The sequence below is a fragment of the Mus musculus genome, chromosome 7, assembly GCF_000001635.26.
Source record: "Mus musculus strain C57BL/6J chromosome 7, GRCm38.p6 C57BL/6J".
NCBI classification, from domain to species: domain Eukaryota; kingdom Metazoa; phylum Chordata; class Mammalia; order Rodentia; family Muridae; genus Mus; species Mus musculus.
Window position 1 is genome coordinate 26,356,538 of NC_000073.6, and position 144,179 is coordinate 26,500,716.

Here is a 144,179-nt window from a genome sequence, read left to right on the forward strand (position 1 = left end):
TCTTTTGCCATTTTTAGAGCTTATATCAAAGCCACAAGTTCAGCTTTCTGGGCCGACATCAAAGGGTGCTGGCCTGGATCACTTGCTTTCTGTCCACCACCATACTGCTGTCCCCGTCTTCTGCTTACCTTCAACCGTGAGGCTACTGCCATCCGTGTACCAGCTCAAACTCTCAGGCCAAGGCTGATCTGATCCTTCAGATCATTTCGAGTACCAGTTTCTTCTGCCAGAGTGTCAGCGCAGTGATGAGTAGGTGAAGTCTCGGGCAGTAGGGTCACTTGAGGACAGCGGGGGAGCGAAGGTCACTCATTCAGTCAACAAAAAAGCTCTGATACTGTGTTACAGGAACGTTGGTCCTCATCCATCAGTCAGGCTTTCAGATAATGCTCTCAAGAGTGTGGGGTGCCACTACAGTTATTTGCTGTCCCAGAGTGAGCTTATCAGCATACTTGACAAACAGAGATATGGCAGCAATAGCTTTCAGGCAAGAAAACCACCTGCTGGCAACAGGGTCTAACTTCCTGGATAGGTAAGCCACTGGCCTTTTTCAAAGTCCCAAAGTCTGAGTAAGGACTCTTCTGGCGACCCCTGATCTCTCTTTTACATAGAGTGAAAGGCTTGGTTAGGTCAGGCAAAGGCCAAGGCTGGCCATCAGTAGGGCCTTTTTAATTTCTTCAAAGGCTTTCTGATGATATGGGGTCCACACAAACACCTCCACTTCCTTGGTTAGGGGGTACAACAGGGCAGCTAAGGTCGCCAACCCAGGTATCTAGAGTCTGTAGAAGCCAGCAGTACTCAAGAATTCTCTTACTTGCCTTGGTGTAGTTGGGGTGGGGATCTGAGTTACAGTCTTTATTCTGGCTTTCTTTAGCCACTGCTTCCCATCTCAAAGGGTATATCCCAAATAAGTAACTTCAGTCTGACACAGCTGAGCCTCTTTAGCTGAGGCTCAGCCTTCTGTTGCCCAGGTTTCCTGTCTAGATCCTGTCTTTTCTTTCTCTCTTACCACTCTGGCCAAGATTCTAGTCAAATTTCTTTTTTGTCTATGATCCTTCCTGTTTTCTCTTTCTTCTGCCGCCCACCTCTCACTTTCTCACACACACACACTTTCTCTGCCTCTTTCACTAGATCGCGTAACTGTCTCCCTCTTGTAATACACCTTCTAATCTCTGAAGTTTCTTTCTGATATTGGGGGCCAACTGCCTAATGAAGACCAGGGCCACTGAGGCCTTCTGGGCTTCCAAGGTAAGATCAAAGGGAGTGAACCGCCTGAAGGCTTTCATAAGCCTTTCAAGGAATACTGAGGGAGGTTCAATCGGCCCCTGCATTACCTCTTACCTTAGCCAAATTAGTGGGCCCATCTCGAGGCACCTTGGAGACCAGAGCCTGGCGATAGATTTTTTTAAGCTCTCCCTACCTTCGGCCATGTTGCAGTAGCAACGGGGGTGAGTCAAAAGGAATCCCATGTCGATCTCATTTTGTAGCTGTGTAGACCACCCGTTGGCTCCCGGGCTATTTTTCTAGGCTCTAATAGAATTCTCTCTGGCTCTTCAGTTGTGAAGAGCATCTGCAACAGCTGTTGACAATCATTCCAAGTAGGCTGATGAGAGAACATAAGGAACTCCACCAACCCTGTGAGGAGTTGGGAATCCTCTGAGAAAGGGGGGTGGTTAGTTAAAATGACCAGTACTGAAGGATTTGAAGTTTGGGCGGTCCAGAGTCTGCCCAGACTCTGCACTCTGCAGCTCCATGTACACGCAGCAGTCCTCCTCCCGCCACCCTAAGGGGTTCAGGGTTCCCCATCATCGGGGGGGGTTGAGGCTGTGGATAAGGGGAAGGTTGTGGACTAGGCTACTCAAGACTAGGCTACTCAGGAGGCTTCATAGATTTTGGAGGAGCTGATGGATTTAGCTGGTGGCTCCAATTTGGGAGAAGCCTTCGATTTCTCTTGTAACACGAGAGTACAACCACAATTTTGAGAAGCAAAAGCCAATTTTAACAGTGTAAACAATCCATTCTCTTTAAAAATCAACACCAAGAACATTACTTGCTACAAAGTTTGGCTGCCTCTTCCTGCACACAAACGCAAGAAGGTGTAGCCGCCAATACCTCAAAAAGACACTGCCCTAAATCCTATCTTTTATAAGTCTGGTTTCTAGGATAAGAATTACTTAGAATATTACCGAATTCAGGCGTATCTTTAGAGACCTGTTTCCATGAGTTGTCTCATGCTGCATGTTGTAGTTCTAAATTACTCTAACCCAGAATTACCAGTTTTAAGTCAACTTTTTGTTACCAATGGTACAAATTTTTAATCATGACCAATAACTTTTGAGCCAATAATCTATAACCAAGACATGTAAAACATATTTATACCTTTAAAACTATTCAGAAACAAAAATGAAATGGCTGCATATATTTGCTTATTTAAACCAAACAAAATTCTTAATTTTTCTAGCTGTAATTTCCAGAGAGGAGCACCCTGTCACCTGATGAATCTAATAATCACAAGCACTGTAGAGAGCCGTGCCATGAGCAATCACCATTATAAGATGGTGCTGGCTTCCACTGTGCCTAACTAGTAAACAAGCCTTATGCGCAAGTGCAAGAGTAAATTCACACCCAGTCACTGCCCATCTCGGGGAGTAGTAATGGGGTGATGGGCGAGCAACTAATCAGGTGCTGTCACACCACATCAGGTGCTGAAATGTCACGCTGTGGGCTATATAAGCAGCGCCATTTTCCGGGTTCAGGGTCTTCCTTATGTTGAAGCAATAAAAGCTTTGCCGTAGAAGGATCCAGTTGTCCAAGTGATTTCTTGCTGGCGAGATACTAGCTCAGGCAAGAAGTGGTGCCGAAACCCAGGAATTTATCATCACCAGGTGCTGATAGGAGAACCCCATTTCACGGGGTGGGTTCAGAACTACGGGACACTTTACAGCTCTACAATGTACGTTCGGTCTTGAACTTTCTCCAGCGTTAGAAGCCTTTCTGTTCCTTTTCACAGGGCTCGTTCTTTTTCTTTTGATTACATACTGTTTCCACCGATGGTATTGCTGACTGATTCTCAGTCGCTGTCAGGCCTGGACAGCGACTAGTATGGGGGCCTCCCACTCTGTGGTGACCGCCTTACGGTCGGTCCTGAAGCAGCATGGCTTGAAAGGTGCCACCAAGACACTAGAAGGCTTTGTAAAAGAGGTAGATCGCATAGCACCGTGGTTTGCGTGCTCAGGGTCCTTAACTATCCCCTCTTGGGAGAAACTCAAGGGAGATTTAGTTAGGGAACTGGAGAATGGCAAACTTAAAGCAGGAACCATGCTGTCGTGGAAGCTGATAAGATTATGCTTAAAGGATGAGGAATGTCAACAAGTGGTTAAGGCAGGGCAGAGAATTCTGGATGAAATTCAAGACAGTCTATCAGAGGTAGAGTGGGGAGAGAGATTAGGAGCAAAACGGACACATGGTGTACCAATTAAGCATACAGGCCTTTCCAAGGACCTTGAGCCCGAGGAAAAGATAAAGTCGGGAAAGAATACCCGGGGTGAGTTTGGAAGGAAGGAGAAGGAAAAAGAGAAGAAGAAAGATCAATCAGCAGAGGTCCCTAGGAGAAGGAACCTATACCTGCCACTAGATGTGTTTAAGGAGCTAGGTTTTAGTAGCTCAGAATCAGATGAGGGACTTAGCCCCTCTGAGGAAACGGACTTGGAGGAGGAAGCAGCTCGTTATGAGGAAGAAAGGTACCAGCAAGATAAAATGCAAGCTAATCAGTCCAGAAAAAGGCCAAAAGTGGCTGGCAAAAGTCAGCTTGCTGCTCGGCCTCTGGATTGTCAGCTTCAGGGTCCTAGTGCACCTCCGCCTTATGTGCAGAGGTATCATTCAGACTCATTCATTCCAAAAGAGGAACAGAGGAAAATGCAACAGGCATTTCCAGTTTTTGAAGGAGCCGAGGGAGGGCGAGTTCACGCTCCGGTGGATTATATACAGATTAAGGAGCTTGCCGAGTCTGTCTTTAACTATGGATTCAGCGCCAATTTCACTATAGCACAAGTCGAAATGCTTGCGGCTTCAGCAATGACTCCTGGAGATTCGACAATGGTGGTGAAAGCTGTGGTTCCAAATATGGGGATGTATCTTGAGTGGAAAGCATTATGGCAGTATTTCTGCCAGACGCAGGCAAGGGCTAATACCACCATGGAAGGGGACCAAAGAATGTGGACTTTTGAATTACTTACAGGTCAGGGACAGCACGCTGCTAACCAGACACATTATCATTGGGGAGCGTACACTCAGATTTCAGCTGCCGCTGTTAAGGCGTGGAAAGCACTCTCTAGGAAGGGGGAGGCGAGTGGACATTTGACAAGAATTACCCAGGGTGCACAGGAGTCATTCTCAGATTTTGTGGCCAGAATGACGGAGGCAGCAGGGAGGATATTTGGAGACCCAGAGGCAGCTATACCTTTAATTGAACAGCTGGTTTATGAACAAGCTACGCAGGAATGCAGATCAGCAATCACACCTAGAAAGAGTAAGGGGTTTCAGGACTGGTTAAAAGTTTGCCGTGAGCTTGGAGGGTCGCTTACTAATGCTGGATTGGCAGCCACCATTCTGCAGAGGCGGAGGTGCTCAAACTCAGTGGAGCTCAAACTTTGCTTTAATTGTGGCAAGCCGGGGCATTTAAAAAAAGGACTGCAGAGCCCCCATAAAAAGGACAGTGCCAGGGTTGTGTACTAAGTGTGAAAAAGGATACCATTGGGCCAAAGATTGTCGCTCAATTAGAGATATATGAGGCAGGCTCTTGCAGCCAGGGCCCCCTCAAGTGGTAGAAAATGAGAATGAAGGCATTTCAAAAAATGAGTTTCGGGCCCCCAAGTCCCAGAGCCCCAAAACATATGGGACTGTGATGGGCAACAAGTGGACACCACGGTCCACAGGGCAACAGAAGGCTCGGCTAGATTGGACCTCCGTGCCTCCACCCGATTCATGCTGATGCCTCAGCTGGGAGTGCAGCCAATTCCTACTGATTATAAGGGGCCTTTGCCTTCTGAAAGTGTCGGCCTAATTTTGGGCCAGGCTTCCCTCACCTTACAAGGCCTTATTGTCCACCCTGGAGTTGTAGAGCAGGATTATAAAGGGGAACTTCAGGTTCTCTGTTCCTGCCCTCAAGGTGTCTTTTCTATATCACAAGGGGACAGAATAGCTCAACTAATAATTTTGCCAAGCCTACATGGCTGTTTTCCCTCCTCTGGTATTCCTCGAGCTCCCAGAGGGATTGGTTCTACTGGAAATGATTCTGCTTACTTAATGTCTTTAGATTCCAGGCCATCCTTGCAGTTAGTTGTAGAAGGGAAACAATTTAAGGGAATTTTAGATACAGGAGCAGACAAAAATATTGTTTCTTCCCACTGGTGGCCAAAAACCTGGCCCGTCACTCAGTCATCACACTCTTTACAAGGGTTAGGCTACCAGTCCTGCCCCACTATTAGCTCCTGTTCTTTGAGATGGCAAGCGCCTGAAGGTCAAACGGGACAATTCACTCCTTATGTCTTGCCACTCCCAGTTAATCTCTGGGGGAGAGATATTTTACAGGCAATGGGAATGACCTTGACTAATGAATACTCACCACAAGCTGTTCAAATGATGAGAAAAATGGGCTATACAGAAGGAAAAGGATTAGGGAAAGGAGAGCAGGGTAGGCTTGAACCTATCCCTCAAGAAGGTAATACTGGGAGACAAGGTTTGGGTTTTTTCTAGAAGCAGCTGTTGAAGGTTCCATGCCCATACCATGGTTTACAGAGGAAGCTGTATGGATTCCTCAATGGCCTCTTTCCTCTGAAAAATTAGAAGCAGCCACAAATTTGATTTCTGAACAGCTACGCTTAGGTCATTTAAAACCCACTACCTCACCCTGGAATACACCTATTTTCATAATTAAGAAAAAATCTGGCAGATGGTGCTTATTACATGACCTCAGAGCAATTAATGCACAAATGCGCCTGTTTGGGCCAGTTCAGTGAGGGCTACCATTGCTTTCTGCCTTACCAAAAATTGGGAGATTATAATCATAGATATTAAAAACTGTTTTTTTGTCTATACAACTGTGCCCTCAAGATAGGCAAAGATTCGCATTTACCATCCCAGCCATTAACCATTTGGAACCTGATCAACGGTACCAATGGAAAGTTCTACCTCAGGGGATGGCAAATAGTCCTACCATGTGCCAACTGTACGTGCAATTGGCACTTAAATCAGTTAGAAATTATTTTCCATCCTTGCTTCTAGCTCTTTATATGGATGACATTCTCATTTGCCATAAAGATCCACAGTTATTGAAAGATGCATACCCTATATTAATACAGACATTAGGGCAATGGGGATTGCAGGTAGCCACTGAGAAGGTGCAAGTTGCTCAAATGGGAACCTTCCTAGGGTCACGCATTTATCCTGACAAAATTGTTCCTCAAAAATTAGAAATTCGCAAAGATCAATTACATACCTTAAATGATTTTCAAAAATTGTTGGGAGATATTAATTGGCTGAGACCATTTTTGAAAATTCCATCAGCAGAGTTAAAGCCTTTATTTGATATCTTAGAAGGAGATACTCACATCTCCTCCCATAGAGCAATTACCCCAGCTGCCTGTCAAGCTTTACAAACTATAGAAAAGGCCTTACAAGGTGCCAAACTATTACGCATTGATAAAGGAGGTGCCAAATTATTACGCATTACGCAGGGTAAGGGAGGATGGAATAGGGGGTTTGCAGAGGGGAAACTGGCAAAGGGGATAACATTTGAAACTTAAATAAAGAATAGAAAAAAAGAGAGACTGGGATGAGAGGAAAGGGGGAGGGATCTGGATGTAAGCTTAATAAATAAATTAATGGAAAAAAAAAGAAAATTAAAGAGGAGGGATTCTATTACATTAAGGAAGAAATCTACCTTGCCTTAAATGTATCAGAATCAAATTAAAGCCAAATATTAGTGTAGGAATAAGTCAATTATTTCTATCGAGAAAGCTCCCTGTACTAGTAATAATTTTTTCTAGTTTTTAAAAAAATAATTTAAAGAATGGATAAATGACTTAGGGAATAAGAATACGTACTGCTCCTACAGAGGATCCAGGTCAGGTCCAATTCTCCAGCACCCACCTGGCAGCTCATTATCATCTGTAACTATAGTTCCAGGGGACCTGATTGCCTGCCCTATAAACCTCTAAAAGCTTCTGTACACACATGGCATGCATACACACACACATACACACACACACACACACACACACACACACACACACCCTGGTACTCACTCAACCATAAAATGAATATTTAAAAAGAAAAATAATTTAAATATCATTCAATATTTATTGAATATATTATTTAATATAACTCAGACTTCCTAATGTTGCAACCCTCTAATACAGTTTTTCATGTGGTGGTGACCCCAAACAATAAAATTACTTCATTCCTACTTCAGAACTGTAGTTTTGCTGCTGTTATGAATCATAATGTAAATATCTGATATGTAGGTTATTTGATATATAACCCCTTTCATGAACTACTACTTGAGAACAGTTAACAGATTAAAACTTAATATATTATTTAAACAGAACTGATCTATTTGATGTAATTTATAGCAATTGCAATAGTGACTAAGAGTTAACATGTAAAATGTTAAGTTTTAAAAGTTTGTGTGTATATGTATAATATCTGTGTGCATGCATGTATGTGCCTATGGAGGCTTGGAATGCACATCAGATATCCTAGAGCTGGAGTTTGGAAGCACACAGTGTACTGCTAGGGTTTGAACTCTGGTCTTCTGAAAAGTAAGGGACACTTTTAATCTCTCAGGTATATTTCCAGCCCCAAGAGTGAGTCCTAGATCTGATCCCTAGAACTTAGAAAAGAGAAATTTTGAGGTCACTTTTCCAAAAATTATGGATCTGTGTTTCTAAACATTGTCTTACCACTTTCTGCATCACAATGTTCCTGTCTTTAAGGATCACAGAATGAATTACACAGAGGAAGTCCAGGTGGATGTTAGCTGCTCTAAGAATGACACCAACTGAAGAAAAGTTACAGTTCTGGTTGGGAGTGAAAGTTTTAAGAGGATCAGTGTCAAATTCCCATACTTTAAGACATTCATTGAGGAAACATTCATGTTTTCAAACATGCTTAGTGTTTATTTAATGTGCTTGTAATATAAACATTGCAAAGTGGTGAGGGGAGATGTAAAGAAGGGTGGGGGTGGAACAATGTGGAAGAACAGCTCTGGAGACAGCCACCAGTACCATGGTGTACAACTTGGGACAGGGTATACAGGAGAAACATAAAAAAAGGATAAGCCTTTGTTACAGATCAATTCTTGCTGTTCCATACCAGACGAACCCCCCTCTTTTTGAGTTCATCTTCAACCCAGGGAAAATGCAAAACATTCAGATTGTTATTTTTCTTTTCCACAGCTTGCAGAAATGTCTGTGATTCCTCAGAAAATGAAGATTTGTCCAGTCTGGGGTGACAAAAAGAAACTTCTGTTTACTACTTTTTAAAAAAATCACTAATTTGTGTGTGTGTGTGTGTGTGTGTGTGTGTGTGTGTGTGTGTGTGTGCAGATACATGCTTCTGCAAATATGAGAAGTTCAGTCAGAGGACTATTCCTGGGAATCTATCCTCCCTCTTCTTCTATGGGGATTTTGGGTTGTCAGGTATGGCAGCAAGTGCATTCACTCACTGAGCTATGTCAGCATCCCAAGTTTTGTTGACAATCATTTGCCTCTCTTTACACCTATGACTGTCTCTCTGTCATCTGTTCCTAGGAATAAATGAACCTAGAGTGGAGTGAAATCATCATTATTTCCCAGAGAGTAGAGACCCTTTCATTCACACACACACACACACACACACACACACACACACACACACACACACAAACATATATATATACATATAATATGCATATAAAATATCAAGATATTAAAATTAAAGTTAAACAATATTGAAGTAAAAATGGCTGTTTTTACCCACTCACTGTTTAAGTGCCTAACTATGAGCATTATTTCTTACTCATGCATTATAACTTTATATAGTGTTGACTTTCCTTAAACTTATGAACAACGGTGTAATTCATGTCCTAGCCACTAATCTTATAATTATTCATATTAAGTCTGTTCCTTTTGTGTTCCTATCAACTTTCTGTGAGACACTGAATGACATATCCTATACCTTAGCTCACCTATTCTCTCTGACTATTTCAGCTATGCCATGATCAGTAAACTTACCTAAAAAAAAAAATACTAATTCTACATACACTAAACATTGCCAAATGATTATTATCATTACACCCATATTTTAAAAATCAATGCGTTTATTTTTGAGAATTTCTTATGCATATCATATGTTTTGATCATATTCTTTCCCCATTCCCCTCTCAGACCCTTCCACATTCTTTTCCAAATTTTATGTCCTTTTCCTGCTTGGTGAATCTAACTAGAGATTCCCATAAATGTATGCTTTTAGGAGCCTCCTCTGGAGAATATGCAACCTAGCAGAGGATACATCATTGAAGAGAACCGACTCTCCTTCCCCTTGAAGCCACTAAATGTAAATAACTCTTCAGCTAGGGGTAAGGTCTCAGAAGACCCTCCTCTATCTTTGGAATTTTGACTTGATTTTATGCAGGTCTTGTGGCGGCACCCTCTGCTACAGTCTGTTCATGCCTATGTCTATCTTATTGAGCCTAGCAGGTGCTGCTTTATAGGTGATTCCCACCTCTTACCACCTTTCTATGCCTTCTTCAATATTGCCTGGGAGTAAAGGATCACAGATGTGGGCTTGGTTTTTGAATTTTTTTTGTCAAATAATGTCTTGAGAATGAATATTCAATATAATCAATAACATTTTCTCTCTTGAAAATTTTCCTTTAGGTTTTTGACCATTAGTCTCCCTGAATTTTAAAACTTAAAACTGGAACACGGATCTCTCTGAAAGTACAGCTGGCTTCCTTAAGCTTCTTCTCCCCTCTGTTTTTTCCTTGTCTAGTGACTATAAGCATGTGCTATGTCACCTTTAATTACACAAAGAGTTCACACTGATGTGCTGTGCTCTTTTAGATCTCTTGCTCAATTTCAGCTCCAGACTCTCCACCCTCTCCTTTGGTCAGTCCTGCACCAACTATAGCATTCTTACCATGATTAACCATCTGTGCTAACACCCTGGAGCTCTTCCCTCATCCTTGCTTTAACAATACTCTTTATAGCCCTAGTACAGGATTTAAATCAACAGGGTGGAGGTGTGACAAAATATTCACACATATAAAGAAAAAAGTTATAAAAATCAATTTGTCGGCTTCCTTGCCAGCAGAGTCTTGCCCAACACCCGCAAGGGCCCACACGGGACTCCCCACTGGACCCTAAGACCTCTGACCACCATGGCCTAAGACTGATCTTCAATAACAACATAAATAATGGAAAGCCAACATTCACGTGGAAACTGAATAACACTATTCTCAATGATACCTTGGTCAAGGAAGGAATAAAGAAAGAAATTAAAGACTTTTTAGAGTTTAATGAAAATGAAGCCACAACGTACCCAAACCTATGGGACACAATGAAAGCATTTCTAAGAGGGAAACTCATAGCTCTGAGTGCCTCCAAGAAGAAACGGGAGACAGCACATACTAGCAGCTTGACAACACATCTAAAAGCCCTAGAAAAAAAGGAAGCAAATTCACCCAAGAGGAGTAGACGGCAGGAAATAATCAAACTCAGGGGTGAAATCAACCAAGTGGAAACAAGAAGAACTATTCAAAGAATTAACCAAACGAGGAGTTGGTTCTTTGAGAAAATCAACAAGATAGATAAACCCTTAGCTAGACTCACTAAAGGGCACAGAGACAAAATCCTAATTAACAAAATCAGAACTGAAAAGGGAGACATAACAACAGATCCTGAAGAAATCCAAAACACCATCAGATCCTTCTACAAAAGGCTATACTCAACAAAACTGGAAAACCTGGATGAAATGGACAAATTTCTGGACAGATACCAGGTACCAAAGTTGAATCAGGATCAAGTTGACCATCTAAACAGTCCCATATCACCTAAAGAAATAGAAGCAGTTATTAATAGTCTCCCAACCAAAAAAAGCCCAGGACCAGATGGGTTTAGTGCAGAGTTCTATCAGACCTTCAAAGAAGATCTAATTCCAATTCTGCACAAACTATTTCACAAAATAGAAGTAGAAGGTACTCTACCCAACTCATTTTATGAAGCCACTATTACTCTGATACCTAAACCACAGAAAGATCCAACAAAGATAGAGAACTTCAGACCAATTTCTCTTATGAATATCGATGCAAAAATCCTCAATAAAATTCTCGCTAACCGAATCCAAGAACACATTAAAGCAATCATCCATCCTGACCAAGTAGGTTTTATTCCAGGGATGCAGGGATGGTTTAATATACGAAAATCCATCAATGTAATCCATTATATAAACAAACTCAAAGACAAAAATCACATGATCATCTCGTTAGATGCAGAAAAAGCATTTGACAAGATCCAACACCCATTCATGATAAAAGTTTTGGAAAGATCAGGAATTCAAGGCCCATACCTAAACATGATAAAAGCAATCTACAGCAAACCAGTAGCCAACATCAAAGTAAATGGAGAGAAACTGGAAGCAATCCCACTAAAATCAGGGACTAGACAAGGCTGCCCACTTTCTCCCTACCTTTTCAACATAGTACTTGAAGTATTAGCCAGAGCAATCGACAACAAAAGGAGATCAAGGGGATACAAATTGGAAAAGAGGAAGTCAAAATATCACTTTTTGCAGATGATATGATAGTATATATAAGTGACCCTAAAAATTCTACCAGAGAACTCCTAAACCTGATAAACAGCTTCGGTGAAGTAGCTGGATATAAAATAAACTCAAACAAGTCAATGGCCTTTCTCTATACAAAGAATAAACAGGCTGAGAAAGAAATTAGGGAAACAACACCCTTCTCAATAGTCACAAATAATATAAAATATCTTGGCGTGACTCTAACTAAGGAAGTGAAAGATCTGTATGATAAAAACTTCAAATCTCTGAAGAAAGAAATTAAGGAAGATCTCAGAAGATGGAAAGATCTCCCGTGCTCATGGATTGGCAGGATCAACATTGTAAAAATGGCTATCTTGCCAAAAGCAATCTACAGATTCAATGCAATCCCCATCAAAATTCCAACTCAATTCTTCAACGAATTGGAAGGAGCAATTTGCAAATTTGTCTGGAATAACAAAAAACCTAGGATAGCAAAAAGTCTTCTCAAGGATAAAAGAACTTCTGGCGGAATCACCATGCCAGACCTAAAGCTTTACTACAGAGCAATTGTGATAAAAACTGCATGGTACTGGTATAGAGACAGACAAGTAGACCAATGGAATAGAATTGAAGACCCAGAAATGAACCCACACACCTATGGTCACTTGATCTTCGACAAGGGAGCTAAAACCATCCAGTGGAAGAAAGACAGCATTTTCAACAATTGGTGCTGGCACAACTGGTTGTTATCGTGTAGAAGAATGCGAATCGATCCATACTTATCTCCTTGTACTAAGGTCAAATCTAAGTGGATCAAGGATCTTCACATAAAACCAGAGACACTGAAACTTATAGAGGAGAAAGTGGGGAAAAGCCTTGAAGATATGGGCACAGGGGAAAAATTCCTGAACAGAACAGCAATGGCTTGTGCTGTAAGATCGAGAATTGACAAATGGGACCTAATGAAACTCCAAAGTTTCTGCAAGGCAAAAGACACCGTCAATAAGACAAAAAGACCACCAACAGATTGGGAAAGGATCTTTACCTATCCTAAATCAGATAGGGGACTAATATCCAACATATATAAAGAACTCAAGAAGGTGGACTTCAGAAAATCAAATAACCCCATTAAAAAATGGGGCTCAGAACTGAACAAAGAATTCTCACCTGAGGAATACCGAATGGCAGAGAAGCACTTGAAAAAATGTTCAACATCCTTAATCATCAGGGAAATGCAAATCAAAACAACCCTGAGATTCCACCTCACTCCAGTCAGAATGGCTAAGATCAAAAATTCAGGTGACAGCAGATGCTGGCGTGGATGTGGAGAAAGAGGAACACTCCTCCATTGTTGGTGGGAGTGTAGGCTTGTACAACCACTCTGGAAATCAGTCTGGCGGTTCCTCAGAAAATTGGACATAGTACTACCGGAGGATCCAGCAATACCTCTCCTGGGCATATATCCAGAAGATACCCCAACAGGTAAGAAGGACACATGCTCCACTATGTTCATAGCAGCCTTATTTATAATAGCCAGAAGCTGGAAAGAACCTAGATGCCCCTCAACAGAGGACTGGATACAGAAAATGTGGTACATCTACACAATGGAGTACTACTCAGCTATTAAAAAGAATGAATTTATGAAATTCATAGCCAAATGGATGGACCTGGAGGGCATCATCCTGAGTGAGGTAACACATTCACAAAGAAACTCACACAATATGTATTCACTGATAAGTGGATATTAGCCCCAAACCTAGGATACCCAAGATATAAGATATAATTTGCTAAACACATGAAACTCAAGAAGAATGAAGACTGAAGTGTGGACACTATGCCCCTCCTTAGATTTGGGAACAAAACACCCATGGAAGGAGTTACAGAGACAAAGTTTGGAGCTGAGATGAAAGGATGGACCATGTAGAGACTGCCATATCCAGGGATCCACCCCATAATCAGCATCCAAACGCTGACACCATTGCATACACTAGCAAGATTTTATTGAAAGGACCCAGATGTAGCTGTCTCTTGTGAGACTATGCCGGGGCCTAGCAAACACAGAAGTGGATACTCACAGTCAGCTAATGGATGGATCATAGGGCTCCCAATGGAGGAGCTAGAGAAAGTAGCCAAGGAGCTAAAGGGATCTGCAACCCTATAGGTGGAACAACATTATGAACTAACCAGTACCCCGGAGCTCTTGACTCTAGCTGCATATATATCAAAAGATGGCCTAGTCGGCCATCACTGGAAAGAGAGGCCCATTGGACTTGCAAACTTTATATGCCCCAGTACAGGGGAACACCAGGGCCAAAAAGGGGGAGTGGATGGGCAGGGGAGTGGGGGTGGGTGGATATGGGGGACTTTTGGTATAGCATTGGAAATGTAAATGAGTTAAATACCTAATAAAAAATGGAAAAAAAAAAAGAGAAAAAAAAATCAATTTGTCATTGAAAAGGTGTTGTCTTGAGAGACCATTTACTGAATAACACAAGGTATACTATATATGTGAATTTATATTTATAACCATTTATCTTTTTATTTCATGTCCAGTATATTATACCCTTGTGCGTGTGTACATGTATTTGTGTGTGTGTGTGTGGGGGGGGTAGATTATGATCTGTATATGAGAGAGAACATGTACCTTATTTCTTTCTGGTTGCCATACTTCTAAATCTACTCATTTTCTGCAATTTTTGTGATTCCATGCTTTAGAACAGAATGGCAACTTATAAAAATAAGCCATATTATTTTAAAAAATGACTGATGATATTTGGAGTAATCACTACCATAGGATGATTACCCATGAGTGCATAGGTATCAATCTGTTAACGTGTGACAGTGGGCCTACACAACAGAACTCCTCAACCCTGGAGCTGAGGTTATGAAAAGTGACACAGAAGAACTTGTTTTGAAGCCATTCCTGACCATGGGAGACAGTGTATACTCACCCAAGCATATTCAGTTTACACTTTTTGTGGTTCAGAGCCTCACAGAGCATCACCAGCCCAGAGTGATGCAAGGCATTCCAGTCCAGATTTAAGCTCTTCAATGTGTTGCAAGTGATAAGAGCCAATGCCAGGTCTTCACAACAGTCATTGCTGAGCTCACACATGTCTAACCTGTGAGCAGGAATATTCCAGAAAAAGATTGTGTCGTTCAGTGCCAGTTCTAGGCATCTAATCAAACATCTAGCCAATCACAAATGTCCACATTACCAACACTGAGCAAATCCTTATTTCAAATCAAAGAGGTTGAGACCTACAAGTTGAAAAAATGTTTAGCTCTCATGCCTCATCAAAGAAGCTTCATTTTGTCATGGACTGAATAATATGGAGACTCACATAGTCAACATTCAGAGAGGGTACAGTGTTCAAAGGCACAAATGAAGCATTTACCCCAATCTCTCCCCTCAAGATTCAGGGAATACAACAGAAGAAGGGGCAGAAAGACTAGAAGAACCAGATATTGAGGTGGGGTAAGACATAACAGGAGTATTGCATTCAATATCACAGCAGCTGTACAAGACCTGTGCATTTCCTCAAAACTTATGAGCCTATGCTAGTTGGACTTCTTAACCCTATTAACCCTCTAGCATCTCCTCATCAAATTGTGAGCCCTCCCACCATGGCAGTTAAGAGAAACTCACCCAAGACACTGCACTTTACATTTAGGATGACACAGAGCTTCACATAACCGTTTGACACCAGTGTCTTGTATGTTATTGTTGCCAAGTTTCAGGGTCTTTAGATTTTTATTGCAAGTCAGGACAGCCGAGATCTCTTCACAGCATTCTGAAGTTAAATAGCAACCAGGCAACCTGGGGAAAACATAGTTGTAAATACACTTACTCCCCAATCCTTTTGTTTTGTTCCATTTTTAATTTTATTTTTTAGAACTTCATATGAGTACTGCATCTACAGCCATCAATATCACTCCACCTCTTCCTCCATTTCCCCCAGTACCCCTTCCAAATTAACAATCTCTTCTTTAATTATTCTCGTTACATGCATACATGTGATATATGTCTGTGCATGCACATATGTACATGTATATGCAACCTAATAAGTCCACTTAGCTTTGCTTGTATGTACATGTATCCAGGGGGTGGATAACCTGGGTCAGAGCGTCCCCTTGTGGAGAATGATTCTCCATTCCAGCAGCCATTATTCATTGACCACATTTCATTTTCCCATTCTTGCCCCCTTTTTTTAGATAGAATCTCATGTAAACAAGCCAGGCTTCAGATTCTTTACATAGCTAAGGATGACTTTTAAGTTCCTAACTTTATCCCCCAGTGCTGAGATTATAGTTATGGAGCTACCATAGCTTTTATTTAAGCCTGTGCTGAAGAGTCAAACTCAAAAGTGTATACAAAGTAAGAATTCTATCAACTGAGCTATATTCCCAGTCCATGAAATTCCATCTTAACAGCTTGACTTATTTATATGAACCATAAAGTCCCAACTGGGGTCCTCTGCTCTACATTGGCTCACCTAAGTTTTTCTGCTTTGATCTCTTTATGTGGTGTTTCTACTCTCATTCCTTCTGGTTATAATACATATGTCATAAAGAAATAAGTGGAGTACATATCACTGATTTCAGATTCGTGTGCAATATCACCATGTGTTGAATTTCTCCCAGTAATTAATATAACATGTCCTTAAACCCTTCCTGAGCCTGAAGTTCATGGTTTCCCATGACACTTTAAATAATGCTATGCACACTCCAGTGAAGTTTGCTTGGGAGGACGAGAGGCCTGGAAACACTCATGAGGCAAAGAGTTTCACGGAAACGCACCTCCTGGAGCTTTGGCATTCTCATTAACCCGTATACTCATACCCTATGCCCGAGTTAGTCTAGTGTATGGACCCATGTGCTCTCTTTTAGTATTATTTTATTATAAGTGCCTTTTAAGATTGAATTCTGATATAGTTAAGTCTCCCACCAGTGTTCCAATGTGCCAGAAGCTGATGAGCTTGGAATCCGGTAGAAATGCAGTAAGGAAGTTACCTATTCAGTAACTAATTAAACATTACAAAAGACGGAGTCGGCAGCTCAGGGCTGGTCTGCAGAGTATTTAGTAAGGACAGCAACTCAGGGCTGGTCTACAGAGTGTTTACCATGAAAGAGCCAGGGAATCCCACCGAGATAGAAATCTTCAGTACAAGCTACATTGCATATTAGAAGCGAGTTGGTGAATTCTTCTGACAAATGGAGATTCTCCACAGATACTTAAAAGTTACACTTATACTAAAAATTATCAGGGCCCAGGAAATAGGGGGGTTGTGGTATTGCAGTACTCATGAGAAGGTCTGCTAAAGTAGAACCCCTGGTGGTGGGCTTAACAATAGACTAGTTTTACACTTGGCTCCCTTCTTAGTGACAGTGGTCTGGTCCCCGCCTTCTTTTGATGTATACATTCCTTTTGTATTATGTCACTGTAACTTAGTGGATTGTATCTCATCTGTTTTTTTTTTTTTTTCTATTCTGCTGTACTAAAAAGTTTGATGCTTGACCTGAAAAAATACTTTCAGATTCTACACAATCTCCTGTGTGCATCTGTCTGTCATTCCCGCCGACTCCTTGCCCATCTGCACCCAGGGACCCATCCACACAGACAAAAGGACCCAGAGGGTCTGCGACAATAGAAATGTTGAGGGACAAAAGGAATATAGTTGGTATAAGATAGGTAAGGAATTGAGAACACATAGATTATGCATATATGTTAATTATAGACATTAGGTAGATGAATGTTAGATGAATAATGAACATATACAAATTAGTAGATATATAGATTGTAATGTAAAGTGATTTGCAAATGAATATATGAAGAGGTTGATGATATATAAGTAAAGGCAATAAATTTTTAAATGGTAGACAAGGGAGACATGTTGATTTCATAGATTACAGATAATAGTTGGGTGGATATGAGATAGGCAGATAGATATGTAAATATACACAAGACACATGCATAGAGTCATGAGTGATCAAGATATATATACATATGGATTTATGCAGGGATATATGTATGTATAAAATAGCTCTCAAGCATGGAAGAATTTTACCCTCCAGGGGATTCTTATAGTATCTACATGTACATTGGTCTGGCACCCTAGGCCAGAGAGTGCTACTGGTATGTAATGATATAGAAATACTATTAACATCTCCTCAAACCCTTCCTGAGCCAGCTTATATGGCATCTAGATGTACTTTGGTTTGCCACCCCATGCCAGAGAGTGCTATTGGCATCTAATTGATAAAAACATACTACTAAAACCAATAGTATAAAGATTTAGAAACTGTGATCTTCATACATAAACACAATATCTTTGTGTCTGATATACATACATGCCCATCACTTCAATTCTGTCATACGAGGTCTATACTTAATCTCTTTATCAAGAGAGAGGAGTTAGAATAAACTGGTTGCTACAGTATGTTGAGAAAGACTGATATCCTTCTTGCTCGTAGACATGCCTTTTTCACTTGTGTCAGTGTGCATGAGCACATGTGAGTGTATGCATACATGTTAGTGGGGTGTCTACCCATGGAGGCCAGTAAAGGACATGATGCTGTAGTTACAGGTGATTGTGAACTGTCAAACATGGGTGCTGGAATGCAGAGTCTGGTCCTTATGACTCATTAACAAGTGCTCTCAACCACTGAGTCATCTCTCAAGCCTTGATAGAGTGTAAATGTTTTACCATGTGATCAAGCAGTAGTCTCTGGGGACTCATCCTCATAACCCAATGACGACAGACTCCATATCTTAAGATAGGTATTATGGGTGGCAGACCTAAGACAATTTCTGAAGTGACGATGACATTCGGACAATGCTATCCTATTTTCTGAATGCCAACATTGGAAATAGCGCCCCCAGCAATGAATGAAAACATAGTCCTACCATAACTCCTTGAGGGTGCAGTTTGGATATTTCAAAGCTTCACACAGAAGGTTCACTCCAATATCTTCCAGGAAATTTGATCCCAGATCAAGGAGAGAGAGGTGTTTGTTGCTTAAAAGAGCTTCATAGAGATGTCCACAGGCAATGAATGTGAGACAGCAGTAAGACAACCTGAAAGAGGATCACATGTCAACAACTTACTTTTGAATTCACATGCCTCCTCAGTTTTTCATGTTTTTCCTATACTGAATTTCTACTTTGCATGAAAAAAAACCTGAAATAGTCTGGTGAGATAGCTAAACACTCTTGCTACCAAGCCTGAGGACCATCCGGGGAACCTTGCTATAAGGTTGTAGTCCCTCAGGAATGGGTGGCTTTCAGAGCTTGGCACCTGGCTGGCCTTGTGTGCCCTTGTCTAAAATGTGACATTGTACAGAGCTCTCTGCAAGGGTGTATAACTCAGCACATCCATCCTACTCTGGCTTCCCACCTAGATGATAATTAGGTCCTGTAGTATAATCAATCAGCCCATATTGCTCCTTTGATGGCATGACCAATTAGTGCTTTCCACCTGTACCCCTAAAAATCCCTTCTATGCCCTATCACTGAAACAATAAACTAGACTTGTCTTGTTCCAGCAGTCTCTGCATATCATGCTGTCCATATTCATGGCCATCTGGACTGTGATCTCCACCTCTGGCACCTTTCTCCTCTCAGGCTGGTGGCCACAAGGACCTGAGTTAATTCCCATAGGATGGAAGCAAATAACCAAATCCCACAAAATTGTCTTCTGTCCTTCATATGTTTGCAAGTTCTCTCTCTCTCTCTCTCTCTCTCTCTCTCTCTCTCTCTCTCTCGATAGAAACATTTTCAAATATTTTTGAAAAACTAGATCACCACAGATGTAGGCAAAATTGACTGTTGATTTACCTGACAACTTATTTGTAGAACAGGAAGTCGACTAACATTTCCACCCATACCAGAAATTTATCATTTATGATAAATCCTTTTCTAGTGACTCCATTAAGTTTTTTCATTATACCCTTTTGTTGTCTGTGTGTGTGTACATGTGTGTGTGTGTGTGTGTGATTGCTTGTGCCTGAGCCTGTGCATCTGTCTGTCTGTCTCTGTACACATGCATGTGGAGATCAGAGGACAGCTCAGATGACATACTCAGGAACACAAGGAATCTCTTTTGAGATAGTGTCTCTCACTGGCCTACAACTCATTTATTAGACTTAGCTGGTTGTCCAGCGAGCCCCAGGGATCCATCCTGCTGCCTCCAGTTCCTCAGTGTGTCACTATCTCTGGACTTTTCACATGTGTTCTGGTGATCAAATTCAAGTCATCATGTTTGAGTGGCCAAGCGTTTTTACCAACTTATCTCTTACTCCAGACAAATCCTATTATTTTAAATAATTTTCCTAATCCTGTTACTTGTATGGGTTAAAGACTAGTATTTTAAAGACTAATATTTAAGGCAACTCGTGATCAGTGTAGCTCTTTATAGTTACTACTCACCAAGTATAAATTAATTTAATCTACTACATAATATCAAATGGTAATTACACAACCAAAAAAATTTTGTCTTGTAATGTAATTTTTTTCTCTTTTTGAAACATTCTTTAACTTTTTATAGTGCATTCTTTTCTCCCTTTCTTTTACAAACATCATTTCAAGACTGGAGTGTTAGTTCAACATTTATAATCACTTTCTGATCTTGCAGAGGACTGAGGTTCAGTTCCAAGCACCCACACAACACTTATGTGTTGCTCATAACCTCCTATGACTACAGTGCCAAGGACTAATGACCTCCTTTAACCTCTGCATTCTCATTTACATACAACTTATGCATACATATAAACCTATGCAAGGACAAACATACATACATACACATAAAATTGGTAGGAAAATAAATAAACATTTATTTTATTTCATATTAAGCATTCCTTAATAAAAGTGATGTTCCAAAATACAAAATGTTTTCAACATCCCATGATACCACAATAAGAAAATTCCACAACTGTGCTCATGTACAAACACAAAGGCACTGAAAGTAATGTGTAAAACTAACCCCAAGCCATGTGCACCAACACAGCATGTAAATAAATTTCAGGGTTGAGCTTGGTGACAATTACCCAGGTTTATAATATGCAAATATTTCAAAAGAAATTTAAACACTCTCTTCATAAGCAGTACACATAAAGGATACTTAATTTGAACTAGTTTTCTTTGATAAACAGGTGTCTCTATAATTGTCACTATTCAATGTTCCTACATTTTATATGATTGCTCATATCTGTAAGCCCCACAGGTGTGTATTACTGGATGAATACATGATCACAGAGCACATAATACTGTGTGTCTCTAGACTCTTCCTCTTCCACAAGCAAGGTGCCTTTGAGCACATTCTCCATCTTAAGGCCTTTGATGGAATAGTAAGTTATCCAGTATGGGTTCCAATCTCTTTCCAGATGCCTCATCTTTATTTATGATAATTACATTCACTAAGCTAAAATTATGTAAAAGAAGTTTCAGAAGTAGCCTTGGCTTGTCTGAACTGAGTTTCATGGTATCTCTGCTTGCATTTGCTCCACTTACTGGTATGGCATCTGAGGCATAGATAGTGACAGAGTCTAATGGCATAACACAAGTTCTCCTGTATTCCTTAAAGAGTATGTGACCACCTTTATGATCCTCAGACCAATGTGTAGCATTCTGCAACACTTCCAGGGCATGCTCTCCTAGAATAACTCACATCAGTGATTCCAGAACACAGCTTGGGTCCTTCAGCATTTTACACAGAAACATCACTCCTTTGTTCTTCAAGGGATTTTCAACCAATGAGAGATGTTTCACCTTAGAGTTGATAAGGAAAGTTGCCATTATGCCACAAGCCTCACTTGATATGTCACATTTTCCCAACCTACATGTGAGAAACATGTCACAGGTTAGGAATAAAATCTTTAGGTTATCTATATAAGACTGTGTATTGCTTAGACAAATGCCCCAGATTCTAATACCAGTCAAACCTATATTATAGGCTTATTTAATTTATAAGCATTATTGCTTAGCTATTATAGTGAATTTATAGAGCTCTACTGATTGGGAATAAGCCCAAGCCAGTAGTTTTCAGTTATGGGTGATTTTTACTTTCTAAGATCCATTTGAAAATGTTTGGTGATATTGGTTGTCACAACACTCAACAGAAGAAGATATAGTGTTCCTGGAATGTAGTAGACAAAAGCCATGTCTTTAATGCATATATAGACCCCATCACTAAAATATGATCTGCAACCTTATAAGTCTGATTACTCTTAACACTTACACACACACACACACACACACACACACACACACACACACACACACACACACTTCTCAGGTCTCTCACAGGTACCCTCCCTTCTAGATTTCTGGTATCAGTTATAAAGCCCATTGTATCTAACCTGTGGTTCTGATCAATCAGCTACAGGTTGACATTCTTACATCCTTCTCCCTGTGTTTAGCTTTCTGAGGATGTCATGAAGCTTAAAGGTTGTCTCACATGCCAGTTTAGTATATTCAAAAGATATGATAAGGATAATAGAAACACTCAAAAAGAACACATTGCATAGAAAAGCTCTAGAAGGATCCCAAGTACAAGAACCTTTGCCTCATGGATGCAGTGTGCTCCACGTGGATATATTTCTAATTTCATTCTATCACCATGATAAAACACTCTCACCAAAGCCAACAGGAGATGATTGGGCTAATACTTCCAGGTCACAGCATCATTGAGACAATAAGCACAGGAAGCTTGATTCAAGATTTATGAAGGAGCTGTTTGTTGGTTTGTGATTAGCTAGGTAGACTTATTAGAATATAAGTTAACCATGCCCAGACACAGTAGACTGGACCTTCTTATGTCAACTAATCCTTACCAACATTCCCAACATTCCATTCTGATAGACAATTACTGAACCAAGAGTCTTCTTCAGGCCAAGATGACAGTTAATGCTAAGCAGGATGAAAACTCTGAAGTTTGGTTATTTTTAAAAGGAAGCGTTTCCATGTAAGCGTGATCAGATCACTCCAAACTGAAGTACTCGTGGAGGAAAGGAAATGAGAATGATAGTTACAGAACATGGTGCCAGCTCTGTCCTTGTGGGAAATGGCCACTATGCAGTAGCTCACCAAAGATCACCTCATTAGAATTATAGTTTACCCCATCACCTGGAAATTGTAGGAAACTTCATGTCTGGAATCAAGACAACAGTCCAAATAGAGGAAATATTTCTGCTACCATCACTAAGCACTCATGAAAATACAAAGGTTTGTAATTCCTTTACACAGCTGGGAAAAAGGACAAACTGCATATTGCCTAACATAAGCCACTGTATCACAAATGTTAATGGTGTTAAACACACATCTGAGTTATCATATCACTTAAAGTGACAGACAATCTATACCCTTCCAACTTCTCTGAAGTCTCACACAATTTCCACATAGCCCAGTTACAGAGCTGCCTCTTATCTTTCTTCTCTAGCCTCCCATCAAGGGCCATGTGAAAGTTTTATTAATCAATTGTTTCTATGCTGATAAGTTTTTACCAAGCACCTCTACAAGTTGACCTCTGATTTCTATGAGGATCCTGTCTCACACACTAAATAAATAAATATAATAAAATTCATATATGGTATTATGTTGGTATTCAAGCCATTAGGAAAAATAAGCCATCAAAAAGGGGGAAATTTTTAGAAGGAAATGGGAACCAACAGAATATAAATGAATTTGACAGGAACGTTTTATAAACATGCCTAAAAAATGTCCTAATGGGGAAGCTGGAGATATAGATCAGCAGTTATCACTTGCTGCTTCAACACAGAACTAGAGCTCAATTCTAGGCACCCACACAAGATAGTATATAATTGCACATAATTCCATCTCCAGGAGACCTAAAGTCCTTTCCTGGCTTTTGAAGGCACCTGTATACAGGTGTTTGCATACAGTGTCTGCATACATGCACGCACACATGCATGTATGCAAACAAAGGGAAAATGAAATAGTCAAAATGAAACTTATTTTGTACAACATGTGCTAAAAAAAAACTTTTAAAGTTAAGTCTTCAAAGTGATTATTCAAAATAATTATAAGAAAACTACTGAGTATGAAAAATTCATTGACTTACAACAGCTCCTCCACTCGACATGTTGAACATTTCAGAGCTGAGCACAGCATCTCAACCACATCATTAGAGAGATCAGTGCCATACAGGTTCAGGTATTTCAGTTGTGGTATCTGAAGAAATGTGCAAAATAATGAACCATCTCCAAAGTTAGTCATGAAGGAACACCTGCAGGATAAAGACCAATTGTCATATTATATACCACATATAAGATATGTGGGTCCATGGCAGAGCAACTTACATAATCCTTTCCCAGGCTTTGTTTTACACACTGTGGTTTTTTGGGGCATTCTGGTTACCCCATAAATTCTTACTGGTTGTCTCTAGGTACCAGACAAGCACTAAGGCTCAAGCTACTCAGATCTTTCCCTTTTATTCCATTTCCCTCACCCACCCACATCTGCGTAACACCTAAAACATTATAAGGAGAATCATGGTTATCTGCATATTAAGCTCTACATTGCCTTGTCACAGCTTACTATGGTTACCACCTCATATTGTTTTGGTAAAAGGAACCTGAGTGGAGCAATTTCCTCCATCAGATTGGCATGTCTGTGGGGCATGTCATTGATCAGTAATCAGGGTAGTACATAGTTGTGAGGGGCATTACTTCTGGGAAATTAAGTCTAATATGAATAAGAAAGGTTGTAGGGGCAGGTCATGGGAAGTCAAGCCAGAAAACAGCATTCCTTTCTGATCTCTGCTTCAGTTCTTGCTTTCAAGGTCCTGTCCTGACTGCCCTTGGTGATAGTTTATGACAAAGGAGTGTTTAAAAAAAAAAGCATTATTCTCCCCAAGACTGCCATTCATCACGGTGTTTATCATAGAAACAGAAACCAAAGCAGAATTACATTGTATATAAAATACAAATACTTAAGTTTGTATTAATATTCCCAGCCATATATCCCAAAAGAATGGCCCATTTCTCTTTAAGAACTAAAGTTTTCCCTTTTTTTCTTTTTGTTTTTTTTGTTTGTTTTGTTTTGTTTTTGTTTGTTTGTTTGTTTGTTTGTTTGTTGTTTTTTGGCAGAGGTTTCACTTTAAAGCACTGGTTGTTCTGAAACTCCTTCTGTAGACCAGGCTGGGTTCAAACTCGGAGATCTACCTGCCTCCCTAGTGCTGGAATTAAAGAATATGCCACCATTCATGGGATTACTAAGCACTATACTTAAAGGCATCATTATCATAGGATGGATTCCAGAATTTAAGAAAATTAGATATAATTGTTTTTTGTTTGTTTGTTTGTTTCTTTGTTTGTTCTCTTTGTATTTATTCACTTTCAAGATGGGAAAAGTGTAGCTAAACGTAGGCCAGGGCATGTTTCCTCATGATAACGAATATATGTCATCATGAAGATTAAGTAACACTGGGCTGGACAGATGGCTTAGTGGTTAAGAGCCCATATTGTTCTTGCAGAGAACTAGAGTTCAGTTCCCAGAACCCATTGTTGGGAAGCTCACAACTGTTTATAACTCTAATTCCAGAGAACCCAATTCAGATGCAAACATACATATTCACATTTAAAATAATTAAATATAGACCTTTAATTAGCATTCATTATAGTCCCTACAACATAGTCAATACCTGCCTAGTTTTATTTTAGTGCACACACACACACACACACACACACACACACACACACACACGATGTACAGGCATTTTAAAAACTATATATAAATCAGATGTGTGTGTGTGTGTGTGTGTGTGTGTGTGTGTGTGACACAAACCTTCAAATATATGACTCTTGGTACTATTATATTTACTACTTTTGATTTTAGTTCTACATTTATTTATGTATTAATCTTCTCCACAAGGAAGAGGGAATTTTTCTTCTATCTACTTAAAGAATGAGTGACTATCAAACTTACAACAATCTTTGGAGCTTAAAAACAGTCAGAGGCATATTAGGAGTTGGAGACAAAGAATTACAGAGGACCTCTATGACCTTTTTATTGAAATGACAGCTGCCCAGATCCAACACATGTAAGTTACAGAAAAGAATGGATAACATAGTCCAATTGATGGCTGAAAATCTGCAATGAGATAACACATCATTATTCTCTAGTGGGTAAATTCAATTCAAGATATTCCTAAAATAGGCACATCACTCCCAACCCTTTCTCAAAACTGGCAGTTACCCTTGACACTGGAAAAAATTCATACAAGCAAAGTGGGTTCACATAGCATAGTGATTAAGAAAGTGGTCCCTAGGGCAGGAAATGCCTAAAAGTTTAAGACCATTTCATGCTCTTGAATAGGACCCAAGTTTGATTCCAAGAATCCAAGTAGAAGCACACAACCATTTGTGACTTTAGTTACAGAGAATCTAATCATCTCTTCTGAGCTCCACGGACACTGTATTCACATGGTACATAAGCATATATGCAGGCAAAACACCCATCATATTGAAATAAAATAAAAAAAATCTTCTTCAAAAAAGGAGAGTAGAGTAGAGAGGAGAGGAGGGAAGAAGAGACAAGGTGAGGAAATACAGGGAGAACAAATGAAAGGAGAGGAAAGCAGGGTGGGAAAAGAAGAGAGAGAGCACTGTGATACAAAATGCCATCTGAGCATTGTATATACATTGCAGTCTTGATCCATAGCAGCTATGGATGCCTTATTTGGCCTGCAAAAGACTATGCCTCATACCAGTCAATATAAGGTGGGAAGAGGGTCACACAGATCTACTTCTCCCAGCTGAACTGTTGGCTTCTGGAGAAGAGGAGTCACCTTTTGTGTTACACCAACAATTGAGCCCACCAATGTCTAACACACTTTTCTAAACTCATAGACTCACTTAGTTTAACCCTAAACTCCATAGCTGACAAAACAAAAAGATGTCAGTGTGAGAAAGGAATGTGTAAAGAAGTCAGGTGATGAAATAGAAGGGAAACAGAACTGAATAGAAAGTGAAAGTAATCCAAATTCTCTCTATATATAAAGAAATAAAACTACAAATCAATGCACTAAATAAAAATTATAATAAAGAGAGGTGGATTGAAATGAGATAAACTAGAATTAAATCTCTGCATGGATTCATTACTACTATCTATGATTCACTGCTGAAGGCATCTAAATTTACTACATTCTCAAGCTCCTCTTCTTTTAGTGAGAAATGTAATTTTTATGTGAATTAGTATAGATGTTTGGGACTCCTGATGGAACTGCAACCTATGTCGAGTAAGATTTACACATTTTGATCAAGTATGAGCTAGCAGACTAAATTTAATGTGTGAAAAGTCAACTAATGAAACACAGTATGAGCACCACCTTAAAACATACACAAATTCTCAAATCCTGTCCAATGTAATCACCAGGACACTCTGAACAGTATGAATAAAGGAAAAGTGTCAGGCACTGCAATGAAGCTGCTTACCTTTCTACCTAATACTGGCTCTGTGGTAGAATTCTTCTTTGTATAAATGGAGGAACTTAACACATGCAGCGCCACACAGCTCCAAACACCAGTATCAAGGCTCAATAGGAAGCCTTTCTGACTATACCATCTAAACAAGCATAGACAAGTAATAGATTTACCATGCTGGAGAGAGGGCTAAGTGGGTAAGTATATTTGTTGTGCAAGCAAGAGAACTTGAGGTCAGATTCACAGTACTGACATAAAAAGATGGACATGGTTGCTTGAGGCTGTTGCCCAGCATTAGAAGATGGAAACAGGTAGCTCCTGCTATCTTACTGGTTAGTTTGCCTTGTCAAGATGATTAGAGACTGTTCCAAGGTATTAAGGCAAAGAACAATAGAGAAAGATACCCATGTCTTCCTCTGGCTTCATCATGAATTTGCATGGACACATCTATAAAATATTTCTCTGGATAGTAAGGCAGAAGAAAAGACAAGGACAGTGGACAAGGCTTAGAGACATACTCACTTTTGGTCCAGTTTAAAGTTTTCTAAGCTACCATATTCGGGATCATGGATTTCTGAAAAAACTTTCTTTTGTATATGCAGGTGAAGGTTTTTCAATTTTGAGGCTCGCAGCAGACTGTATTCAGCTGCTCCCAAATCATCACTATCACTAATATCAACAGTAATTTCTTCAAATAGATTCATCACTTGACTTACAAATCTTTCCTCCTGGTTTTCAATTAGACAGAAGAACAACTTCTTGGGATGCACCAGTTTCTCATTACACTCTGGTTGACTGAGACTTTTAAGGTATCTAATGATTTCCTGTCTTATTGTTTTGAATGATATATTGCCAAAGCATGGTTTAAGCAAAGTGATCACATGTTTAGTGGCAATTCCAAAGAAAAATGTCTGTGCATGGGTCCATTGGTTCTGTTTATGAGCATATATTTCTCCTAAAAGTTGAGGTAGGCTTCCAATAACTGGGTGATATGTGTCTTTGTCCTGTTTGAGAAAATAGAACAGGGTAGCAAAGTACCACTGTAGTGTAGAATGGTAAAACATAATGTTGTTACCTTGAATTTGCAGAAATTTCATTTTCAGCCACACTGTCTTATCAGATTCAGATATCTTATTCCTCCTGAGGTCCTCAGAGTCAAACACATATACCTGTTTCCACATTCCCTCTACAGCCAAGGTGCACAGGGTCTTTAATTTGAACCTCTTGTATTTAGATGAGCCCAAGCCAAATATTGATTTGAATGCACTCATGATAAATATCGTGTGGATAGCTGATGTTGATTCACTGGAAGAGATTACTTCCTCTCTCGAATAATGCCCCCACATTAAAGAACTACAGATCATCCACAACATACTAGGATTGCTGCATAAAGTAAACAATGGTTCGTTTTTCTTTAAATCCTTAAAGACTTCTACACCCAACTGAATTTTGAAGAAGGACACACAGTAGAAATATATAGACTGTTCAGATAATCCTGACATAATGATCTCCCTAGGATTCTGCAGCAAAGGAATAATTTTTGAACAACTTGACTCTCCCAATTCAAGAAGCAGAGAGCACTCTGGGAGCATTATTTTCTGTAGCAAACTGCTCAAAACATTTTGTGTTGGCAGCCTCTTCCTCCAATCATTGCACAAGTTTGTCCTGAGTTCCAAGTCAAATTTCAGGTAATCAAATCCATCCAGAACAAACAAGATTCTCTTTGGATTGGATAAAATGTCATCCAGTGTCTCAGAACACTCAGGCAATTTACTTGAGATAAGCTCAGCTAAGCTTAACTCTGTGGTATTGTTAAGTGAGAAGACAGAGAAGAAGAAAACATACTGAAACCGGTTCTGCAGTAAAACTCCTGATGCCCAATCCAACATTGCTTTTCTTAAAAAAACTGTTTTTCCTTTTCCTCTAGTACCTAATACAACTGCAGTAGCTGGGTCTGACTCAGAATCAAATATGTCCAGTAATGCTTTGTATTGACGATCTATAATGGTGTTGTAGCTTCTATCAGGCATATAAGTGTTGGTCTCAGATGTCCATATGTATTGAAATAAATTCTTCATAAACTCTTTGTATTTATTTTGTTTATCTGGGTTTGATGAAATCAGAATACAGGGCAATTAGGAATAGAATAGTCCTAAGAATGAATCAGAGTATCTCCTAAATACATGTCTAATGAATAATCTATACTTCTGCATGACCATGGGTTCTGAGGTGAGCAAATAAAAGGAAAACCACCCTCACCTTCTCCTGCAATAACTTCCCATTTCAATTCCTGTGAACCTGGTGTAGGTTTTTCTTTCCCACTGAACTACAAACAGAATGGTTAGGGCCCCACCCAACCCTAACCACCCAACCAGTTCTTTCTATACCCACATCTCTAGGTAGAAAATACTATTGCATACAATTCGTTCCATGCTGGGCCTCCAATCCCCATGCTAGATATGGCATATGAACATTCAAGGCCAATAGAAAAAGGAAGTCCTCAGAAGGCAGGGACAGTTAAAAGAATGAAAAACCTGGATCCCCTCTAGAGTCAATTGTATGTAGGACTCCTTCTCTACCTGACAACTCTATAGTACCAATAAACTTTGATTTCACATTCCCTAGAATTCTTCCTGCTTTTACATGCTTTAATTCACAAAGAGAAATAACTAGTCAGAATTATCTTGGTACCCAACATGGGTCCCTCACTGCAGACTCTCAGTTGGTGGTTTTCTCATATCCATGGTTATATTTCATATATTGTCTTTAAAAGCTTTGTGACCAAACTTATAACTCACCTCTGAACAGCAGCTACTGTAAAGCATGAATTCTGTGTATTTATCGCATTTCAAATTTACAAAGGGGCATGGTACCTCCCAGGAAAAAAATCTGTAAGTATTTCATTTTTACATGTTTTTATGAGGTACGACTCAGATTGTTTCTATTTAGTCTAAAATTTTCCTAACTTGTAGCCTCCCTCAGCCCTGAAGCAGGCTGATCCAGACTTTGACCTTGCTGCTACTAAGGAGATTACCTAGGGTGGAACCTTCCAACCTAGATGGCTCTTTTGTTCTGTCACCTGCCACTGCTCTCTGCAAGACACTGCTATCTGCTGAGAAGCACCTGAGATATTCCAGAGGAATATCCTATCCTGCATGTCGCGTACAGGCTGGCTCCAGACACCAAGAATGGACTGGCAGGGGATGGATGGGCCTTCCCCCCCTTGTAAGCACACTCTCTTAGTAAACTGGCGGGCCTTGAACAGAATCATGTCTTGGTCTCCAATAATCTCTCACCGTCTAAGTCTCTTTCAGCCCCAGCCTGCCTCCCAGGAGTACCCGGTTCAAGTAGGTCACAGGCTGCCATACAACAGATTGGCGTCTGAGCCAGGGACCTTGGGAATGGCGGGAAAACACTGAGGGAATTGCTGTCTTGTATGGAGCTCCAAGGGAAGGAAAGAATCAGAGATCGTATTGGCATGGTGAGCAACAGGTATTTACGCTAGCGCTGGCTTTAAACTTCATTTTTAAAAAAAAGTGTTGCTGGAGGTACGGAAGGATACGGGCTAAGTTTGGAACAGTGCTAACCCGGCACTTTTTCCATTTAGGATTTGACAGTGAAATATGTGTAGGACTAGAAACTGTGAATCAGGTAGTTGTCTGCAGCTTTTAAAAGCTGTTTCAGGCGAGAGGAATAGGGTTTAAAATGATGAAACAGGCAGTTGTCCACAGTCGAGAACTGCATCAGGCTAGAGGAATAGGGCTTAAAATGATGGAGTAAAATATATAGAGGAAAATGGATTTTGAAACTCTCCCAGAGACAGAGAGAATTTGAGGGAAGCCCTGCTTTATTCTCTCTGCCTCTACAGCAGAAGTTCTCTGGCCTCTTTGTGTTGTCTAATGTCTGGTGCACCGATTACGTGTCGATTCATGTGTGTTTTGTTTCATTGTCTGAATGACTGAATGTTCTGTGTTTCATGTTGGAAAATAAAGATGGCTAAAACTTTATCTGCTGGTTTAGCAAGAGAGTGGCCACGCTTTAGCCAGGATCAGGCACAGCAGGAGAACTCCAGCTGGAAAAACAGTTTTTTGAGAAAGGGAGTCTGCAGCCTCTTAGTTTTGGGGCAAAAAAGCTGATAGATGGTTTTTTGCCTGGAGGGTTCTCTGCAATTGTGATTAATGTGTTTAGCAAATGACAAAGTGCTTTTTTATCTTATAATTATAGCTAAAAAAATTAAAATTCTTTGATTGGTCTAAATTTGTAAGACTCGTGTAGCCGCTTCATTTGGTTTTTTTACTGGACTTAGAAGTGTAATATGCTCTGTGTGTCTTCATCGTAGAGTATTAGCTTATAAAGTTATTGGCTATGATAAAAAAAGGTGTAACACTGGTTACTAGAAAATTAGTTTTAAATTGGCAATTGTCTTTCAAACACGTGGCATGAAGCAGGCCAAAAAAACTAGGCCTCTAAGGATACTTCTAGTTGAAATAATATTTAATGTGATTCTTATCCTAGAAAGTAGAATTAAGATAAGATTTAAAGCAATGTCTCTTTAATGAAGCATTAAAATTTGCACTGTCATGCATTCATAGGTATAAATTGGCAGCCAAACTTCATAACATAATAATAATACCTCTAACATTTATTCTAAGGGGATAAATTGTTTTGAAATTGGGTTTTGCTTTCCCAAAGTTGTAGATATAGTCTAATATTGCAAAAGAAACTTAAAATTTCTAAAATCTGTCCTCACAGCAAGAGGAACAAAACTCAGAGCAGCCTCTGCGGTCCTTGTGTGACTTTCTTTTGTCTTGACTTTCTTGTGTGCCTGGGGAGGTTCTTGAAACTTGCCTCTCCTTGCCTCCAGGGGAATTTTCTTTTAGCTGAAAGAACACTGTTGCAGATCTATCCAGATGTTTTTTCTAATTAAATTTCTAATTCAAAGTTTATAAAAGGTCAATCAGACTGTAGAACTTATAAAGGCATTATAATCTGGCTTGTATACTTCATGCAAAGTTATTATTTGTTTAAAGGTTCGTTTTTTTCCCTTGCATGATAAAGGGTTCACTTCTAGTGAACTGGTGTTCACTGGAAAATTTTGCATCTAGGTATGGCTGAGATGGCTTTACATTATGTAAGAAGAGTTTTTATCATCTCTGCTTCAATACAAGAAGCTAAGAGTTTGAATCTTTCAGTGTATATTGTTTCCTAAGTGGAAAGTATTTTATTAGCTAATGCCTCTCAAGGGAAATTTACTTTAAATCTTTGCTCTTACACAAGGAGCCTTTAAGTTCTGGGGAGTAGCTGTCGCTCCAGAAAAGATTCAGAGGCAATATTCTTTTAATATTTAGGGTTTTAGTTATACCATAATATCGTGGTACAAAAAAAATCTAAGAAAGAGAAATTGATTTGCTTCAAAATTTTATTTTCAAAAGCTTCCAGGAGATGTTAATTGGCTAAGACCTTACATTAAACTCACCACAGGAGAACTTTAGCCTTTGTTAGGTGCTATTAAGTGAGACACAAATTAACTGACAAAGAACAAAAGGCTTTGCAGAAAATAAGAGAGCTTTTATCATTGTTATCAATTATAACCAATGGTAATTAAATATTACCTGCTTATTTTAGTTATGTGCCCACAGCAATTCCTTGGCAAGAGAAAACATGGTTGTAAAATCATCCTTCTTCACCTCAAAGTAAAGTTTTAACACCTATTAAGGCCTCTGTGGTGCTAACAAAGAATTGTAAGATAAATTCATATAGTTTGGGATAACTATAACAAAAACTGTGTCTTAAGAACCTGACAAAGTGTCTGTTCCTTGTTCAAAACAGCAATTAAATTGGTTATTACAGAATATTAATAATTGATCTATTGCATACCATCATTTTAAATAAAATTGACAATCAACATCCCAAAGATAAGTTACAAATTGTTTTTATGCATGCTTTTGTATCTTCTATAAATTCATGCTGCATGCATCCCAGTTACTGTATTTAAAAACAACCCCTCTATGGGAAATAAGTAGATGTGAATTAGATCACATGTTTATTCTTTTGAGTTTCCTCCTGCTTTAGCACAGATAATTAAGTTGTGTGCTGTAGATGGTGTTTTAAAATGCTGAACATTCAAACCTTAATTTGTATACTAATAGTCAATATATCTCAGAGTTCACAATTGCTTAAGATTTTTCATCCCTTGGATGCTATTAATTCTCAAACTTGCAATTGCTTATGCATATACAACTCATAAGAAAAAATGCTGTCCTTTTAAGAAGGCTGTTTTTGGACATTTAATAAATTGTTCTGGATTGTCTGGACAAGACATCTTAAAGCAATGCCATGCTGGATTTATATCTCAAGCAGTCTATAGGTTCTATATATAAGATGGATTGGATATATAATATCATTCTTTATATATTCAAAACAGTTATGGTTTAAGATAATATTTTGGTATTCTTGGAAAATGTGCATGTCAAATTGTAAAAAATAAATTTGCTCTTAGTGTCCTCATAATACTGACTACTAAAATGGACTACTTGTGTCCACATAATAGTGTTAATTCTTGAGGACTTATACTTAATAAATTTCTGAAAATGAATGCTCTTATTTCTGATTAATAAATAAATTATGCACACGTGACTAATAATAACTTTTCAAGCTTTCTAGTTACAACTGCTCTTTAAGAGAAACAATTGAAAGTGCAATTAGTCACTGCACATGTTACATTAATACTGACTATAACAGTCAAGTATTTGAGATGTTTTGTCAACAAATTATTAATTCTCAAGGACAAGGTATTGTGGAACTTTAAAACTTTAGCTTCTTAAAAAACAAAGAAGGGAGAAATTATATCTGCGTACATATTATTTAGTGCATTCCCATGCACATTATTTAAATCATACTTTTATTTTAGAATTTTGAAATTTGGATGTCAAAGAACTTAATAAATGCCTTATAATATCTTAAAAGGATCTACTTATTGGCATATGGCTTGATGCTAAACAGCTACCTTATTAGGAAAGGGAAAAGCATAGGTTCTCTCTACAGAATGCTGCAGAAGCATGATAACTGTCAGAAGGATTCATGTGACAAGCTGACCTGTGAGTTTTCTGAGTACCCTGACAGTGGTGACAAGAAAGCTGAATTGGTTATATGTTTTGACCCACCTTTGCTTGCCTCTGTCCCAGATTGGACAAGCTAAGGTGCCTTGCTTTAAGCTTTTTAAACTTATGGGACATAGAATGTTAAAGACCATGGAATCTGACTTAGAAAGATTAGTCATAAGAAAGAGTTATAATGATTCTTCTCTTTCCTTCAATGTGACCAGTTATTCTAACTCAATCTTGGACTGGTCTAGTAATAATTCCAATATTAGAGATTCCTATTGAAGATAGCTAAAAGTCTTAATTACCTAGCAAAGTTAATTTGGAGCACAGCCTCTACTTCCTGAGAATCTTTGGCCTTTCTGCTAATTCTCAAAGCCAGCTCCTCCACACCTGGAGGCCAGAACCTGAGCTTGATTGTTGCTAATCTGCAATTGAATAAAGTACCTGGGCTTCCACAAAGAAGCTTTTATACTGTTGCTTTTCACTGCCCCACCTTTGTTTCTCAAGCAGGTCAGCCATGCTGTTCAGCCTGACTGCAGCAAATGCAAAGCCTTGACTCCAACAGCGCAGGTGGCAGTTATTAATCTTCATCAAGAAGCATTCTAAGTACATATCGTGGCTTTGGTCTGAATTGGGAATAAGGTGTGCTAATAGGGCCGGTTAGTTAATGATGGGCAACCAGATTTTGGAGCCATATCAATTTAAGACAGAGGTACATGCCAAGAGGCCATGGTTTATTAATAATACACCACAGAGCCATGTTTGTGCAAAATAACACAAACAAGCTGCATGTATTGCTCCTTGACAGATAAAAATGGCTCAGGAAAATCTTAGATCCTAAGGCAGGCACGGCTGCCAGTCACCATAACTCCCAGGCAGGGCTATGGAGCATAAATAAATTTTATGCCTCGGTCCGGCTATATTTATTATATAATCAGGGAGGAATTGTAGCCTCCCTCAGCCCTGAAGCAGGCTGATCCAGACTTTGACCTTGCTGCCACTAAGGAGATTACCTAGGGTGGAACATTCCAACCTAGGTGGCTCTTTTGTTCTGTCACCTGCCACTGCTCTCTCTAAGACACTACTACCTGCTGAGAAGCCCCTGAGATATTCCAGAGGAATATCCTATGCTGCATGTCATGTACAGGCTGGCTCCAGACACCAAGAATGGACTGGCAGGGGATGGGCCTTGTAAGCACACTCTCTTAGTAAACTGGCGGGCCTTGAACAGAATCATGTCTTGTTCTCCATTAATCTCTCACTGTCTACGTCTCTTTCAGCCCCAGCCTGCCTCCCAGGTGTACCCGGGTCAAGTAGGCCGCCGGCCGGCATACAACACTATCTTCAGTAAGTCATTTAAGAATCATTCTATTTACATTTTTTTTTCACTTTTATAAACATGTTTATAATTTTGTGCATAGTCAAAGCAAGATTTGCTTCAGGTAACAAGACAGTGAAACAAATTTTCAAGTTATAGGATTTCAAGTCTATGGGTAATAATTCTATTCAGGTTGGTCTTAGTTAAATCATATGAATCTTGTATTTTTACATACATTATTTAATGTATCTAGATAAGTATTCTCAAAAGATGATATTAAGAGAAAATGTTTCTCTGGTTATTCATAAAATTAGGTACCAGGCAGCTAGGACATGATCCATACTGCACTTGGATATTTTCTTATTAGCTTCTTTTGGTATCAGGCTTTCTCAAAACAGGAACTTACTGTGTCCTGTCCTGAGATTTACTGAGACTTGTGTCAGTAATTGGTGCATTACAGATGTTGGTAAGTTAAGAGAAATTGTTGTTTTTCCAGAGGATCTGGGTTCATTTCCCAGTCCTGACATTGCCACTGCCAACTGTTAATTTCAGCTTCAGTGATTCCAGTCCTCTCTGGCCACCACAGGCATTGCCTGCATGTGGTACATGTTCATATGTGTAAGCAAAATGTTCATATAATAAAAGATATAGTCTCAAAACATAAAATGATATTTGTATGGAACTTTAAATCTATTACATTTTTGTTGTATTTTGGGAAAAAGGATTCCCTATATTTACACATTATAAAATATTGAGTGTTGGGCTGCCAATATGTCTTAAAGGATGGGGCACACTGGACCAACATGCAACTCCAACAATTTGTCCTCTCATCTCCACATGCATTCAACAGTATACTCACACTAATATGTAAAATATATAAATATTGGTTGAAGTAGCAGCTCACAGGTTACAAGTGCATACTGCTTTTGCAGAGGACCAGGATTCAGTTCTGAGAACCAATATAAAGTAGCCAATAGAGTCAACACAGAACTTAGGAAGTTAAACCAAAAGAGCATGAGTTCAAGACATGTCTAGTCTACATAGTAACTTTGAAGCTGGCCTGAGCATCATAGTGAAATATTTACAAAGATAGAAAGAAAAAAACAAAAGGAGAGAAGAGGCAGAGAGGGGGGAGAGAAGAAAGAATGGCTAGGGAGAGAGAAAATGGGTGGGTGGGGGATGAATACCCATTTGTTGTTTTGAATATTATTTTTTTAAAAGCAAATATGTGAACAATTTTCTTGGCTAGCTAAGGAAAACAATATTAATATTAGCACCTGCCTTACTAGTTTCAATGGATCCTACATTTTCTTTTCTTGGTAATAGTCATGTGCATTAAGACAGCCTCCCTGACCCCATTTAAAAGATGGTCTGTACATAGTACTCATTGTTCTCTCCAACCTTTCTCAACCAGTGGACAACTCAACACTGACATCACTTTCACATTATGGGTGTTAGCTTGGTGTTTTTAATGAGACCCCCTAAGAGTGAGCATGGGGGTGTCTGACTCTTTTACATGCTCTTGGGACAGTTTTTCTCCTGCTTGCTTGCCTCATCCTGTTCAATATGAGGGTTTGTGCCTAGTCTTATTGTAACTTGTTAGGCATGTTTGATTGATAGTCTTGGGAGGACTGCCTTAGTGGGGAAGGAAGGGAGATCAAAAAGAGTGGAGGGAAGGGAAACTGCAGTTAGGATGTAATATTTTAAAAAAAAATCTCCTATTTAGATAAATTTCTTAGTGTGTCCACTTTCTCCCCATACTCACTTACCTCTCCTTTCTATCTGAGCCATGGTTGAGAGGTCTTTCCTATTGACCTGTAGAAACAGGTTCAACACCATATCCCATACCTGTCTTGGATAATGTGTGTACAATTGCGTTACCAGGTCTTCTTTGGAAGTGTTCTTAATCTTAGTCCAGGAGAGTGGTTTGAGTTTAAATTTCTCTTGCTCTTTCTGGAGAAGCTCTTTAAATCTCTGGAACTCTTCATCACTGAGTTTTTGAAAATACTGCAGCAAGCCATAGCTAGATGAGTCAACCATCTTGGGAAAATGATCTCAGACTCTAGAGGTTGATACATTTTCAAAACCAAGAAATAAGTGACACTCGAGGAAGAAAGACATCAGCGTTCAGTCTCAACTTAAAAAGAGCCAAAGTTATTGATATCACGTGTACCTTCCTTCAGATATATGTGGATTCATCCTTACTCTTTTACTATAATTTATATGAATTCATTGTTAAAATTAATGGCTAGAAACTGGTGGCACACACCTTTAATTCCAGCACTTGGAAGCAGACAGAGGCAGGAGCGTCTCTGAGTTTGAGGGCAGCCTGTTCTAAACAGTGAGTTCCAGGACAGCCAGGGCTACACAGAAAAACTCTGTCAGTCTCAAAAAGTCAACAAAATCAAACAAAACCATTTATACTAAGGCTACAGTCAGAGAATGATAAACTAAAAAATTTCAATAAAATGGTGAAGTTCATCAAAAGAGTCAAAGAAGTGGAGTTGACTTCTCCTGAAGACCCAGCTGTATAATTCTTGCGCATTTACCCAAAAGATGCCCTACCATGCCACAGGGACACCAGTTCTACTATGTTCATTTATTTGTAATAGCCAGAAGCTGGAAACAAACCAGATGTCCCACAATAGAAGAATGGATACAGAAAATGTGGTTCATTTACACAATAACTCAGCTATTAAGAAAGAGGGCATCATGAGTTTTCAGGCAAATGGATTGAACTAGAAAATATCCTGAGTGAGGTAACACAGAAACAAAAGGATATGCATTGTATGTATTCACTAATAAGTGGATACCAGCCAATAAGAATACAGAATTCCCAGGACACAACCCACAGAACTCAAGAAGGCTAACAAGCTGAAGGGACCAAGTGAGGATGCCTCAATCCCACTTGGGAAGGAGAAGAAAGCAATCACAGGAGGTATGGAAGGAGGAACCTGGGTAGGAAATGTGACAGGGAGGGGAAGAGGAGAATATTATCAGATATGTGTGTGGGGGGGGGCAGGACTGAAGCCTTGAGGGCCAGCAGAAAGAATGGAAACAGATAACCTCTGAAGGTAGGAGGGGGGGCAGACTCTCTAGATGTACCAGAGACCTAGGAGGTGAGAGAGACTCTCAGGACTCAAAGGACCTTAGATGAAATGCCCTACAGTGGGGAGAAGGAACTTGTAGAGTCCACCTCCAGTAGAAAGACAGGACATCAAGTGGAGGGATCGGGTTGCCATTCCTTAGTCAAAAACTCTGATCCAGAATTGTTCCTGTCAGAAAGAACTGTAGGGACAAAAATGGAGAAGAGCCCAAGGAAAGAAAGTTCCAGTGACAGGCCCAAATTGGGGCTGGGGAGGTCCCGAGGCCTGACACTATTAGTGATGCTATGGTGTGCTCACAAACGGGGCATATCATTACTACCCTCCAAAAGGCCCAACAAGCAGCTCAAAGAGTCAGATGCAGACATTTACACCCAAGCTGCTTGACCCCTGTGGTTGAATTACAGAAAAACTGGAAGAAGCTGAGGAAGAGGGTGACTTTATAGGAAGACCAGAAGTCTCACTAATCTGGGCCCCAGGATCTCTCAGACACTGAGCCACCAACCAGGTTGCATATACAACTGATATGAGACCCCCGACACATATAGAGCAGTAAGTAACCTGCTATGTCTGAACTCAGTCAGAGAAGAAGCACCTAACCCTTGAGAAACTTGAGGCCCCAGGGAGTGAAGGTCTGGTGAGGTGGGTGTGGCTATAGGGGCATCCTCTTGGAGACAGGGGGAGTAGGTGTGGGATATGGACAGTCAGGGTGTGGGCTGTGAAGGGGGCAATGTCTGGACTGTAAAATAAGATTAAAGAATAAATAAAAAATAAACACTGTTTGATATTGGATATTTTTAAAACACCTTTGGTCTAGGTTGAATAAGTCAAATATATTTTTATCTAAGGAAGTTTATTTGGGGAGGGTCTTTGTATGAATATATGTTTATGCACTGTGTTCATGCAGTATACATGGAGACCAAATGAGGGCACCAGATCCCCCTCAGATTGGAGTTAAAGTTGGTTGTGTACTACCATGTGGGTACCGGAAATAGACTCCAAAGAGATGGCAACCCAGAAGTTGAGAATTACTGCACTAGAGGATTATATTCAAACGAGTAACAAAATGTTCAAAAGGTTCACATAGAACTCAGAAAATTGATTAGGATGACTCCTATTCAACACATAGCGAAGATCCATGAATACACATGTAAAAAATGAAGTTGGTTAATTGAATTTACAACAGAGCCAGTCTAACTACAATCAGACCAAAACTGATAATACAATTATGTTCCCCTTCCCTTATGGCAACTCTGTCCTAATATACTGCCACATATAATCAATCACACAAATCAGACTATTGCCCTGTCTGTCTGCATAACAGTTTTTAATCTTCTAAAACTGAAATCCTATCAGTTTAATAAGACGCTCACATTCCCTGACAATTGTTATTCTACTTTCAATCCTGAGGGCTTTCTTTGTACCCAATTGTCTTTGATTTATCATTTGAGACAGGGTCTCACTCATGTAGCCTTGCCTGGCCTGGAACTTGATATATAGACCAAGCTTGCTTCAAATTGAGATTCACCTGCCTAACTTCTAATTTTTGCTAGGATTAAGGATGAATGCCATCACACCTAGTCACTTCATTTTATAGAACTGATACATGTTTTTGCATGGAATAATGAGTTTTATGGCTATGTTTTCATATAAACATATACTTTAACCTGCACCTTCCAACATTCCTTTACCCTCTGTCTCTCTCCATTTCCCTACTGGTAGTCCCCTAGACAATGTACTTCTATTTTTTCTGACATAAATTATATAATATAAAACATTATAATATCATATATATGTACACACAGACACACACAGAGACACACACACACACACATACTCTATATAAAATCCCATGGTCCAAATGTTACAGAAAATGTGCCTCATGTCTTTTATGCTATGACCCAATATGCTTAGTATCAATTCCCAGTTGTACCCAGTATCCTACATATGACACAATTTCATTAATTTTTGTTGCTGAATAAAATCTTCACTATGAAAAGGATTTTCTATTTTCATTGAGGCATAAAAATCATACTCATCAATAGGGAGTTTTGCGAACGTTCAGTACTTTTGTACACTGGATAATGTTCAAACCACAGAATAACACCCATCTCCAAAAATATTTCTTTGTAGTGAAAACATCAAAAAAAAATCTTTCAAATGTTCTTGAAACATATGCACATTATTGTCTATAATCACCCAACTATAAATTAGAACACCAGACAATTTTAATATTTTTAACCTTTTATTCTAACTTTTCTTTAAATAAAATGTTTTATGCATAGGAGTACAATTTAAATATTAAGTAATACTATAAAAGGATGGTTTGATATAGTATTTAAGAAAGGGAAATTTTCAGGGGGTAAACCCCTCTCCATAAAGTCATTAAAAATAAAGTCACTTCTAAGTGGTTCCGTGCAACCAATGTATTCCATCCTAGCCACATCTAAGTCCTATTACACTAATGGTCAGTGGCTTTAAAAAGTACATAACTTTCAAAATGACTACCTCAGGAGAATTCATATATCCACTGTGAGAAAAAAATTAAACAAGGAAAATAAACCCTCCATGGGCTGGAGAAATAGCTTAGGGTTTAAGAGCACTGGCTGCATTTGCAGAACACCTGGGTTTGAATCTTAGCACTCACAAACTGTAATTCCTGTTCCAGGGAATATGATACCCTCTTCTGACCTCAACAGGGACCAGGTACTGACACAGCAAACAGACATACATGCAAGGAAAAACATCCATACAATAAAAGTAAATAAAGCTATAATTCGTGGAAAACACTTTTTCTGTGACCATCCTACCCTGAATGTGCTTGATCTTGTCTGATCTTGGAAGCTAAGTGGGGTTAGGCCTCGGATGAGTGACCACTTGGGAATATTGGGTTCTCTTTGCTTAAAAACAAACATTTTATCCTCTTTAATGACTCGTGTTCTTATGCCTGCATTTTCTCCTTCCTCAGGCAACAACTAATATTACCCTTTCAGTATTCTTTCTAAGTGAGACTATAGCCATATTTATACCTGAAAAAATATAATATTATATATATGAAGTATAAAATAAATGAAGTGTCTATATCAAAGACTTATCTATGAAAAAGCTTCATTTAAAAGAAAACCTAAAAACTAGAAGTAATTCTAGTTCCTCCAAGGTTTGAATTTCTTGACATCAAAATATGTGATCAAGGTTTTAAAGCATTATCAAAAATTCATTCTGCTTATAAATGCACTGCTTTAAAGTAGTCAGTCACATGACAACTGTAACTAACCACTCAGGAAGGCACAGAACCTCTCAGCTTTAGGAATAAAAACCTAATAGGATCCCTTCAGGGTGTGCTTGCATACTGGATTTGACATGGCTATATAGCCTTTGCTAATGTAAAAGTTTAAAAACTTTTTATAATTATGGTTTTCCCAGATGCATGCCTATACAACCCCATGTGTAACCTGTGTCATCAGAGGCCAGAAGTAGGCACTGAAGCCCCTCGAATTAGAATTACAGATATTTATGAGCCACCACATGGGTATTGGGAATAAGACCCAGGTTTTCTGGAAGAACAGCAAGTGCTCCTAACTGCTGAACTATCTGTCCAGCCCCAGAAAGAAATCCTTGCTCTTGGACTATGATATTCATTTGCAGGAAAACATTTTTTTTAAGTTTAGGTCATCCCACTTATACTTATACTCTCCATGTCTATCCATTTCCTAAAAAAATAATACTTTATTTTTTCATTATAACTGGACATAATCCGTTGTTTATATGTTACACATTCTCATTATTATAACTCATTTTCTTATAATCCCATTGAGCAGCCTTTCTCCATCCCCTCGTTCCTCCTCTCCCCAGAAGGTTTACCATTCTTCATTCTCCTCCTATGAGACCAATTCCTTGTCTTTAGGAACTTAACTAATTTAAGTGTGACTTCTTTAAGTGTGCTCTCATGACATTTGCCTTTTCTGATCATCCATTAGCAAAGGGGGCTAGTTGTAAAGTCACGTACATTGGAAAGAAATACTATCTTGACTATGAGAAGTTAAAAAAAATTCTAACAAAGAGAAGCAGTGTCATTCAGAACAGGTGAAAATGTGGGCAATAAACTCACACTAAGCTGTTTCACATCACTACTCACTACCTTTCAATGAACACCCTCTCCCTTCCATTAGGAAGAAAACTCCCAAATCAGAAAAACATGTTAAAACATCATGTTCTGAATCAGAAACCATGGTCTTGCCTAAAAATCACAATTAAAAAGTGACCAAAGGAAGACAAAAATCCTAGAAGTCACCTGTAAGATTTTTAGACAGGGCCTCATTATGTTGATCTGGCTGTTCTGAATCTAACTTGATGTAGAACAGGCTGGCCTCAGATTCTCAAAGTTTCACTGCCCCTGTTTCCCAAGTAGGTAAAACTTAACCATACATTTCTCCCATCACTTAAAAGAAAAAAACTGAACATACGTACAAGAGAAACTGAAGTCTGTTACACATAGCAAAATAACAGAAAGAGGCACTTTTCCATTTCTCTATATATAGTATTTAAACACCACATAAAAAATGTTTGAACCTGTGACTTAGGTGTGCAGTGAAGGCAGTATAAAGGTAAAGGTGTGAATAGACTCTTCGGTTGAAACCTAGCAAGCTCCCTCCATCAAAACAGAAAGTGAGTCTTACATTTGTCCCCCAATTTCACTACCCAGAATATATTCCCAAGTAACAACTTCACACGTGTTCAAAGATGTGCCTGAATAAATGAACATTAAAGTGTTTTGAAAAGGCCTAAACTTAAATACCCAACAAATATAATAGTAAATAATGGCTAGATGAATTTGAGTAGTTATTAAATGTCCTATTAAGTAGAACAGAAATTACAAGTTAACTGGGATATATATGACTTTTCCTGCTAGACAGCAGGACCTTACACACCTGACAGAGGCCAAAAGGGAGTCCTAAATGTGCTAGGCCATCATCTTTATACATCTCAAAACCTTTGGTTGTAGAATGAAGACTGTACAAGTTCACATATTGGATAAAATTTTTCATGGTATACCAACATTCACAGTAGCACTATTCCCTATAGCAAAGAGCTGGGAGTTGCAAGATACCCATCACTGGATCAAGAAATGGCATAGGCTTTTCCAACACATGGCCATTATTTGGTCACGACAGGGAGGCAAATGCTGGCATGTACTATAGCATGGACAAACCTATAAAGGGGATGGTAAATGAAATCATCCACTTATCAGATATCATAGGCCATTCATTTGAGGTACTTAGATTGAATACATAGGATGGGAAAGTCGAATCTAGGGATTGAAAGAAGAGGACAAGAGGGGCAAAACATTTCATAGAAATACTTTCTGTCTAGATTACTGACCAGTTCTGGAGAGGGATGGGAATCCAAGAAAGTAGGTATATTAAATCACAGAACAACAGTTCCAGATTCTTAACAGTAGTTAAAGGGACAAGTGCCCTGCCAGAATATTTTACCACAAGTTTTTTAAAAACCTGTGTCCGATCTCTTCCTAATTATCTTTTCCTGTTGGGCTTGAGACTGTCCCTGAAGGTTCAGGATCTCACACAGGTGTCACAAACATTTGACTAATCAGTTTTACCTCTCAAACTGCAGTCAAGCTTCCTCACTGCATGAAAATTTGAGCTGACTTTAGGCTCTAGCCCATCATTTCGTGACATGAACCTCAATGGTCCTGCCAATGCCTGCCTCTCTTCTCATAGAGGGCAACACCTGGCTTACTCAACCTATGGCACTTTTCTTGTGCTTATCAAAGGGACAGAAAGGATGATGTTGAAATGATTTTCCTATCAACATGCAGCTAGGTTTCCCTACCTTTTCTGTGTACCAAAACGTTACTTCAAATCCAACCAGTCAAAGCACCAGAAAAACAGGTTACAGATTTAATTCCCTTTGTGCCTGCATTGATTTCTTTTCTCAACCCAGGTTTTGTTCATCTCACAGTCAGAACTGGCATTCAAAACAAATCTGAGGAACAGACCTTTGAGTTTCAGTAGTCATTTTTTTCACCATTAATTATCCAGTATACACAGCTTCAAAATCTCAAGATCTTAATTAATATGTTTAAGACATGGTCTTATTGAACCCAGACAGACCTCAGATTCATTGAAAGTCTGAAAACAGCCCTAAAATTCTGATTGTAGCTGGCCATTGGTACATTGTAGGTTCTTCCATTTAGCACCCTTTATCTCTGTTTTCACACCCCAGACACTAGATAGGAGAGAAAAAAAGAGAGAGGGGAAAGAGGTCCCTGAATCCAGTTTCTTCCCTTTTGCTTGTTTCATCATGGCTACTAACAAACTGTAATCAGCCTCCTTAAATGACCAACAACTCCTTTTAGGGTACTACCATTTATACACTCTTTGAAAACAGTTCAATTCTAAATGTCAATTGGAGAAATTATCTGCGGCTGGCAAATCCATGCTTCTGTTAGATCATGAGTCAAATCATGGTCAGCTCTTGCAGACAGCTGGAAGCAGCCCAACCTCCCTACAACTGGGAATAAAATGAAAGCACATACTTATAATATTTCTGTGTTGTTTTTTAAAAAAAATTCTAGAATTTTCAAAAATGCCACTACATCTGATCCTCCAGTATCTACCTCCCATGGAACAGGGATCACAGCTGTGATCTAACATTGCTTATTAAAAGAAAAAGCATCAGCTCAGAGCCCCCAAGACCAAGTTTTCAGACCAAGTTCTCAGCACAAAAGAGATTTATTGGCTCCAGAGAGTGATAGAGGGCAGGAGAAAGGGACAAACACGGGAGATGTCTGTGGGTGGGGTGGACAAAAGACTGTCTCGAGATAAAGAGGAGACAGACATGGCACACAGGCCAATGGTGGTTTATAATGGTACAAGGGGAAAGATGGTGTTATGATGAGTTATTTCATTTGAACGGGGAATGTTAATTAGATAAGCCAAAGGAGGATTTTGATTGCTGGACTTCCAGTACTTTGATAACTAGTCCTTGGTAGTTAGCTTCAAGAGGAAGGATTGGCCAAATAAGGGGATAGACTTTTGGGGACTAGCTTTAGGGGTATAATCTAGTGGCATTTAGCAAGGCAGAGGAAATGAGGGGAGAAGGGTAATCCCTACCAGAGCCATGCCAGTCACATCTGAGGTGACCAGAGTTCTGTTACTGATATGATACAATTCTGAGGAAGGAACCCCCAGTTCCATGCATGCCAGACCTGGCCAGCACTAACTAAACTATGTTTTCAGCCCTAATTAAAAAATATGAGCCTTGACTCCTTTTAGATGGATTCTTTTCTTTCATCCAATTTAGAGTTGGAAACAGAAAAGTTTAATTTTCTTTTTTACTTAATTTATTTTGAGACAGTTTTCACTGTGTAACCCTAGCTAGCTTGAAACTCCCTATGTAGACCAGAATAGCCTAAAACTCACAGAGGTATACCTGCATCTGCCTCTTCAGTACTGAGACTATAGTTGTGTGCCACCATGTCCAGCCTATTACATTTTTTGGGGGGTGGGGGTGGGGGTGGGGGCATGCATGTGATACAGTGCACATGTGAAGGCCAGAAAAACTTCTGGGGATGTTGTCCCTCCTTTTATCAAGTGGGTGCCACAGATGCAACTCAGATAGCTGCCTTGGTAGCAAACACCTTTCCTATCTGAGCCATCTCATCAGCCTAAGGGAAACATAGACTTTTAAATGGAAGGAATCTCAAGTACACAATCTCTACAAATTGGCATACTTTTCATTAGAATTGTTCCTTGCCATCTTTTGATACATATGCAGCTAGAATCAAGAGCTCCGGGGTACTGGTTAGTTCATAATGTTGTTCCACCTATAGAGTTGCAGATCCCTTTAGCTCCTTGGGTACTTTCTCTAGCTCCTCCATCAATGGAAAGAGAGGCCCATTGGACTTGCAAACTTTCTATGCCCCAGTACAGGGGAACTCCAGGGCCAAAAAGTGGGAGTGAGTAGGTGGGGGGGAGGGTATGGGGAACTTTTGGGATAGCATTGGAAATGTAAACGAGGAAAATACCTAATTTTAAAAAAGTAAAAAAAAAAATCTTAAAATAAAAAAAAAAGAATTCTTCCTTGCAACAACAAAAAGAAAGATGTCATCTCTGGATCCCCCTCTTCTGTTCATTCCTCTAAACAAGTAAGAGAACAATTGAGAAATGATACAGTGATGGTACAGTTAATTGTATGGACTTATATAAAATCATACTAAATAATGAATGAGGGCCAAAGGTTTACTCATGATTCTGTAGACCATCAGTAAAACATTGAATGGAGGAAACAGACAGAGATAAAAGATATTTCAGTAGAGAAAATGAATTCCTTACCCAGTCCAGACCTGGTCCCATGGGCTAGTACTTATTGAAGGGCCACTGTGAAAAACTAAGACTGACTAAGAAGCCATGCTAGCTTCTTGATTGGCTGTACACCTCGCCCTTTCATTGGCTGCTATGGCTCTATCATTGGCTGCAGGCTTTGTCAAAAATATTTCACCTGTGCTATTAGGTTTCAGGTATAAGTGATCACCATTGAGCTGAATCCTGGAAACTCTTGCGATGCTGGTAATGCAATTTTCATTATTATAATATAAGATAGTGACAGTAGTTTAATCCCAGGACCTCTCTGAACAGCTTTTTGCTCCCATTGAGAGAGATAGGATATGGGACCCATTAAACATATAATCAAAATATCTGATTCCCTTTATTTTGTGATTTTTCCCCCCAAGGGAAAACATTTTATCGGTATGGATTTTAAAGGCAAGATCTAAGAATTGTCTGTGAGGAAGTAAATGGTGGCTCTTGAATGACTAGTTACATTTACAAAGCACAGAAGCTGATGTCTTTGGGTGTCTAACAGCTCCCCGAATTCCTCCTGCATCTCTAACATCAGGTGAGAGCTGATGTGTGTAAGGCTTTTCTCACAAAGTCACCACACTATCTGACTGATCTATGTCAACAGGAATATTACTATACCTAATTTCCAAAGTATTTGAAGGTATCAGAGAAGAGGCTAGAGTTGAGAAGACAGATGCCTGGTCAACACAAATTTTAATCACTTTCCTATGTTGCCCCACTGCAGTGTTACTCAGACTTACTAATGCTGTCACCATTTAATAGTTCCTCATGTTATAATGATGCCTCTACCCATAAAATTATTTTCATTGCTACATCATAACTGTAATTTTGGTACTGTAAATATCTGTGTCTTCCAGGTGTCTTGGGTAACCCCTGTGAAAACATCATTCAACTCCCAAGTAGGTTTAAACTCACAGGTTGAGAACCATGTGTCTACAGGAACACTGTTCAGGCAGTGGACAGGTGTGACTGAACTTTATTTAGGGAAATAGAGATTAGAAGCTTCTGAATCCTCTCTACAAGATCTGAACCAACAAGTGCTTTACACCTGCCTTGAAATTCTGTCCAGATTTCCTCACATTGCATCTCTAAATGATACCTAGCTATGTCAGATAGCACATTACAAGAAATACATCTTGATGTCTTTTTAAAACATGATATTATATTTATTTGTTGGGAGCCATGCACTTGTCTATGTCAGAGGACAACTTGTAGGAGTCAGTACTCTTGTTCCACCTATATCTCCCAGTGATTAAACTCAGATTGTCATGCTTGGTAGCAAGCGCCTCTACCCACTGAGTCGTCTCACTGGCCCCTTGTTTTCCCTTTCGTTTTTATACTTATTATCTTAAGGGCTGGTGAGATTGTTTAGTGGATAGAGCATTTTCTGAAGAAACACTAACAGTCTGAGTTTAATTCCCAGAACTGTCATAAAAGGTAGATGGGGAGAACCAAGTCCCAACCTGTCCTCTGACCTTCACATATGTGACATAACATAGAAACATGTATCTACACAATACCAAATACATAAAGAAATAGTTACTTAATTAATTGAAGTTTCTGATAGGTGCTACGGTATTCTAAAGGGTTTAAAGGTGGTTTGTACTTGTGTTCTCTTCTTGGTGATTTCTGTGGCCTCTATCACTACCTGCCTGACAAATACAGAGGTGAATGCTCTCAGCCAACCATTGGACTGAGTACAGGGTCCCCAATGAATGAGCTAGAGAAAGGATCCAAGGAGCTGAAGGACCTTGCAGCCCCATAGGAGGAACCAACCAGTACCCTCAGAGCTCCTAGGGACTAAATCACCAAGAAAAGAGTAAACATGGAGGGACCAATGACTCCAGCTGCATATTTAGCAGAGGATGGCCTTGTGTGACATCAATGGGAGGAGAGGCCCTTGGTCCTGTGAAGGCTCAATGTCCCAGTGTCGAGAAATGCCAGGACAGGGGAGCAGGAGTGGGTGTGTTGTTGAGCAGGGGGAGGGGCATGAAGTAGGGGACTTTTGGAGGGGAAACCAGGGAAGGGGATAACATTTGAAATGTAAATAAATAAAATATCTAAATAATAAAAATAAAAAGACATTTAAAAAGAAAACCAAAAAGGAATTGATATTATTATAAATTTGATGGTGTTGATGATAACATGGTGATGGAGAAGGTGATGATGAAGAGGACAGGGATGGAAAAGATGAGGATTGTTATAATAATGGACAAAGTTAATATATGTTTTGCTCTCTTAAATATAAAAATTTAACTTGATAGTACATATTGGGTATACGTCAGTATACAAATAAATACACATAAGGTGTATATATAACATATAAATATACATGATATATTTGTAATATATTAAAGTACAAAATAAATATAGGTATATTTAAATTGACTATATTTAAATTAAATTTATTTAAATACAAAATAATTATATATAATGTATAAATATATTAAAATATATGAGCTTAACTGTTGCGGCCGACCAGCAGCTCACAACGAACGGTTCAACTGAGATGGCAACTCCGGCTGCCAGAGAGGAACTAGACGGGCAGAAGAAAGAACGAAGCCAAGTCAAAGTCACTCTGATCAAAGCTCAATTTTACTGTTGTGACACTCAGTTATGAAGGAAGGGGGAGGGAACCCGATTCCCGCCAAATAATCTCGGAATCCAGTAGCAGGGTGAGCACGTGTGTGGCTCCAAACAACAAAACAGCAAGGTCCAGCAGTGGGTGTGGCAGAACGAATGAGCAGGAAGCTCCACCCCTGAGCAAGCAGGTTTCAGGCTGGGGGAGGGGAGACTACATCTCCTTCCTGTTGTTAACAAAAATAAAAAAAAAAAAAGACTGGCCTGAGTCAAAACATTTATCTATGTTCAATAGTTCTGCTTGAATTCTAGGGCTAAAGAAAAAAAACCTGTTTCCGTGGGATTCCCTAACTTTTCTTATGGTAAACTGTATCTGGCTAAGACTGTCGTTTCTATCCTAGTAAACAACTAACAGAAAAGCCCTGGGCTGTAGGCTCTGACTTTATAATGCTAATTTGTGCTGAATAGGTAACTTCCTAGTTGAATTTTAAGTAGGGCGTTGGAACCCTGGCTAAGTTTGACTGAACAAATTTGAAATACACTTTAATAAGAATAACACTGAGTTGATATTCTTCCGCATTTTTGGATGAGAGGCGGGAAACAGGGAGAAGGGGGTGACGACTGACTCCACAGTACAAGGCCAATTGGCTTTTTTATTTGTGTGGGAGCCAGTGTAGGGCTTGCCCTTCCAACAGTACGGTCTCCAACCTCTCTCCCCCCTATTAATTAAGTTTAATAATGCAACGCTTAACTGAGGTGATCAAATGATTTTCTCATCCTTAGATGAGTGGGCTTTTAACCTTGGCTTGGGTGGATATTGACCTGATTTCTCTCCTGGGTGCTGTCACGACCCACACCTGTGGCTCTTGGTATCTTTTGGGGAGGGGAGGCAGAGCCGTAGATTTTTTTTTTTGTTTTGTTTTTTAGCTGGAATTAGATACCAACCTCTATTTTAAACCAGGTATAACCCACAGGAAACTCAGAAATGGTCAAGCTGGACCTTCCCCTGTAGTAGTTCTCTGTACCAAGCGATACCCATACTGTATTCGTATGATCACGAACCAGTATGCACAGTTCTGAAGTACTGTGTAGCTCCTAAAGGAGAATTATTAACCTCAGATTTAGCAAGGCCTAGGCAAGAATTATGTCATTAGTAACACCATGATTTGTGGCTAAAATAGGAGCTGGAAGTCGTTCTTCCTCATCTCTGTTATTTTCATAGCCTGAGGAACTAAGGACACCTTGCAGTAACAGCAAGGGTGAAAAGCCAGAGGACAGCTAAGGGACTAGGCCCGTCTATCAAAATAAAAACCAATCTCTTTTCTGCTCTTCTAGCCCTCTTGGTAAACCTAAATTTTAAATTAGACCGAAGGCCACGTGCTGGAATGTCCTGGGAATGAAGATAGCAGTTGTCACCTGTGTGCTCTAGGGGGGCAGGGATGCACATCTGCTGGTCTGGCTGGAGAATGTTGATTAACCTGCTTGAAAAACAAAATCTAGACAGTGAGAAAGTAGAAAAGCAGATATTCTTTTGGGGAAGTCAGGTACTTTATTCAATTGCAAACAGTAAAGCTGAGGTTAATCTCCACCCTCCTGTCGGGTAGCAGGCTCAGAGAGTAGTAGGAAAACAGCTTTTCTGGGAGCTTCTGCTCTCAGCTTAATTCTAAGCACAAGAGGAATTTTAGTCTTCAGAATGATACTTATAAGAAGACTCAGAGTCTGTGTTCATCTGACGAATTAATCTCTCTGGCAGCCACCGTGCTCCATCTTCATCTCGTGAAAAAACACAAACCGAGCTCCTTTCCCAAATTAGAACCAGATCTGGACCCTTCTATTTGTTAGTCAGGGGGTCCTTCTATTTTACCAATGCATAAGAATTAGAAGTAATTGGATGCCAATGGCGATCCACTGCACACTGACCTTTAATATCAGTTTGTAAAAAATTTAGAACAAATAAGGTAAAGGCAAGGTGGGCCTTTGGTGACCTTGGGGGAAATAGCTGCCCCTCTTTTGTTTTAAAAAGCCAATTCTTTAAGGTGCGATGAGCACGTTTAACTATTCCTTGTCTCATGTGGTTGTAAGGAATTCCAGTTTTATGTTTGATACTGAATTCCTTACAGAATGAAATAAAGTTTTTACTAGAATAAGATGGCCCGTTATCAATCTTAATAAGTTTAGGCAATCCCATGGCATTAAAGGCTTGTATGCAATGATCAATTACGTTTTTTGAAGCCTCTCCTGTATGCAGAGAAGCAAAAAGAAATCCTGAACAGGTATCGATGCAAACATGTATATATTTTAGTTTTCCAAATTTTGCATAATGGGTTATATCTATTTGCCAAATATGATTAGGCATAAGGCCTCTAGGATTGACTCTTAGATGTGGCACTGGAGATAATGTAATACATTTAGGACATTGTTTTACAATCATTCTTGCTTGCTCCTTAGTGATCTTATGTCGGAGCCTTAGGGTATGGCTAGAGAGATGAAACCTTTCATGATCACGTTGGGCCAAAGCAACAGGATCCGAAACTAAGGCTTCTCCTATTTAGAGCTCTGTCAATGCGATCATTACCCTCGGCCAGAGGCCCAGGAAGACCAGAGTGAGACCTTATGTGGCCAATATAAAACGGATTTTTCCGGGCAAGAATGATGTTTTCCAATTCTGAAAATAAAGATCCTGATGGCATATTGAAGTTAAATGTACCACAGGTTTCCAATAAGGGTACTGACTGAGCAACATATAAACTGTCAGTAAAGATATTAAACGCCTCATGTACTGACTGAAAGACCTTTAGTACTGTTGTTAATTCGGCTAGCTGAGCCGAGAGACCAGGAGTCTCTATGACTTGTTGATTATTAATAAGATATCTAGCTCGCCCTTTAGAGGAGCCATCAGTAAAAATCAATAGAGCATTATTTAAAGGCTGTAAAGAAGTCATCTTAGGAAATATCATATCATGTACATTTAAAAACTTTATCAACCTATCTTGGGGGTAGTGGTTGTCTATAGTTCCGTTAAACCCTATTTGTGCAAGCAACCAATCTGTACTATGCTGTTTCAGCCAAGTGTCCTGACTTACGCTGTAAGGCTGAACAATGATATCCGGCTATTTTCCAAAATAAGTCAATGTCTGCCTTCTTCCAGTGATAATCATCTGAGCCACTGCTTCGTGATATGGCAAGATATTACGTTTGGGAGATATCCTTGAATGTATCCACATTATAGGAAGTTTTTTTGCCACAGCAGTCCTGTAGGCACATGAGTCGTATTAAAAATTAACAGGTGCAGTGGCAAGGAGTAATCTATATAAGTGACAAACTGCTCTTTAATAGCCTGTCTACAAAGTCCTGATATGGTTCATCAGAACTCTGCCGAATGCTAGCTAAACTTTCACCAATATCTCCTTTGACTGGCAACCGTCCCCAAGCACGGCATGCGGCTGTGGCAATTTGTGCGTACACTGCAATGGGAAAATCAATCTGATTTGTCTGTCCCTCATATGGACCCTCTCCTAAAAGCATGTTGCTATCCCAGTCTGAATTACCAGACTGAGCGTTAGAAGCAGCAGTTTTTTTACTGGCGTCTTGCCATTTAGAATCCCAAAGCAAAAAATCTCCTCCTGACAGGGTAGCCTTTGAAAGAGTCTTCCAATCTAAGGGGGTTAACTGTGACTCCACAACTGTGTCCAGTAATGATGAGTGAATGGGGTTGAAGGGCCATATTGCACAACAGCCGCCTTTAACTCTTTTATCAACTTGAAATCCAAAGTCTGGTAATGTCTGGCCCTAGTATCTTGCTGATCAACTACCTCGACCACAGGAAAGGCTAGCATATTAGACATATTCTGTCCTTTTCCATGAGCCTGACTCACAGCTCTTTCTAGCGGCACCTGGTGAACTACAGAAGAGTTACTCTTTTCCGATTTTGACATCTTTTTTAGTTCTTGAAGCTCATTAGTCAGCCTCTGAAGCTTAATTTTAAACTCTAACTTGCTTAGTCGTGTGTCCCTATGAGTAGCACCTTCCGAAGTGGGGACTATAGGTGGAGCGGGAGATTCACAAGAGAACCAATTTTCATTAAAATAATGGGCAGCTCCTCTATCTGAGTGATTTTTGTTAAAAATCAGTTTATCATCCGAGTTTCTACATTTATCAATTTTTGAGTTAAGAAGATCTTTTTCTGAGGAGGCCCTCTCTGATAGGCACTCCTCCTGAGATACCACAAGCTCCACCTGGGGACAATTTAGCCCTGGAGAAGTGGCATCTTTATAGCATCATTTACGAGTGCCCAGAGGCCTAAGGTAAAATTATCTGCCTGAACGATTTTCAAGGCCTCACCAACTTTCTCCCAGGTTCTGAAATCTACTGTTTCTTCTTCCTTGAACCATGGGCAACAGCTATCTATCTTACCTAAAAAAATGTCTTACTAATTGTACTTCAAGCCTTACTCCTCTGGCCTGAAACAACTCCTGAAAACTAAGGGCAACCGCCTGTTCCATAACTTTAAACCCTTCCTTCTTCCGCCTGAAGCAGCTTCCTAAAAAGCTGCAGACGACCGCCTGATTCCCGTATTTAGTTCCGATTAACATGCTGCTGACCTAAGCAGAACCAGCATTGGTTTAGCACTGATTTAAGCTTAGCTCGTATCCTACCGCACCCTCAGCAACACCTTACAAAAATGAAATTTTAAGCTAGCGCTAGCATGTGTACCTGTTTGTTGCTCCAGTGCCCGATACCAAGATCTTTTGCCTTTCCTGTGGAGCTCCACACCAACAGCGTTTTGTCAGCGCCCTTCTGCCATTCTTCAGGTCCCTGTTCGGGCGCTAAACTGTTGCGGCTGACCAGCAGCTCGCAAGGAACGGTTCAACTGAGATGGCAACTCCGGCTGCCAGAGAGGAACTAGACGGGCGGAAGAAAGAACGAGGCCAAGTCAAAGTCACTCTGATCAAAGCTCAATTTTACTGTTGTGACACTCAGTTATGAAGGAAGGGGGAGGGAACCCGATTCCCACCAAATAATCTCGGAATCCAATAGCAGGGTGAGCACGTGTATGGCTCCAAACAGCAAAACGGCAAGGTCCAGCAGTGGGCGTGGCAGAACGAATGAGCAGGTAGCTCCACCCCTGAGCAAGCAGGTTTCAGGCTGGGGGAGGGGAGACTACACTTAACTATATATATGTGATATATGTAAATACAAATTATATCTGCCTATTATGTGGAGTCCAAACGGTTCGAAGATTTTGGTTTTTATAGGTACTGTCAATGTTATTTAGAAGGCAGGGTTTTTTTTTTTAACTTACTATAATATATTATATTAATCTTACCTGTATGGGAATCTTTCAAATCCTGAATTTTTTCCACCAATTATTTACTTGCTCTCCATACATCCTGATCTCAACCCCACTCTCCTCTCAGTAGCTCCCTTGCACAGCTACAACCTCCATTGCCCCAACCCCTTTTTCTCTGAGAAGGAGGAGGCTTCACCTGGATTCCAACCCACCCTGGCACATCAACTTGCTGCAGGAATAAACACATCCTCTCAAGCTGAGGCCAGACTACCAGCCCAGGTAGGGGAACAGAATCCACAACCTGGCAACAAAGTCAGAAAATCCCCACCTCAATTATTGATGAACCTGCATGAAGACCAAGCTGCTCATATTCTATATATATGGGGGGAGGGGCTCTTTGATTGGTGGTTCAGTTTCTGGGATCCCCCAAGGGTCCAGTTTTGTTGACACTGACAGTCTTCTGGTAGAGTCTCTATCTGCTCTAGGTACCTCAATCCTTCCCCCAACTCTTCATTAAGATTCCACAATCTCCATCTAATATTTCCTTGGACATATTTGCATCTGTTTCCATCAGCTGCTAGGCGGAGCCTCTCAGAAGACAATTATGCTAGGCTCCTGTGTGCAAGCATAACAGAGTATCATTAATAGTGTCAGGGATTGGTTATTGCCCATGGGATGGATCGCAAGTTGGGTCAGTCATTAGCTGGTCATTCATTCTCTGCTCAATTTTAGTTCCTGCAATTCTTATGGATAGGACAAATTTTGTGTCAGAAATTTTGCGTGTGGTTTGGTGTTCTTATCCCTCCAGTTTGAGTCCTGACTTACAATAGGAGGTGGACACTTCAGGCTCTATATCCCACACTGCTACAAGTCTCACTCAGTTAGAGTAACCCTCATAGACCCCCTGAAGCATTCCTTATCCCAGGTTTGTGGTGCATCCTAGAGATGAGCCCCCAACTGCTGCTGAGTTCCTCTAGCTCTCCAGGCCTTCTCTCCCTGGATCTCCCTATGCCTGATTCCCACTGCCTCTGCTCCCATCCTCATCCACGCTCTCATCACGTTCCTTCCATCCATCGCCCTCACATGAATATATTATTTGCCCTTGAGTATGAGATGCAAGCACTCATACTTCGGCCCTTCTTGTTACTTAGCTTCTTTGGGTCTGTGGATTGTAGCATGTTTTTCCTGTGCTTTATGGCCTATATCCATAGATTAGTGAGTACACAGGATGTGCACCTGGCCAGGTCTGGGTTCGCTCACTTAGGATGTTCTTTTCTTTCTTTTCATTTTTTAAAATTTAATTTTATTGTTTTTACTTACTCAATTTGCATTCTGCTCACTGCCCCCTCCCTGTAATCCACTTCTACAATCCTTCTTGCTTCATGATTTGCCCTTCCCGTTCTCCTCTGAGCAGGTGGGTAATCCCATAGGTATCCTTCCAGGCTCTGCAAAGCTATGCATTTTCTTTCTCACTGAGGCCAGACAAGGCAGTCTAGCTAATAGAACATATCACACCTACAGGGATAGCTCCCATTCAAGTTGTTCAGGACCCACTTGAACACCAAGCTGCATATCTGCTACATATGATTAGTGAGTTCTAGGTCCAGCCTGTGAATGCTCATTGCTTTGTAGTTCAGATTCTGAGATCCCCAAAAGTTCAGATGAATTGCCTTTTTTGGACTTCCTGTGGCAGTCCTATCCCTTTCTGGGACTGCAATCCTTCCTCCTATTCTTTCATAAGTGTCCCCAAGCTCCATCCACTCTTTGGCTGTGAGTGTCTGTATCTGAGTCTGCTGCTGGGTAGAGACTCTCAGGGATACCATGCTGCTGTCTGCAAGCATACAGTGTATCATTAATAGTGTTAGGGCTTGGCTCTTGCCCACGGTATGGGTCTCAACTCTTTCTCCATCCTCTGTGCCTGCATTTCTTGTAGACAGGATAAATTTTAGGTTGAAAGTTTTATGGGTGGTTTGGTGTCTCTATCACTGCCCTGGGGTTCCTGTCTGACTACAGCAGGTGGCTCCTTCAGATTTTCTATCACAAATGTAGTGAGCCACAGCTCAGGACACACCCATTGATTCTTGGGTGCCTCTCTTATACCAGGTCTCTGTCTTGTTCTGGAGATTCTCCCTCACCTCCCCACCCACATCAATTGCAGATTTCCATTATTTCTCATGGCCACATTGCCATCTCTCCTGTCCTTCCCCACACCTGATTTTGAACCCCACATTCCCCTCTCCACCCCTCTCCCCCAGCTGCCCCTCCCTCTGTCTCTTATGACTATTTCAGGATGCTATTTTCTAGCACTATCAATTTGCCTGCAAATTTCACTGACTAGTGTTCCCATTGTATAAATGAACCACATTTTTTTTATCCATTCTTTACTTGAGAGACATCTGGATTGGTTCTACTTCCTAGCTATTATGAACATAGTTGAACAAGTGTCATTGTTGTAGGCTAGGGCATCTTTTGGGTATATACACAGGAGGGGTATAGCAGGGTCTTGAGGTAGAACTATTCTCAAATTTCAGATAAACCACTAAATTGATTTCCAGAGTCATTGTACAAGTTTGTACTCCCACCAGCATGGAGAAGTATTCTTCTTGCTCCAGATTCTCACCAACATGTGCTGTTGGTTGAGTTACTTATCTTAAGCATTCTTATGGGTGTAAGGTGGAATCTTGGAATCACTGTGATTTGCATTTCTCTTATGACTAAGGTTATTGAACATTTCTTTAAGTATTTCTGGGCCATTATGAAATAACAGGTCTCACAAAACTAGAGTCACAGACAGATGTGAACTCCCTAAGATAGATTCTGAAAGCCAAAGCTGGGTCCACAGCAAGAACAGCCTGTGGTCTATGGAACTCTTCTTTAATCTTTTTGTAAGAGCAATTGTGGTTTGAGTTAGTTGGTTTTGCATTTTGAAAACCGTATTTCCCTGATGGCTAGTGATTTTGAAAAGATAGGTGGAACAACAATATGAACTAACCAATACCCCCAGAGCTCATGTCTCTAGCTGCATGTGTAGCAGAAAATGGCCTAGTTGGCCATCATTGGGAAGAGATGCCCCTTGGTATTGCAAACTTTATATGCCCCAGTACAGGGGAATGCCAAGACAAAGAAGTGAGAGTAGTTGGGTAGGGGAGCAGGGTGGGGGGGGGGGAGGTATTGGGAACTTTCAGGATAGCATTTGAAATGTATATAAAGAAAATATCTAATAAAAATACTTTATGGCAATATAAAAAAAACTTTCTTTTTTTTTTAAAGTTAGATTACCTTCTTTTCCTCAGGTTCCTCTTCATTTTCATCCCTGTAGTTGTTTTAGACAGGAACAATTATGGGTCAGAGTTTTGATAGTGGGATGGAAAACCCATCCCTCACTTGATGGCCTGTTTTTCTGTTGGAGGTTGGCTCTACAAGTTCCCTCTCCCCAAGGCAGGGAATTTCATTTAAGGTCCTTCTCTTTGAGTCCTGAGAGTCTCTCACCTCCCAGATCTCTGGTACATTCTGCAGGGTGTCCCCCCCCCCCAATCTCCTACCTCCTGAGGTTGCATGTTTTCATTCTTTTTGCTGGTCCTCAGGGATTTCAGTCCTTTTCTCCCACCCAATACCTGATCATGTTCCCTGTTCTGCCCTGCCCCCATCCCCTTTCCCTCTCAGATCCAGAGTTTAAAATAAACAAATTAATTTTAAAAAGATATTAAGACTTTCTTCAGTATGTATTTTTAATGAGTAGTATGTATCTCCTTAAACTTAGGGTTTCACAAAAAATTTAACATCTATTTTATTACTTACTTAATTTTTTTTTATAAAACCCCATTCATGGGTTATAGAATATATGAATGAAAATCTGAAATCTTTTAGCTTATTTATTCTGAATTTTATAATTTGATATATATTATTAAACCCAATTTTTTTTTCAAGACGGAGTTTTTCTGTATAGCTCTGGCTGTCCTGGAGTTCACTTTGTAGACCAGGCTGGCCTCGAACTTAGAAATTGTTTTTTTGCACAATAAAAAAGTTAACTTACAAAGTAGCAGTTTTCTTATAGCATTTTTATACCATCTTGGTTGGCTCTCCTCCCTATCCATTATCTGCCCATTTCCCTGCCCTTTATACCTGTTTCACAATCCAATGTCCAATGATTTCTCTCATACATTAATATCATATTATCACTCTTTTCTATTATTCTTTCCACCATTTTCTTTGAAAGTCTCCATTCCTCCAACTTTCTTGGATTCCTTTCTAGTATACTTGGTGACGTATACCAGCTTTGCGGTATACTTATGCCCACATAAAATCATTTACATAAAAGTTAAAAGCTAGGGTATGCACATGAAAGAAAGCTAGGCTTGTTTACATGTATAGGCCTTTCCTAACTATACTCATTTCCTAGTTTCATTCATTTTCCATTTCTGTTTACGAATGATGACTCCTTTGGATAAATGCTCCACATTCTCATTATCTGCTCATCAATTGATGGACTGAGGTGTAAGCTGTACCAATGGCCTTTCCTGGTGCCAAATCACAGTGCCAAATCTCAATTTCTCTACATGACCCCTTTTTGACTTCAAACCCAGTACCACCTGAGGGACTCTTACACATTTCCAAGGTACAACCTTGGTCATTCCTGGAACACAGATTCTTTGTACTCTCAGAAAACACTTCCCAAAGGATTTCACCTCAGTGAAACTGGTCTCCTCCTCCTCCTCCTCCTCTCCTCCTCCTCCTCCTCCTCCTCCTCCTCCTCCTCCTCCTCCTCCTCCTCCTCCTCCTCCTCCTCCTCCTCCTCCTCCTCCTCCTCTTCTTCTTCTTCTTCTTCTTCTTCTTCTTCTTCTTCTTCTTCTTCTTCCTCTTCTTAATTATTTTTTTATTTTAGAGGACAGTAATTTCTTTCTTTCTTTTTCTTAGATATTTTCTTTATTTACATTTCAAATGTTATCCCCTTTCCTAGTTTCCCCTCTGAAAATCTCCTATCCTCTCCCCCTTCCCCTGCTCTCCAACACACCCACTCCCACTTCCTGGTCCAGGCATTCCCCAATACTGGGACAAAGAACCTTCACAGGTCTCTTCTTATTCATCACTATTTTCTCATCTCCAGGTAATCATCATCGGTTGTACCAGTAGCCCCTTTAGTCTTGACCCTAAAACCAGAGCCACATGACCAAAACTGCCAGTTCTACTTCTTGGTGGGCCTTTAACATGGACCCCTTGTTCTATAAACCCTTCAATGCAAGCTTGACTATCTTGGAAGCATCTCTTTAAACCATCCTTAAACTCAGAGATCTGCATGACTATGTCTCCTGAGTTTTGGGACTAAATTCATGTACCACCACAGATGGATCTACACATTTCTCTGCTTGCCACTTTCTCTGTTCCAGACTGGTGTCACACTCAGAGATCTGCTTGCCACTGTCTCCTGAGATTAAAAATGTGTAGCACAATGTCTGTGCCTAAGAATTTCACAGCCTTTATGCCTCAAGATCCAGATCAAAAGCTGGTGTTTTCCAGCCCCAAATCTGGATCACAAGTGTGCCCTCTACTTCTACACTGCAGTTCATTCCAGATTAAAAGTCAAAATGAAAACAATAACAATAACTTAACCTGATGCATTCCTTATTCAACTGAAAACATGAAATATAAGCTTATGTAGGCAGGATCTTGTCCAGAGGATACCACTCCCTTAATCTGTTTAATATCCTTAAATACATGGTTTAGATCTATTGCACTTCTTGGTGACTGTTTAATACTTGACACATACATTTTGTATTTTTTTAAGGTTGCTACTCTTTATCAAAATGCTCTTCCTTAGAATAAAATAGAGGACAAAATTTATGCTGGGAATTTCTGATACTTCCCTCTTCAATGGAATGAATCTGAGTTTTTTTTCACCTTAGCCTCAGGCATACTCTTCTGACAAGGACACAAAGCAGCAACACCTTTTTTTTAAAAAAGAAAACATTATAAGAACAATCTCCAGAGTTCAAATCCCCCTCAGCACCAATGTCTTCCATATTCCTACCAGGATGGCCCATTAAGTCACACTTAAAGAATTCCATGCCTTTCCAAATTTAATGTATGAAAATCCACATTCCTCCAAACAGAAACATGGTCAGGACTATTACAGCAATGCTGCATTTCCCAATACCAACTTCTGTCTTCATTTGGGGTTCCATTGCTATGAAGAGACACCATGAACAAGGCAACTCTTACAAAAGCCAATGTTTATTTGGATCTGGTTTACAGATTCTGAGGTTCAGTATATTATCATTATGGCAGTAGTATAGCAGCACATAGGCAGGTATGGTACTGGAGGAACTGAGATTTCTAAATCTTGTTCCAAAGGCAGCTAAGAGAAGACTGTCCTCAGGCATTTAAGATAAGGTTCTCAAATCCCACCCCTACAGTTACATACTTCCTCCAACAAGGCCATACCTCTTAATAGTGCCACTCCCTGGGCCAAGATTATTCAAAGGACCACAGATATCTAGGCTGATTTTGCTTTCTAGCTATCGAGAACAAACCAGGAATAAATATGGATGCAATGTAGCTCTGTAATAGGATACAGAGTCTTGGAGCATTTAGCCAAGAGTGGTCTAGCTGGGTCATGTGATAAATCTATTTTCAGCTGCTTGCAAAATCTTCACAGATTTAGATAGATTCCTAAAGTGAGCCCCAGTTTGCTACTAAGGGCATATCTCTTGACCTCAAAAATGAGGTCAGTAGATTGAACAGTGCTAGGACAAAGGTTTCATATGGTTCTGACCTAGAAATATGTGATCCGTGTATTCAATTCAGATGGCAATAAAGACAGTCGTGGAGTAAAGATACCCAAGTCTTTGCTCTCAAACTGCCTGCCTGAAGTCCCTAAAGGCCTATGGAGGTGAGTGATGTGATACACGTCTCTGACTTTATGCTGAATTAAGTGAGAGTACTTAATATCTGTCCAGATTTTAGATGGGTTATAGGGCATCTAGAATCATGTGTGTTAGCTTTGTCCTCATTCTGGGTCAGCCAAAGTCACTTCAGGGACGGAAAGAGACTACAGTTGACAAAGGTGATATAAATGAATAATTCTTACATTACTTCAATAACTGTTTATTTCCTCTTTTTCTTATCTTCCTTCCTTTTTCCTCTTCTTTCCTCCTTCTTTCTTTCTTCCTTCCTTCCTTTCTTTCTTTCTTTCTTTCTTTCTTTCTTTCTTTCTTTCTTTCTTTCTTTCTTTCTTTCTTTCTCCCTTTCTTTCTTCCTTCCTTCCTTCCTTTCTTTCTTTCTTTCTTTCTTTCTTTCTTTCTTTCTTTCTTTCTTTCTTTCTTTCTTTCTTTCTTTCTTTCTTTCTCCCTTTCTCTCTTTCTCTCTCCTTCCTTCCCTTCCTTTCTCTCTCTCTCTCTCTCTCTCTCTCTCTCTCTCTCTCTCTCTCTCTCTCTCTTTCTCTCTCTCTCTCTTTCTTATTGAGGTAGGATCTTGGTAGCACAAGCTAGAATCAAAATTGTGAAATAAAAAAGGGAAGACTTAAGATGCAATTCCCCTTTCTCTTGCTTTTCACATGCTAGAATTACAGGTGCTACTTCCCTATATTTCATGATTGTCTAAACCTTATCCTTAATAGTACATGCAGGATTGCTTCTTTTTATGAAGAATTTCTACAAAGTAGCAACATATTAGGCCTCTGGGGTGCAAAAGGGTCCATGGGTATCTCAGAAAAAAAAAAGCCACAATCTGCATAGATAAAGGAGGACACTGAAATAGCCCCAGGATTCTGATGGAAGAAGCAAAAATTTCTGTTGGTATATATTGACAGTATACAGCCATAGTCCTGGTATAGAAGAATGTAATGACTTCAGAGCTAATACCAAACTCTACATCATATACTAGTGGTCCTAATTAAAGGACATGTTGTCAGCATGGGTTTGGAAGATTGAAACAGAGCTGTGCAATATAACCTCTGCACTAAACAAATACCTTGGCCCATCCTCAAATAATGCTTTCCCACAACTAATTGCAACACTACTTCCAAAAATATATTATCCAATATGAATCAGGAAAACATTTTCTAACTTCTGCTCAGCTGCTAAAACATGGCTAAAATTATCCATATTCCCTTTTGAATACTTTTTGGTCTAAATTTGAAGATTATACATCATAAAACAATACAATTCTGATAAGCAAACCAAGTTATGCAGGATGATTATGCTACAGTGTTTATGATACAAAGGAATTATTGTTTTGGATTCATTTATGTTATTTTAATTCATTAATTTTGTTCTTTGATGACTTCATTCATGTAGAAAAATACTCTCTTATTACTCTCTTCCCTCATTGTTCTTTATCTCCCTCCCATTCCTATCAACACATTTATTCCTCTGATCAACAAAGCCTCATTCCTCCAGTCCTTTTCTCAGAATCATGAATTTTGGTATTACCTTGTGATGTATTTATTCAACAAAACCACTGTGTGATCATTAGGTTCAAATTCTCTGTGCTGGATGGGAGTCACCAGTGGGTACAAACTAACCATCTCCCTGGTTCTATCACTGACAGCTTGGCAGTGTGAGGTTTTGGCACACTGAGTCCTCCCTTACTCAATGTCTCCTGTTGACAGACACGTATTTCTGTAGTTCCAAGAATTCACAAATGCTGTGAGATTCTGGTTCCACAGACATGTCCTGCTCACAAGATGGGATTTTTCAGTCTGGCACCCTAACTGCTTGCTCTTGCATTGTTTCTAGAACACTTCCTCTTCCGGAATACTTCCTGAGCCTTTGAGTAAATGTCATAAAACTCTTGTTTAAAGTTAACCACCTATCCCTCATCATGGCCAGTGCTTATGTAGTCAGGAATTTCTGTACTCACCATTTTTTGAAAATAAAAATACGGTTCTTGGATTAAGTCTAAAGATGAGATTTGTCTATGGGTGGAAAGATAAATATTTCAAAGACAGTTGGATACTGTGAATTTCACAAGACAGCACTATTTTGTTCTTCTATAAAGTCTAAGTTCTCATATGCATGTACTTTTTTACAGAATTTATGAGACCAAAAATGGATCCCATTCTATGGAGTAGATCTCAAATTCAAAAAGATTCAAGGTATTTATTGTCATGAATCAAGGACCACATTTGCACAAGTGTGCACACTTGCTTGGAATTTGACCTCCTAGTTCCCATGTTTCACAGGTCAATGATTTCACCAGCACAGCAACTTCCGGAAGTATGCAAGTGAGCTGACAAGGAGGAATTCTCTGTTTCTCAACCCCACCCCTGCACTGTGTGGTATTTTCATCAATAGGTCCTTATCTCTCTATGGTGAGTAAATGAGGTAAACTGCAAGTGCTTGTCTTAATTTGAGGGCTTCTGGCACTTCCCTGACAATAGCTTAATAGGAGCTATCCCACCCCTGGCCTTGGCATTTTTGTTTTAGGAGCAGATGTTTCCAGCTATGGAGAGTATCTCTCTGCCAATGTTTTTTTTTTTTTCATTAAATTATATGATTAAAATTTGGTTTACATATAGCTTCTCTCTGTTCTTCTGTTTTTCCATTAGTTGGTTGGTTGGTTCTGTTTTGTTTTGAGACAATGTTTTCTATATAGTCCTGGCTGACCTTGAACTCACAAAGATTCATCTGCTTTATCCACCCAAGTTCTGAGAATAAAGGCATGCAGTACACTTCATGGATCTTCAGATTTTTTCAGAACCTTCATTTTTGCTACCCCCTTTACCTCCTCTCCATTTTTGATGTATTCCATGCAGTATCACCATTTTCTACTTTCCCTTTACCTATATTTAACTCTCCTCCCTCCATAAAGCAATCCTTCCTACTAGCTCCATTTTGCCTTTCACTCTCCCACTTATGCTCCTCATGAAGCACAGAAAATCAAAAACTCAAAGCTAAACACATGTATGAAAGAGAATGTATGTGCAACACTTGTGTTTCTGTTTCTGGGTCCTCTTACTCAATATAACTTCTGGATTCACACATTTACCTCCAAATTTCATTTTTTTTCTACAGCAGAATAAACCACCACTGTACATATGTTCCATGTTTTTGTTATCCCTTTATCAGTTGATGGACATCTAGGCCGATTTCATTTCCTTGTGAGTAGAGCAGCAATGACCATGGATCAGGAAGTGTCCACGTAGTAAGATGCAGAGTCTGTTGGGTATGTGGGCAGTAAAGATATAGTTCACCCATATGATAATTATACTTTGAACTTTTAGAGGGGATTTCTGCAATGGTTTTCATGGTGTTTTACATCAGTGTTTACCCTCAACACCAATGATGAAATGTTCCTATTTTCCCACAGCCTTGCCAATACTTGTCTTTCTTTGAGATCTTGGTGATAGACAATTTTACTGGTGTTAGATGAAATCTCTATCACCAGGTTTAGCCTGTATTTTCCAGTGGGTAATGGTGCTGAACACTTTTTAAGGTGTTGATTAACAGTTTACTATCTTCACCCTTATATGGCTTCTCAGAATACTATGAAGAACTTATTGTAAAGTGGAAGAGTCCATTTGTCTTGAAGGTCCACTTACTCTATGAAGTAATTTAATAATGGTGTTTCCATTTAGTTTTGTCTAGTGTGGAGGGTGGGCAATTAATTCACCTACAATTACTAAGTTTGGTTTAATGTTTGGCTTAATACCAACTATTGTTTAATGGGTGCACATAAGTTTAAAGTGTATATGTTTAGAATTTAGTTATGTTCTCTTGATGCACTTGTCTTGACCAAAATGTGCCTGCCATTGTATTATTTGATTACTTTTGACTTAAGGTCTAGTTTGTGAGATACCAGAATATGTTTGATTTTTGTTGTCATTTCCTGAAATTGGTGTAACCCCTTAGGTTTTGAGACTAATACAAATACATTAATTCTCCCTCCCCTTTTCTCACTCCAAACCCATCTCCTATATACCTTTCCTTGCACTTTGAATTTCACAGACTATTTCTTCATTAGTTGACATGAATATATACAAATGTTAATATAATGTTCCTTGTATGTATATTTGCAGGACTGATCTTATAACACTGGATAACCAATAAGTTGCTCTTCCTTTCCATACATTCATGCTATAGTAATATTTGTTATTGAAGATGAGGTGAGTTGCTTATGGAGAACCAAAAGATGGATCTTGTTTCTGAGCCATGTATTTACCCTTTATGTATTAACACTACATTTAATTACTGAAGATGTGTATTTATTGCTTTTTTTTAATTTGTAATTTCCCTTTTTGTTCTGCCTGTGGCTTCCTGCAGTCTATAGATGATAAAGAAGGAGAGACTACCCAGTGAGACAACTGGTATAGCACCTAGGGGAAGGAAGGCAAGATGTTTGGCTTCTGAGACAGGAAGAAGAAAAAGGTCATGGCCAGTAGCAGATTTGATGCTGGCTTGCAGGAGAGGCGGGAAACATTGTGTGAATCCTAGGTAGGGGTTAGAAGTAGGATCTATCCAGTTGCACTAATTGCTGGATTTATAGGAAAAAGTATCTCTTTTGTGTACTTACACACAAGTTATATATTTTAAGATATGTGTCATTATATTGTTAGCCAATATAATGACAATTGTTAAGTTCACAAAACAAGTCTCACCAGATAAAAAAATATTGAAATTATCCCATGCATCCTATCAGATCACCATGGACTAAGGCTGATCTTCAATAAAAAAATAAATAATAGAAAGCCAACATTCATGTGGAAACTGAGCAACACTCTCCTCAATGATACCTTGGTCAAGGAAAGAATAAAGAAAGAAATTAAGAACTTTTTGGAGTTTAATGAAAATGAAGCCACAACATACCCAAACTTATGGGACACAATGAAAGCATTTCTAAGAGGAAAACTCATAGCTCTGAGTGCCTCCAAAAAGAAACTAGAGAGGGCACACATTAGCAGCTTGACAACACACCTAAAAGCTCTAGAACAAAAGGAAACAAATTCACCCAAGAGGAGTAGACAGCAGGAAATAATCAAACTCAGGGGCGAAATCAACCAAGGGAAACAAGAAGAACTATTCAAAGAATCAACCAAATGAGGAGCTGGTTCTTTGAAAAACAAACAAGATAGATAAACCCTTAGCCAGACACACTAGACGGCAAAAGGAAAGCATCCTAATTAACAAAATCAGAAATGAAAAGGGAGACATAACAACAGATCCTGAAGAAATCCAAAACACCATCAGATCCTTCTACAAAAGGCTATACTCAACAAAACTGGAGAACCTGGATGAAGTGGACCAGTTTTTAGACAGATACCAGGTACCAAAGTTGAATCAAGATCAGGTTAATAATCTAAACAGTCCTATATCCCCTAAAGAAATAGAAGCAGTCATTAATAGTCTCCCAACCAAAAAAAGCTCAGGACCAGATGGGTTTAGTGCAGAGTTCTATCAGACCTTCAAAGAAGATCTAATCCCAGTTCTTCACAAACTATTCCACAAAATAGAAACAGAAGGTACTCTACCCAACTCATTCTATGAAGCCACAATTACTCTGATACCTAAACCACAAAAAGACCCAACAAAGATAGAGAACTTCAGACCAATTTCCCTTATGAATATCGATGCAAAGATCCTCAGTAAAGTTCTCGCTAACAGAATCCAAGAACACATCAAAACAATCATCCATCCTGACCAAGTAGGTTTCATCCCAGGGATGCAGGGATGGTTCAATATATGGAAATCCATCAATGTAATCCAGTATATAAACAAACCCAAAGACAAAAACCACATGATCATCTCGTTAGATGCGCAGAAAGCATTTGACAAAATCCAATACCCATTCATGATAAAAGTCTTGGAAAGATCAGGAATTCAAGGCCCATACCTAAACATGATAAAAGCAATCTACAGCAAACCAATAGCCAACATCAAAGTAAATGGTGAGAAGCTGGAAGCAATCCCACTAAAATCAGGGACTAGACAAGGCTGTCCACTCTTGCCCTACCTATTCAACATTGTACTTGAAGTCCTAGCTAGAGCAATTAGACAACAAAAGGAGATCAAGGGGATACAAATTGGAAAGGAAGAAGTCAAAATATCACTTTTTGCAGATGATATGATAGTATATATAAGTGACCCTAAAAATTCCACCAGAGAACTCCTAAGCCTGATAAACAGCTTCAATGAAGTAGCTGGATATAAAATTAACTCAAACAAGTCAATGGACTTTCTCTACAGAAAGGATAAACAGGCTGAGAAAGAATTAGGGAAAAAATACCATCTACAATATCATTAGCCAAAATACTCAACACAGGGGAGATAGAACCTGTAGAGATCATATCCAGTGGATAGGCATGGTCCCCAGTTGAAAAATGTGGCCACCCACCCACCTCAAAAATATTAATCCAGAATTCCTCTTGTCAAAAGAAACTTCAGAGACAAAGAGTGGAACAGAAATTGAAAGAAAGATTATCCAGAAACTGCCTCACCTAGGGTTCCATCCCATCTGCTGAAACCAAACCCACACACTACTGGTGTTGCCAAGAAGTGCTTACTGACAAGAGTCTGGTATAGCTGTCCCCTGAGAGACTCTGCCAGAGCCAGACCAATACAGATGTGGATGTACACAGCCAAACCTCGGACTGAGTGTGGGACCCCAATGGATAAGTTAGGACAAGACTGTAGTAGCTGAAGGGGGTTTGCAACCTCATAGGAGGAACAACATTATCAGCCAACCAGACCTCCCAGAGTTCCCAAGGGCTAAACCACAAACCAAAGAGTGCACATGGAGGAACCCATGGCTCCAGCTGGATATGTAGCAGAGGATTGCCTTATCATTGGAAGGGGAACCCTTTGGTCCTGTGGAGGCTTGATGACCCAGGATAGGGCTCTGACTATCAGTTGTTATTGTTGTTATTTTGTTTTTCCATAAGTAGTTGACAATTGCTTTTTCAAGGTATGTAAAAATTGTGTTAAAATTTTGATTGTAATTGCATTGAGTCTGTAGGTTGCTACTGGTAAAATGGAGCTTTCCACTATGTTAATCCAACAAATACGTAAACATGAAAGATCTTCCCATCTTCATATATCTTCCTTAACTTCTTTCTTCAGAGACTTGAAGTTCTTGTTCTACAGGTCTTTCACTTCTTAGTAATCCATCAAGATGTTTTATATTATATGTGGCTATTGTAAAGGGTGTTGTTTTCTAATTTCTCTCTCATCCTGGAACCAAACATGTTGCTGAAGTTAATTATCAGGTGTACAAGTTCTCTGTTAGAATTTTTTGGTTTTACTCATGTATACCATCATATTATCTACAAATAGTGATACTTTGACTTCTTTCTTTCCAATGTGTTGCCACTTGATCTCCATAAGTTTTCTTATTGCTCTAAGTAGAATTTCAAATACTATACGGAATAGATAGGGAGAGAGTGGGCAGCCTTGTCTTATCCATGATTTTAGTAGAATTACTTTATGTTTCTCTCTACTTGGCTGTTGGTTTGCTGTACATTGCTTTTATTATGTTTAGTTATGCACTTTATATTACTGATATCTCTAAGACTTCTACTATAAAGCGGTGTTGGATTTTGTCAAAAGCTTTTTCAGCATCTAATGAGATGATCATGTGATTTTTTTTCTTTCAAATTGTTTATATGGTTGGCGGGTTATATTTATGGAGTTTTGTATATTGAACGATCATTACACCCCTAGGATGGAGACTACTTGAACATGTTGGATGGATGATATTTTTGATGTATCCTTGGTTTCAATTTACTAGTATTTCATTAAATATTTTTGAATCAATGTTCACAAGAGAAATTGGTCTGAAGTTCTCTTCCATTGTTGAGTCTTGGTGTAGTTTACATACCAGGGTGAGTGAGGCCTCATTTAAGGACTATTGGTATTAGCACTTCATTGAAAATCTGTTAGTATTCTGTGGTAAAACCATCTGGCCCTGGGACTTTTTTGGTTGGGAAACTTAATGACTGCTTCTGTTTTCTTAAATGGGGTTACTTAGATAGATTATCTGATCTTGATTTGCGTTTGGTTTGATCTATGACTATATGGTCAATTTTGGAGGTTCCATGGGGTGCTAATAAGAAAGTATATTCTTCTGTGGTTGGGTGAAAATTTCTGTAGATTACGGTTAGTTTCATTTGATTCATAGTATCAGTTAGTTCTATTATTTCTCTATTTCTCTATTTAGTTTTGGCATGTAGATTGGTGAAAATGGGGTGTTGAAGTCTCCCATTATTAATGTGTACCACTCAATGTATGAATTAAGCTTTAGCACTGTTTCTTTTAGAAATGTGGGTGCCGTTGAGTTTGGGGCAAAAATGTTCAGAATTGAAATGTCATCTTGGTTGATTTTCTCTTTTGATGATTATGAAGCGTCCTTCCTCGTCTCTTTTGATTAATTTTGGTTGAAAGCTTATTTTATTAGATATTAGAATGGCTATGTCAGCTTGCTTCTTGAGTCCATTTGCATGGAAAACTTTTTTTCCCCACCTTTTACTGTGAGGTAATGCTTCTCTTTATTGCGGAGGTTTATTTCTCATATGTTGTTTTCACATGCATTCTGGTAGTCTGTGTCTTTCATTGTGGAACTGAGATCTTGTTTAGAGATATGAGTGACTAGTGATTTTTAATTTCTGTTATTTTGATGTGTGTGTGTGTGTGTGTGTGTGTGTGTGTGTGTGTGTGTGTGTGTGTGTGTTTCCCTTGTTTTGTTTTTGCTGGCATGGAGTTATTTATTTGCCATGTTTTCTTAGGTGTTTTTATCCTCCTTGAAGCGGGGAGGGTTATCCTAGTATTTTCTGTAGGGCTGGATTTAAGGATAGATATTGTTTAAATTTGTTTTTTCCTTGAAATATCTTGTTCTCTCATCTATAGTGATTGAGAGTTTTGCTAGGTATAGTAGTCTAGGTTGGCATTTGTGATGTTTTAGAGGTTATAAGGCATCTATCCAGGCTCTTCTAGCTTTTAGAATCTCTATTGATAAGTTGGGTGGAATTTTGATAGGTCTGCCTCTGTATGTTATCTGGCCTTTACCCTATGCAGCTTTTAATATGCTTTCTTTATTCAGAAGAACGAATGTTTTGATATTTATGTTGTGAGAGGATTTTCTTTTCTTTTCCAATCTTATTAGTGTTATGTAAGCTTCTTGTGTATGTACAAGCACCTCTTTCTTTAGGTTGTGGACGTTTTCTTCTATGATTTTGTTGAAAATATTTTCAAGTCCTTGGAAGTGGGACTCTTAAATATTACACCTAATATTATTAAATTACTTTCTACTAATTCTATTATTCTTAGGGTAGGCATTTTCCCGGTATCCCAGATTGCCTGGATGTTTTGTGTCAAAAATATTTTAGATTTAACAGTTTTCTTTCATTGATGTATCAATTTCGTGCAATGTATCTTTTATGACTGAGATTCTATCTTTCATCTCTTATATTCTTTTGGGGTTGCTTGTGTCTGTTGTTCCTGTTCTCTTCCATATGTTTTCCACAGTGAAGATCCCCACAGTTTGTGCTTTCTTTATATTGCTTCTATTTCAATTTCAAGTCTTGAACACTTTTATTTATTTTCTTGACCTGCTTAATTGTATTTTCCTGTATATCTTTTAAAAATTATTTTATTTATTCACATTCCAGCCATTCCACTGCCCATCTCAGTTCCCCTTCCCACAGTTCCTCATCCCATTCCTCCTTGCCCTTGCCTCAGAGAAGGCATTTATTTGTTTCCTCATTAAAGGCCTGAACCTTGTTTGACTGTATTTACTGTATTTCTTTAAAGGATTTATTTATTATTAATTGCTTCTTAAAGGTTCTCTGGTTTCGTTATAATACTGGACAAAGGGTCATTTTCCTGTACTTCACTTGTATTAAGATATCTAGGACTTTCTATGGTGGGATTTCTGTGCTCTGAAGCTGTTATAATGCCATGGTTTGTTTTGACTGAGTTTTTATGGTGGCCATTAGCCATCTGGTTGTCCCTGGATGTTCCTGTTACAGCAGGTATTGAGAAGGGGCCTAACTTTGATGACCCTGATGTGGCAGGGATCTGCTGGGTATCCTTTGGCTGCACAATGGAACTCAGGTGGTGTTGTATATTACTCAGCAGTTGGGTGTTCCTCTGAGGGTCTCTAGGAAGAATAGTTTTCCACTCTGGGAAACTAAGCATGCTCCAGATGACTCAGGGGATGGGGAATGTGTTCAGGGATGGAATCTAACTGGTATGGTTCCAGATCAGAAAGTCTGATGAAGGTAGGCAGAGAAGTGGCAAGACTGGAAAACTTTAACTATTGATCCACTACTCATAAGTATTTAACAAACTCCTAGACATCATCATTAATCATAAAAAGGTAAAAACTGAAATATGCTCTGGGGAATAAATGTGTGTTCCTTTACTAGTGATAATCTCACAGTCTCCACTCAAACACTGCTAATGACAGCACAGAGGACACAGCAATACACACTCTGAGGGCTACTTTTCTGGTTATTTTATCGTTTTTTGAGCTCTGGTGTCCTTGGCTCATTCAGTGACCTTGCAAAATACTCTATGAAAATAGGAGACGGGTAAACATTTCCTTATACCTACCTCAGGAAATAGATATCTAGAGATGATCCTCCAAGGAAGAGGAAATCAGAGCTGTGTTTCTGCAGCAAATTTTCAGGAGCTAACCTTCATCTCTGTGAGCAAATCTCTTCTTGCTGTGTCTGGGCAAGTGGAATACTTGCAAAATATTTGTTCCTAAATTTCTCCCTACTGCAACTCTTCTAAAGCCAGCATTAATATTTAAGATGGTATCTTTTTGTCCCTATGCATACCCTAATTATCTCAATTTCTTTATCCCAAAGAAATGTGTCTCATGGGTTAGCCTTCAAAAGAAAATGACATTGAATGTAACAGCTATATGTGAAATGGCAGATTTTTAGCTGACACGTGGAGGCTTATAATTTCTGTGGAGAGCAAAATAGGAAGTCAGTTGCAGACTGTGAATTTTTAAATACTCAGTTTTAAATTATTTTTCTATAAAGTGATTTAACTGTGATGGTGACAGTATTTTTAAATGTGGCTAAGATAAACCTGAGATGAATCAGGAGCATCTCCATCACTAGATAATTTTTTAATAAAATAGTTAAGTCAAAAAAACTTATGGGTAAATGAAATTCTTTGGTCCCTGGGAATTTTTCTTAAGTACAGAGTATATGTGTAAATTGAGGTTCATCTGTGTGATGAGAACATTAGTGAGTTTTTGTAATATTTTATATTCTATCACTTTGATGAGTTGCACAAAATTTTCTCAAAAGTGCATGCATTATTTCTTTACTCCATAGTTCAGTCACTTAATATTACAAATTATAAATTTGTCTTCTTATATTTTCAAACATTCATTCATGGATAAGCACTTCCAACTGAGCTACACTACTAGCTCCACTACTGCCTTGTGACATCACACACAGAGGCTTCTCTCCAAAGGACCAGGTGCCGTGCTCTTGCTGACCTATGGCAAGATCTCTTTCACGCACCGTACTGCCCCTAGGACAGGCTCTTCAGGGAAACAGAAGTTCCATCTGGTTAGCTTGTCTCAGACCAGTAGGAGAACACATAAGATTCCAGAGTCTAGAAAATTCCATGCTAATCTTGAGCAGATCTCCATCCCCTCCCTGAGCTCCTGTTTCCTTAGAACAAAGACATTCCTGTTTGTTTGGTTTGGTTTGGGTTTTCCTGCAAACTTCTCTTCAGGGACAGCCAGGATGCACAGGGGATCTGCATTACCATCTGACTCTAGATCACTTTCTAAGGATAGGCTTGATTCCCCTGAGTCCCATGTTTCATCTCAAAAAGTGGGGCCTTGGACCACTGCCTTCTGTCCTCCACCCACATCCTCCCTAAAGAACATAGTCTTACATGCTAAAGTGTGTTCAGCAATTTGCACTCATGTGGCATGGGAGCACACTCCTATGGAGGCATGCTAAGAAAGCCTAGAGGAGGGAGGTGAGCAATGGACCTCCCCAGTTACCAGAGAGGAGGCACCCCAGGGTAACAGCTCCCCAATAGGATTACATCTCAATGACCTGTTGTACAACCGAGATGGACATGGGACTGAAAGCTCTGGGAAAGCATGCTGGAGAATTAGGTGGAGAATCCCTCCAAGCCTTCCTCTGGGACCAGATGGAGGAGGAGTTAAATTAGGAAGATGGTGAAGAAAGGAAGGGGAACCATGCTTGCCTTGTTAGCCTGTCTTCTTGTTGTAGTTTAGAGGTTAAGACAGGTGCTGGGCATCATCTTTCAGACATCTTAAAGTCCACTGTAGGAGGTCTGAGTCATCTTCCTCCCCAGATATTCTCATCCCTTTCTCTTTTGCCCCTGAGGAAACAGCACCTAGCTGGACTTAGGAGGCTGGACTTAATTTTTAGTGAATATTAATTTTAGTGAAGAGGTGAGTGGTAAAATTCCTCTCTTGTTTTGGTAACCCACATGATAGGACCTCTCATATATGACCCAGTGACTCTGTGATAACTCAGCTAAGATATGTGAAATCAGTCTAAAGGGCCCTTCATACCTAGTACCTTCATCCTGAAGAAAAGGAAAGGAGACTCCCGCTTCCTCCCAGACATGAGGCATGCTATCAAGAGCTTACAAAGTTTCTGGCCTACACTTTGGCTGCTGAGTACTGTCTGCTCAGGCAGAACTGGAATCTAGGATTAGTATTTACCAAATACTGATTTAAAAAGTTATATCCCAGATACACTGAATCCAATAGAAGAGAAAGAGGGGAATAGCCTTGAGTGCATAGGCACAGGGAAAGATTTTTGTAAACAAAGCACAGTTGGCACAGGTACTAAGATAAAGGGTTGATAAATGGGACCTCATGAAACTGAAAAGCTTCAGTACAGCAAATGATGCCATCAATGGGACAATGCAGTAGTTCACAATCTGAGAAAGATTTTTATGAACTACACATGCAAATATAAGGCTAATATTCAAAATACTATATCCACTTCGGGTTTTATTTTTTAAAGGAGTATAGATGTAAACAGTTTCCTCCAAAAGGAATCTCAAATGGCTTAGAAACATGGGAAGAAATGTTCAACATCTTTAGCCATCAGGGAAAAGCAAATCAAAACTACTTTAAGATTTCATCTTACACCTGTCATAATAGTTAAGGGGAAAAAAATCAGCTCATCCTGGCAAGGATGTGAAGAAAAGGAAACATGTATACATTGTTGGTGGGAATGCAAACTTGTACAGTCACCATGGCTAGAAATTTTATATAAATCACAGAATTATAGTCAGGAGATATGGGGCAGTAGTTAAGAGCACTGGCTGCTCTTGCAGAAAACCTGGGTTCAATCCCAGAACACTCAGGGCAGCCCACAACTCTCTGTAACTCCAGTTCTGGGTGACCCAATGCTCTCACACTAACATACATGTAAGCAAAACACCAATGTGCATAAAACAAAAACAAGTCATTTAAAAAAAATGTAAGAATTAGCAAGTTAAAGGATGGAGTTAAACTTCTATTGAAGACACAGTGTCACACCTCTGCACCATGATCCCTTTTGCCTGTGTCATTTAGGGACTTCAAAATTTTACTTTCAATTTTTACTTTTCACAACTAAACTAAAACAAACAAACAAAAATATGTTCCATTCCTCAAAGTCAATATTTAAGAATTCTGATCTTTTGTATACATCATGTCGTTTTCCTAAATGACACTCAAGATTTTTCTCTTTTCCTTTGGACTCTATTAGCTTGTATATTGGGAGTGTTCTGTTCAGTTTTTCCTACTCAGGGTTCCCAGTTTGATAATCATTTGAACTAAATTTTCATAATATCAGAAAGTTTTCTGTCTGTACTTCTTTAATTAGTTTATCTACTTTCTGCTGTATTCCTTTTTAAAAATTTAATTGTGTGTTTGTGTGTGCAAGCGAGAGTGCCTATGTGGGTTTTTTTGTGTATATGCAGTATATTAAGATCATAATTTTCTAATGGATCACATTCACAGCTATGCCAAGATGCAAATGATCTTCAGGTCACAGTCCTGACACACCTCCAAAGCCACAGTAACTCCTCACAGAGAAGATCATGAAGAGGAACAGTGTCACACCTGTGCATTTTTGAGCTAGACTGGGAACCCCAGAAGTCTTCCTCATTGTGGGTTTTCACAGAATCTCCTGATTGAAAAATGGTCCACACCCAGCTGATAACGTCAGAACTCCAGGGACATCAGGCAAGAACTTCACAACAAGACAACTGGAGGGCATAAAAGACAAGGAACTTCTCCATACATAATCTTAATTTCATATAACTTGAGCTACCATAAGCTAAATTAAGAAATACAATATGTCATCACATGCCAAGGCTCCATCTAAATCTGAGAGATGTCATACATCCTTGTGGAGGGCCAGCAAGATGGCTGCTTTGGTAAAGGTGCTGGCCATTAAGCCTGATGACCTGAATTCAATTCCTGGGACCAACACATAGTAGGAGAGCACTGACTCCTGGAAATTACTGTCTCTTCCTCACTAAATAAAGAAGTAAATAAAGTTTTCTAAAAAGTAAATAAGTACTTGTAGAATATGCAGGATTATACTATTGAAAGGTATAAACAGACTTCCTAGACCAGCTTTTCTCAACTCTTGGGTCCTGAACCCTTGTGTATGTGTGGTGAAATGATGTTTTTACAGGGGTCAAATATCCCATATCCAGCCTACCAGATATTTACATGATGATTCAAAACAGTAGTAAAATTAAAGTTATGAAGTAGCAATAAAAGTAATGTGTGGTTGAGGGCCACCACAACATGAGGAATTGTATTAAAGGGCTGCCACATTAGGAAGGTTAAGAACCACTGAACTAGATCCTTAACCATCCTTAACCCAGGATTCAATAGGCTAGAATCACCTGGGCACCTGCAACTGAGAACCTGTTTTCACCTGCAACTGTCTGGTGAAATCAGCCAAGTGTTCTAGGTACCACTGATAACTATGACTCCTCCCATCGTACTCATCGAAGAATAAATGATGGTCCTCTCAGTAGAATCAAAAGAAGAAAGTACAAAAGATTTAATATCTCTCTATACTCCCAGGTCTTTGTAAGCTAGAAAATAGCCGAATAAAGAGCTCCAAAACAAACAAACAAACAAACAAAAGAAAACAAAACAAAAAACCACCAAAACCCTCATAATGAAAGAAAAGATCATTTAATGTAACCCCTTTTTAAAAGAAGTGTGTGTGTGTGTGTGTGTGTGTGTGTGTGTGTGTGTATGTCTATGTGTTCAGTACAGAGGACAACTCAGAAGAGTCAGTTCTTTCCTTCCACAAAATGAGGTCACCAGATCAAACTCAGGCTCTCAGACTTTGCAGCAGCTTTTTTCCCCTTGGGAGTGGGGGGTGGCACTACAATGACAACACTGGACACACTGGACAGGGAGCACTTGCCTGACACACTCAAGGACCATGATTGTGTTTCACATCAAGCCAGCCATGATTACCAAAACCCAGGAGATATAAGACAGGTTTGATCAATTCAAAGTTGATATAAAAACCTGACCATCTTCCTACCATTGTAATACCCAAAATGAATTCAAGACCATCCAGTACCTTCCCCCTTCAAAAGGGACTATCCAAACTGATCAAAACAATATTAGCTGTTCTCAGAGAAATAACCATAACAAGACTAGCAATTCTCCTGCCCCCTGCCCCACACTGAATTCTGACAAAGACCACAAACCACCCTGACCTTGTTGCAAGAATTCCCCTGACATTAATAGCTGTGATGTTAATGTACTATTACTTTGCTGACCAAATCATAATAACCCACCAAGGGGGCAGGCAAAGTGAGTCACTAGGCCAAAGGGTTACTTAGTCACTATACAAACCAATCATTGCCTGAAAGGGTTACTTGCTACACCAATGAGAACCCTGTTGCTCAAATCTGCCCCTTACAAAGGTATAAAAAATGTGTTCTTTCTTTGTTCTTGGTCTCTCCTCTGGCTTGTGTGCTGGGAGGGGAGTCCCCAACATGTTGGATCAATAAAAATCCTCATGCGTTTTGCAGCCACGGCGGCGGTCTCTGTGATCTTTGTGAATAAGGGTCTTTTGACGAACTATAACACCGTGTGTGTGTGTGTGTGTGTGTGTGTGTGTGTGTGTGTGTGTGTGTATACTTTAAATATGGATCATCTATGTCCATTCAAAGCTGCCCAGTGGATGTGTGAGACTAAGGACTAAGATAGGATGGAATCCCATATTTTTTTCAATATATGCATCTACAGTTTAATCTATATATTTGTTATAACAAATTATTAGTAATAAAATAATAAAATAAAGCAACATAAATTACACACAGTAAAAACATTTAATACTAATGACTGTTTTTATTTCTGAGATTTAACGCTTAACGTTTTAAATGTTTAATACAGTTATTTATCCATCTATGAATGGATAGTGGATCAGGAAAAACTTGCAGGAGTAAATTTCTCCCTCCGCCATCAACTCAGGTCTTCCAGGATGGATGTCAAATACAATCAGCTGAGCCTTCTCTCTGCTGCTCCCTCCACTGGCCCCTCCCTCACTTAATATTTTCGTTAGCAGCCTAAGTCAGGGAAAGGAAGCGCCTTAGTAATCATAGTTAGAACTTGAAATTTAGGCACAAGTGTTGTACACACTTGCAATCCTAGCATTCCAGATTCTGAGAGTAGAGGAGCCTGATTTCCATCCCAGCCTGAACTAACTGGATCAAGACGGACTGAGGTCAGAGACAGAGAAACTGCCTACCCTCATTTATATGCTCCTTTGAAATGCTAAATAATGGTGGCACATGTGAAATGATAACAAGAGGATGAAGGGATCCATCTGTACAGTCAGAAGCCTTGGCGATACATTATCTGGATTCTTCAGGAGGTCTAAATACCCAGATACACTGCAATGTTCATTATCTGTAGAATACCAGGACCTGAGGATTTAGAGCTACACCAAACTTTCAACATCAATCATATCTGTCTTCTTTTGCCAACCCCCTCCCGCAACCACCACCAAGGAGAGGGAGTAAAGCGCTGGCCAATCACATGGCAACATAGAATGTTTCTTCCCAGTTTCAGCTGCTGCCCTATATTAAGGACTAACCTGGAAGCCCTAGGGCAGTGAGTCAGCAAATCTTGTCTTCTGCCTCTTTTCTCTTGTATGCTTGTCTTTACTTTTTTATTTGAGGAGCCAGTGTGTGGGCATCATTTTTTTCCTTCCCTTTTTCTTCCCTCCTGTCTAGAGCAACCAGAACCAGTTTGCATCCTTTGTCATGGTTATTTGGACTTACTTTAGCAGAGTAGCCAGGATGCTTTATGGTACTCTAACTATTTAACTATTTTTCTTTCTTTTTTTTTAGGAAAACAAAAATCATTACTTGTCCAAATCCTCCAACTCTTGCTTCAGCTGGATCCACAGACAATCCTAGCGACTTTATCTGGCTGTTTTTCGACTTTGAAGTAAGTAGAGGGATCACAAGAGACTGTTAGCTGGGCTCAAGACATTGGAGGAGCCGGTGCTAATGAGGCTTTCCAGATACAAAGAGAAAATAAATAATGTGTGGGCATCATGAGGGTTGAACACCTGAAAATTTAGAAGTATGTGCATGTATATGTGCATGAATATGTATATTCATATTTATGTTTGTGAGGCCAATAACCAGGAGAACCCACAGAGAAGCAGGCAAGTATGGACACACTAGTACTTGTGTCTGAGACATTCACCTGAGTTCACCCTTTAAAGACTCATGCTTTTTTTTTTTTTTCTTGGCTATTAGGTAAGAGCATGGGCAAAGATTGCTTACATATCAATAAACACTGGTCCTTACTATTGGCTGGATTGTTGAATTGTTCCAGTTCTAAACAAATATATCAGTGTCCTGATCTCTAATACATCAAAAAGATATTGTTGTAGATTTAATTATTTTTTGAAGGGTAACCACGTGGTGACTGGAACACCAGGAACGTGTAATGTGATAATCAAGGCAGATACTGGAGTTAGGCAGCTGCAAGGATAAAACAACAGATTTTCAGCAAAGCAGGGACTCAGAAGGGGTAGGGGAGGGTTTCCTTGAGGGAGGGAGCATGAAGCTGCCGACTCCTGCCTCACAAGTAGTAAGGCAAGATGATTCTTAGTGATTTTGATGTTATTAGAGTTGGTTGGTGTTTTGAGACAGAGTCTCAAGGACAGTGAATAAGCTAGCTGAGAAATCACTGTGTAGTCAAGGGTGACTTTGAACTTCTAATCCTCTTGCTTTCACCTCCCAGGTTCTGGTATTACAGGTGTGCTCCACCACATCTGATGTTCTGTGTTGCTAGGATGGAACACAGGGTTCTGTACATGCTAAGCAAGCATGCTACCAGTCAACTCCCATCCCTAACTGAATTTCTGTACTGTTAATCCACTTACTTTATGTAATTTTGTAATAGAAACCCCTGAAAATTTATCTTTAATATTTACCACAAATAACTCAGGGTTTGTTTTCTGAAAATAAAAATGTTGTTGTGTAGAACCACAGTATATCAAAGTCAGGAAAATAGCTGGGTACTGTTGGCCAACATTAAGACTTATTTAGCCTGGCATGATGGCTCATGCCTTTGATCCTAGCACCAAAACCAGGTAAAATAATAATGAATGAAAAAAACAGAGTAGAGTAAAAAAAAAAAAAAAGTGAGAGGTGTGTGTGTATGTGTGTGTGTGTGTGTGTGTGTGTGTGTGTGTGTAAAATTCATCTAGAAGGACAAGATAAAATTTTTTGATCCAACTCACCGGAAAAGATGCTGAAATCTGAAGTCTTGGGAAGGAATTTGTTTCACCTGGTAAAGTTGGGCTTCAACTTTTCCCTTAAGGTTTGAAGGTTAGCTTGGTGATAAGTATACTTGCCTAATCTGCTCAAGATCCTGAGTTTGATCTCCAATGCTGGAACTAAAAACTCTTAAAAAGAAATGAAAAGTGAAGAATTTTCTTCTCCAAGAATCTTTATATATGAACAAAATCATCAGTTTGATTGGGTTGAAAGTGATAATTAAGGGTATGTGATAAACTTCATAGATGCTGGCTGATGTTTATTACTCTAAGGGTATGTGATAAACTTCATAGATGCCAGGTGATGTTTATTACTCTAAGGGTATGTGATAAACTTCATAGATGCTAGCTGATGTTTATTACTCTAAGGGTATGTGATAAACTTCATAGATGCCAGCTGATGTTTATTACTCGATTTTGCTTTTTTTTCCTGCTTTTTAAATTTAAAAAAATTCCTGTTTTGTGTTTTATTTGTTTTGTTTATTGTTTGTTTGTTTGTTTTTGAGATATGGTCTTATTTTGTACCCCTGACCTGCTTCAAACTTAGAAGTACACCCTCCTCTGCAACCTGAGTGCTGAGATCAAAGGTGTGTGCCACCATGGTGAAGTTTTGTTTTGTTTTGTTTTGTTTTGTTATGTGATAAGGATTCTCTATGTAGCACTGGTTGTCCTGTAACTCTGTAGACCAGGCTGGCCTGGAAATCAGAGAAGATCCTGCCTCTGTCTCCTGAGTGCTGGGATCAAAGGTGTATGCCACCACTGCCTGGCTTATTTTATATTTTTTAATTGTATCTGATGGTTGTCCTCAAAAAATCTACTGACTTTGAGTCTCTCTTTCTCTCTGTCTGTGTCTGTCTTGTCTATCTTTTGCTTTCTCACTCTATTTTCCCTATCATTATTTCCTTCTGATTTGAATTCCCCTCTTTGTTGTTTCTCTCTTAAAGGATGTAACTTGCTCATGAAATTTTAAGCTAAGTATAGTCCAGTTAGTATATGTGAACAGTTGTGGGGTCACTCACTTGAACATTGGCAATTACCCAAGGTGTACCCTCCATATGAAAAAAATGGCTCTCCATCTCAGTAGCTATCAAGTACAAATAGCTCCCCAGTTAGGAGTGAGGCCTTATCACCACCTCCTCCATCCATGCTAAAATGTTGACTAGCTTGATCTTGTTCAGGGAACCACAGCCACCATGAGTTTGTGTGTGCAATAACTGTGTCATGTCCCAGAGACAGTTTTTCACAATTCTTCTTCCGATGTTCTGACATTTAAATTCTTTCCCAAATTCCCCCATCAGATTATTTCAGGAAGCAAACCCTCATCTAAAGGATATTCATGGTTCAGACCCACCCTTTTCTCTTTTCAGCTTCAGTCACAAGGAAGACTTCCTGTAACTTTGCAACTCTGCAAACTACCAGTCACCAGTTAGAGGAGATGGGGGGCTAGGACTTCCTGCTTTCAATTTTTTATTCTTTGATGATCTCTAAGTTCAGAGCACACTGTAAATGGACCACAACAATTTTTTTCTTACAGTGACTGTGAGAGAGGAGGAACTGCTGTGGGTATGGTGGCCTGAGCAGAAGTCTGTTCTGGATTCTTACACTTTACCTCTTCCTACAGTGTCTGATCTAGTGGAGTTGCCACTAATCATAGGAACACAGCCCCACACAACACTGGCAACTGTCTGGGGAATTATTTTCAGGGACATCAACCCCCATCTACCAAGACAAAACTAGGATTGGTAGCTTCAACAAAGAAATTAATTTAAGAGTAAGGTAGATGTGAAGCTCAATTGGATTTATTTTTTAAAAAATAGAAAAAATGCTGAGAGAGAGAGAGAGAGAGAGAGAAAGAGAGAAAGAGAGAAAGAGAGAGAGAGAGAACAGAACATACCAGAGAGGAAATTGAATTCTCAAGAGATATTCAGAGATCGTTTCTTTGCAGTAGGCACACACTGGAACTTGGTGATTCTCAACGTGACACCTCTTAAGTTTGTTAAGAAATACCATTCCCATGACCCTCGAACTTCTTTCTAATACTACCCAAAGAGAGTATTTTGTGGTGCTGGAGAGAGTGCTCACTGAGTCAGAATGTTTGCTGCTCTTCCAGAGGACCCATGTTTGGTTCCCACATGAGTGGCTCACAATTGCATGTAACTCCAGCTTCAGACTACTAATCCTTCCGGTTTCTGCATACACATCAAGTTCATGCACATGTATACACACACACATCACATCACATCACATATCAACAGACATACAAATACATATACACAGAAAAGAATGCAAATATTTTTAAAAAGAATGTTATTTGTAATACAGTTAAAAGTTGAAGGAGTTTTCTCACAATACAAAGTATGAAGGTATCCATTCCTCTGTTGAGGGACATCTTGGTTCTTTCTAGCTTCTGGCTATTATAAATAAGGCTGCTATGAACATAGTGAAGCATGTTTCCTTATTACCAGTTGGAACATCTTCTGGGTATCCAGGAGAGGTATTGCTGGATCTTCTGGTAGTACTATGTCCAATTTTCTGAGGAACCGCCAGACTGATTTCCAGAGTGCATATGCCAGCAAGGAGTGAGTGGGTAGGGGAGCAGTGCTGGGGGAGGGTACAGGGAACTTTCAGGATGGCATTTGAAATGTAAATAAAGAAAATATCTAAGAAAAAAATTTAAAAAAACAAAGTTTTAAGGTGACTTTAGGACACTTTAGGTATCTTCTAGGACAGGAGAAAAGAGTGGTAGAGAATCAACATTATATGTTATGTTAGTCCAGTGGTTCTCAAACTTCCTAATGCTGTATCCCTTTAGTTCAGTTCCTCAAATTGTTTTGACCCCTAAACATACATTACTTTTATTGTATTTCATAGCTGTAAATTTGCTGTTGTGAGTCTTAATGAAAATATATGATATGCAGGATATCTGATATGCAACCCCAGTGAAAGGGTTATTCCATCCTTAAGGGGTCATGACCACAGGTTGAGAATCTGCTTTAGCCAGAAGAAAACACAGATTATTCTTGGTTTTGTTATACTTGGTGGGGATGTCTTCAGGAAGTCATGATCTAGAGTCAAGTGATGACAGTTCATTTATTCTCTTAGATATTGTGTCCTTTGAAGAGCACATATAATGTCAGTGGGCTTTTAGGTCCTTGCCAGTGAGTTCTGACTTCTAACTATTTTATCAGTCAAAATATGAGACTATGTCTCTAAAGCATAGCATCTTTCTTCCCCAAGCCCTTCCCCACATCACCACAATTCAATGCCTGCCATCCACAAGCCCTATCTAGCACTCTGGAATTGTCTCCAAATCTTTCTGTTTTTTGATTTCTTAGTTTCCCTTTAAAGAGTGTAGCTGTTGGAGAATGTCTCTCTTTGGACTTCTTGATATAGTCGATTGATGATTTTGTCAGTTATTTCAAAGGGCCCAATAGTGACCTTTCCAGATACATAGATATCTCATTGAAGTTGCATCTCAAAAATCAAATGTGAGTTGAAAATACATGTGTACTTGTAATTTTTATTACATTTGTTTTACTTGTGTGGGGGCAAACACATAGGATTGCACACATGCCTAAGAGTGTCTGTGGTGTCAGAGGTCTTCTTATAAGAGTTGATTTTCTCTTTCCACTGTGTACTTACATCTAAATCCCAAGGCCACCCAGGAGTAGGTTTTATACTCCTCCCTCCCTCCCTTCCTTTTTTTCTTCTCTGACTTCCCTCCTTTCCTCCCCTTCCCCCCTCCCCCCTTCCTTCCTCCCTTCCTCCCTCCCTCCCTTCCTTCCTCCCTCCCTCCCTCCCTCCCTCTCTTCCTTCCTTCCTTCCTTCCTTCCTTCCTTCCTTCCTTCCTTCCCCCTTCCTTCCTTCCTTCCTTCCTTCCTTCCTTCCTTCCTTTCTTCCTCCTTGTGCATGTGATGCTAGAACAGAACCAGAGATGGCTGCTTGCTCATCAAGCACTCTTCTACCTGAACTACATCCACAGGCCCTTGCTCATTTCCTTAGGTATATGACGATAACTCTTTTTTTTTCATATTATAAATAATGAATAATGTTTACTATCTTTTCATGAGGGTGAATAAATGTGCGTGCTCAGGTATGCATGGGGACCAGAAGACAGCTTCGGGTGTTATTATTCTGCAGGAGCCAGTTCATTTTATTTCGCATCCAGACTGTGTTGTTCTAGTACCATTTGTTGAAAGGGCACTCCTTCATGTACATTCCCACTGCTTACAGATAAGTCTATTTCCTTTAGGTTGCAGATGTGCTCAGTGGATATAGGTTAAGAATTTTCATACTTTCTGGGTAATTATATTATTTCTGCATCTGATATCTGCTGGGGGTCCTCCTTTCTGTGTTTTTGTCTTAGAGCTAAAATCTTTGGATGTCCTAGTTATGTTAAGCCTTCCTTTGCATGGCTTTGTCATATCAGATTTTTTTGTTTTTTCAGTACTGAAGACTGAATTTAGTTCAGTGCATACATTTCACAAGTACTCTACCACTGATCCATTAACCAGCCTTCTTTTTATGCTTTGTTTTTATATAGCTCAAAGATAATACCTTATTTATTTACTTATTTCCTTGTCATGTGTATGGAAGTTTTGTCAGTGAACCACATGCATGGGTGCTGCTCAGGGAAGAAGGTATCACATGCCATTGAACTGGAGTTATAGATGGTTGTGAGCCATCTCATATAGATGCTGGTAACTAAACTCAGGTCCTCTACGTGGTCTCCAGGTACTCTTAACACCTGAGCTACACCTCACTATCATTGTAAGCTACCATATGGGTGCTGGAATATGAACCCAGGTTTTCTGGAAGAGCAGGCAGTACTTCTAACAGCTTTTTTTGAGACAGAGTTTCACTAAGTTGCCTGGGCTTGCCTTGATTTCACTGTTTGTAGGCAGACCCTGAAATTTTAATCCTCCTGCTTCTTCCTCTGAAGTAGCTGGGATTCCAGGCTTGCGCCAGCTATCTGTTTATATGTTATAGCTGTCTTATGACATTGTATTGTGTACCATAATGGTACATGGTAGTACTTATTTACTTATATACTAGCATCTATATACTGGCATTCCACCTAGTATCACCAGAATTTGTGGAAGCAGTAATTCTTTTAACATTTACTCATGTGTTTGTGTGTGCTTGAGTGTATGCAGGTGTACAACATGTGTATCATGCCTGTAAAGTCCATAAGAGGATGTCAGATCTCATGGAGCTAACAATACAAACAGCTATGATCCCATCAGTATGGGCACTGGAAACTAAACCTGGGTTTTCTGCAAGAGCATCAAAGGTGCTTAACTGATGAGCTATCACTCCAGCTGCATCAATAACTCTTTAGAATAGTAAATCTCACTTTGTTGTTTTCTAAGTGTTGTTGCAGTGGTTCTCAACTTGTGGGTTACAGCCCTTGTGGGAGGGGGTTGAATCACTGTTTCAAAGGGATCACCTAAAACCATAGGAAAACACATATATTTACATCACTGTCCATAAGGTAGCAAAACTGCAGTTATGAAGAAGCAGCAAAAGTAATTTTCTGGTTGGAGGTTACTAAAATATGAGGAACTGCATTAAAGGGTTATAGCATTAGGAATGTTGAGAACCACTACGTTCTAATGACCCTTTAATGGGATGAGACCTAATATGAACCCATATGGAAAAAGTCCCTGCCCTTATTTATCACCCACATGAACAGTGCATTACCTGTTTCTTGAGATAAGATTTCTCAGTGAAACTAGAACTCAAGAAATTTGACTAGAGAAGCTGGCCATCAGGCCACAGGGATTCTTTTCTGCCTTCCAAGTGCTAGGATTACATGGCTTTGCTATCACACCCTGCATCTTTTTTATTTCTTTACATATACTAGTTCCCAAAAGCAGGTTTGCCTACTTGTATGGATCCTAGTCCTCCTCACATATACATTCCCTCTCTCCTAGATCCATCCCTTCTTTTTTTCCCTTAAAAAAATACAGCATATGAAACTACAATAAGACTAGTCACAAATCCTCATCAAGGCTGGATGAGGCAACCCAATAGGAGAAAAGGGGTTAAATCTAGACAAACGAGTCAGTGACAGCTCCCTCTCCCATTGTTAGAGGTCTCACAAAAACACCAAACTGTACAACCATAACACTTATTCAGAAAACTTAGTGCAGACCTATGCAGGCTCCATGATTGTCTCTTCAGTTTCTTTGAGTCCCTATGAGCCCTGTTTAGTTGATTGTGTGGGTTGTGTTCTCATGGTGTCCTTGACCCCTCTGGCTTCTGAAATCCTTCTTATGTATCTTCTGAGTGGGGGTGGGGTGGGGGGGGGTTCCTGGCTTCACCTATTTTTTGGCTGTGGTCTCTGCATCTGCTTCTCTCACTTACTCAACGATATCTCTGATGACAGGTACCAATCTATGAGCATAGCAGAAAAAATCATTAGGAATAATTTTATTGACTTTTGTTCTTTGGACAGTTGTGATTGCTTCTATCATAGGTCTCTGAGCTGCCTAGCCAGTGGTTCCTGGCCATTCATGTAGTGCCATTTGTGGGCTCACTCTCATATTATGGGCTTCAAGTTGGACCAGTCACTGGTTGTCCACTCCCAAAAGTTCTACATCCCCATTGTTCTAGCATATCTTGCAGGCCAGACATATAGTAGGTTAAAGGTTTTGTGGCTGCACACCCTGCTTCTTACATGAATGATGTGGACCCAACTTAAGTCCCTACACTTGTGCAACAAACACTTTATCAGATCAAACATTCCCCTTTGACCTCTGTTTAATTTTAATTAATTAGTTATATAATTCAGCTGCTTGCCCGATTTTCCCACAGATCCTGTTTTTTAATCCTGATACTCATCTCTCTGAAGACGAGTCTATCTTCCTTAAGACACAATGGCATCTTTCTTTTCTGATTTTGGCCTTATGTGGTACTTGGAAGAGCTAAACAAGAAGGAATTCGTAAAGTTTAAGGAGTTCCTCAAACAGGAGGTTTTGCAGTTGGGCCTGAAACAGGTTTCTTGGACAGAAGTGAAGAAGGCATCTCGGCAAGACCTTGCCAGCTTACTGTTGAAACATTATGAAGAGAAGCCAGCCTGGGATATGACCTTCAGATTTTTCCAGAAGATCAACAGGAAGGATCTCATAGAGAGAGCAAAAAGAGAGATTGATGGTGAGTTGATGAAAACTTATTTATACTGAGTGAGGATCATGTCTTAGTTTTGATAACTTTTTCATGCCCATCTACCATAGGGCCAGCGGGTGGAATGGAATGTTCTTCTCCTTGAGGAAGGAGGCAGCTCAATGTTGACACATTAGGTCTAGTCTGTGAGGTCAAATGTATGAGTGTATCATGCTCTAACCTAGTTGGTTAAACTTCTACACAGGACATTAGTAATATTCCCTTGAATCTAAACTGGAGCCTTAATTCTATAGTGAAATGGATTTAGGTTAGCAGCAACAGAAAAACACCTGTAAGAGATCATATTCATGGGGTCTAGGAAAGTGGCTAAGTCTGTAAGGTGCTTGCTGTATAAACATGAAAAACTGACCTTAGATCTCAGCAACCACATACAAGGAAAGCATGGTAGCAAGTTGGTGAGTCAGCTTGGCAGTTTCTAAGCCAGCTTAAAAAAATTTGTCTCAAAAAAGAGATGGAGGACCTGAAGAGATGATTCAGTGGTGAAGAACACCTGCTCTTACTGAGAACATTGTCTCTGTTTCCAGAACCTACTTGGTGGTTCACAGCAATCTGTAACTCTACTTTCAGGGGATCCAATGCCACCTTCTATCCTCTGAGGGTATTGCACACATCTGGTGCACATACATGCATGAAAACAAAAACATTCATTCACCCAAATTAAAAACAAATCTTTTCTTTTTTTCTTAAGTGGTAAGTAGTTGGAGATGCCCAATATCAACCTCTGATCTCCACATGCATATGTATTATACCTCCCTGCCCCTCCCACATACATATCATATATGCTTTTGAAACATCTATGTCATACAGTGTGGAACAAAATTTCTCAATTTATTTGTGTCTGTGTCTGTTTTGATCTTTAGCAAGCAAAAACTTATAAGAGAAAAGCTATGTTTCATAAACATCATGACCTTACAATTCGCACTTATATTCACCCTGGTATAAGATATCATGAATGCTTTTAGGTTTCATTCATTTCTTTGTCTTTGATGTTCTAGTGTCGTATTATGATAACCCTAGATGTATGTTTTTTTTTCTCTAAGCTCATTCTACTTAGGATCCACTGATAATCTTAGATCTGTGTCTATAAAATATTCTTTACTCCAGCCTTTATATGTTTAAAAGTTGTCTTTGTGCTGTTCTTTCCCCCCCTACTTTTTTTTAAAAAAAAAATCACTTTCCATCTCAATATCAGGCCTCCTCTTCCCAATAACCCCTCACACAGATCCTCCACCCATCCCCCTCTTCTTTTTCTCTGAGAAGGAGACCCCTGTGTACTGCCCCTACCCCATGCTGGTACATTAACTCACTGCTTGTCTAGGCACATAATCTCTTATTGAGACCAGACATAGCAGTCCAGTTAGGGGATCCATAGACAGGCAACACATTCAGGAACAGCAGTTACTCCAGTTGTTGGGGGTCCCACATGAAGATCAAGCTGTACGTCTGCTACATACATGCTGTGGGCAGGGGCAGCTAGGTCCAGCCCATGCTTGCTCTTTAACTGGTAGTTCAGTCTTTGGAAGCACCCAAGGGCCCAGTTGAGTCTTTTGGTCCTCCTGTGGAGGCCCTGGTCTCTTCAGTTCTTTTAATCCTTCCCCCAAATCTTCCACAAGACTCCCAAGCTCAATTTAATATTAGGCTGTGGATCTCTGCATCTCTTTCCATTGGCTGGTGGGTGGAACCTCTCAGAGAACGGTTATGTTAGACTCCTGTCTGCAAACAGAATGAAATATCATTAATAGTGTCAGGGTTTGGTTCTTGCTGATGGGATGTGTCTCAATTTTGGGCTGTCATTTCTTGGCCATTGCCTCAGTTTCTGCTCTATCATTTTCTCTGAACATCTTGTAGGTAGGCAGGGCACATTTTGGGTTGACAGTTTTGTGGTTGGGTTGCTGTCCTTATCCCTCCACTGTGAGTCCTGCCTGGCTTCAGGAAGTGGCCACTTCAAAATTCACATTTTCAACTGCTAGAAGTCTCAGCTAGAGTCACCCCTATAAACATTCTGGGGTCATTCCCCATCACAAGTTTCTGGCACATTTTAGAGTTGCCCTCCCCCCTTTGATTAATGCTCTCACTCCCCTACACCTGATAACCCCACCCCCATCACCTCCCCATCTCCCCTCCCACCCAGTTGCCTCTCTGCATCCCATTCTAATATCTATTTTATTTCTTTTTCTAAGAAATATTCAACCATCCTCCCTTGGGTCCTCCTTGTTATTTGACTTTTTTAGGTTTGTGGATTGTACTTTATGGCTCATATCCACTTATAAGTGAGTACATATAATGCATGTCCTTTTTGTATTTGTTTAAAAATTGTGTCAGTGCTGTTCTTTCCCACTTTCTTCTTGCAATACAGTTGCATATAAGAGTCTTTAATGATTAAAATACATGTGAACAGTTAGAAACTGTATTATGTGTATGTGAGAGTGTCTGCATGCACTATTTATGAACTATATACCTTGAAGGCCAGAAGAGTATATCAGATCTGGACCTACAGAATGAGGAAACTGTCATGTGGATGCTTGTAACTAAACCTATATCTTCTGGGTGCTTTTAATCACTGAGCCATCTCTTGATCCCTACATGTTAGACCTTCATACAATGTCTTGTGTATATTTCCTTTTATCTTTCCTCTGTGCTTTAGGATATCTTTTGTTTCTAACTGTCCTCTGGCCCTTGGTTCCCTGTTCAACTATTTCTAATCAATAAAATATCCACTTGTTGGCTTCTTTTGGCTTTTCTTACATGTATTATTCATATATATACACTTACTAATTTGTATACCAAAGTTCACAAGTAGGGATCAAAAAACAACTTCAGAGAGTTAATTCTGCTTCTGTCATTTGGGTCTCACGGACCAAACTTAAGTAATCCGGCTTGATGGCAAATGTCCCTGAAGCATCTTACTAGCCCCTATCTGTTGATTCTTAAATTAAGACCTTTTGGGTAAACAGTTTGCTTTGCTTTCCTTAGTTTCTACTGATTGCCCAACCTGCCTTTTAGTTTTATTAAGCGCCTTTTAAAAATTGTTATACTTGGCATACAAAGTGTTTCATTGTGTGTGTGTATCCTTGTGCTTTGCTCATGGTATTTGCCCACTGTGACTCTTCCTTCTCTCTTTCCCACTAGTTCCCTCTGGCCCTTTAAACCATACCATTTTTGCTTTCTTGACATATATATGGGAGGTTGTGTATGCTAAAAAAAATTAAGATACCTTCTCAAAAATTTCCCATGTGCATGCACATGTGTTGGATTATGTGTGTGAGTGCAGTGCCTACAGAGGCCAGGCCCTCTCATCCTGGGTCATAGATTGTAGTGAACTATCTGATGTGTGTGATGCAAATCATTCTTAAGACATTTTTCAGAGTAGCCAGTGTCCTTAACTACTAATGCATCTCTCTAGCCCCATTATTCTATACTTTTAATGTCAGTGTGACACTACCTGTTTTCACAATGCAGTCAATCTTCTGTTGGTAGTAATAACATCTGATGTTTGAGTTTAGAAAGCCATGCATTCTGTCACACCTGGTTGGTATTTCTACCATCCCAGTAGTGCAGCTTCACACAGCACAGGGTTCCATATGGTCCAGAGTATTATCTAGGAAAGCCATGCTTTTATTTTTGAATGAGTACATTAAGTACAAGTCAAATTAAATAATAAATAGGAAATGATAGAGATAAACAGTAGGTAGGTCAGTAGGTATGTAGGTAGATAGATGGATGGATAGACAGACTGACTGATAGATAGCAAAACATCGTCAAACTGGGTCCTTAAACCATCCAATAGAAACTGACTGGGTAAGCCTCTTTAAGGCAGCCAACTGAAGTCCCAAGCAGAGCAGAGAGTATCCTCTCAAGTGATATTCCCAATTGAAAAAGCATACAATGTTAGGAGGGTTACATCAGCAAATTGGGTTCTCATAACATCATTAAATTGTACTTTCACAGCATCCAGCAGAAACCAGATTGGGAAATTGGAGTCAGGTGGAGCTCCCAATTGAGCTGTTTTTCCATGGTTTAGGTTCCCTTGGTTCTACTTCAGGCTTCTTTGCCCATTGAAGGCACTTTTATATCATGGGGGAAACAGTCATAAAATATGTTTGAAATGATTCATATTTTAGCTGTCCTGAAGGGCATAGTATTTTTATTCTTCATCTCTTTTATCCTCTTCACTTCCTTTTGCAGAGTTAGGGGTCAGCCCATTCCTAGAAAAGAACCCAAGAAAGCAATACACTTAGATATGGATGGGTCTGAAATGAGGAAGAGGGACAATCTGACTTCAAGTGACAGCTTTTGAAAGAGCATGTGACAGTTTAACAGTATAACATTCCTTACACACAGAGAAATGCAACAGGGATCCAGGGCTAGTGAAAAATCTTCTCACTTTAACTAGCATTGTTCTGGGCCAACAGATTACAAACTCATAAAAATATACATATCCTAAGGGGACAGAAGAAATGACTCAGTGGCTAGGGGCATGTTTCACTCTTGCATAGGACCTGAGTTTTGCTCCCAGCACCCATGTGGAGCTACTCATGGACAGTGGTAAATCCAGGTGGGGGTGGGTATGAGATTTAGCATATTTGCCCTCTATGGGAACCCAATAACATACAAAAAATAATTTTTTTAAATGAGCCATTCTGATAATTAAAGTGTTATCATCAGATATGGGGGAATAATCAGCTTTGATATATTGTGCATTTATTTCCCTTGTGCTCACTGACTCAGGATGCCCAAAGTTATATCGAGCTCATATGAAGACCAAGATGACCCATGACAGTTCCAGAGCATTCACTATTAGTATTCAGAATTTTTTAAAGGAGAAATTTACTGAGGATGACTATGATTGTTTTGAGAACCTTTTCCAATCAAAGGGCACTGAATCAAAGCCACAGGTGGTGTTCCTGAGTGGTGGTGCTGGAGTTGGCAAGACACTGATGTTGAAGAGGTTAATGCTGGCCTGGATAGAAAGCCCAGTGTTTCTGCACAAATTCTCCTACATCTTCTACTTCTGCTGTCGAGAAGTGAAGCAGTTGAAGACAGCTAGCCTGGCTGAATTGATCTCCAGAGAATGGCCTGGCCCCTCAGCTCCCATAGAGGAGATACTATCCAAACCTGAGAAACTCTTATTTATCATCGACAGCTTAGAAGGGATGGAATGTGATTTGTTCAAATGGGAATCAGAGCTGTGTGATAACTGTACAGAGAAGCAGCCAGTGAATGTACTGCTGAGCAGTTTGCTCAGGAGGAAGATGCTCCCTGAATCCTCTCTCCTCATCTCTGCTACCCCAGAGAGTTTTGAAAAAATGGAGAACAGGATTGAATACACACATGTGAAAATAATAAAGGGACTTAAGGAGAGAAATATTAAGATGAGTTTCCACAGATTATTCCAAGATAGGAACAGAGCCCATGAAGCCTTCAGTCTGGTGAGAGAAAATGAGCAGCTGTTCACTGTATGTCAGGTCCCTGTGCTCTGCTGGATGGTGGCTACTTGTCTAAAAGAAGAGATAGAGAAGGGAAGAGACCCAGTCTCCATTTGCCGTTGTACTACCTCCCTGTATACCACTCACATCTTCAATTTGTTCATTCCCCAAAATGCCCATTCTCCAAGTAAGAAAAGCCAAGACCAGCTGCAGGGCTTATGTTCTCTGGCCGCTGAGGGCATGTGGACTGACACGTTTGTGTTTGGTGAGGAGGCTCTCAGGAGAAATGGGATCATGGACTCTGACATCCCCATACTACTGGACATTGGAATGCTTATAAATATCAGGGAATCTGAAAAATCTTATATATTTCTCCATCCATCTGTTCAGGAGGTCTGTGCAGCTATCTTTTATCTGCTAAAGAGCCACGTGGACCACCCTAGCCAGGAGGTTAAAAGTATAGAGAAACTCATGTTTGCATTTCTAAAGAAAGTCAAAGTACAGTGGATTTTCTTTGGCTCTTTCATCTTTGGCCTTTTACATGAATCAGAACAAAAAAAGCTAGAGGCGTTTTTTGGCCACCAGTTGTCCCAAGAAATAAAACGTCAGTTGTATCAGTGCCTGGAAACTATAAGTGGCAACGAAGAGCTTCAAGAACAGATAGATGGCATGAAGCTGTTTTACTGTCTGTTTGAGATGGACGATGACACCTTCTTAGTAGAAGCTATGAACTGTATGGAACAGATTAACTTTGTGGCTAAGGATTATTCTGATGTTATTGTTGCTGCCCACTGCTTAAAACACTGTTTTACACTGAAGAAACTATCCTTTTCAACCCAGAATGTCCTGAGTGGAGCTCAAGAACACAGCTATATGTGAGTCCATTCATTATCTTTCTTTTCAGTCCCATTTTCAGAATCTGTACTGATATATTGATGGAATATTGACAGATTCAAAATACACCCTTACTGGATGTTCAATAGCGAGTTGTAAGCCTAGAAACTACATACACACAAACCACAAAAGCAAACTCAACAGATTGTGTGTGCATATATGTATATGTAATAAGTATAGGCATGTGTGTATTACATGTGTGTGCATACATCCTCTCTCTCTCTCTCTCTCTCTCTCTCTCTGTGTGTGTGTGTGTGTGTGTGTGTGTGTGTGTGTGTATGACAAAAAAGATGTCGGCTTGAGAGTTGGTGGTGCACATTAGGGACAGGAGGGAAAAAAGTGATGGGATACTATTTAAATTATATGATTTTAAAAATAAATTTAAAAAGAAAATAGAACTTTTAAGGGAAAAAATAAATTCAGCTGTTTTGATAACAACTTCCTTTTTGTAAGACTTATTTCTAACTTATCTGCATGTGGCTACATGTTAGTATGCACTTGTGTGGAGGTGGCCTCAGTGGCCTGAAGAAGTCACCAGATTCCCCTGGAGCTATAGTTAAATGACAGATGTGGGTTTGGGGATCCAAATTCTTATTATCTGAAGAAAAGCAAGCACTCTTAAAGACTGAACTGTCTCCAGACAGCTCCATTTTGAGTCCCAGATGGGCTCTTTTAAAGATAATGCTATTTGAACTTATTAATATTTTTTGTTAATTGTTTTGTGACAGGAGTCTCACTATGTAGCTGTGGCAAGCTTGGAACTCAGATATCCATGTGACAGTATCCAGAGTACTGGGATTAAAGGAACTTGCAGCCAGGCCTGACTATGTTTGTTAATTGTTACTTGTGCATATTTATGAGCTCACAGTGATACATCAGTTCATATAGACAGGGACCCAGTAAGTAACCCAGTACTCAAGAGTATTGCCTGGTATAATGTACAGGTCCTGGATTTATTCCCCAGACTCCTATACAACTGAGTATAGGGGTGCATGCTTGTAATCCAAGGATTATGGCAGGCCTAGAGTGGATAAGACAGTGTATGTAAGGAAAACAACATATTAATCACACTTAGTCAGGTATGAGGGTGTCATACTTGTAACCCCAGCACCCAGGAAACTGAGGCAAGAGGTTTTCTCAGCATTTTAAAGTAGCTTGGGCTACTTACAATGTGGGTTCCAGATCAGTCTTGTCTAAAGTGTGAGATTCTGTCAAAAACAAGCAAGCAAGCAAACAAATAAAAAACTAAAAACTCAAACCCAAAATAACCAAATTAAACAACAAAAAATACATGTGTATAATTTCTGTCTCTTGACTCTATTTTTTCCATCCTGAGAACAGAATCCAGGGCATCATATATACTAGACTAGCATGTTACCAGGAATAGCAGCCCCAGCTTATATTTTGAGACATGGTTTAGCCTTCTATTCATTCTGTAATCAAGGCTGGCCTTGAATTTCTGATCTTTCTACATCAATAAAATAAGTTAGCCTCATTCCTTAGGAGCCTTGGAGTTTATCCCTGGGACTCATTTCACACTTGAAAACTTATTAATTTGAGCTGGCAAAATGACTAAGCAGATAAAAGGGACCTTCCCTCAAATCTGATGACCTAGATTCAATCCCTTCGACCACATAGGAAAACTAATTCCATTCCCTGCAAGTTGTCCTTTGACTTCTTGTCAATAATGTGACACACACACACACACTGCACACACACCTCCACACACCAAAATATTACAAGGCATATTTGATTATCCTGCTAGAGGTAAGAAAAGTAGACATAGAAGTCACCAATATTATCCAAGATTATAAGCTGGGTAAGTAGTGGCATCTGAAGTTTGAGCCAGAAGTTTCTTGCTGTAAGTTTTGACTCAGTGGCTATGGCACCCTTCTATAAAGCAGGTTTTCTCAACATCAACACTGCCAAGCCATCTGGGTTATCTTACCCTGTTGTGGGAATGGGGAGGATAGGTGAAAGCCCCAGACAAGTCTGGTCCCTAATGTGTAGGATTCTCAGAATCCTCTGACCTTTTCCCAATAGATATTAACTGCATCTCCACCTCAAGCTGTAACAGCCAGAATCCCACAGACCTTGTTATATGTCTGACTACCAGCTGCAAACACAAAATGACTTTAACTAGCTACCCTTCCTCAGTATAGGAGTCAGTTTGCTACATTTATGTGCTGTGAATGGCTTGACTTAACATTTTGTAAATGAGTAGAATTTGAAAGTATTGACAGGTATTATCATCTATGTATTTTTATTTTATAAGTGTTTTTTGCCTTCATGTGTGCATGTTCATGGTGTCCATGCAATGTCCATGGTGGACAGAAGACTGTGTCGGGAAACCCTAGAAATGGAGTTATGGATAAGTGTGAGCCACCATGTTGGTGCTAAAAACTGAACTCAGGTCTTCTGGGAGAAAAGCAAAATGCTCTTAACCACTGAGCCATGTCTCCAGCTCTTTGACTTAACTTACTAACTGTGGAATGTATTCCTTTCTCTCCTGTTACAGGGAAAGGCTGCTCACTGCTTGGAATCATATTTGCTCTGTGTTCATAATCAGTAAGGACATTCAGGAACTCCGAATGAAAGACACTAATCTCAGTGAATCAGCCTTTTCAGTCTTGTATAATAATTTGAAGTACCACAACTACACCCTTAACGTTCTTGTGTAAGTCTATTTGATGTAGGCATACCAGAAGTAACAGACTAGCCTTTCCACCATCTCTTAGCTAACAGCATAAATGAAGGACGAAGGCTTGTGCAGTCTAAAGAAGAATCTTACTATCTTCTGACTTCTAATGTGTCTGTTGCTGACTATTCTTCCTTGAGGGGTGTCCCATGAATTATAAGATGATGATGATGATGATGATGATGATGAGAGAGAGAGAGAGAGAGAGAGAGAGAGAGAGTGTGTGTGTGTGTGTGTGTGCTGGGGGGTGGGGGTGGGGGTGGGGGATTTCTGCTGTTTAGATGCTAGTAGCTTCCTGGTGTAATAGCAAGCCTTGTCTTCACATGTTTCCACACAAGTTCCACATGTAAGAGAAAAATCACCCAGTTTGAGAGCCAGTGAGCTGTGTCACTTGTTTACAAAATTAGAGTTATATGGTTATTGTGGAATATAGGATCTTGCCAAAGATAACAGCTCAGGCTGGGTGGAAACCAATGGATACCACTCTTTGTTTTGCAGGGCAAATAATGTGTTCTTCGTATGTGAAAAGTACCTGTTCTTTGAGTTGATTCAGAACTGCAATTTACAGCACTTGAACCTCAGCCTCACAATTCTCTCCCACAGTGATGTGAAACTGTTGTGTGATGTCTTGAGCCAGGCAGAGTGCAACATAGAAGAACTTGTGTAAGTCTTTGTGTTCTTACTCTCTCACTGACTCTCCTCAAAGGAGGCATGCATACTAATTTTGATCCACTTGACCTAAGAAATGGTAGAAAAAAATGTTTACCAAATTCAGAATTTCAGCTTCTGGGCCATCACTATGGAAGTCAAGGTAGCAAAACCTGGATGCATAGTCAATCACAAGCACTGTCAAGAGCAAAGAGCAGTGGATTAATGCACACATGCTAGTGCTCAACTAACTTTCTTCACACTTATACAGGTCAGGATTCTGTTTTCTGACCTGTATAAGTGCCCCCAACAGTGGTAGTCATAAGACATTGTCCATAAACATGCCTACAGGCCATCCTTATATTGAGAACCTCTCTTTGAAACTCTCTTTCTAGATAACTCTAGTTTGTGTCAAGGTGACAAAACCATAACAGGAATACAGTTTTTAATTTGTGTACTTGTATCCTATTTTTCTATTGTTCATGTGTAGACTTCCTCACTATAAAACCTGATCTCAGCTAGTCAACAAGATGGATCAGTGGATTAAAGCTCTTGCTGCCAACCCCACAACCTGAGTTCTATCCCCAGGACCCACATGGAGAAAGGAAAGAACCAACTTCCACAAGTTGTTCTCTTTTGTTCCACATTGTCCTTTGCATGCTATAGCATATGTAATAGTGCAAGCATACAAAATGTAAATAAATAAATGAATGAAATTGATAATACTTTAAAACACTAGGTTGTTATGAGCGATTGTTGCTCTTCCAGGGGTCCAGAGTTCAATATTCATCCCCAACATGGTGGTTCACAACCATCTGTAACTCTAGTTGCACAGGATCTTATAACTTCTTGCATGTGCAGGCACTAGGTATTCATGTGGTACACAGACATACACAGGCAAAACACATATGAAACAAAAGAGTGTAAGTCTAATTTAAATTGTTCTTAAATTGAACTGATTATGGAATGTGAAAGTTAATTTTTAAATGGGTATATCCACTCTGGAAACCATTACTTTGCTTCAGATTCATGACTGCCAGTGTAACTTAGAACTCAGAACTCTAACAGCTGAGTGTACTTTCTGTGGTTCCATGAAAGATGGGGGCTTACGTGAACCATTCACGGCAGGTGTTCATACCAGAAAGTTGCAATTCTGACTGATAGTGAGTTAGGTGAAAATCCTGTGGCTATTGATCATATCTAGATGAATCTCAGATAATTTTGGTGGCAAGAATTTGATTCAAAAGGATGTCATGTGGTTCACATATAAAGTTTAAAATGGAAAGGACTGTGGTATTAGAGGCCAGGAGAGTGGTTCCTGGTTGCAGCTCGTAACAGAAAATGGGGTGGGAATGAATATGGAGGACTACAGTTCATAATATATGCACTTTATCTGATTTTTCTGCCCTGGGTACTGTTAATCTTATAGTTCTCTGATAACTGTGCATCGATTTCGAATGATTGAGTTTATTGAATGATATAGCAAGAAAAACTAACTAAAATAAATAGCAAGTAGCAGAAAGATACTACAGATAGCTAGCAGATTATCCTCAGTTCTGACACACCATCAGAGGAGACTAGGATAGCCCAATGAGAGAGAAAACTAAAGATGACATCATATAAGAACCTACACACATCCAGAAAAAATTGACTGAAGAAACATCTCTGAAGCAATCAGAGGGCAATCCTAATCTCATGTCCTGGGAGGAGGAACAAGGAGTCCATTTCAGATGCCAAAGTTAAAGAAGAAACAATAGCAGATGGATAATGGCTGCAATAACATGAGCAAGACAGGTGCCTTGGCTCGTCCATCCTAAAAGACTGCAGAGGTCTTGACAGAGCCCTGCTGGAGGTCCAGGCAGAATAGAGATTTCTTTCCACTCATGTGTTCCCTCCAGACTTCACTTTTATGATGTATGCGATTATTATAGTCTTTTTTGTTTTTGTTTTTGTTTTTCGAGACAGGGTTTCTCTGTATAGCCCTGGATGTAGTGGAACTCACTTTGTAGACCAGGCTGGCCTCGAACTCAGAAATCCACCTGCCTCTGCCTCCCCAGTTCTGGGATTAAAGGCATGTGCCTCCATGCCTGGCTATAGGTTTTTGGTTGTTTGTTTGTTTGTTTGTTTGTTTTTGTTTTGTTTTGTTTTGTTTTTGGTATTATAGCCTTATGTTATGGCATAAACAACAGTAACTTTGGTTGGTACTGGCTTACCTTCCAGCCATTCTCAGGAACAGAGTTTTCACTAGTGTTTGTGGCTACTCACCTCACTTCTTATTGCAGATCAAGAGGGTCCAGCCCATATATAGACAAAGTCTTAGAGGGCATTTACAATATACATGCTTCAGTCTGGGACAGAAAAGCCCTCCTGGCTCTTGGCATTCCATTTCAGCAAGCTTAAACAGCACATCACAATGTATAAATATAGCTTATGTTACATCTGGTAACTCAAGGGCACCACACACACACACACACACACACCAATAAGTACATGTACATTTTAAACTGATCTGGAAACATTGCTCAGAGGGTTATAAGCACCTGCTTTCATGTAGTGAATCTAGCTTTAAGTTCTGTCTCAGCACTTACACTGTACCACTTATACAGCTTACAACTACCTATAACTCTAGTTCTAGGGGATATGGCAGCCACTTGCTGTCCTCTATAGACAAAAGGCACATATGTCATATACATATATACACACAGGCATATTCTCATACAAATATTTTTTAAAAAAATAAATAACAATGTTAAGTTCTGAGAAGTACCACACCTTCATGTGGAAAGCAAAATAAAATGTTATAAAGACAGAGAAGCATATGATGTTATCGTTTTCCTGCAGGGTAGCAGCTTGTAGTATTTCATCTGATGACTGCAAGGTGTTTGCCTCTGTCCTGATCAGCAACAAGACCTTGAAGCATCTTAATTTGGCATCCAACACCTTGGACAAAGGAATAGCCTCACTGTGCAAGTCTTTGTGCCACCCAGACTGCATTCTCGAGCACTTAGTGTAAGTAGCCTTGGGAGGTGGGGTACACTGTAGAGACTGTGGAAATAGTATGAACATGGACTCTGTTTACTAAAATCTCCCTATTGTATGTCTGGGGAAATGGCTCAGGGGGTGGAAGTACTTTCTGTGCTGATATCAGCAATAAATGATATCTGCAATCTCAGAGCTGAGAAATGAAATGGGTGGGTCCTAGAACTCAAGGATTAGTCTTCTTGGTGAGTCCCAGTCTTAAAACAAGGCAGAGAGCAATTGAGGAAGACACCAGCATCAGCCTCCACACACAGGACCACACATGCAGCATACACATCCTTAGATTTCCAAGGCAACATGGAAAAATAGGAGTTAGAAAAAAGCTAGCACCTAATATCAGCAGACTGATTTATTCCAAAACATAAAAGGACAGAACATTTCCTGTGGGAAAGTGGTATCTGTGTGGAGGAAAGCTGGCTGTGAATCTTGATAGGGATAAAGTGAGGGTATTGTTTGCATTCATAAGGGGCTAGTACGCAGCCTCTCTTTCCTTGGCATTAGAATGCAACAAAAGGGTACTTTGGTGGGCCTGCATTTCTTCTTTCCTTGAATTGTCATAGATTTATGTGTTTACCTGCTATTAGAGCAAAATAGTCTCTAGGAATCCTGTCCATGGACCGCAACATTCTGTGACACCACACGGACAACTTAACTAGTTTTAATATCTTCCCATTGATATAGTCCCATAGCATAAGCTTCAAAGCACAACCTTGAGAAACATATATAAGCACATGGGGCTGGAGAGATGGCTCAGTGATTAAGAACATATGCATTGATCTTCTGGAAGACCCATTTGTTTCCTGGCACTCATGTCAAAAAACTTAACCACTGTTCCTCTAGGACTGAGGAATCAAAGGACTCCACAGGCATCTTCCCTCACATAGACAGACCCACATATAGCATAGACAAATATAATAATTAAAAATAAAATCTGTAAAACATGCACTTACTCAGATACATACAAGGTTTGTTTGTGCGTATCTATAGTTCCAACTGTGCAGGAGTCTGAGACAGGAGGATTTCAAGTTCAAGTTCAACCTTCAAAAAATGTCATGCAAAAAGGGAAGGAGAAAACCAACTCCAGAAAGCTATTCTCTGACTTCTACATACATACTGTAGTATGTAATCACATACATCATATACATACATCCACACATTATTTACATTTTTATTGGTTCTGAACTTAACATTTGTAGATTATTTTTCTTGTTATTTCCTAGTCAACATGGGACAAGTTAGTTGCTCTTTAAATTGTATTGTATATTATAAGAAGACTAGAGGAGGTTGAAACTAGTATATGGGAGAATAACAAGATAGACACATGCTGACCACTGTACATACAACTCTTGAGTACCTTCAGAGTTTTTTGCATCCACAGTGATCCTAACACCGCACCCATACTCACCACAGCTACCTATATATACCAAGGGATTAATGAACTAAATTTCAAAAGCTGTTTGACTAAATTAAAGTCCCTATAGCAGATACACAGACCTGTTTTTATAACTTGTTTTTGGCATGCAGAATGGGCTCTCAACTAGGGCAGTCACAGAGTCATTGCCTTTTAACTCCTTGGCCTCATCTCATACTGAATGTGTTGCTCTTGTAATTGTGGACAGAATAAATGAGTAGGCTATCAAGGAAGAAAATTCAGACCTTTAGAACATGGGAGAGAGGCCTGGTCTTTGGGATAGGGCCAATGATTGTGATTTTTCATATCATGTATTCCTATATATTTCATATTATGATGGTTAGTATTAGTTGTCACCCTGGCACAATATAGAATCAACTGAGAAGTGAGTCTCAAGTGTCTAATCAGGAGGGTCCATGATCATGTCAGTGAGGGATTGTCTTCACTATGCTAATTGGTCTGTAGAGACAGAGCCCACAGTGGGTAGCACCATTGTCCTGGGTTTGGGCCCTGGATTATTCAAGAATGAAAATTAATCATGCGTGTATGAATTCTCTGTACCCTTAACTCTAGATGTGATCTGTTCAACATTTCTGTCTCCTTCACTTCACACAATGAGAGTATAATCTGGAATACTGAGAAACAGAAATGAAACTATATATGCATATTGCAAAACATATTTTTCATACTGTTTATTACACAACACAAAATGGATGTTTTTGCCATATTAAAATAATCATGTAGCTTTAAAAGTATCACTAGATCCAGTAATGGAGGCATTGTTAATATAAAGAATGTAGGTTAGCATCAGGTAAGGTCTTTAAAACATAACCATTGTCATTCAATTTACTCAGTTTCAATGCTTAGACCCTCTGCAAGTCAGAATAAATGAAAGGAGATTTGTTTGGATAAGCCAGAAGTTTCTCCTCTTGCTTGAATAGTTACTGTTACTGTGTGTAAATGTTATATTTTTCCCTCTTCATACACCCCTTTTACCCCTACAGTTTGGCCAACTGCTCCCTCAATGAGAAATGCTGGGATTACCTTTCAGAAGTTCTTAGGCGGAACAAAACCTTGAGCCACCTAGACATCAGCTCCAATGACCTGAAGGATGAAGGGCTGAAGGTTCTCTGTAGGGCTCTGACTCTCCCAGACAGTGTCCTGAAGTCACTAAGGTAGGTGTGTTTGAGATTGGCTTTGGAGGCCCTCTTAAGGAATGTATATGCCTGAGAAGATGGAGGGTATAGTCACTCACCTCAGGTTCCTGAAGACTCTTTCCTGAGGACAGATATCTGCCTTGACCTCTGTATCATACATGGCTTTGATATGTGGTAGGCACCCACTTGGACTATAGACACAAAGAAATAAAATAAAGAAAGGAATCATGGCTTGAGTCTAAGGGATGACTAAAATGTTTGGAATGGGTACTAGAAGATGAATAGGTATCACCAGATGAAAAATTGTGCCCCAAATTGTAGATAGAAGGGTCTTTAGTGATGTTTTGTAATCAATGTGACTTTGAAATATCTTACAGAAGCAACTTAAGGGAGTCAAGATTCATTGTAGTCATGGTATGGAATTGTCTAATCTCTCCTGGTAGAAAAAAATAAAGCATGATACAGTGGCCTCATGGTAGTAGGAGTGTGTATAAAAATTCTTCACATCTTTGTGGATCTGGAAGCTTAGTATGGAACCAAAATCATGGTTGACCTAGGATACAACCTTCAAGCCCACAAACAGTGATCCACAACTCACTGTTAGACCCTAATATTTCATAGGTCCCACTACTTACCAAATCAATTCCCCCATCTGGGGATTAAGTTTTTAAACACAGGAGCCTATAGGAGACATGTCATGTCCAAAGAATGAGAAAGACATGGAAGAGAGGACCCAAAAATGCATTGTGAATTAGTTATTGTGTATAGAAATTCTACCATGAAAAAATAAATAGCAGTGTAACAGTAATGAGAAGAGAAATGGCAGCAGTCTTGTTTTCTTTTTTTCTTTCTTTCTTTCTTTCTTTCTTTCTTTCTTTTTTTTCTTTTCTTTTTTTGAGACAGGGTTTCTCTGTGTAGCCCTGGCTGTCCTGGAACTCACTCTGTAGACCAGGCTGGCCTGCCTCTGATTCCCAAGTGCTGGGATTAAAAGCATGTGCCACCACTGCCCAGCAGGGACTGTACTCTGCAATGGGCCTGGAATTGAACCTGGGCCTCCCTCATGGCAGGTGAGAATTCTACCACTGAACCACCCATGCCCTTTGTCTTCAAATTAAAATCAAAAAGTATTTGAATAATGTAATGTGGTGGTTGTTTTGATCATGCAAAGTAGATTAGTATTCCATGATCAAATGGCTTTTGGTGAGAAATCCAGATTATGAGACTGTTAATTAATCTGTTGTGAAATCTCAGAATCACATTTTTGTCTTCTCTCAAAAGGGGAAAAAGCACAAAATGAAAACACAAAGTAGAATCTTTTTCCTCCATCAATGTCTTTGGGTATTTTAGAATCTAAAACCCACTAAAGGTATAATATAGGATATATTTTAAAAACATTGAAAGTATCAATGTTTTCCCACAACTAAAAGAATGAAGAAAACGTAGTTTAAAAGTATAAAACACTTGAGGTCTTTAAAAATACTGCATTTTTTCCTTTAAAATATGTTGGGGGAGAGAAAATCAAGTTTTATCCAATTTTGTGACACTTAGTATATCATTCATACTCTAAGGTAGGCACCATACTCTGTTTTATGGGCTTGGTTGGTTGGTTTGGCCAAACTGGGATATAATGAGACCCTACCTCAAAAAAAAAAAAAAAAAAAAAAAAAAAAGAATAAAAAGGATATGGTACTTTCAAAAACCCTAAAATACAAACATGTCAAGAATATGAAGTGGAAAACTACACTCAAAATATTTTCACATGTGAAATGGTTGTTTGAGAGCTGGAAAGATGGCTTATCAGTACATAGCTCTTGCTTCTATTCAATTGAATCTGTTTGGTTCCCAGCACTGAAGTCCAGAGATTCAATACTTTCTGTAACTCTAGCTCTGGGAAACCTGAGCAACTCCCTTGATCTTTGTACCTATGTGCATGTTGTAGATGTGTGAGATTCACACTGAGATTTCAGGAATCAGCACAGAATGGGCTCATCAGAAATAAACCCATCATACAATGCAAGTGGATCAAAGATAATAAAAAGAATGCTGTTTCAATAAGTGTTCCCAGTCAGCAATTTTTCTTGTGGTTGCAAAGTCTGTGATGCCATGTCATCTTTCCTCCCTTAATATAAAGTGTGAATCTTGAAAGCTGTACAGTAGCCACTTCTATCCATAGTGTCCAACTCCATTTTCTTATGAGTTTCCTATAATCAATCATTGCTCAAAAAAGTATTTTTTGCTTCATTTTCTGTTTGTGTTCTTCTGAGTACATTATGTGTGTACATGTACCTGAGAAGGTTGCAAAAGAAAATCAGATCCCCTGTACCTGAAGTTATAGGTGGTTATGAGTGGTGCCAAATGAGTTTTGGCTAACAAATCTGTGTTTTTTGCAGAAGTGTGCTCTTAACTTCTGAGCTACCTTTTCAGCCCCCTATTTTAACCTTTATTACACTGTATTGCAGTTCATCTTCAAGGCTATTGTTAATATCTTAGTTTGCTTTGTATACTCCTTTTTCATTGTCTATGAACCACTGAGAAGATTATGTTTTCTGAGAGGCTCAGTGCTGTCTGAAGTTTCAGGCATCAAAGTCTTGTGAAACACTTCCTCTTCAGACCCAGAAGTAACCACTGCATTGTGAATTTTCTCTTGAAGTTTGAGACATTGTCTCATCACCATTAGTGGTTGCCAGGACCTGGCTGAAGTCTTGAGGAACAACCAGAACCTGGTCAGCCTACAAGTTTCGAACAATAAACTAGAAGACACTGGTGTGAAGCTGCTGTGTGATGCTATAAAACATCCCAACTGCCACTTAGAGGATCTTGGGTAGGTGTCATCAAGGTTATAGCTGTATCTTTGAGGGTGCCAAAAGGTGGGTGATTGACGTAGAAAAAGAAATTAAAACTTCATAGGGGGATGGAGAGATAGATGGCTCAGTAGTTAAATGCACTGGCTGCTCTTACAGAGGAATCAGGTTTATTTCCCAGTACACACAAGGTAGCTCAGAACTGTCTCTGACTCAAGTTTCAGGAGACCTACTGCCTTCATACAAAGAATTAATGTAGCCAAAATAATAAAATGAAAATAAAAAACAAATAAATGAATTAAATAAATAAATAAATAAATAAATAACTTTATAGAGGCAACATAATAGCTAGCAGTGGTTGCATACATAAGCCATTCTATAAGCTCAAGCCTAGAAGCAATGAGTCTTTTCAATTGGCCAGATAAGGGGATGATGCATGGATAGATGTCTAGATAGATGGATGAAGAGATGCATGGATATACAGGTGAATGCCAATTTGGATGAGAGAATGCATAGATGGGTGGATGACTGAGGGTTGCATACAAGGAATAAATGTTTATTATGTGGATCAATGGATACATATTTATTGGATAAATGCATAGATGATTGTATGTATGTGTGTATTGGTTGGTGATTAAAGGTTACAGGCATAGATATATGGTTGTATTAATGGATGGAAGAATGCATAGGTCAGATAGCTGTTATATGCATGGGTACATAGATAGATGGATACATGGATGCATGGCCACTGGAGATGACAGGAGTGCCTTGATTATATCTCATTGACTTATTTGAGTGAACTAACTGATGTAGCAACTGCTTTGGCTGGCATGAGAAAAATAAATTGAGTGGCTCATACAACAGAGATTTATTGATAACTACAGTTGTAGATATTATAAGTGAGATAGATTATGCAACTAAAAGGGATGGCTCCTTTAGAGGACCATGGCAAGAAGTATGTTACAGGCTTTTTTTTTTATCGACTTGAAAGTTGCTCACTTCTCCATGTGCCTTCACAGATATGCAAAACACCCTAGTTTCATTATCTTAGTTGCCTCTGTAAAGGCTCTGTTTCAAAATCCGGTCCCATAGGACACTGGGAATTAGAACTTGAACACATGGATTTTGATTGTATGTAGTCCAGTTAGTGGCAGAATGAATCTCAATGGTTCAGATCAAAGGTATCAAGGTGCTTGAAATGTAGGCTTAGAAATCACTATCACTTCACTGTAATACTCAGTATGAGGTACAATTTCATCCTAGGTTCAAGGGTTGGGACAGCACACCATTAGTGGAACTATTAGTTTACCACAGACATGGATACTAAGAATGGGCAATTGTAGTCACATCTGCCAATCAAGGGTTAATTTGATGTCATGGACACTGGGCTTTTAAGAGCCTGTCCTCAAAGGTTATGGAGTAAGCTTAGATTAAATGATTAAGTTACTTCTCAAACACAAGCCTTACCAAGTTGACATAGAAGTGTTCTTTTTTGTTGCAGGTTGGAAGCCTGTGAGCTAACTGGTGCCTGTTGTGAGGACCTTGCATCTACATTTACTCAGTGTAAGACTCTGTGGGCAATGAACCTACTGAAGAATGCCTTGGACTACAATGGGTTGGTTGTCCTGTGTGAAGCTTTGAAACAGCAAACATGTGCCACATACGTACTTGGGTGAGCTGGCCTCTGATCTTCTTGATAGGGATAAACTGAGATCTTAAATGTGCAGGTAATAATCAATTAATATAGAAATATGAGTTCAGTCCATAGAGGGCTTGACATACAAGTGTAGGAACCACAATTCCTGCAGAACCTACAGAAAACCTCAGAAACTTCATGAAAAATCCGGGCATGGGGTTTGCAATTATAACCTCAGTATTGGAAAGGTAAATACAGGAGTATCCTTAATGTTCACTGGGAAGCCAATCTACTCAAATTGGTTAGAGACCCTTTCTCAAAAATCAAGTATAATACCTGATGTTGACCTCTGACCGCTGCATGTTCACATACACACCCAAAATGCAAATAACTCAATAATAAGGTCATTGGTCACACCGATGGTTATCCTGCCATTGCTGTACCAGTACAGCATGAAACCCCAGTTAATTGGTGTCTGGTGAGAGCGTGCTATAAAATATATATTTTTTGATTCTGTCTCTTTTTAAAAATCATTTACTTTATATTATTTATTGGTTATTTTACTTATTTACATTTCAAATGTTATCCCCCTTCCTGATTTACCCCCTCCCCCACAAACCCACTATCCTATCCTCCTTCCCCCTGCTTCTATGAGGGAGCTCCCCCATCCACCCACCCACACTAGCTCACCACCCTAGAATTCTCCTACATTAGTGTATCAAGTCTCCACAGGACCAAGGCCCTCCCTCCCACTGACGGCAGACAAGGCAATCCTCTGTTACATAAGCAGCTGGAGCCATAGGTCCCTCCATGTGTACTTTTTGGTTGGTGAGATCCAGAGATTCTAGTTGGTTGATATTCTTCCTTTGGGGTTGCAAAACCTTTCAGCTCTTTCAGTCCTTCCCCTAACTCCTCCACTGGGGTTCCCTTGCTAAGAATGATGGGTGGCTGCAAGCATCCACATCTGTATTGGTCAGGGTCTGGCAGAGCTTCTTAGGGAACAACCATACCAGGCTCCTGTCAGCAAGTACTTCTTGGCATCAGCAATAGTGTCTGGGTTTCGTGTCTGCAGATGGGATGAATCCCTAGGTGGAACAGTCTCTAGATAACCTTTTCTTTAGTCTCTGTTCTGCTCTTTCCCCCTGTATTTCCTTTAGATGGGAATAAGTCTGTGTTAATATTTTTGAGATGGGTGGGTGATCCCATCCCTCAACTGGAGGCCATGCCTTACTTCTGAATATAGTCTCTAGAGGTTCTCACTCCCCTGTGTTAAGTATTTCAGCTAATGTCATCCCTGTTGGGTCCTGTAAGCCTCTTGCTTCTTGGCATCCGGGACTTTCTAGTGGCTACCCCAAGTTCCCCACTCCCCAGTGCTTCACACCTGTGTGCAATTTTCTCCCCTGTCTTCTCCCACACTTGATCCTGTCCACCTTTCCTCTCCAGCTCTCTCTCCCACCCAGGTCCTTCACTCCTATCTCCCATGATTATTTTCTTCCGCCTTCTAAGTAGGACTGAAACATTCACATTTTGGCCTTCCTTCTTCTTGACCTTCATATGATCTGTGAGTTGTGTTGTGAGTATTCTGAGCTTTTTTTCCTAAAATCCAGGCATCAGTGAGTACATAGCATGTGTGTTCTTTTGTGATTATGTTACTGCCTCACGATGATACTTTCTAGTTTCATCCATTTACCTAAGAATTTCATCAAGTCATTGTTTTTAATAGCTAATTAGTACTCCATTTCTGAGGAACTGCCAAACTGATTTCAAGAGTGGTTGAATGCTAGATGATGCTCCAACATATAATAAAGTCACATGCTCTACTTTGTTCATAGCTGCCTTTTTTATAGGAGTCAGAATGACCTGTCCAGCAGGTCCAGTTATTCGAGAGTCTCAAGGGAACCTTCTCCTAAGAACCAAATGGGGGGAGGGAGAGACGAGAACCAAGTGCAATGAACGACACACAGAGGCAGTCTGATAAGCATCAATGTTTCACTGTATTTAGCAAGGCTCAAGCCTTAAATGCACAAGTAAAAGGGGAAGTGCTTCTCAGCAACAGGAATGGGGCAGTGGAAATGCAAAAGCAAAGGAGGAAGTATTTCTCAGCAAGAGGGATGGGGCAGCAGAAATTTTTCTTTTGGCGACTACCCAGGGAAGCAGGAACTTGGTGGTATCAGGGTATATCTTGTGGTCAGGACATCTGGCGCTGACTTAGGGCTGGAACAATCTGTGGTTGTTCTCGGAGTGGTGCGTTGGTGGCCTGCTTTTGACCCCCTTTTCTTCTCAGGGGGAGAGGCCCAATTCAGAGATCAGGACAATAGTGTTGTCTTAATAGCTCCCAACATCTCCCCCGTTTTAATATTCTTATAAAGGCATATTGTGTAATAAATTTGCAGCCACGTTTTTAATGACCGCCTAAATGTCTGTTTGCTCACTGGGTGATTCTCTAAAACCACGAAGGATACAAGGACAAGTCATCTATGAGGCTTAAATTAACAGTTCTAGTCTGTTGGGTATAACCTGGGCTAGCTGAGGGATTTAAGAATGAAGCAAGCTCTGTGGGTAGAGGTAGAGGTCTGATCCCCAGTGTGCAATGTTAGGGGCCATGTACAGGATTGACACTTAGGCCCACAGATTTTTACCCAGAGTAACCCTGACCTGCTCCCATGCCATTTTTTTCCCTGGGGGAAGGACCCTAGGGCACTCAACCTTCATGCAATCAGACATGCCTCTCAGAGACTGTCTAACAGCTTCCAGACTAATCTCTGTGCAGTGCTTAGCCTTATAACTCTCATGGGCAATGGCTTCAAGTTCTGATTTTTCGATGTGTCTAGCCTGGGATGACTTGTTTAGTTTTCAATGTGGTGAGAATGTATATTACCATGTTGGATGCACAGACTATGGAAATCTATAAATGATTCGTGGCATGAGACTGATGGCCGAATTTAGGGGCAGGGGAATGATCTTACTTAAGCATTTTATGGAATTTGAGTCTTTCTCCCCAAGACGAGGGTGATGAAGAGGTATCCACGTCTGACTCTTCTCCAGTAACCTGCTTGTTATCGCCAACGTCCAGCCGATGGTAATGAACTGAAACAGATGCGCTTGAAAGAGATGAATCAATTTGAGATTTAACAAATTGGGTCAACTTCTGAAATGCCCAAGGACCGAAGGAAATCAATAATAGGAGTCCCAATAGGGGGCCCAAAAGGGAGGGCAACAAGGTCGAAAGCCAGGGGGAGGTTGAAAACCAATTTTGGTAGCGTGACTCTTGTTTTTCGCTCTCTCTTTTTCTTTTTTCTAAACTAGCAGTAACTTTGGCAATGCTATCTTTAACTAATTCAGTTTTATCAACATATACGCAGCATTCTTTCTTAAGTGCAGCACATAAGCCTCCTTGTTGTAGAAAGAGCAAATCTAATCCCCTTCTGTTTTGAAGGGCAAATTCTGAGAGGGAAACCAAGGAATTAGTAAGATCATCTAGGCCCCTTTTTATATTCTCTATATCTTGGCTGATAGCCTCATTGAGCAGGTGGTAATTGTGCATATTCTGTTGACACGACATAAGGGCTGCAATTCTGGTCCCGGTCCCAGCAGCACCCAGGCTAAGAAGGACTGCAAGAGTCACCACCGGAATCGGGCATGGTGGCGCACGCCTTTAATCCCAGCACTCGGGAGGCAGAGGCAGGTGGATTTCTGAGTTCGAGGCCAGCCTGGTCTACAAAGTGAGCTCCAGGACAGCCAGGGCTATACAGAGAAACCCTGTCTCGAAAAACCAAAAAAAAAAAAAAAAAAAAAAAAAGAGTCACCACTGAGATAGGCTCCCTTTTATGGTGGGATGGCAAGGAGGCACCTCAGTCCCAAAACTTTAATAAGTCATCTGACTCATGAATACTAAAATTTGGAAAAAGCTGAACCAAGACACAATCTCTACTATTTATAAATTCTTATATAATAATGTACCATGTAAGGTCCATGGAACATGCCAAAAAGGTATCATTTGGGGCAAGAAGATAAGAATACCTATTTTTATTTACTCTAAACGTATTATTGCAAATCTCTAGCAAGGGCCACGGCAGAAGCGTACTTGAGCCCAACATACAACTTCCTGCCCCAGAGAGTTCTGTCAAGGTAAGCTGAACTGACTCGAAGGGAAGCTGCCTAGCATCTGAAAGCAGGGTAAAATTTCCAAATAAGGCTATGCCCTCATAAAAGGGCAGGGAAGCAGAAAAGCACATCCAACAATCTTCAAATTCTGACGCATTATCTCTTTGTGTCTTATCCAACAAGGCTAAAGCAGAAGGATTCAATATAGACCACAGTAAATCAGTGGAAGAGGGGGGCCCTGCAGGGAGAGTGGGCTGAAACAGGGTCGTAGCACGTCCTGGGGCAGGAACAGGGGGTGGGTACCTGGAAGTCGGGGACTGTTTGGGGAATTAGGGTGATGTAATTGGGGGTTAGGTCCTATAGATGCTTTATATTTGTTGGGGACTTCCTTTTGTAGTTTAATCTTGAATGTGAATCCCCAATCTGTGCCCTCTTTATATATGCGCAACCCCCAAGAGAATCCTCTCTTGGTCCAGTCAGCAGTCCTTGCGGCTGTTGTAAAGCCAATTTGTAATGGGTTGCACCACCTTTGTCTAGAAGAATTGGGGGAACAATAGCTATTAAGGGGTTGTTTTCCAGGGGAGGTGACTTTGGAATTGGGGTAAAGTCATTTAACTGTGATATAATCCCAAGAGGAGGATGGGGTCCAATAGGTATTCCCAGTGGTTTCACAGCCCTAAGAGGCACAGTAAAAATCATTTTCATAGCCACATTTATAATTTAGAGATCTATCTCGATGAGTTCCTGGACAGACATATGTGTAAGGCCAGGGCAGCACGACGTATATCACTGCTACAAACCGGATCAATCTTTTTATCACCTGTGTTAACTGCTGTTAATTGAGGCATATAATAATCAGGGGTTCCCCAGGTGGCGTCTGCACTCAATGAGAGGACACAGATGTTTACTTCTAACTCGGGCCAATGGGGCTCGGCACCAATCTTGTAGCTAGAGTTAGAGTAGCCCCAATGGCCAGGTTAATAGACTTAGAAACTTGTTGAGAAAACACATCTACCTCATTACAAAGCTTGATCATACCATTTATATCTAAACTCTTGGTTTTACCTCTCAGGGCAGCCCTACATGCTGAATTGGTATTTTCAAGAGCAAGTTGTTGGACCAACAGACCCTCACTTTCTCCCAGCTCCCAGGTCCACCTGTGCCATCTGGGCGAGGACACCGGGGGGGAAGGCCCTAATTGTTTTCTGTCTGCAGCAAAATTGCCTTTACCGCAGATTTTATTGGCAGTCCAGGAGGTTGTCTTACTACTAGGATTCTTTCTATTATTTGCAGGCAAATATTCTCCTCTGTCCACAAACTCTGACTTCCAAGTTAAATATTGGCCTCTAGTGAGGACAGACTGAACAACTTTATTCCACTCATTGGGTATCAAGTAGCCTTCTCCTGCTAAACCTTCTAATATAGATAGTGTGAACGGGGCATTAACCCCATAATTTTTGACTGCTGAATGAAGATCTTTTACATGTCTCAGTTTTAGCTTTTTGTAGACTGATTGGCTGTTGGTGTTCAACCCTTCATCGGGGGACATGCCACCCTCATCAGAATCAGAGTTTGCTTGATCCCCCTCCTCATCACTCTCTGGTTCCCCCTGATCTTTTTTGGAGGAGCCAGTGGGGGGGGGGAGTCCTCATGACCTGGAGCAGCCTGACGGGCTTGAGCTCGAGTGGACAGGAAAAGCCAATTTTTTTATTCCCTTGTTTCTGAGAGGGACCTTTGTGGCCAGTTTGAGGATTTTTTGAGATGGGACCTTGAAGGTTCCCCATGAGGGCTCTTTGTAGAGTCTGAGTCTCTAGACTGAGGTCTTGTAGCTCCTTTTGAAGCCCTAGAACATCTTTAAGATTGGTGATCTGAGTCTGAAGTTCTCTTTTAGTTTGAAGTAATAGCTGAACAGACAAAGGGGCCAGCGATACAGGCCGAGGATTAGGCTGAGGATTAGGGGGGAAGGGGGGCAAATAAGGAGGAGGGTGGAAATTGAAGGGCTCGATGGTAAGATAGGCACCGGGCCCGGGACCAGGACCATAGTGGTCTTGTTCATATTTAAAGGCTTCCTCATCCAATTCTGCCTCTGAGGCAGGATCGAGGGGTTCATCTGACAACTCCTTATACAAAATGGGGTAAATCCTTTTTGGTCTAACAGGGGGTTGAGCAGTAGCCCCTTTTCTAGAATCTAATGTAATTTGGGGAGAAAGAGGGGAAGGCAGGGAGTCCTTAGGGACCGGGGCATGGATAATCGATGACGGCCAGGACTGACGTTTGGCTGGTGGCTTAGTTTTGCTTTTGCGAGATGGTGATCAGGAGTTTTCTAAAAAATCTTCAGTAAGGGCTATGAGGTGAGCGCCCTCTCCGCCCTTTTCTGCCTGCACAAGGAGGTCTCTGATGATTCCCCAATAACTAAAAAAGGACTCAGGAACATTTCTCCTTGTTTTATCAAAGCATTGATATCTTTGCCTACTTTATTCCAAGTTAAAGGGTGTATTTCAGGACCATTCAATACCAGCCATGGACATCTCTAGTCCACAAAACAAAAAAAAAAAAATTATTAAATCCTTTTTCTTAACTCTTATCCCTCTCTCCTTAAGAGACCCCTTCATCTCTTGAATAAAAACTGTCTCTTTGGACAGAACCTTCCCCATGGTGAATGGGACAACAATTTTATGCCCAGGTTTACCTCTCGACGTCTGTGACACTCGAGCAAAGTGGTGGGGAACCGTCTCACTGTCTATGCGGTACCTCTGGAATCTGTTGTCCGGAGGGTGGTCATACCTCGTGCCCCACGTTAGGCGCCACTTGACCCGTCCAGCAGGTCCAGTTATTCGAGGGTCTTGAGGGGACCGTCTCCTAAGAACCAAATGGGAGGAAAGAGGGATGGAAACCAAGTGCAAGAATGACACAGAAGCAGTCTGATAAGCATCAAGATCTCTCTGTATTCAGCAAGGCTCAAGGCTTAAATGCACAAGCAAAAGGGGAAGTACAAGTACTTCTCAGCAGGAGGGGTGAGGCAGTGAAAATTTTTCTTTTGGCAGCTACACGGGGAAGCAGGAACTTGGTGATATCAGGGTACATCTTGTGGTCAGGACATCTGGCACTGACTTAGGGCTGGAACATTCTGTGGTTGTTCTCAGAGCGGTGCATCGGTGGCCCGCTTTTGACCCCCTTTTCTTCTCTGGGGGAGAGGCCCAATTCAGAGATCAGGACAATTGTGTTGTCTTAATAGCTCCCAACACATTTTACCATAAAATATTTTCAAAATTAAAAAAATAAATCAATCCCAGTAATGTTCTCTCACTTAGAATAGGGGACATCTTGCAGGAGTATTAGATTAAGTATAAAGACCTTCCTTGTCTTGTGACTGATGAGTACCCAAGTACTAGTGATATTTGGTAGTACTATAATAATAATCCATCAAAACTCTTATAAATATGACTTTGTTTATGCAGACAGTCATGACTTAAGATTGTTTGAATCTGCCCACATTCTGTCATTCCTTTCCGTTTTCTTCCAACACATTAGTTATTAATGACATGAGATAACATTCTAACATTTCAACATTTTTAATATTTTTGTGTTGTGATTTGATTTTTGCCCACCTGGAGATTATTGTGACTGCTCAGAGAATATTTATGATAGTCTAAGGGATCTAGGGTGGTCTGTTTGTAGACAAAGGCTTATATTTGTCATATACATATGTGATTCCAACTATTTTATATAAGCATAAGTTATTTTATAAATATTTTATAATATTTTTATAATACTCAGCATTTATCTTTGTGTTTCATTTTCCACCTATCATCTTCAAACCCATATAGGATCAAGGTAATTTTAATGGAAGTATACAAGTTCAGATGCACTTGTGTGTATGGATTATGTACAAAAGTGTGGTGACTAGATGACAACCTCTAATGGTCATAATGGTCCACCTCAGTTTCTTTTGAGATAAGATCTCTCTCTCTCTGGAACCTGAAAATAACAAATTCTGTAAGGCTGGCTAGCCAACAAGTGCTAGGGACCTGTCAGTCTCTGCTTTATTGGTTCTTGGAGTACAGTCATATGCCACTATTCCCAGCTTGTTATGTGGGTGTTGGGAATTAGACTCAGGCTTTCCTGCTTGTATATATAGCAAACACTTCACTGGAAGAGCTATCTCCTCAGGCCCCCAAGACTAGGGTCATTTTAAGTCATATTGATCCACTTTTTCTAGGAAAGTAAAATCTTATCTGGTATCTAACCTTTTGACTTTACACACACACACACACAAAACACACACACACACACACACACACAAAACACAAAACACACAGAGTTCAGACTCAACAACCATAGAGTTTGTTTTAAACAAAAGTTGAGTGCTTTGAATAAACTTAAACTTTTGTGCTAAACCTTTTCAAAGCTACCCTCTTTTTCATGTAGTCCATGGGTCACATATCTATGAGATATTGGGTTAAAATGTTTATAACTCTATCTGTCTCTCCTGAGAAGAATGCACAGGCCCACTTCCTTAAGATTTCCACTTGCAAATTCCCCTGCCCCATGAAAATGTCAAGTGAGTGAAGGACTTCTTTCTTAATTGGTATTTCCTGGAGGTTTAGAGGGTACCAAGCTGGAGTGGATGCATAATGAATTGGAAAGAGGAGAGTTAACTCTCATCATCTTAGCCTTCTAGCTCTGCATCTGATTCCAATTCAGCCATGTTTACTCTGCACACTGGGGCATGGTATAGGTTTCTTTGATTTGATCTGTAAAGTGAGCATTGTCATTTGACATGTTAAATTAAGAAATATACAAATCAGATAATGTTGTAGATCTTATGAAACCAAGTAAGTTTCTGTGGTGTTCTCCTTTCCACCACCATGGAAAGTCTCAGAAAGACATGTACTATAATTAATATATGTCCTAGGATCATGGTTCATTCCTATGGTTAATACTTGACACATAAAATATACATAATATGATGATTTGAATAACACGTCTTCTATAGGCTCAGATGTTTGAATACTTGGTCTGCAGTTCATATTCCTATTTAGGTAGATGTAGGTAATGTGACCTTGCTTGAGAAAGCATGTCTCTGGTACAGGCTTTAAGGTTGTAAAACCTTGTACTATGCCCAGGGAGCTTTGTTTGCTTCATGCTTATGGTTCAAGAAGTGGCTCAGCTTCTTTCTTGTACAACAACTCTTCCCTATCACCATGTTGATAGACTCTAATCCTTTAGGAACTGTAGGTGTTTTATGCAAATAGTCACTTTATCTGGAAGTTCACTTGGTCATGGTGTTTTACTGTAATAATCGATAATTAATGCAAAATGAAAACAGAGACAGGAACAAGGGTTTGAGTGTGTGTTTGAGTATGTGTGTTTGAGTGTGTGTGTGTGTGTGTTGTATGTGTGACTGTGACTGTATGTGTGTGGATGTACATGCATGAGTACAGATAGCTAGAACACTAAGACCAGACAGGCCATGGAAAGAATTAGTTTCTGAGACTTGAAAAAAAAATCATCAAGCCTTTTCCAAGTCTTCTACCCCAAACCCTAAGACTTAGATGGAGTCAGTGTCTCCTATCACCATTCTGAGTATAGACATCAAATTGAAATAGAAAACAGTTCAGATGTAGAATTCATAGTACAAAGATGGTCAGAGCAGAATCTGCGAAGAAGTTCAGGCGAGTAAAGTACTTGCAGCAAAAGTATGAGGTCCTGAGTTCATCCACATAAAAAAAAGTTGATTGCAGTCTCATCTGTCTGAAACCTTAGGGCCAGAAAGAAAAGTGGAGACAGGAAGTTCCCTGAAGCTTGCTAGCTAGCCAGTCCATGAATAGCAGATTCAGTGAGAGACACTGGCTAAAAAGATAAGGTGGAAAACACACACACTCACACATATGCACTCACACACACATACTCACATACACACATACACTCACACATATACACACACTCACGCACATACTCACACACACTCACACATATACTCACACTCACGCTCACATACACACTCACAGACACACACACTCCACTCCCACACACTCCCACACACACACTCCCACCCCCCCACACACACACCAAATTTGTTTCCTTAATTTTTTTTAAAAAAATGTGTATGTGTATTTTCCTTGAATGTATATTCTGGCTTGGAGGATACAAGGTGGTATCAGATCAGCTGGAACTGGAGTTTCAGATGGTTGTAAGCTTCAGTGTGGGGAACTGAATCTAGGTCCTCTTCAAGAATAGCCAGTGCTCTTAATTATAGAACCATTGCTCCAGTACTCAGACCAGGTTTTATGGAAGAATTTGGATGTTAAACATGTAACAGCACACTGTCTCATAGCATGGATATTGTATCCTATGTAGAGGGAACATCAAGGTCTCCTGAATGTGGCCTTGGAAAAAACTATAGAGGGAAAATGACATGATAGAAAACACAAGCAGAATTGTGAGGTCTGGAGAAATGGCTCTTCAGTTAAGATCAGTTCCTGCTCTTGAGAAGAATCAACTTCAGTTCCCAGCACACAACATGGCAGCTCACAACTGCAATAACCCTAGCTTCAAAGGGTCCAGTGACTGACTTCTGATTTCCACAGGCATCTGTACACATGTGGTACATATAAACTCAAACAGGCACATAAACACATAAACAGTAAAAACTTTAAATCTTAAAACAAGAAAAAAATAATTAAAACCATCAATTTTTTATATCTTTCTAGATTGCAAATTACTGACTTTGATACTGAAACCCAGGCATTTCTGGTTGCTGAACAAGAGAAAAATCCATGCTTGCGCATCCTAAGCAGTCTGTAAGCAGAAGCAGAGAACAAGGATGGAAATTCTGGTGCAAGAACCATGGGTGTATTGGACCTCAAACAACCTCCAAAAAAAGAAAGCAAGATCATTATTTTGGTCCACTGTAAACAAATCTTATAGATAAATAACATTCTAATATGATATGATTTCTTTGTACCACATTTAGATGTGTCTTGCAAGATAGATGTGGCTTTTTGTTTGTACTTCATATTCAAACAGGCCATTCAAAGACATTCATGCTAAAATAGCTGGCTTATAATGACATTTTAATTTCCATACTGGTATCCTGAATACCTAATAAAGTGTTAAGTATCTTTAAGTAGTGGTATGGAAATTTCCTAAAATGAAATTTACCTTTTAGTAGATTACTGGAGCCATAGAGTAGGTCCAAGCAGTAGTGGTACCCTAAAAGATTGTTGGGGAAGTTTTAATGAGCTATGCATGAGAAGACTTTAGCAGAGGCCCTAGACTGGACACTCAGATCATGGAAACTGTTGCCGTTTTTTGTTCTTTATTAAATTATAATTTATGCATTTTCCAAGTTTACTGACTTCTAGTTTCAAATGTGTAATGTTATACATAGTTCAGTGTGTGTGTGTGTGTGTGTGTGTGTGTGTGTGTGTGTGTGTGTGTGTGTGTGTGAACACATGAGCACAGGTACCTGCAAAGGCCATAAGAGGATGTCAGATCCCTTGGAGTTGGAGCTTTAGACTATTATGAGCTGAAAGATGATGGCCAAACTGAGATTCTGAAAAAGACTGATCTGACTTGATTCTTTGTCCTTATAGCAATCTAACTAGGGGTCTTCTCTTCTCTTTCAGGATGAAGGCATTTAAAAGGCACAATTTTATATTTTTATTATTTCCTTGAATATTTAATACTATGTATTTTGATCATATTCACCATCTTTCCCTCTTAACTCTTTCCAGTTCCATGCCCCTCTTTTCATCCAATTTTATGTCATCTCTCACTTTCCCATCAATGCCAATATGTGTTATCCAAGCATTCTTGGATATGTGGTCTTTTACTGAAGTGTGGCCAAGGGTTGCACTTTAAAAAAAATCTAACCCTTCAAATCAGTAACTAACAGTTACAGCTCCTCAGCTAGGGGGTGAAGCTTCATGCCCAACTCGAGTCTCCGTGCTGGGATCTGGTCTTAATTTGGTCTTACAAATGTCTTATGCATATGAAAGTCTTATTTTTATAGAAATCATTCCTCTAACACTAAAAATAAGAGCAAATACTGTTTTTAATCATACCCCATCTTACTCCTCTCTGTGTAAATTCCATAAGCAACTCTGTCATAAGAGAAGTGGATGTTTTGAGTGTTCTTGAGAGGAGGTAGGAAAATTTAGATTGACTATATAAGGTTAATTTGGAGACAAATGTTATCTGAAAGCAGGCTCTGGTTATGTTGTGGAGAATGCAGTTTGAAAGGCTTTTGTTACCTTAGAATATTCTCTTAGGGTGTTCAGGTGGGTTCTGAAATTGAGACATTTCAGGAACATGGATGACTGGGGAGGCTCTTGGCCAGCAGTGAGAGGGACAGTCTTTAGCATATTTTTGGGGTTGATGTGGAAAAGCAGAGAGAACTTGGCTTTGGTTCCTTGTCAGGGTTCTGGGTTAGTCTTAATGACTTGTAGAAGTAAAAGCAGCCACTCCATGATGAATTTAGCCTTCTCAACAACAGGAAATAGGCTTCTGAAGGACTGAACCCCCACAGCCTCCACAAAGATATTTTTCATTGTTATACAAAAAAGCACCATTAACAAGTCAAATGCTGAAATGCATGTCAAAACTTCTTATCTAATCTAGGATTTGTCTTGAAAGACCCATCACCTAAGCAATTCTCAGCAATAGGAGACATCCTGCTTTGCCTGGCCTGTCTCCAGATAGTTATAAAAAGGATTTGAGAATCCTTCAAAAGAATTACCCCTTAAAATCTCAGATAACAATCACTGACAAAAGGCTACATCAAAACTTAGGTTTCATTACTCCAGATTCATGCCAGATATGAAGATTCTGCTAAAATTCTTCTACAACTAAGAAGAAAAGGTGGTTGATTTATACAAGGGAATATTACTCAGCCATTAAATACCAGTACATCATGAATTTCACAAGCAATTGACTGGAAGTAGAAACATACTAAGTGAGGTAACCCAGATCCTAAAAAGATATGCATGGTATGTACTCACTTATAAATGGGTATTAGCCATAAAGTACAGGTTATCTATGCTATAATCAAGAGAGCCAAAGAAGCCTAATAATAAGGAGAGCTTTAGGGAGGATGGTTGAATCTTTATCAGGAGGGGAAACAAAATAGATATTGGAGTCTCATGAAAGGAGGGAACTGGGTGGAAAGGGGGACTTGAAGGGATGGGGTTGGGGTTTAAGACTTACAGAAAGCAGGGAGAAATCAGGGAAAGCAGCATTGTAGGTAAAGCAATCTTTTGGACCTGACAGAAACTTTGGATGGGTGGAGTCCCCTGGGGGTATGTCTGCACAACTAGCTGAGACTCTTAGCATTTGGAGGATATGGTTGTTGAAGTGGCCACATCCTCTAGCTAGACAAAGCTCCAAGTGGAGATATAAGGATGTTTCATGATTTCATATGGATCTTGTTCCCTCAAATTATCCATCTTGTTTGGCCTCAGTGGGAAATGTTGTATCCAGTCATGCAGCAACTTATTTGCAGGGCAAGGCAGGGAGTAGCTTGGGGTGTGTGGGCCTAACACCCAGACTGGGGCTTCCCATTTGCAAAAGAGAATGAGAGGGTGGAATGTGGGGTGGATCTGTGTGAGGTACGCTAGGAGGAGAGGGCTGATACTTGGAAATAAAGAGAATACACAAATTTAATTAAAAAATAGAGAACCATGCACTTTCATTACTATTCAATTCACAATAGCTATGAATTAAAAAATGGCCCAAGTGCCCATCAGCTAATGAATGGATGATGAAAATGTGGTATAGTCACATGATGGAATATTTTTCACCTGTTAAGTGAAAGTAAATTCAGAAATTCAGTTAAACTGAATGAGTTGGAAACACTTATTCTGAATCTGGCAATGCAAATGCAGAAATACAATTATTGGCATTTTTCTCTCATTTGTGGATGTTAGCTTTGATTCTTTTGATGTGTAATTTTTTATGGAATATCCTTATCAGTCACGATTTTGTATGAGTATTCATGGGGGTAAATTTTCAAGGGAGTGGTAAAAATACAGTGGTAAAAATACTATAGGGAATAGTGGGGGGAAAGGGTTAAAGTATGTGGGATAAGGGGTCAGTGTAGAGGAGGGAATATGAAAAGGCATAATAAACACTAATGGTCTATTGAAAACAATATATAGATACTCACTTCTATAGAAACTTTTAATATATGTTGATTTACATATACAAATTAAAAAGGTTTTAATGGAGTTAGCTACTATACCTTATCATATGATACCACAACTAGAAAAATTATGCTGCCTAAGAAATATGCCAGTTGTAGGAATGCGTTATTTCATTTTTAGCCATTTTTCAATAGACTTACATAGATCCCCAATCATAGAAAGCTATTACCAATACAGCTGACAGATCTCCAGAACATGATGCTTGAAGACAAAAGATACTGTACTCACAGAACATAGAGATAAAATCACCTGGAATATTCTTATACCAGACATGTGTCTACAAGTGGTATAAGAAAGAAGGCTGAAACAATACTGGAAAACAACCATATGTTGGAATGTGTTATACAGAGTACTATAGGAGAAAAGTAATGAAAATCCCTCCCTATTATGAACCCCGCAAGTTACAGGAATGATTGTGCAAAGAAGAGATATTTGTCTAACCACTTATGCATCTCCTAAATGTTCAAAAGCAGATTTTAAAATATTTTAAAATAAGGAACAACATATGATTGAGCTTTAAATTTTTGAACTGCAGATCCCTTACCATCAAAATAAAACTTAAAACCAGAAATATAGTTGCAAAGAAACTTGATATATATCTTCAGATCGTTTCTGCTAGTCTAGACCATAGGGATGTGTTGACCTTATTTATCAAATATATGCATGTTTCTTTTGTATGTTGCATATGTAGAAGTTGATGTGCTCATACATTCATTTATTCCTAGTACTCAGGAGACAGAGGCATATAGATCTCTCTAAGTTCAATCTCACCCTGGTTCATGTAGTGAGCTCCAGAATAGTCAAGACTACATAGAGAGTCCCAAAAATATTAACCAGACACAAATGGCACTTACTTAGGTGGTGTGGCTGTGGTTTTGTATGTTTGTGTATATAAATAAACATACTCTTTTTATCAGAATATATTATGTTTCTCTTCAAGGCCATCTTATACCCTGGGTTCCCCTTGGAATTCTTTTGTTTCATTAATAATAATTTTAAAAAAGAACTCAAAAAAGCTTCTACTACCTTGAATATAATCTTTGTAGGCTGAAAGAGAGCAAGGGATCTTAACCTCTGACTCATTCCTACAGCTAAGTCTGCTGTTTTTACCTACTGTATAATACTTACACAAAGCTGAGGCAAAGGTCAAACACTTTTAAATAAATACTGATCAGACTAACATCTTTGTCTGTGGTAACATTTATGGGTACCAGATTATAAGAATAAGATGATTCTTCTAAGAAAAATCCAGTGATTTAAATGTATTGAACTTTAACCTTAAGAAGTTAAGATCACAGATGACATAATGGCATGTCACCTTTTACATTCCTATAAATTACTCAGATCTTCTTAATATAGTAAGTCTTTTGGCTTCCTATTTTGGAAAAAGAAGTGGCCATCTTAAATATCTATCTAGAAATCCTTCCTTTCTTAAAACTATTTTCATCTTTACACCTTAACATTTCCTTTTTCCTACTTACTGTTTCCTTTAAATTATTTTATTTTCTGCTGAGTATGAGACAAGCTAAGTAACAGAAGAAAAATGGTAAATCCAAACTACAAATATAGCCTAATATAATACACTAATGTTACCCATGTTTATATTGTTTAACTGTGATGATTTCTGTGTCCACAACCAAACACCACAGAAAACAAAACTTCCTGTTTTGTAGAGAGCAGGGGGTGATCTCCAATAACCATGCTTATGGTTTCCATTGAGTATAAATGGCAGATGGCAGGTGGTGAAAAGAAGTGAAAAGAGAACAAAATACCACCCAATTGATCTTTATAACATGCAAAAGAATAAAAGATAAAGCTTGATACAACCTTCATCTTAAGATAATGACTGGGGAGTCTTAGACATATCCAGCCCACTATCCTCTGGATGAATGTGCAACCTCTTATCTGTTTCTGTTGTAGACATCATTATACCTTGAGATAAGCAATAGCATTCTCTACTGGATACATTTTACTCCTCAGATGTTCCTAAGGTCACCATGTCTTTTCCTTTTGCCTATTTTGCTTTCACATTATTGCTTGTCACAGATTTAGGCCATCTTGACTCATGGAAGAAGATTTTGGAACATGTGTTGAAACCGATGTGCTTTTACCTGAAATGGGTTGGCCAAGTCCCATCTTCAAAGCCAGCTTCTCAGTTATTATGTACAGCACATTACAATGTATACTTGAACCTCTGTAAATTTTCAGGACATAAAGAACAGCTTTTTTCTAGAAAATAATTGACCACAAAACAAGATAGTGCCATATGTTTGACAGAAAACTCATGCTCAGCCTAGTGATGACAGGCTGGATCCAATGTACATGAGAATCTCCCAATTTCATGCCACTTCATCAAAAGAAGGTACACTGGAATACCTTGTCACATATAGCTGTTACATCCAATATCATTTTCTGTTGAGTGCTAACCCATGAAACACATTTCTTGCCCTCTGGTCATCGCCAGCTCCGGTTAACCTAGGGTGTGAACTTGGTGGAGGGTCCTACGGTCCCCAGAGGACTCTCCACGAAATCTTAGGATCACTGGTGAGTGGAACACAACAGTTGTTCCAAACCATTCATGACGGGCCTGTGCCAGCAGCAGGGATGCAGGAAACCCTCCTGACCAGGGGCTCACATCCTTTCTGGTCTGCACCAGCTCTGGGTCACCTTGGGTGCTGTATGCTCCCCCAAGCCTAAAGTGGGCTGGTATAGACCAGGCCACCACTGAGGTGGGGCTACCTGTGGTGCAGCTTTCCAACTTGGCTGTCTTCTTTCAACTGGCTTGTTTTGAAGTGACAACTGCCCTACTCTTCTGCTACCTGCTGAGAGGCTGAACCTATTTTCCTGAGAATTTCCTGAATAAGCAGCCAGCCTAGTGACCGAGTGCTGACAAAATGCCTCTAGGCACCAAGTGTGGAGCTGGCAGACTAGTGCTAACAACTTAGCAACAATACATCAAGAAGCCTGGCATGGCAGGGGGGATGGGCCTTCCCTCTTATAAGCACGTTCTCTTAATAAACTCACAGGCCTTGATCAGGACCTTTATCTTGGCTCCATTATTTCTCTCCACCGTCTAGTTTCTCTCTCTTCAACCCCAGCCTGCCTTCCAGGAGTACCCCATTTCTTGTAAGCCGCAGGCCGGCTTACTACAGTTTGGCGCCCAGGCCGGGGACCTGAGGAATGGCGGGAAAACCCTGAGGGAGCACTGCTTCATGTGGAGCTCAACGGGAAGGAAAGAATCAGAGGACCGGATCATATCGGGCATGGTGAGCAACAGGTATGTATGAAAAAGTTGTTGGAGGTGCGAAAGGACACTGGCTAAGTTTGGAACAGTGCTAACCCGACGTTGGTTTCCACTTAGGTTTAGCAACTAATTATCAGAACTAGAAACTCAATCAGGCAGTTGTCCACTGTTTTCAAAAACTGTTTCAGGAGAGAGGAATAGGGTTTAAAATAATGAAACAGGCGAGTGTCCACAGTCGAGAACTGCATCAGGCTAGAGGAATAGGGCTTAAAATGATGGAGTAAAATAAAATAGAGAAAAATGGGTTTTGAAACTCTTCCAGAGACAGAGAGAAATCGGGGACGCCCTGCTTTTTTTCTCTCTGGCCCCTGTAGCAGAAGTTCTCTGCCTTCCTTGTGTTGTCTAATGTCTGGTGCACCAAATCCGTTTACGTGTCAATCCATATGTGTTTTGTGTCATTGTCTGAATGAAAGAATGTTCTGTGTTTCATGTTGAAAAATAAAAATGTCTAAGACGTCATCTGCAGGTTCAACAGAGCCTAGAGTGGCCACACGCTTTAGCCAAGGATCAGGCACAGTAGGGGAGCCACTGCTGGAAAAGCTGCTTTCAAAGAAAGGAAGTCTGCAGCTTCTTAGTTTTAAGACAAAAAGGCTAATAAAGGTTCCTTTCTGGAAAATTCTCTGCAATTGTGATTATTGTGTTTGGCAAATGACAAAGCATTTTTTTTTATCTTATAATTATAGCTAGAAAAATTGAAATTCTTTGATTGGTTTAAATTTATTAGACTCGTGTAGCTGCTTCATTTGTTTGTTTTGTTTTGTTTTGTTTTTATTGGTCTTAGAGGTGTAATATGCTCTAAGTGTCTTCATCGTAGAGTGTTAGCTTATAAGTTATTGGGTATGATCAAAAAAGTATAACACTGGTTAAAAGAAACTTAGCTTTAAATTGGTAACTCAGGTTTGGAGTCTTTCGAACATGTGGCATACAGCAGGCCAAATAACTAGGCCTCTAAGGGATACTTCTAGTTGAGATAATATTTAATGTGTTACTTATCCTAAAAGGTGGACTTGAAGATAAGATTTAAAACATTGTCTCTTTAATAAAGCATTAAATTTGCACTGTCATACATTCATAGGTATAAACTGGAAGCCAAATTTTGTAACATGATAGTGATGTTTCTAACATTGATTCTAAGGTGATAAATTGTTTTGAAATTGGGTTTTGCTTTCCCAAGGCTGTAGATAGTATCCTAACATTGCAAAGGAAACTTGAAAATTATGGTTAAAACTGCCAGTTTTCCATTGACTGCAGCTTGCAGTTTGATTGCAAATTTAAGATTTTCTACTCACCCATATGTTGTTAATTAAGATAATTACAAGAGTAGTCATCTTTTTTTAATTTATTTTTTTAATTAGGTGTTTTCTTCATATACATTTCTAATGCTAGCCCAAAAGTTCCCCATACCCCCCCCCCACTCCCCTACACACCCACTCCCACTTCTTGGCCCTGGTGTTCGCCTGTACTGAGGCATATAAAGTTTGCAAGACCAATGAGCCTGTTTCCAATGATGGCCGACTAGGCCATCTTCTGATACATATGCAGCTAGAGACAAGAGCTCTAGGGGAGTACTGGTTAGTTCATATTGTTGTTCCACCTATAGGGTTGCAGATCCCTTTAGCTCCTTGGGTACTTTCTCTAGCTCCTCAATTGGGGGCTCTGGGATCCATCCAATAGCTGACTGTGAGCATCCACTTCTGTGTTTGCTAGGCCTTGGCATAGCCTCTCAGGAGACAGCTATATGTGGGTCCTTTCAGCAAAATCTTGCAAGTGTATGCAATGGTGTCTGCATTTGGAGGCTGATATGGGATGGATCCCCAGGTATGGCAGTCTCTAGATGGTCCATTCTTTCGTCTCAGCTCCAAACTTTGTCTCTGTAACTCTACCTAGGGTGTTTTGTTCCCAATTCTAAGAAGGGGCAAAGTGTCCACACTTTGGTCTTCATTCATCTTGAGTTTCATGTGTTTTGTAGATTGTATCTTGTATCTTGGGTATTCTAAGTTTCTGGGCTGATATCCACTTATCAGTGAGTACATATCATGTGAGATCTTTGTGATTGGGTTACCTCACTCAGGATGATGCCCTCCAGGTCCATTCATTTGCCTAGGAATTTCATAAATTCATTCTTTTTAATAGCTGAGTAGTACTCCATTGTGTAAATGTACCACGTTTTCTGTATCCATTCCTCTGTTGAGGGACATCTGGGTTCTTTTCAACTTCTGGCTATTATAAATAAGACTGCTATGAACGTAGTGGAGCATGAGTCCTTCTTACCAGTTGGAACGTCTTCTAGATATATGCCCAGGAGAGGTATTGCTGGATCCTCTGGTAGTACTATGTCCAGTTTTCTGAGAAACAGCCAGACTGATTTCCAGAGTGGTTGTACGAGCTTGCAATCCCACCAAAAATGGAGAAGTGTTCCTCTTTCTCCACATCCTCGCTAGCATCTACTGTCACCTGAATTTTTTTAATTAGCCAGTCTGACTGGAGTTAGGCGTAATATCAGGGATGCTTTGATTTGCATTTCCCTAATGATTAAAGATTCTGAACATTTTTTCAGGTGCTTCTCAGCCATTCGGTATTTCTCAGGTGAGAAATCTCTGTTTAGCTCTGAGCCCCATTTTTTAATGGGGTTATTTTATTTTCTGGAGTCCACCTTCTTGAGTTCTTTATATATATTGGATATTAGTCCCCTATCTGATTTAGGATATGTAAAGATCCTTTCCCAATCTGTTGGTGGTCTTTTTGTTTTATTGACAGTGTCTTTTGCCTTATAGAAGCTTTGCAATTTTATGAGGTCCCATTTGTCAATTCTCCATCTTACAGCACAAGCCATTGCTGTTCTATTCAGGAATTTTCCCCCTGTGCATATATCTTCAAGGCTATTCCCCACTTTCTCTTCTATAAGTTTCACTGTGTCTGGTTTTATGTGGAGTTCTTTGATCCACTTAGATTTGACCTTAGTATAATGAGATAGGAATGGATCAACTTGCATTCTTCTACATGATAACTGCCAGTTGTGCCAGTACCATTTGTTGAAAATGCTGTATTTTTTCCACTGGATGGTTTTAGCTCCCTTGTCAAAGTTCAAGTGAACATAGGTGTGTGGGTTCATTTCTGGGTCTTCAATTCTATTCCTTTGGTCTACTTATCTGTCGCTATACCAGTACCATGCAGTTTTTATCACAATTACTCTGAAGTACAGCTTTAGGTCAGGCATGGTGATTCCCCTAGGGGTTCTTATATTCTTGAGAAGAGTTTTTGCTATCCTAGGTTTTTTGTTATTCCAGATGAATTTTCAGATTGTTCTTTCTAACTCGTTGAAGAATTGAGTTGGAATTATAATGGGGATTGCATTGAATCTGTAGATTGCTTTTGGCAAGATAGCCATTTTTACAATGTTGATCCTGCCAATCCATGAGCATGGAAGATCTTTCCATCTTCTGAGATCTTCTTTAATTTCTTTCTTCAGAAACTTGAAGTCTTATCACACAGATCTTTCACTTCCTTAGTTAGAGTCACGCCAAGGTATTTTATATTATTTGTGACTATTGAGAAGGGTGTTGTTTCCCTAATTTCTTTCTCAGCCTGTTTATCCTTTGTGTAGAGAAAGGCCATTTACTTGTTTGAGTAATTTTATATTCAGCTACTTCATTAAAGCTGTTTATCAGGTTTAGTATTTCTCTGGTGGAATTTTTAGGGTCACTTATATATATTATCATATCATATGCAAATAGTCATATTTTGACTTCTTCCTTTCCAATTTGTATCCCCTTGATCTCCTTTGGTTGTTGGATTGCTCTGGCTAGGACTTCAAGTACAATCTTGAATAGGTAGGGAGAAAGTGTTCAGCTTTGTCTAGTCCCTGATTTTACTGGGATTGCTTCCAGCTTCTTACCATTTACTTTGATGTTGGCTACTGGTTTGCTGTAGATTACTTTTATCAAGTTTAGGTATGGGCCTCAAATTCCTGATCTTTCTAAGACTTTTATCATGAATGGGTGTTGGATTTTTTCAAATGCTTTCTCTGCATTTAACAAGATGATCATGTGTTTTTTGTCTTTGAGTTTATTTATATAGTGGATTACGTTGATGGATTTCCATATATTAAATCATCCCTGCATCACTGGAATGAAACCTACTTGGTCAGAATGGATGATTGTTTGATGTGTTCTTGGTTTCGGTTAGCAGGAATTTTATGGATTATTTGCATCCATATTCATAAGGAAAATTTGTCTGAAGTTCTCTATCATTGTTGGGTCTTTCTGTGGTTTAGGTATCAGAGTAATTGTGGCTTCATAGAATGAATTGGGTAGGGTACATTTTGCTTCTATTTTGTGGAATAGTTCGTGAAGAACTGGAATTAGATCTTCTTTGAAGGTCTGATAGAACTCTGCACAAAACCCATCTGGTCCTGGGCTTTTTTTGGTTGGAAGACTATTAATGACTGCTTCTATTTCTTTAGGGGATATAGGACTGTTTAGATCATTTAACCTGATCCTTATTTAACTTTGGTACCTGTTATGTGTCTAGATATTTGTCCATTTCATCCAGGTTCTCCAGTTTTGTTGAGTATAGCCTTTTGTTTTAGGATCTATTGGTATTTTGGGTTTCTTCAGGATCTGTTATTATGTCTCCCTTTTCATTTCTGATTTTGTTAATTAGGATGCTGTCCCTGTGCCCTCTAGTGAATCTGGCTAAGGGTTTATCTATCTTGTTGGTTTTCTCAAAGAACCAGACCCTGGTTTGTTTGATTCTTTGAATAGTTCTTCTTGTTTCCACTTGGTTGATTTCACCCCTGAGTTTGATTACTTCCTGCTGTCTACTCCTTTTGGGTGAATTTACTTCCTTTTCTTCTAGAGCATTTAGGTGTGCTGTCAAGCTGCTAGTGTGTGCTCTCTCTAGTTTGTTTTTGGAGGCACTCAGAACTATGAGTTTTCCTCTTAGAAATGCTTTCATTGTGTCCCATAAGTTGGGGTATGTTGTGGTTTCATTTTCATTAGACTCCAAAAAGTCCCTAATTTCTTTCCTTAATCCTTCCTTGACCAAGGTATCATTGAGTAGACTGTTCTTCAGCTTCCACGTGAATGTTGGCTTTCTATTATTTATGTTGTTATTGAAGATCTGCCTTAGTCTATGGTGATGTGATAGGATGCATGGGACAATTTCAATATTTTTGTATCATTGAGGCCTGTTTTGTGACCAATTATATGGTTAATTTTGGAGAAGGTACCATGACGTGCTGAGAAGAAGGTATATCTTTTTGTTTTAGGATAAAATGTTCTGTAGATATCTGCTAATTCCGTTTTTCTTTTTTTCATAACTTCTGTTACTTTCACTGTGTCTTTGTTTAGTTTCTGTTTCCATGATCTGTTCAAGAAAGTAGTGTGTTGACGTCTCTCATTATTATTGTGTTAGGTACAATGTGTGCTTTGAGCTTTACTAGAGTTTCTTTAATGAATGTGGCTGCCCTTGCATTTGGAGCATAGATATTCAGAATTGAGAGTTACTCTTGGAATATTTTACCTTTGATGATTATGAAGTGTCCCTCCTTGTCTATTTTGATAACTTTGAATTGGAAGTAGATTTTATTAGATATTTGAATGGCTACTCCAGCCTGTTTCTTCAGACTATGTGCTTGGAAAACAGTTTTCCAGACTTTCATTCTGAGGTAGTGTCTGTCTTTTTCCCTGAGGTGGATTTCCTGTAAGCAGCAAAATGTTGGTTCCTGTTTGTGTGGCCAGTCTGTGTCTTTGTCTTTTTATTGGGGAATTGAGTCCATTGATATTAAGAGATATTAAGGAAAAGTAATTGTTGCTTCATATTATTTTTGTTCTCAGAGTTGGCATACTGTTCTTGTGGCTGTCTTCTTTTAGGTTTGTTGGAGGATTAATTTCTTGCTTTTTCTAGGCATGGTTTCCATCCTTGTATTTTTTTTTCTGTTATTATCCTTTGAAGGGCTGGGTTTGTGGAAAGATAATCTGTGAATTTGGTTTTGTCTTGGAATACTTTGGTTTCTCCATCTATGGTAATTGAAAGTTTGGCTGGGTATAGTAGCCTGGGCTGGCATTTGTGTTATCTTAGTGTCTGTATAACATCTGTCCAGGATCTTCTGGCTTTCTTAGTCTCTGGTGAAAAGTCTCGTGTAATTCTGATAAGCCTGCCTTTATATGTTACTTGACCTTTTTCCCTTACAACTTTTAATATTCTCTCTTTATTTAGTGCATTTGTTGTTCTGATTATTATGTGTCGGGAGAAATTTCTTTTCTGGTCCAGTCTATTTGGAGTTCTGTAGGCTTCTTGTATATGTTCATGGGCTTCTCTTTCTTTAGGTTTGGGAATTTTTTTTCTAGAATTTGTTGAAGATATTCGCTGGCCCTTTAAGTAGAAAATCTTCATTCTCATCTATTCCTGTTATCCATAGGTTTGGTCTTCTCATTGTGTCCTGGATTTCCTGGATGTTTTGAATTAGGATAGTTTTGCATTTTGCATATTCTTTGATTGTTGTGCCCATGTTCTCTATGGAATCTTCTGCACCTGTGATTCTCTCTTCCATCTCTTGTATTCTGTTACTGATGCTCGCATCTATGGTTCCAGATTTCTTTCCTAGGGTTTCTATCTCCAGCGTTGCCTCACTTTGGGTATTCTTTATTGTGTCTACTTCCCTTTTTAGGTCTAGTATGGTTTTGTTCATTTCCATCACCTGTTTTGATATGTTTTCCTGTTTTTTTTTAAGGACTTCTGTTTGGTTGTGTATTCCTGATTTTCTTTAAGGACTTGTAACTCTTTAGCAGTGTTCTGTATTTCTTTATGTGAGTTAATAAAGTCCTTCTTGATGTCCTCTACCATCATCATGAAATATGCTTTTAAATCTGGGACTAGCTTTTTGGGTGTGTTGGGGTGCTCAGGACTGGCTGAGTTGGGAGTGCTGGGTTCTGATGATGGTGAGTGGTCTTGGTTTCTGTTAGTAAGACTCTTACATTTGCCTTTCGCCATGTGGTAATCTTTGGAGTTAGTTGTTATAGTTGTCTCTGGTTAGAGCTTGTTCCTCTCATGATTCTGTTAGCCTCTGTCAGCAGACCTGGGAGACTAGATTTCCCCTGAGTTTCAGTGGTCAGAGCACTCTCTGCAGGCAAGCTCTCCTATTGCAGGGAAGGAGCACTGATCTCTGGCATTCGGACCTGTCTCCTGGCAGAAGATGAAGTCCCGAAACAGGGCCTGTCCTAGAAGCTGTGTCGCTTCAGCCTGTCCCAGAAGCAGGGTCTATATCAGAATCTGTGTGGCTTCAGCCTGTCCCAGAAGCTGTGTAGCTTCTGTATGTGAGGAGCCGCCCTCACAGTCGCCATTACAAGATGGCACTGACATCCGTTGCTCGTAGTAAAATGTGTGCAGGTGTCAGGGTATCGTTCCATTACCTGAGCCCTGCCTTTCTCGTGGCATTAACTGACTGATAGTGGGCAGCCAATCCCAGTGGTGCACGTCTCCAACCGTTTTTTCGCAGCCTATAAAAGGGAAGGGTTTTCTGCTCTCTGGGTCTCCTCTCCTGAAGCTGATCATCTATCTCTCGAGATGGATTAAAGCTGTACTGCAGAAGGATCCGAGTGGCCTGTGTGCGTTTTGCTGGTGAGAAGGTAGCATGGGTCATCTGGTGCCGGAATCCCGGGAATTAACATCACCGGTGTTGGGGAGAACCCCCGGAGACGGGGCGGATTCAGAACTGCAGGGAAAAGGTGAGTTTGGAGAGATATATCTGATCGTGAACCTCTTATCCCTTTTGATTTCGGTTTTCACCCTAAGAAGGGGCGGTAGAAGCTCTAGTCTTGGTTGCTGTCCATCGAGGCTGGTGCTAAAATTTACTATCCATCGAGGCTGGTGCTGAAAATTGCTATCCATCCAGGCTGGTGCTAAAATTTTCTGTCCATCGAGGCTGGTGCTGAAATTCTTATTTTGTCCATCGAGGCTGGTGTTGAAATTTGAGGTGTGGTCAGTCTGACGTAGATAAGCGGCAGCACCGAGGTATCTTGTAAGCTTCCCGTAGATAAGGGAGCGGAGCACCGTGTTTACTTTCGGCTTTGCTTAAGGAGTACCATAAGTCGGGCATAGATCAGCCGCAGTACTCATTCTATCATGGGCTCTTCACAGTCAGTGATCACCGCATTACAGGCAGTGCTAAAGCAACACGATCTGCAGGTCACCTCCCATACGCTGCAGAATTTTGTTAAGGAGGTGGATCGCGTTGCTCCCTGGTATGCCTGTTCGGGGTCTCTAACTGTAGCCTCATGGAATAAGCTAGGAAGGGACCTTGACCGTAAGCATGAAGAGGGAGACTTACGCCTAGGCACCAAGGCAATTTGGAAGCTGATAAAAAAACTGTCTAGAGGATGAAACCTGCCGACCTGCCATTGTGGAGGGACAGGGAACACTAGAAGAGGTTCAGGACAGTATGTCAGAAACCGAACGGAGCAAGAGAATAAGAGCTCAAAAAAAGACATGTCTAAGAAAAAAAGGACCTCCCCAGGATTCAGAAGGAAGGGGAGAGAAAAAGAAGGGCAGTGAAACTGAGCCCTCTACTAAGAAAAAGCCTTATACTAATTTTTATCCTATCCATGACTTGGAGGCCTTAGAGATTAATAGTTCAGGGTCCGAAGACCTAGACCTCAGTGAGGAGGATGAATTAGAGGAGGAGGCAGCAAAATATAAAGAACAAAGATATAACCCTGACCGATGGTCGCGATCAAGAAGTAACAAAAAGGGTAGCATATCAGCTACTGTGCCCACAGCGCCACCACTTTATGAATTGCAGGATAGTGCTAACTCTTTTTTTCCTCAGGAAGAGTTTCCAGTCTTTGATACTGGGGAGGCGGGGCGTATGCATGCCCCAGTGGACTATAAACAACTTAAAGAACTTGCTGAATCTGTCCGTAACTATGGGGTCAGTGCCAATTTTACTCTGGTTCAGGTCGAGAGATTCGCTAATATGGCCATGACCCCATCAGATTGGCAAATGATAGCAAAGGCTACACTCCCTAATATGGGACAATATATGGAATGGAAAGCTCTATGGTATGATGCGGCCCAAAATCAGGCCAGGGTCAATACCACAGCAGTTGACGACAACCAAAGACAATGGACCTTTGAATTGTTGACCGGCCAAGGGCAGTATGCCACCAATCAAATTAACTATCCTTGGGGGGCATACACCCAGATAGGGGCAGCTGAGGTCAAGGCTTGGAAGGCACTTACAAGAAAAGGGGAGGTTGGGGGTCACCTTACAAAGACTGTTCAGGGCCCCCAGGAAGCATTCTCTGATTTTGTGGCAAGAATGACTGAGGCTGCAGCCCGGGTCTTTGGCGACCCCGAGCAAGCCATGCTCATTTATTTATTTATTTATTTATTTATTTATTTATTTATTTATTGAACAGCTCATTTATGAGCAAGCCACCCAAGAGTGCAGGGCAGCCATCACACCAAGAAAAAAAAAAGGGGGGTACAAGACTAGCTTAAGATATGTAGGGAGCTAGGAGGCCCTCTCATCAACGCGGGACTAGCCGCGGCTATATTGCAATCTCAGAGGCGCCCTAATTTCAACAAACAAAAGGCGTGTTTCAATTGTGAGAAAGCTGGACATTTGAAAAGAGATTGCCCTGTACTTGAACGTGCAAGAGGAGCTGTTCTCTGCTCCCGCTGCAGAAAGGGCTATCACAAGGTTAGTGAATGCCGCTCTGTCAGTGATATAAAAGGCATACTCCTGCCCCCGATAGGTGAAGTTAATCCCTCACAGTCAAAAAACGGGGTGCTGGGCCCCCGATCCCAGGGCCCTCACAAATATGGGAGCCGTTTTGTCAGAAGCCAGAGCAGGACAGAGGAGATAACACCTGACGAGTTACAGGAGTGGACTTGCGTGCCACCTCCAGTTTTTTACTCATGCCCCAAATGAATGTGCAACCAATCCCTGTTAAGTCTCCTGGACCCTTACCCCCTCGGACTAGGGGTCTCATTGTTGGGCGAGGATCTCTCACTTTACAAGGCCTTGTGGTTCATCCTGGAGTAGTGGACCACCAACACCTGCAAGACATTCAAGTCCTTTGCTCCTGCCCCCAAGGTATTTTTTCCATTAGCCCAAGAGATAGAATTGCACAATTAATATTCTTGCCCAGCCCTGATAAGGATGAAGATAACATAAAAGAATTGAGAGGTATGGGTTCTTCTGGCCCCGATTCAGCCTATCTAGTTATGCCTTTGAATGCCAGGCCTACTCTACATCTTTTTACTAATGACAAAGATTTTGAGGGGATTATGGACACTGGGGCAGATAAGGGTATCATTTCATCTTACTGGTGGCCCAAGAGCTGGCCTGTTACAAAATCTTCTCATTCTTTACAAGGCCTGGGTTATCAATCTTGCCCAGCGATTAGTTCATCCACCCTGACATGGCAAACCTCAGAAGGACAGAGGGGCCTATTTACTCCATATGTGCTCCCGCTGCCGATAAACCTATGGGGCAGAGATGTGCTTTCTGAGATGGGAATCACATTAACCAATGAATACTCAGTTCAGACCACTAATATGAAGAAGATGGGGTACACAAAGGGAAAGGGATTGGGAAGCAAAGAACAAGGTAGACTTGAGCCTGTCTCCCACAACGGTAACCCAGGTAGACGGGGCTTGGGTTTTTCCTAGGGGCCGTTGGGGTTACAAGACCCATCCCCTGGGTAACAGAGGAACCCGTGTGGGTCTCCCAATGGCCGCTATCCTCTGAAAAATTGGAGGCAGTCAACAAGCTAGTTACAGAACAGGTGCAGCTCGGACATTTGGAACCTTCCACGTTCCCGTGGAATACTCCAATTTTTGCCATAAAAAAGAAATCAGGCAAATGGAGGTTACTTCATGACCTTCAAGCAATTAATGCACAAATGAACCTTTTCGGCTCAATCCAGCGGGGTTTACCTCTGTTATCTACCCTGCCTAAGCAATGGAAAATTGTCATTTTAGACATTAAAGACTGTTTCTTTTCCATCCCTTTGTGTCACCAAGATCGACCAAGATTTGCTTTTACAATTCCAGCCCTTAATCATATGGAGCCTGATAAGAGGTTCCAGTGGAAAGTCCTCCCTCAGGGCATGGCAAATAGCCCCACTATGTGCCAGCTTTTTGTACAGGCAGCATTAGAACCTGTGAGACAATATTTTCCCTCCTTACTGTTATTACATTATATGGATGATATTCTTCCGTGCCATAAAGATATGATGCTTTTACAAAAATCCTATTCATTTTTGATAAAAATGTTAAACCAATGGGGACTGCAGATAGCTGCGGAAAAGGTTCAGATTTCGGAAGTGGGTTCCTTTCTGGGAACCATTATTTTCCCAGATAAGATACTTCCTCAAAAATTGGAAATTCGCAGAGATCACTTACATACTCTTAATGATTTTCAAAAGTTATTGGGGAGTATAAATTGGCTTAAGCCTTTTTTAAAGATTTCCTCTGCCGAGCTTAAACCTTTATTTGATATTTTAAAGGGGGATTCACATATCTCCTCCCCCAGAGCCCTTACTCCTGCGGCTAATAAAGTCTTGCAAGTAGTAGAGAATGCCTTACAAAATGCCCAGTTACAGCGTATTGAGGAATCACAACCTTTCAACTTGTGTGTCTTTAAGACAGCTCAGTTACCAACTGCTGTATTGTGGCAAGATGGACCATTATTATGGATCCATCCTAATGCTTCTCCGGCAAGAGTAATCGATTGGTATCCTAATGCCATTGCGCAACTTGTGCTTCATGGCTTAAAAGCAGCAGTCACTCATTTTGGACGAGATCCTAAATTGCTAATTGTTCCCTATACTGCCACACAAGTTCAGGTCCTTGCAGCTACATCTGATGACTGGGCAGTATTAGTCACCTCCTTTTCAGGACAAATTGACAATCATTATCCTAGACATCCAATTTTACAATTTGCCCTGAATCAGGCCATAGTGTTTCCACAGGTGACAGCAAAAAATCCGCTTCCAGAAGGAATCATAGTGTATACAGATAGGTCAAAAACTGGTGTAGGCGCTTATGTGACCAATAACAAAATAGTGTCTAAACAATATAATGAAACTTCACCTCAGATTGTGGAGTGTTTGGTGGTTTTGGAGGTCCTTAAGGCCTTCCCGGGACCGCTTAACATTGTGTCAGATTCCTCCTATGTGGTCAATGCAGTTAACCTTCTAGAGGCTGCTAGGGTAATAAAATCATCCAGTAAAGTCGCTGATATTTTTCAAAAAATACAGGCTGTTTTATTACATAGGAGATTTCCTGTTTATATCACCCATGTTAGAGCACATTCAGGTCTCCCTGGGCCCATATCCAGAGGCAATGATCTCGCAGAATGAGCCACCAGGGTTGTGGCTGCTGCCCTTTCATCCCAAGTGGATGCTGCAAGTAATTTTCACAAACAATTCCATGTGACGGCTGAAACCTTGCGCCATCGCTTTGCATTGACCAGAAAGGAGGCTAGGGAAATAGTTACTCAGTGTCAAAACTGTTGCCAGTTCTTGCCAGTGCCACATGTGGGGGTTAACCCACGGGGAATTCAACCACTACAAGTCTGGCAGATGGATGTAACACACATTTCCTCCTTTAGGAGGCTTCAATACCTGCATGTTTCTGTGGATACTTGTTCTGGTATCATTTTTGCCTCACCTCTTACGGGGGAAAAGGCCTCACATGTAATTCAACATTGCCTTGAAGCCTGGAGTACTTGGGGACAACCCAAAATTCTTAAAACAGATAATGGACCGGCATACACCTCTCAAAAATTTCGACAGTTCTGTCGCCAGATGAATGTAACTCACTTAACTGGTTTGCCATACAACCCTCAGGGACAAGGCATTGTGGAACATGCCCACCACACTCTTAAATCTTACCTAATCAAACAGAAAGGGGGAGTCGACGAGGCTCTGCCCTTAACACCGAGAGTGGCCGTCTCTATGGCACTCTTTACTCTTAATTTTTTGAATCTTGATGAACAAGGCCGCACTGCGGCTGATCGTCACTGTTCGGAACCAAACAGACCTAGAGAAATGATCAAATGGAAGGATGTCTTAACCGGAAAATGGAGAGGCCCGGATCCTATTTTAATAAGATCCAGGGGAGCTATTTGTGTTTTTCCACAGGAAGAAGACAATCCTCTTTGGGTTCCAGAACGCCTCACCCGAAGGATCTCCCCTTCAGAAGATATGAACAAAAGAGGGAACACTGAAACAACGATGGATACTGACCCTTCTACCGGAGATCCTGGTTCCTAGTATATCAGGGGAATTGCGTTGGGTATTATGTCCACCTTTCCCTGCCCGTGCCTGTCATGCACAGTGCACAAGTGAGCAGTTTAAGCTTATTTAACGAAAAGAGAGATTTTAGAATCTCTGCTATTATAGTTGGTTTGGTAGCAATAGCAGCAATAGCTGCCTCTATCACTGCTTCGGCCCTTGCCTTGTCTGCTACGGTTCAGACAACGCAAACCATCAATGACCTTTCGGCAAGAGTGACATCGGCCCTGGACAGGCAGGCCACGGCCAACTCCCAGATATAGGGAGGCCTCATGTTGGTAAACCAACGGATCAATCTGGTCCAAGAACAGGTGGATATCCTGTGGCAAATGGCTTAGCTGAGTTGCGAACATAAGCTGCCTAGCCTCGGTATCACCTCAGTACAATTTGAGAATTTTATAAGAGCAACTAACCTGTCAAAGGCTTTGTTTCATTATTTGTTACAGAATTGGACCATAGAATTTGAACAGACACTCCGGGAGCTGAGGATCGCTGTCTTACAAGTCAATTCGACACGTCTTGACCTGTCATTGACGGAAAGACCTGGATTTCTGCAGCATTCTCCTACTTCAAGGAATGGGTGGGGGTGGATTTGTTTGGAGTGGCTGTGTATGGTGGAGTACTGCTCCTACTATGGATGATCTGCAAACTTAAAGCCCAAACAAGGAGGGACAGGATGGTAGTAACCCAGGCGCTTGTTGCTTTGGAGCATGGTGCCTCCCCCGATATATGATTATCGATGCTTAAGCAATAGGTCGCTGGCCACTCAGCTCTTGCACCCCACGAGGCTAGTCTCATTGCACGGGATAGAATGAGTGTGCTTCAGCAGCCCGGGAGAGTTGTACGGCTAAGCACTGCAGTAGAAAGGCTCTGCGGCATAAAATGAGCCTATTCTAGGGAGACATGTCATCTTGTATGAAGGTTGAGTGTCCAAGTGTCCTTCACCCAGGAAAAACGACACAGGAGCGGACCAAAACCCCTACGGGTGACGAGCCTGGGAGGTTTTATGTAAGGCCCCTATGCTTGCACACTGGGGATTTGACCTCTATCTCCACTTTCAGTACTGGGTGGCCTGTTGCTTCTAAAATAAAAGAAAAGGGGGAGATGTGAGGAGCCGCCCTCACAGTCGCCATTACAAGATGGCGCTGACATCCGTTGCTCATAGTAAAATGTGCGCAGGCATCAGGGTATCGTTCCATTACCTGAGCCCTGCCTTTCTCGTGGCATTAACTGACTGATAGTGGGCAGCCAATCCCAGTGGTGCACGTCTCCAACCGTTTTTTCGCAGCCTATAAAAGGGAAGGGTTTTCTGCTCTCTGGGTCTCCTCTCCTGAAGCTGATCATCTATCTCTCGAGATGGATTAAAGCTGTACTGCAGAAGGATCCGAGTGGCCTGCGTGCATTTTGCTGGCGAGACGGTAGCGTGGGTCATCTGTAGTCCAAACTCTCATCTGCGCAGACTAGTCTCGGAGGTATCCAGGAACCAAGATGGCTCCCCCAGGTGCTCCCGTAAAGCCTTCCCGGGCAGAGCAGACACCTATCCTCTGGCAGGGAAGGTGCCCACCCAGATGTCTGGAGCCTGAAGCGGTCCTCTAGGGACCTTGGGGGTGTCCGCTGACTCTACGCCCAAGTTGACCAGGTACTGGCACCGACCGGAAGGGACTTGTGACCCTGGTCAGTCCAGGTTTTCTGCTTCCCTAATGCTGTCTCAGGTCCTATGTGATTGGAATGGAACAGAAGTTGTGTTCCATTCACTGGTGGTCATAAGTTCACGTGGCAAGTCCTCTAGGGACGTTGAGGGTGTCCACCGACTTCGTGCCCAAGGTGACCTGGTGCTGGTGCTGACCAGAAGGGATTTGTGACCCTGGTCAGTCCGGGTTTTCTGCTTTCCTAATGCTTTCTCAGGTCCCACGCAATTGGAATGGAACAGAAGTTGTGTTCCACTCACTGGTGGTCCTAATATCACTTGGAGAGTCCTTTAGGGACCTTGGGGGTATCCGGCGACTTTGTGCCCAAGGTGACCCGGTGCTGGCACCAACCAGAAGGGATTTGTCAAGAGTAGTCATCTTATGAGAGCATTAAAACAGCTCTCTGTGACCATACAGCCATACAAATCTCAGAGCAGCCTCAGAGAGGCTTGTGTGACTTTCTTTTGTCTTGCTAATGCTGCCTAAGTAAGATCTTGAAACTTGCCTCTCCTTGCCTCCCAAGGGAAGTTTACTTCAAATCTTCGCTCTCACACAGTGAGCTTTAAAGTTCTGGGGAGTAGCAGTTGTTCCAGAAAAGATCCAGAGACAATATATTTTTAATATTTAGGGTTTTAGTTATACTATAAAATTGTGGTACAGAAAATCTAAATATGAAAAATTGATTTGCTTCAAATTTTTATTTTCAAAAGCTTCCAGGAGATGTTAATTGGCTAAGGCCTCACCTTAAATTCACCACAGGATAACTTAAGCTCTTGTTAGGTGCTATCAAGTGAGATTCATATTAACTGGTGAGAAACTAAAAGGCTTTACAGAAAGTAGAAAAACTTCTGTGATCAATTGTTATCAATTATAATAAATGGTAATTAAATATTAGCTGCTTATTTTAGTTATGGTTATTAAATGTGCCCACAGCAATTCTTTGGCAAGAGAAAACATTAATGTAAAAATCATCTTTCCTTGCCTCAAAGCAAAGTTTTAACATCCTATTAAGGCTGTTGTGGTGCTAATAAAGAATTGTAAGATAAATTTGTTTATTTTAGAAAAACTATAACAAAAAATTGTGTCTTAAGAACCTGATGAAGTGTCTGTTCCTTGTTCCAAACAGCAATTAATTTGGTTATTGCTGAATATTGATATTTGGCCCATTGCATACCATCATTTTAAATAAAATTGATAATTACTATCCTAAAGATAAGTTAAAATTGTTTTTATGCATGCTTTTGTATGTTCTATAAATTCATGCATGCACCCCATTTACTGTGTTTAAAAACAGTCTTTCTATGGGAGAAAAGTATATGTGAATTGGATCACATGCTTATTCTTTTGAGTTTCCTCCTGCTTCAGCACAGATGATTAAATTGTGTGCTATAGATGGTGTTTTAAAATGTTGAATAATTAAGCTTTAATTTGCATGTTAATAGTCAATATTATATCTCAGAGCTTACAATTGCTCAAAATTGTTCATCTCTCAGATACTATAAATTCTCAAATTTGCAGTTGTTTATGCATATACAACTCATAAGGAAAAAAATGCTGTTCTTTTAAGAAGACTGTTTTTGGACATTAAAAAATTGTTCTAGAATGCTTGGACAAGACCCCGTAAGGTAATGCCATGCTAGATTTATATCTCAGGCAAATTACAGGCCTTACATAAGAATAATCTCATTCTTTTTATAATCAAAACAGTAATGGCTTAAGATAATATTTTGGTATTTTTAGAGAATATGCATGTCAAAAATTGTTCTTGGTGTCCTCAGATTCTACCTGTTTCCACATAATGGTGTTAATACTTGAGGACTTAGACTTAATCAATTACTGCAAATGAATGCTCTTATTTCTGATTAATAAATAGATAAATTATGCATACATGACTATTAATAACTTTTCAAGCCTTCTAGTTACAACCGCTCTTCAAGAGAAAGAACCAAAAGTGCAGTGAGTCACTGTCCATGTTATGTTAAAACTGACTATAACAGTCAAGTATTTGAGATGTTTTGTCAACAATTTAATAATTCTCAAAGACAAGGTATTAAACTATAACTTCTTAAAAAACAAAGAAGGGGAAGAATTATATCCCCATGCACATTATTTAAATCATATTTTTATTTTAAGAATTTTGAATTTTGGATGCCTTATAGTATCTTAAAACTAGACATAACCATGTCTAGGTGAGATGAGAAGGATCTACTTATTGGCATATGGCTTGATCCTGAACAGCTACCCCCTTACTGGGGAAAGGGGAAAGCTTAGGTTCTCTCCATAGAATGCTGCAGAAGTATGACAACTCTCAGAATGACTTGTGTGGCAAGCTGACCTGTGAGTTCGCTGAGTGCCCTGACTGTGGTGACAAGAAAGCTGAATTAGGTATATGTTTTTGATTCACCTTTGCTTGCTTTTGTCCCAGATTGGGCAAGCTAAGGTGCCTTGCTTCAAGCTTTTTAATCTTATGGGACATAGAACATTAGAGACCATGGAATCTGACTTAGAAACATTAGTCATAAAAAAGAGTTATAATGATTCTTCTCTTTCCTTCAATGTGACTAGTTATCCTAACTCAATCTTGAACTGGTCTAGTAATAATTCCAATATTAGAGATTACTATTGAAGATATCTAAAAGTCTTAATTACCTAGCAAAGTTAATTTGGAGCACAGCCTCCACTTTTAGAGAATCTCTGGATTTTCTACTAATTTTCAAAGCCAGCTCCCCGACACCACACTGAGAGGTCAGAGTCTGAGCTTGATTGTTGCTAATTTGCAACTGAATAAAGTACCTGGGCTTCCACAAAGAAGCTTTTATCCTGTTGCTTTTCACTGCCCCACCTTTGTTTCTCAAGCAGGTCAGTCAATGCCTCACAGCCTGATTTCAGCAAGCATGCAGCCTCACCTCCAGCAAGTGTGGGTGGCAGAAATTAATCAATATGAAGAAGCATATTCAGTATATATTGTGACTTTGGTCTGATTTGGGAATAAGGTGTGCTATGAGGGTCGCACAGTCAATGACAGGCAACCAGATTTCAGAGCCATATCAATCTAAGACAGAGGTATATGCCAAGAGACCGTGGTTTGTTAATAATACACCACAGAGCCATGTTTGTGCAAAATAAACACAAACAAGTTGCATATATTCTCCTTGACAGATAAGAATGGCTCAGGAAAAATCTGAGATATCCCAAGCCAGGCACAGCTGCCAGCCACCATAACTCCCAGGCAGGACATTGGAACATAAATAAATTTTATGTCTGAGTCCAGCTATTTTTATTATATATTTAGGAAGGAATTGTAGCCTCCCTCAGCCTTGAAGCAGGCTGATCCAGACTTTGACCTTGCTGCCACTAAGAAGTAGATTATCTAGGGTGGAGCCTTACGACCTAGATGGCTCTATTGTTCTGTCACCTGCCACTGCTCTCCTCTAAGAGACGGCTACCTGCTGACAGGCCCTTGAAATATTCAGGAGGAACATCCTATCCTGCATGTCACCTGCAGACCAGCTCCAGACACCAAGAATGGACTGGTGGTGGTGGTGGGGGGGATGGGCCTTCCCTCTTATAAGCATGGTCTCTTAGTAAACTCACGGGCCTTGAACAGAAAATGTGTCTTGGTCTCCATTAATTTCTCTTGCAATCTAAGTCTCTTTCAGCCCCAGCCTGCCTCCCAGGTGTACCCGGTTCATGTAGGCCGCAGGCTAGCATACAACACTTAGGCAAATGGATGTATCTGGAGGATATCATCCTGAATGAGATAACCCTATCACAAAAGAACACACATGATATGCACTCACTGATAAGTGGATATTAGCCCAGAAACTTAGACTACCCAAGATACAATTTCCAAAACACATGAAACTCAAGAATAAGGAAG

The 144,179-nt window shown here is 40.0% G+C and overlaps 2 protein-coding genes across 8 annotated transcripts; one reads left to right on the forward strand and one right to left on the reverse strand.

Annotated features, from left to right (window-relative positions):
- Positions 1–8,153: 8,153 nt before the first annotated feature.
- On the reverse strand, positions 8,154–47,163 carry Nlrp9c (NLR family, pyrin domain containing 9C). Of its 4 annotated transcripts, NM_001042612.2 has the most exons (10): positions 47,120–47,163; positions 37,431–37,723; positions 27,763–29,344; positions 25,745–25,909; positions 23,880–24,044; positions 21,468–21,635; positions 18,710–18,880; positions 15,452–15,622; positions 14,754–14,924; positions 8,154–8,500 (listed from the first exon to the last, which is right to left on the reverse strand). In NM_001042612.2, the coding sequence occupies exons 2-10, from the start codon at positions 37,699–37,701 to the stop codon at positions 8,350–8,352; spliced, it is 3,015 nt and encodes a 1,004-aa protein (NP_001036077.1). In that variant the 5' UTR covers positions 37,702–37,723; positions 47,120–47,163; the 3' UTR covers positions 8,154–8,349. The 4 variants fall into 4 exon arrangements, with proteins under 4 accessions (NP_001036077.1, XP_017177801.1, XP_017177802.1 ...); XM_017322312.1 differs by lacking the exon at positions 47,120–47,163 and having other exon boundaries at positions 8,350–8,500; positions 25,745–25,937; positions 27,791–29,344; positions 37,431–37,701; XM_017322313.1 differs by lacking the exons at positions 25,745–25,909; positions 47,120–47,163 and having other exon boundaries at positions 8,350–8,500; positions 37,431–37,701.
- Positions 47,164–78,575: 31,412 nt separating this feature from the next.
- Nlrp4a (NLR family, pyrin domain containing 4A) lies at positions 78,576–119,605 on the forward strand. Of its 4 annotated transcripts, none has more exons than NM_172896.3 (11): positions 78,576–78,720; positions 79,349–79,448; positions 87,613–87,951; positions 92,710–94,282; positions 96,820–96,978; positions 97,498–97,662; positions 100,489–100,656; positions 103,102–103,272; positions 105,905–106,075; positions 107,557–107,727; positions 118,509–119,605. In NM_172896.3, the coding sequence occupies exons 3-11, from the start codon at positions 87,675–87,677 to the stop codon at positions 118,600–118,602; spliced, it is 2,949 nt and encodes a 982-aa protein (NP_766484.1). In that variant the 5' UTR covers positions 78,576–78,720; positions 79,349–79,448; positions 87,613–87,674; the 3' UTR covers positions 118,603–119,605. The 4 variants fall into 4 exon arrangements, with proteins under 4 accessions (NP_766484.1, NP_001349085.1, XP_011248869.1 ...); NM_001362156.1 differs by lacking the exon at positions 78,576–78,720 and adding an exon at positions 79,077–79,109; XM_011250567.1 differs by lacking the exons at positions 78,576–78,720; positions 96,820–96,978; positions 97,498–97,662; ... (3 more) ...; positions 107,557–107,727; positions 118,509–119,605 and adding exons at positions 79,109–79,147; positions 81,300–81,380; positions 95,030–95,117.
- Positions 119,606–144,179: the final 24,574 nt, after the last annotated feature.

Coding starts and splice junctions, on each gene's coding strand:
- Nlrp9c (NM_001042612.2), bottom strand. CDS start 37,701: ATGGTTGACTCATCTAGCTATGGCTTGCTGCAGTATTTTCAAAAACTC. Junction 18,881..21,467: donor TGTGTTCTGGAATCACTGAT/GTGAGTTATTCT, acceptor ATCCTCTTTCAG/GTTGTCTTACTGCTGTCTCA. Junction 14,925..15,451: donor TGTAAAGTGCAGTGTCTTGG/GTGAGTTTCTCT, acceptor TCCTGCTCACAG/GTTAGACATGTGTGAGCTCA.
- Nlrp4a (NM_172896.3), top strand. CDS start 87,675: ATGGCATCTTTCTTTTCTGATTTTGGCCTTATGTGGTACTTGGAAGAG. Junction 94,283..96,819: donor GCTCAAGAACACAGCTATAT/GTGAGTCCATTC, acceptor CTCCTGTTACAG/GGAAAGGCTGCTCACTGCTT. Junction 103,273..105,904: donor AGTGTCCTGAAGTCACTAAG/GTAGGTGTGTTT, acceptor TTTCTCTTGAAG/TTTGAGACATTGTCTCATCA.